Consider the following 120,167-nt stretch of genomic DNA (forward strand, 5'->3'; position numbering starts at 1 on the left):
ATTATTCTGCAGTACCATCATTTTTTTCTATCTGGTATCCATATATTCATGATTCTCTTTCTAAGCTCTCTATTAATACTGTTCCACTGGCCCAGAAGACATGCTTACTATTTATATGGTTGGATCTTCCTGCTAGTAAGTCAATGGGGGAAGACTACAACTTGATTAGAATGAACCTGAGGAATCTGAAAGTTCCTTACGCTTTTCTTTATGCTCCCTAGCATGGTCTTTTCCCAAAAATAATACTCAAATACCTACAAGCACTTCCTATTGTCATCTGAGTACTCTATTTGATTTCGTAATTGCCTTCACTGTCCACTTGGCTTATTTTCATAACATTTACCATGCTACTGTATAGTTCCCATACTTGGTTTATTGTCTAATTTCCACTTGAATGGAAGCTCCATGAGAGCAAGATTTTAAAATTATTTTTAACCTATTGCTCTATTTCAAATACCTAGAATAGAGCCTTGTGCATTATAGGCAATGTTATGAAGAAACTATGAAAGGTCCTTAACGTGGCTTTTGTGATTCAATTTCTTGTCTTTGCAACTTCAGTTTCCTCTTCCAGCACATCCAGCTATGCTTGTTTGAAACAATGAACTGAGATGCAGCCAGAAGCCATTGTGGAGAGAAAAGCATTAAAGTATTTCAGAGAGGTAATTGGCAGTCCAGCTTATATTGGGCATTGCAGGCTATTTTAAGTCCCTTAGCTTTTTTTTTTTTTTTTAAAGATTTTATTTATTTGACAGAGATCACAAGTAGGCAGAGAGGCAGGCAGAGAGAGGGGAGGAAGCAGGCTCCCTGCCAAGCAGAGAGCCCGATGTGGGGGTTGATCCCAGGACCCTGGGATCACTACCCGAGCCAAAGGCAGAGGTTTTAACCCACTGAGCCACCCAGGTGCCCCAAGTCCCTTAGCTTTTATCTGTGGAGAGTCATTAGAGGTTTTGGACAGATCGGTGAAGTGATAGTATAATTAAACAGTTGCTCTGACTGCTGTGTTGAGAAAAGGAAACGAGACCAAGAGCAGGAACGAAAAAGCAAGAGATTATCTGCAATAATTAGGCAAAATATAGTGACTTAAGCCAAGATGGTTAAGTGGTAGAAGTGATCAGGTTTTGGATATATTTAGAAGATTGCTCCCAAGGGATATGATAGTGGACTATGTGGTGTGAGAAGTCAGAATGAGCAAAGATTTTACTTGAACAACTAGAAATGAATTGCCATTAGCTGAGATGAGAAGGAACAGATTTGGGGATAGAGGAGTGGGTCAGGAGTGACCCAAACTATGAACATGAATATCTCCATTATTCGGGTTTCATTTAATGCCTTTCCCATAAAGGTCTTATACATCATTCACTAAATGTATTCCTAGGTAACTAACTCATACATGGATAAATAGATTGATATTTTATTTTGAAAAACACAAGTATACACATTACTATATACAACTCCATGAATTGTCAGAATGCTAACACCTGTGGAATCACCCAGGTGAAGGGTGATGCCTGAACATTGCCAGGACCCAAAAACCCCTTCCAATTATTTCACCCTCCCTTTTCTACCCTCAGAGATAATTTTTAAATAAAACAAGGAAGGTCTAATTGGTGGCAGCCTACTTAAGCAAACCAAAACCTAAACCAGAGTAAAGTCCTCTAACTGAAAAATCTGGGGACAACCAATCACAGCCTGCCAACTTGGCTTTCACAGATAAGAGAATTCCTTCAGCTATATCCAATCAAATAATTCCCTTGCTTTAAGTATAGTATCTTTGAATATAAGAGCCTTTCCCCTAGCTCCTAACAGTTTAGTGCTGCCCAGATCCAAATCAATATTTGTTCAAATTTCACAATGTTAACATATCTCAGTTTATTTTCTAACAATACTATCTGGACAACTTACCTGATTTCCTTCATGATTTTGAAAGTGATTCATGCATCCTAACTATAGTTTATTTTTTCATGTCCTATTTTCTACTCTACATAACAAATCATAATGTATTTTGTATTTTAATTTCTTTTGCTTACATGTTTCTGAGTCATTTTTGTATTTCACTGTAGATACCAATCACCAGTATGGGGATATCGAGATTGTTTTCAATTTTAGGGTCTTAAAAATAATTCTGTTATAGAACAGTCATGTCTTTTGGCAAACATATGCATGGATAGACAATATAAGAGTGTAAATGCTAGGTCATAAGTTTTGTATTTTTGTATGTGTATTTTCTAGATGACTATTGTTTTCCATTTTTTAAAAAAAACCCTTTAGGTATCCTCTGGGAACTGTCTTCTTGATTTTAAGAGTTCTGTATTCCAGAAATGAGTCTGTTGAATGTATGCACTGCAAGTCTTTTACTTAGTTGCTTGGTTTTTCACTTTTTAAATGGTATTTTTTGATTAAGAAGATTTCTTGATTATAATGTTCAGTTTATCCATACATTTTTATGGTTAATACTTCATGCATCTTATATAAAATGCCTCTCCCCATTTCAAGATCAAAAAGATAGTCTCCTATTTTATCTTTGAGGAACTTTATTATCTTACTTTCCATAAATAACTTTATTATTTTCCTGGAACTGGTTTTTGTGTTATGGTGCAAATTGGGGGTTAAGTTTCATTTCTTTTTTTCCAGATGAATGTCTGATTGCCCAACTTTAATTATTGAAAAGTTTGTGCCTTCCACATTATTCTGCAGTACCATCATTTTCTTCTATCTGGTATCCATATATTCATGGTTCTCTTTCTAAGCTCTATGTTTTACTGGTCTGTTCTATGCCTGAGTTGATACCACTGTCTTAATACCTTAGCTTCAGGGCGCCTGGGTGGCTCAGTGGGTTAGGCCGCTGCCTTCGGCTCGGGTCATGATCTCAGGGTCCTGGGATCGAGTCCTGCGTCGGGTTCTCTGCTCGGCGGAGATCCTGCTTCCCTCTCTCTCTCTCTCTGCCTGCCTCTCCATCTACTTGTGATCTCTCTCTGTCAAATAAATAAATAAAATCTTTAAAAAAAAATACCTTAGCTTCATATTAAGTCTTAATATCAGGTAGAAGAGGTTTCTTCCACCTTGCTTGACTTGACTCTCCTGACTATTCTTGCCTATCTTCATTTTGATATAAGTTTGAAAGTCAGCCTTGGAACACACACAAAGAAGTTGGGATTTTTATTTGAATTGCTTTGAATCTACAGATTAATTTGGGATTGACCCCGTTGAGTCTTCCAATCTATGAACATGGCATTTTGTTAGGAATCAGGATAATTGTTATTGCTTGTTTTGTGTTTTATATAAATGGGTTCTTTTATATTTGTTTGACATTAGGTTTGTGAGGTTCATTAATTTTGCGGTTTGTAACTATGTTTTTTTGTTGTGTATTACTCCACTGTGTGCATATTCCACAATTTATGTATCCATTCTCTTGTTAATGGGCATTTGTGTGGTTCCCACCCAGTTTGAAGCCCCAGTATGAACACTGCTACTACCGATATACTTGTTCACGTGTTTCGACGAACATATGTATACATTTCTTGTGGTATATAAGCCACCTGATTTTTAAGTTAAAATGGAAAGTGCTATGCCTGTGGCTTCTTCCTCTTCTGATCCAACAATCCACACCATCAACTTTATCATGCATAAAATGCTTATTTCTCCTGTGGGATATTTTTCTGGATCTCATTTATTTTCCTTCGGTTCACTTCTCAGTTCTTTGAGTACTTTGGTATTTGGTATTTGTCCCTGGAAGAACTCATCTTCTACGTCTCATTTGACAACAGTTTTCCTGTGCTTTCATAAATGCTTTAAAGATTTTCTTTTTATATTTTACCCAGCCATTTTGAATGTTTTCAGTGGGATGGTTAGCCTAGGTGACTATCTTTCCATATTAGTAGAAATAGAAATCAATATAATTCAACAGATTTTTTTCAACAAATATTTATTAGCCATTTACTGTGTAACAGACTATCATCTAGGTTTAGCAGTATTAAAAACAAACAAACAAAAAACAAAATCTCTGCCCTGATGGAGTTACATTCTTAAACAATATCTTTTTTTTCCTTTTTTTTTAAGATTTATTTATTTGACAGAGAGTGAGAGAGGGAACACAAGGAAGGAGAGTGGGAGAGGGAGAAGCAGGCTTCCTGCTGAGCAGAGAGCTGGGCCTGGGGCTGGATCCCAGGACCCTGAGATCATGACCCTAGCCCAAGGGTCTGAGCCACCCAGGCACTCCAACCAGTATCTCTTTAAGTACGCCTATCTGATTCTGTCTTTTCTCTTTGTTTTCAGCTTAAACGTGTTAGGTATCAGTCTTTTTTAAAAAATAAACTTTTTTTTCTTTTAAGATTTTATTTATTTGACAGAGAGAGATTACAAGTAGGCACAGGCAGGCAGGGGGAGAGGGGAGCAGGCTTCTTGGTGAGTGGGGAGCCTGATGTGGGCCTTGATCCCAGGACCCTGAGATCATGACCTAAGCCAAAGACGCTTAACCATCTGAGCCACCCAGGTGCCCCTAGATATCAGCCTTGCCTCAGTATCTTTGAATCTATCTTACATCTTTATGTATCTCAATTCCGGATAATTTCTTCAGATAAATATACTATTTTATTAATTCATGTCATGGAATCATATGTTTACCCCTTTGGTGAAACAACTTAATGTTTCAGGTCTTCAAGACAGGTAACTACTGTTTTTTTATTTTGTTTATATATACATACATATGCATATATATGGTGCACATGTGCAAACACAAATAATCTGTCATTTAAAAATCCAATTAGAGGCACTTGGGTGGCTCGGTCTGTGAGCGTCCAACTCTTGGTTTTGGGTTGGCTCAGGTCCTGATCTTGGGGTCATGGGATTGAGCCCTATGATGGGCTCTGTATTCAGTGGGAAGTCTTTTTGAGACTTTCCCTCTTCCTCTCCCCACTCACATGCAAGAGCACTCTCTTTCTCAAATAAATCTTTTTTTTTAAAATATTTTATTTATTTATTTGACAGAGATCACAAGCAGGCAGAGAAGCAGGCAGAGAGAGAGAGGAGGAAGCAGACTCCGCTGAGCAGAGAGCCCGACGCGGGGCTCAATCCCAGGACCTTGGAATCATGACCTGAGCCGAAGGCAGAGGCCTTAACCCACTGAGCCACCCAGGCGCACCTCTTTTTTTTTTTTTTTTAAAGATTTTATTTATTCATTTTACAGACAGAGATCACAAGTAGACAGAAAAGCAGGCAGAGAGAGAGGAGGAAGCAGGCTCCCTGCTGAGCAGAGAGCCTGATGCAGGGCTCGATACCAGGACCCTGAGATCATGACCTGAGCGGAAGGCAGAGGCTTTAACCAACTGAGCCACCCAGGCACCCCTCAAATCTTTAAAAATTAAAAAAAAATAAAATAAAAAATCCAAATAAAGGTACTCAAATGATATATGTGTATTCTTACTTATGGTGAGAAGTATTCCTGGAGAATGTCATTCAGGGTGGGTATATTTGTGTAACAAATGCACAGCACCTGCATTTACACCTACTACTCCTGAAGTTTTTATTGTAGTAGGTTTCTGTATAGCTACAGCTATACATTTTTTCTGTTTGACTTCAAGTTCCCAAACGTTTCATATATAGTTAAAAATGTCTTCAATTTAAAAATAAATATGTCTTCTCAGATACCATCTATTTAAACACAGTAAACGAATAAATAATTGAGTAAATCAGTACATTATGTAATTTTATCCAAACAATTCACTGAATCGCTGTCTCTCATCCAGTTAAGATATTTTTCACTTTGTAATGATGCTGCTAATATTTTTTAAAAAATAGCCAAAGGGCACCTGGCTGCCGTAGTAGGTAGAGCATGCAACTCTGGATCTTGAGGTCATGAGATTGAGTCCCATGTTGGGGTTAGCGATTACTTAAAAAAATAATAATAATTTAAAAAACATAGGCAGGGGCGCCTGGGTGGCTCAGTGGGTTAAAACCCCTGACCTGCCTTCGGCTCAGGTCATGATCCCAGGGTCCTAGGATCGAGCCCCTCATCGGGTTCTCTGCTCAGCAGGGAGCTTCTCTGCCTACTTGTGATCTCTGTCTGTCAAATAAAATCTTAAAAAAAAAAAAAAAAAAGAGTACTTCTCTCTCCACATCCTTACCAATACTGAGTTTTGTGAAGTGTATTTTTTTTTTTTTGACAGAGATCACAAGTAGTCAGAGAGGCAGGCAGAGAGAGGGAATGGGGGAAGCAGGCTCCCCATGGAGCAGAGAGCCCAATGCAGGGCCCAATCCCAGGACCCCAAGACCACGACTGGAGCCAAAGGCAGAGGCCTCAACCCACTGAGCCACCCAGGCGCCCCTGAGAATTGATGAATAAAGGGAAAGAATTCTTTACCCTGCGTTTTCTAAAAGAGGAGGAGGGTAAGGGAGCTATTTTACACTTATAAGGACTTACAAGATAAATAAATATCAATTGAATGTGGATCTTTTTGAATCTTGTTCAACTGTAAAAGGGTTTTTTTTTTGCAACAACTGAGAAAAATTATACAGTCTATTAGAAAATGTTAAGGAATATGTGTTAAAGGGTTAAATTTATTAAATGTGATGATGCCATTGTAGTTCTCTTTAGTCTTTATCTGTAGTCTTTATCTGTTACTATCACTGGAGTTACTTATGGGTGAGATTACATGATATTTAGGATTTACTTTAATAGCTAGCCCTCCCAAAAAAAAAACAGTGTGAGTGGGGGAAAGAGGTAATAAGATTACAAAAAGCTGGTAAGAGTTGAAGCTAAATGATGAATACATGAAGCTTGTATACATGAATTCATAGGCTTTTGTGTTTGTTTCAAAATTTTCATTAAAAAATTTAAGAGAGAAGTCCTTGCTCAGTCAAAGGGTTCATCTTTCTGGCCTGCCTCCTTAGAGATCTGTAAACAGATGACAGCAGAGGTGCCAAAAGGTGTCTCAGGAGACACCTTTATCCTCATAAACTCTCTGGACACTCTAATGAACGTGTGATCTAAATAAAAACTGTGCATCTTCTACAAACATAATTTCAAACAAATCCCCCATCTTTTTCCAAGTAGAGTACCATTTCCTATATGAAATTTCTAGAACTGCCCTTATCAAATATGTTCTGAAAGAATTTCTTATCCTTCTTGTACCCTGCTTATGCCTTCAGCACACATCCCTTCCAACTGGAGGGATATTTATAGGGTCTTTCTGAATTTCTTTTACTTGTTACCTGAAATAGTTAACTGTGCCAAGAAAATAGGGATTTGTTGTTAGCTCCTGACATCCTTTTAAAATTTTGATGTGAAACATCTTTTACGGGTCTAATTTGGAGCTTGTAATATGAGATGGGCTTTTTTTAAAAAATGTCAAAATAGGGGCACCTGGGTGGCTCAGAGGGTTAAGCCTCTGCTTTCAGCTCAGGTCATGGTCCCAGGGTCCTGGGATCGAGTCCCACATCGGGCTCTCTGCTCAACGGGAGCCTGCTTCCTCCTCTCTCTCTGCCTGTCATTTCCTCTGCTTGTGCTCTCCCTCTGGCAAATAAATAAATAAAATCTTTAAAAAAAATGTCAAAATAAGTGACAATTTTGTTAATAAAAAATGACATTTTCCTCTTTACTCATTTGGATGTGTATTAAGAAAGGAATATGCTTTACAGGAGTTCACTTATATGCCCTTTTTTTCTCTGAAAAATTTGTTTTTAAGTGACACTGTACAAATGATGGTTTTACAAGCTTTTTACTTATTTATCAAAGCTTTTGTTTTTCTGTGGGGTTTTGGACCTCAAAAAACACTAGGATGGGTGATGAATGAAATGCTTTTCATTTGCACAACAATAAAAATCTAGATATTAAGTAAGTATTCAAGTTCATCCTCTGCTTTTTGGATTATGTGATAGTAAGTTTTATGTTTCAGCTTGACTGAGCCACAAGTGCCCAAATATTTGGTCGAACATTATTCTGGGTATGTCTGTGAGGTTATTTTTGGATGAGATTTAACATTTGAATTGGTGGACTGAGTAGAGCAGATTGTGGGTAGCCCTCATCCAATTAGTTGATGACTTGAATAGAACATAAAGGCTGCCCCTCTTGCCCGACTGCTCTGAACTGGGATGCGGGTTTTTTTTTTTCAGCTTTTGGACTTGAACTGAATTATTGGCTTTTGAGTTCAGAGCTTGCTGTTTGGGGGACTGAAACTTAACCCTACTGGGTCTCCTGGATCTCTAACTTACAAACTTGAACTGGAACTACACCATTGACTCTTTTGGATCTCCAGCTTGCCAACTGCCCATCTTGGGACTTTTCATTCAAGTTTTTTTTTAAGATTTTTATTTATTTATTTGATAGAGATCACAGCTAGGGAGAGAGGCAGGCAGAGAGAGAGGAAGGGAAGCAGGCTCCCTGCTGAGCAGAAAGCTCGACGCGGGGGATGGGGGGTGTCGATCCCAGGACCCTGGGATCACGACCTGAGTGGAAGGCAGAGGCTTTAACCCACTGAGCCACCCAGGCACCCTTCGTTCAATCTTTTATAATATGTGTGTGTGTGTGTGTGTGTGTGTGTGTATAGATATCCATTCCATTGGTTCTATTTCTCTGGAAAACCCTAATGATGATTAACCACCCTGTTTGGTACCCCTTTGCTTGCTGAGCTGGGGAGCTTAAGAGACCACCACCATATCCATCACAAATTTCTTTATGATTTCAGGTTATTTTCCTCAGTGTTTTTCTTGTTTCTGCAAGTTTGAATTTTAACTTCTGACTCATTTTCAGTTGAAAATAAAATTTAAAAATTAGTACACATTTAAAAAATAGCCAAATGAGAATGGAGGCCAGGACAGTAAAAAATTCTCCCTTGAGGGATGCCTGGCTGGCTCTGGTAGAGCATGAGACTCTTGGTCTTGGGGTTGTGAGTTTGAGCCCCACATAATTAAAAAAATCTTTTAAAAAAATGCTCCCCTGAGGCACAGAGGTGACGCAGTTGGTTAACCTTCTGCCTTCAGCTCAGGTCATGACTTCAGGGTCCTGGGATCTCGCCCTGCATTGGGCTTCCTGCTCAGTGGGAAACCTGCTTCTCTCTCTCCCTCTGTCTCTCCCCCAGTCTGTGCTCCCTTTCTCTGTCAAATAAATAAATAAAATCTTTATTTTTATTTATTTGTCTATGTTTAAAAGAGAGCACACAAGCGGGGGAGCAGCAGACAGAGGAGTACAAGATCATGACCCAAGCCTAAGGCAGATACTTAACCAACTGAGCCACTCAGATGCCCTGCCACTAGAATAATACACATGTGGCTCACTGTTTACTTCTATAGGACAATGCTGATTTAGAACATTATGTCTGGATCATTCTGTATGTTGGACAAGTGCAAAATTAATTTTTGAGAAGTCTTGGACTGTCCTCAAGCTCTCCTTTGCATTACTTTCAAGGTGGGGTTGGGAGGTGACTTTCTATTTAGTCATTAGACCTTTTGAACTCCTAGCTTTCATAAAACAATATCAGTCTCATGTCTACTCCACTGAGTTAAAGTATATGATTCAGCATCTTCAGGCAAGATAGAACAGTCACATTCTACATATCGTCAGGGAACATGACCTCATACTCACAGTTGTTCAGTACTTACCTATTTGAACAAAATCGCATTTTAGTGCTTGTTTAAAGAAGTCATGTTATGCTGAAATTACAGAAGCAAAGATTAACATTACAGATCTTTGTATAGGCCTAGTTCAGGATAATAAATGTTTGCACAAAACCATACTACAAGGTTTCTTGTGGTAGAAACTAGCTAGCTAGACACTATCTAGACATCAAGTATATTTTCCTCCTGGGTGCTCATATCTTACCTTTCCTTGGAGTTAGCTTGTAGCCATGTGATTAGGTACTGCCCAGTGATAGTGGGCAATGGAGATACACTTCCAGGCCTGGCCATAAAAGCCCATGCATTATCATTCACACAGTCTCTATCCCTTTTACATTAACATCAGAGGGCCCATGCTCAAGATGACAAAATCATGAAATGGAAGGGTTCTGGATCCCTGAGGCACCACCTGGAAGAAAGCCCCCACATGAAGTTGCATAACTGACTTTGTGAGTAAGAAAGAAGCCATTCCTTTTCTTAGTCAAAGAGATGTTTTGTGTTTTATTTGTTACTATGCCATATCATAGCTTACTCTAACATAGTTCTATTTAATATTGACTTTTTAGGAGTTAATTCTGGAAATCCCATGGGTAAGTTGATTTCCAGTTACACATAATTTGCAAAGTGCATATGCCCATCAACCAGCAGGTGAACAGCTCTTGAAATATAACTAATGCAAAAATTTGGAAATGCCTCATGTGTCCTTGGAGGCTGATGTGACAATTCATAAAGTAATATCAGAAGGGCTTGATAAATTTTGTTATAATTATGTGAAGTTATAGTTTAGTGATCTACTGGGGGATGGGTACTTGTAAATTTCAAACTAATACAGTGCAGGTGGCACTTCTTTTGTTTCTATTCATGATTTCAGTGTTTTAGTATTTCCCCAAATAAAAAAGTACTTCTTCTGTTCCTAAACCTTTCTGGGTAGCCACATTGTTTAAGTATTTCTAGATATTTTGGCAGCTCAAAGAATAAAGGCAAAGCTCCCTTATCCTTTTGGTTTATTTGATGTTACTGTTTTACTTATTTTGTAATCAGTTTTTTTTTTAAGAGAAGTCTGTGTGCCTTTATTGGCCGAACAGGCTACATGAGAGAGATGAAGCAGGAGGAGTAGGTGCCCTGATGCCAGGCTTGCAGTGCTTCCCAAGCTTGTAGGTGGTGAAGAACTTGCCCAGGTAGTGGCCAATCATCTCGGGCTTGATTTCCATCTGGTTGAAGGTCTTGCCATTTTAGATGCCCCCCACATTGCCCACCATCTTGGGGATGATGATCATGACCCAGAGGAACACCTTGGGATTATGCTGTGGGGGGTGAGGCTTCCTTTTTGGTCTTGCACAGGGGCTCCAACAGTGAGTGTGGCTTCCCCCCACAAACTCCAGTTTCGCTTCTTCTGCTGCTGGGTGCTGTACAGCTGCATCAACCTCCTAGGACTGTCCAGCAGCTGGTCAAGGACTGCGCTGCTGTTGGTGAACTTGCAGAAGGTGTGCTTCTGCTGCTCCACTTCCACCATCTTGTCAGCTCTTGGGAAAGGGGTTAGGAATTTTAATTACAGGTCAAAACCAACATTATTACTGAAGCTTTTAAAGTTTATATAGTATTCATAACTTGTAACAACCCAATGAGGTTATTCTTTTAAAAAGGCTTTATAAACACACAAAACCCCCTTTTCTTTACTTTTCTTTTTTAAGATTTATTAATTTGAGAGAAAGAGCACCCCCTGCACAAGTGAGAGAAGAGGCAGGGGAGAGAATCTTCAAGAGGACCCCTGGCTGAGCTGGAAGCCAGACCTGGGATCTATCCCAGGACCCATGAGATCTTGACCTGAGCCCAAACCAAGAGTAAGATGCTTAACTGACAGCCACCCAGGTGTCCCACAAAAACCCTTTTCTATATTTTTATCATCCAACTATAGTGGGAAATGACATTTGATTTAGAATCCTAGATTGATGTCAAGGATTGTAGCGCTTGACAAAGCCAAAGTTGTACTTTTTTGAAGGGGGAAATGGGATGAGGATAAGAGGAGGAAGAAAAGACCAGGAAGAATGATAAACAGAAGACATTTGTAGAGTGATTACTTTCCCAAGAGTTTAGAAAGATATCTCTGCACTTTGTCCTGTCCAGCTGAATCACAGAATCATACGCCTCAGAGCTATACTAGTGATGTCATTGTCTGCCATAGTGTTGTTTCTAATAATGCATATGCTTTAAAGTTCAAGAGAACTAATCACAAGGGACTTTAATGTTGAAAAATGCAAAGTATCTGCACTGAGGCCTTTAGGTAAGATACCATAGGTATGAGATCTTGAAAACAAATTAGGAATTATAACAGAGTCAGGGGCACCTGGGTTGCTCAGCGATTGTGTCTAATTTCAGCTCATGTCATGATCCCAGGGTCCTGGGATCTGGAATCGAGCTCCTGGTCTTGCTCTTGGCTCAGCATGGAGCTTCTCTGCTTCTCTCTCTCCCTCTACCTCTGTGCACACTCTTTCTCTCAAATAAATGAATAAAAATCTTGGAGAAAAAAAGAAGTTTATTATAACAGAGTCAGGCTTAGTCATAGTATACAGTGGTTGTAATGTGAATTTTTACTTCTGTGGTTATTTGCAGGAAACTTAAATCCCAACCAAATTTCTCTTGCCCCTAAGATTACTACCAAGATGGTTCTTTTTGCCTTTGGTTTACATATGTGCTGAGAGATATAAATTCATGTTAATATAAGTTTAAGAAACATTCTGTTTTTTAAAAAAGATTTATTTTTGAGAGAGAGAGAAAGAATGCGGGAGGGGTAGAGGGAGAGAGTCTTCAAGCAGACTCCCCACTGAGCACCCAGCATGAGGTAGGTCTGGATCCCATGACCCTGCTCAACTGACTGAACCACCCAGATACCACAAGAAACATGGCACTTAAAAAGTATTGGCAATTATCTTCCAGGATCTCATAATATGTTCCAAATCCAAATATTAATTACTCACTTATTCTCATTGTTAATGAGGTTAACTAAGTTGATACCTGATGTCCCTTCGGTTAGAGAATACTGCTTAGTCCAGAGTGTAATTTGTGTTTAAAAAGAAAGAAAGAAAGAAAGAAAAGAGAAGAGAAAGAAAAAATTATTGAGGGGTACCTGGGTGGCTCAGTTAAGCGTCTACCTTCGGCTCTGGTCATGATCCCAGGACCCTGGGATAGAGCCCCGCACTGGGCTCCTGCTCAGTGGGAAGCCTGCTTCTTCCTCTCCCACTTCCCCTGCTTGTGTTCCCTCTCTCACTGCCCCTCTCTCTGTCAAATAAATAAATAAAATCTTTTAAAAAAAATTATTGAGAACAGTAAAGTTAATACAGTAGTGGAGACCATTTTTAGAATTTCCTTGAGTGATATCAAGATCTGCAGTGTTGAAGTGAGCAATGACATGATTAACATGCTTTAAAAATTTATAACTAGAGGGGCACCTGAGTGGCTCAGTTGATTAGGTTAAGTGTTGGACTCTTGATTTTGGCTCAGGTCATGATCTCTGAGCAGTCTGCTAGGATTCTCTTTCTCTCCCTCTGCCCTTCCCCCATACTATACCCTCTCCTGCTCTTTCTCTCTAAAATAAATAAATAAGTCTTTGAGAAAAATTTATAACTAGGAAGGGAATTTGTCATTCCTAAACTGACCATAACACTAACAATATTCAGATATTTCCAGAAGCTTCCAAAATAGTATGGCTTGTGAAGAAAAATTCCCAACATCTATCATCATATTGTGGGAGACAAATAAACAAAACATAATATCCCACATGACCCAGGAAAAAAATCATGAGTTGTCAGCTTAGACTCACTGGCTGGGATGACATCATGCCACATTTTTGGGGGTCTCAACTAGCAACCTTGCCCCACAACAACTTTGTGAGTCAGTAAAAATCTTACTGATTTGATGTCAAGTCAAATATTTTTTGGTGGAGAAAATGTATACTTAAGATGGTTGTTGTGTGAAATCTTGCTTTAATGAAAAATGTAGATTCATATACATCATAAATGGTAGTGTTTAAAAATATTGTGTCCTGAGGAAATGTAAAATAATCTCCTGAGGTGATAATAATACAAAATGTTTGGGACCTTTGTTATTGGATTGCCTTCTATGAAGCTATGGTGAGCTCAAGTCATAGTTACTCCTGCGGCTAAAAGGCTGGGTATATTTAGTAGTATAATTAGAATGAATTTAGTGGATCAATTCTGGTTTGTGTACAAAGCCTTGGAAAACATCTTCTCAAATGAGTTATTAATGTCTTCATCATTAACTGTACATTGTTTATAGAGTTTGCTCAATTAAAATGGTATCATATGCATTTTCCTGAGGATAGTCAGATGGTATACTTTTGTTGTTTTTTAAACTAAATAGTAGGCTAGTGTGTGGTAAATCATTGAGTGTTATCCCATAGAGACAGGCTGAGGAGAAGAAAAAACGTGTGCTTGAACTAGGACAAGACTGCTGGGTCCATTCTATCTCTTAATCCTTTCTGCTCTGAAAGCTGCCTATGGAGGAGAGGCCAGTATTCACAGCCCAGGGCACCTACCTCACCTCAATCAGCCCTTACCTAAGCCCTTCCTACCCTTCCAGTTATTTCTCTCTTCCTTTTTCATTGCCATTTCCACCACCACTTCATTAGGAATAAAGCTTATTTGGAGGACAGTTATATAAAAGGAGACAAAAATTGCCTGTCAGTGTATTGGCACAAGAATGGGTCATGAAAATTATTTATTTGAGAAACAACATTTTAAAAACTAGTTATTATATTTCCAAATGTATGTTTATAATTTTTTGGAAGATTTTATTTATTTATTGGACAGAGAGAGAGACAGTGAGAGAGGAAATACAAGCAAGGGGAGTGGGCAGAGGGAGAAGCAGGCTTCCCGCCAAGTAGGGAGCCTGATGCGGAGCTCAGTCCCAGGACCCTGGAATCATGACCTGAACTGAAGGCAGCTACTTAATGACTGAGACACCGAGGTGCTCCTCCAAATGTATTTTAATTAAATTTGATGAGTGTTATAATTGATTTTTATTTTGCATTTCTTTTTGTACACTTAGTATCATATTTGTGTGATTTATCTAATCCTTGTGACTTACCTAATGAAAAAAGTCACAAAAGATATATTTATTCGTTTAAGCACCTTCAACTTTGAACTGGTAGAAAGACTCAAAGGTAACCTTTATTGGAATTTTGTCTTCCAACAGTCAAAAGATATATTTATTTTGCTTTCAGTAATCTTAAATGTTAAGTATCTTTCTATTCTGCTTAAGAATTAGGGGTTATGGACATTGGGGAGGGTATGTGCTATGGTGAGTGCTGTGAATTGTGTAAGACTGATGATTCACAGACCTGTATCCCTGAAGCAAATAATACATTATATGTTAATAAAAAAAAGAATTAATAAGCTTCATGAATGGAATTGGCAAAATTAAGAATTCTCCACATAATTCTGATAAAATAAGTTTTTGGCTTAAATGTTAACTTAAAATGACTTTGAACTGTTCTGTATGGTACAGTGATAGTGGGTACACAACTATGCATTTGTCAAAAGGAACTCTATGCTACATAGAGTTAATGAAGTCTATGCTACAAAGAGTTGATTTTACTGTGTGCAAATTTTTAAAAAATCAACTTGAGGGTGCCTGGGTGGCTCAGTTGGTTAAGTGACTCCCTTAGGCTCAGGTCATGATCCCAGAGTCCTGGGATCAAGTCCCACATTGGGCTCCCCATTTAGTGGACAGTCTTCTTTTCCCTCTCCCTCTACCCCTTCCCCCCAACTCGTTCTCCCTTTCACCCCACCTCACAAATAAATAAAATCCTTAAAAAAAAATCAGCTTGAATGGCAAGGGAACCCAAGATGGAATGTAGGCTATGACATAAATCTAGCTGTATTACAAATGAATGACATAGGGTGTCTGGGTGGCTTAGTCAGTTAAGCTTCTGCCTTCAGCTCAGGTCATGATCCTAGGGTCCAGGGGTGAAGTCCCACATCAGTCTTTCTGCTCAGTGGGGAGTCTGCTTCTCCCTCTCCCTTTGCTCCCCAACCCCCCACCCCACTTTTGCTCTCTCTCGCTCACTCTCTTTCTCAAATAAATAAAATCTTAAAAACAAAACCAAAAACAAATGAATGAATGACATAACTGCACTGAAGGGGATGGTTAGGAAAGGAGCTGACCTAAATGGCTTTATAAAAAGTTGTTTTGGTTAGCTACTGTAGGGCTAAAGACAAAAAGTCTTACACATAAACATCTAAGTCTGATTGGTAAATTTGTTTATCAGAGTCTGGGTTATCAATCTGAAACTATTTTATATGTATGCTAGGGTTGAACAAATAAGTAAATATAGATAATAAACCAGTTTTCTTACTGTTGGACAACTTACTGTTGAGTTCTTTGATAGTCATCCCCCCAGGAGATGGAGTTAGATTCCCCTCTCTTGAAAGTGGGCTGTACTTAGTAACTCCTGTCAAATGAACAGAATACAGAAAAGGAAAAACAGTTATTTACACTGGAGACACCTGGCAAATCTTTTTTTTTTTTTTAAAGATTTTATTATTTATTTATTTCACAGACAGAGATCACAAGTAGGCAGAGACAGAGAGAGAGGGAAGCAGGCTCCCCGCTGAGCAGAGAGCCCGATGTGGGGCTCAATCCCAGGACCCTGGGATCATGACCCGAGCTGAAGGCAGAGGCTTTAACCCACTGAGCCACCCAGGCACCCCGACACCTGGCAAATCTTAACCAAGTAATCAAAATTAATAGTATGAGTAATTAGACATATTTTTTTTTAAAGATTTTATTTATTTGACACAGAGAGAGATCAGAAGTAGGCAGAGAGGCAGGCAGAGAGAGAGGAGGAAGCAGGTTCCCTGAGGAGCAGAGAGCCCGATGCGGGGCTCGATCCCAGGACCCTGGGATCATGACCTGAGCCAAAGGCAGAGGCTTTAACCCACTGAGCCACCCAGGCGCCCCAGTATGAGTAATTAGACATATTGATATCATGTATACCCACCGATAGGCTGTGTGATAAGGGTACACCACTCTGATATTCTTCCCACAGACTAACTTCAGTCTAATCAAGAGGAAGCATTAGATAAATCCAAATTGAGGGACATTAAAAAGCATCAATATATGAAAAGCAAGGAAAGAGTAAGGGACTGTCACAGATTATCCTAGAAGATTGAGGGGAAATGATAACTAAATATAATGTAGTATCCTGGATTTGATTTTTGAACGGAAAAAGGGCATTAGAGAACTAGGAATATCATAGTAAAATCTGTAGTTTAGTTAATGTACTATACTAATGTTAATTTATTGTGTTTGATCACTGTACTATGTTTATATAAGGGTATATAAGGTGTTGACATTGGGGGGACCTGGGTCAAGGATATAGAGGAATTCTACATTTACAACTTTTCTGAAGATTTAAAATTGTTGGGGCACCTGGGTGGCTCAGTGGGTTAAAGCCTCTGCCTTCGGCTCAGGTCATGATCTCAGGGTCCTGGGATCGAGCCCCGCATTGGGCTCTCTGCTCCGTGGGGAGCCTGCTTCCCCCCTCTCTCTCTGCCCACCTCTCTGCCAACTTGTGATCTCTGTCAAATAAATAAATAAAATATTAAAAAAAGATTTAAAATTGTTTCAAAATAAGTAAGCCTTTTTAAAAAGATTGTATTTGTTTGCTTGAGAGAGGGAGAGAACAGCACAAGCAGGTAGAGGGGCAGAGGGAGACAGAGAAGCAGACTCCTGGATGAGCAGGGAGCCCAATGGGGGGCTTGATGCCAGGACCCTGAGATCATGACCTGAGCTGAAGGCAGATGCTTAACTAACTGAGCCACCCAGGCACCCCTAAGTAAGCATTTTGAAAAAAGGCTTATGAAAAATTTCTCAAAACCATCAAATTTTAATTTTTTCTGGAAATAATTTGCATTGCTTTACTTTCATTTACTTAACATGTCCTAAACCAAACTCATGATCTTCCTCCACCTCTCTTACAATCCTGCTCCTCTCCTGTGCTCCTGTCTCAGTTAGTGGTGCCACCATATTCCCTCTCAGTTGTCCAACTAGGAAACAGAGTCATACTTGACATTTCCTTCTCCCTTGCTTCACAACAAATTAATCATCAATCCCTAATCATGAATCCTGAATATCTCTTTTCTATTCTAGAAATGAGTTGTCTTGTTTGTCTTGGCTCCTGTAGATTATAAACTCCATGTGTTAGGGTCTGTGATCAAAGGAACGAGACTGATATAAAGCGAAAATCAAACAAAGCTTTATTTCACGCCAAGCATCAAAAATCAAACTGACTGGTCAGGGCTGTCTCTTACGAAAAGACAACGATGATGATTCCGACAAGGTCACTCCCAAGAAGGCCACTCTGGAGGAGGCTGCTCCTCAGATGAGGCCGCTCCCTGGTTGGAGCCGCTCCCAAGAAGAGGCCACTCCCAAGAAGGCCGCTCCGGACAAGGCTGCTCCGCAGATGAGGCCACCGCTCCAGACAAGGCTGCTCACCGACGAGGCCACTCCCCGGTCTCCCCAGTTGGAGCCGCTCCCAAGAAGAGGCCACTCTGGAGGAAGCCGCTCCCAGGATGAGGCCTCTCCCAATGACGACGAGGCGATGACGACAGCGACGATGACGAGTAGGACAACACTGATGACACAGACTCTGCTCCCCATGACGCCACTCTGACAAGGCTGCTCTGGCGAGGCTCCCCAGACAAGGCTGCTCTGGCGAGGCCGCTCTGGAGGAAGCCTCTTTCCTGATGATGCTGCTCCCGCAGGTCTGCTCACCGAGGATGCCTCTTCCCAGATGAATCCGCTGCCCAGAATGACACAGCTCTGGCCAGGCAGCGGCTCAGGGTTCGCGGCGAGGTTGCTGGCATCTAGGCTGTTCCCCATGGCGCCGCTGGCGTCGGGGCCGCTGGTGTCTCGGTGCTGCAGGTGTCTCGGGGCCGCTGGTGTCTCGGTGCTGCAGGCGTCTCGGGGCCGCAGGCGTCTCGGGGCCGCTGGCGGCGCGGGACCGCTGGCGTCTGGGCCGCTGGTGGCTCGGGGCTGCTGGCAGCTCGGGGCCGCAGGTGTCAGGACCGCTGGCGGGGGGAGTGGGGGCGGCACGGGACCGCTGGTGGCTCGGGGCCGCTGGTGGCTTGGAGCCGCAGGCGGTGGGACCGCTGGTGGCGGGACCGCTGGCGTCCGGACTGCCGGCGGCGGGACCGCAGGTGGCGCTTATAGCTCTTACAAGAGCTGTTACAGCTCTTCTGCTCCCGCCGACTCTTCTTCTGCTTCTTTTTCTTCCTTCTTCTTTCTCTGACAGCTCTCCTTCTTCTCTTCCCACCAGCCTCACAGACCAACCTTTATGGGGGTGGTTGAGCCCCGCTCCTACACAGGCGGCCAATTGAATCCCAATTCACCCCAGTGGATATACGCGTGCTCCACCGATTGGACATCTCCACCCGGCCTGCCCCGCCCCTACATCCAGGGTCCACAAGCCAGTTCCTCTGGGAGGGGCAGGCCCTTACACATGGGGACAAGGACATTGTCTATCTGCTTTATTCCTTCATGTGTTCCACATGCCTCATACAGTATCTAGTACATTGTAGACACTCAAAAGCTATCACTAACGAAAAGAATGAATGCACATTTTATTTTATGTTACTATTTAATGGTATTTTCATATCCCAATCCCTTCTATCCAACATAATGGGATGCATCCCTACACCCTCTTTATTTATTTGTTTTCAATCTGTGGTCATCAAGTTTTAGAAATCCAGTGTGGGCTCATTAACAGAAGTTTCACCAAGTCCAATTTGATGTTCTGATTGCAGTCATCAGTGATGTTTCAGAGAATGATGTGATATGTGAGCTGGAAGGACTTGTGGAGGAGGTCCTTAAGCACAAGTCTCTCATTTTATGAGCAAAGACTTTGAAGCTCCAAGAGGCTAAATATTTTGCCGGATCCTAGCATGAGTCCGTTGACAGAGGGCATTTTTTCCTATGTCCCAGAGAACCTGGAAGAGAGAGAAGAGAACAAAATAAAACAAGGAGAATGATAGTAGTAGATCCATTATTCTACACATCTTTTAAAGAAGTAGATAAATAAACAAAAAGAAATTATTCATTTCCATGCAGAAATTGTATTCTATATACTCTTCTAAAAATTTAGTATCTGGGAGAGGTGTAAACATTAAGTTACTGATATTTTTGTGAGTTAATTTTTTTCTTAAAGAAGCTTGGGGACATGAAGTACTTAGGGACATGGGCACCAAAAGAGGCAAGAAGGAAAGGGACATAAATGGGGACAGGATGGCAGCAGACAGTGAAAGTGGATGATTTTGGAAGGAATGGCATAAGAGTATGTAAAATTGACCCATATTCGTTCTTAAAAGACATTAAGCTATTGACGACTAGAAATTAATCAGAATACTAAATATGTCTGTACTATTACTCATTCACTTATTTATATAGCAACCTGTTAAGCATTACCTACAATGTTTGGGAATCCAAAGGTTTTCTAAAACTTTGCTTGCTGAATATTAACACTGCTGCTACTAATACCTATGCAATGACAAAGATATATATGAGATCCAATTCCTTTTGTCAAATTTTTAAAAGAAAATGTAATCAAAAGGATTACCTGACTTTCTTTTTGAAATGAGAGAAAGAGAGTAATTGAGCAGCACAGTTGAAGATAAAATTTCATTTAGTCACGAGGCATAAAGAATCTTGCTCTTGAAAGTAAATCAACTCATTGATTCATTCATGAATGTATTTTTTGTTCATTCAATAAAAAGTTATTGAGTCATCTATTTATTTATTAAGTGATTTAGCCTAAGATACTAGAAGAATAAGTAGAAGTTAGCAAAGGAAAAAAGTGATTATAAATTATTATAAATTATAATGATTATTATACAATAAAAACACAAATAATGTTATTCTCTTTCTTAAAACCTCCTATGGCTTCCCATTGCACTTAGGATAAAACTTATACTTATTTCCATAGCCCAAAGTCCCTGCATGATTGGACCTCTCTGTCTCCTACCTCCTACCTACTTGATGTGGGCTCGATCCCAGGGCACTGGGATCATGACCTGAGCCAAAGGCAGACACTTAACCACAGAGCCACCCAGACGCCCCTGCCTTTCTGTTTTTTTACTGTATTGCCAATTTATTTTCCACCTTAAAGACTTGTCTCTTACATAATGGAATGCATCCGATATGCCTCCTTCATTTTTTTCCCTTAAATCTTTGGTAATCAAGCTTCAGACAATGAAGTATGACCTCCTCCCTAATCCTTCCCTCTGTACAGAATGTTCTGCTTTCCTATTCCCCTACCTTAAGTAAAATGTCACTCTCCAGAGATGACTTTCCTGACAACTTTATCTAAGTAGACACTTTTCTCCATAATTACTTATCACTACCTGCAGTTATCTTGCTCATTTGTTTGCTTGTTCTTGTCTGTCTTCCTTCATTAGCATGCAAGGTCCAAGAGATCAAGGACTTTGTCCTGTTCACTTGTATATCTCCCGTCTGTAGAAGAGTGGGCATTCAATAAATAATATCCACTCTAAAGGATGAGATTTGTATGTGAAATATTAAGCTCACTGATACAAAATTGGTACTCAACAAATACTAGATTCCTTTCCTATGCATAGATGAGACTAATCAATTCAATTCCCTGATCAGCAAATATCTCACACTTATCATCTTGGATGTTGAAAATGTTGTATACTATTACTCAAAAACACATAGTAAAGGAATAATGACCATGTGTGGCATATTCTCTTTTTGCTCCTCCCTATCAATTCCTCAGTCCACTGCTCCAAAGGGGTTCCCTTATTCTCTGGCATCTGTCTGGGTTTGGTCAATGGAAGTTACCATTGGGAGTTCAGAAAGTTGAAGAGTGAGGTTTTTCTAACTGAGTTCCTGTTGGGCAGGCCTTGCCTATAGTTCTCTCCAGGTAGTGCTCCTTGTTCTTTCATGCCTGGGGATGTTACATTTATTGTTGGTTTCCCTGAATCCTCTCCACACGTGGTAAATAGTCCTTCCAGAACATTTCCTCAAGCACAGAGTAGTGCCATCCCTCAAAATGGAACACTCATCTCTTTCCTGTTAGGACTCTAAAGCAGGCAGAATAAGAAAAAGCGGGCAGAATTAAAACATGGCCTTCAGCAACTCAAAAGCGACAAAGGTACAATGAACCATGGAGTGACAAGCCCGAATCATGGCCCCAAATGTATGTTTTGCCATCTCCCTGTTTTGTGTCTTTGGATCACTAGTGTCTGAGGCTGGGTACTCTAGAAGTAGATGATGAGAAAATTTGGGGCTCAAAGGATCACCACTTGTGAAAGGAAGGGGGAGAAGGCGGGATTAAGGACAAAGTCAAACCACAGTGCAGGCTCTACAAACTTCCCAAGAGGGAGCTTTGGAGTGAGGAATGCCTGTCAGTGTCCCACATCAGGCTCAAACGACCCCACCTTTGTACTCCCTTGTCATTTATCCACTAGATCACACAGGAAGGGGTGTCTGCCAGAGGCTACCTGCTACCTGTACTCCCTGCAGCTGAGTAGAAGGTCTTACCTTGAAGAGGGAATATGGGGGGCCATCTCTATGTCTTCCACAACAGTTTGAATCTTAATCTTTCTTGGGCTTTATCTCTCACTGTCTACCATTGGAATTGTTTTCAAAGGCTTTGTTCTAGTACCCCTGCCTAGTAAAAACCTTCCTGGCTTAATTAGTTCAGCTTATCCCATGTACTTCTGATCAAATTTCTCTGTTTATAAATTTCCAGAGTAACAGGCAGCTAGTTGAAAGAAATATGTTCCCACTTTAGGAAATATGACATACTAAGAGACAAGACGCTACTATATAGTATCAGAAATAACACAATCATGCAGTAGAAGTACAGCATTCACAATTATGTCTTCATATTGTCATGGAAAAGGTTGCTCTGTGATATTATCTCTAAGATACTGAACATGTATGTCTTTGATGATCCATTCTTTAGCTTTATGCAGTAAGTACTCTTACTTCCTATATGGGATCTAAAGAATGCCATAGTTCTTCCAAATCAGTATTCCTGACTGAGTATTACTATGAAATCTTCCTCCACAGCAGTGTATTTTAATATTGACACAACGCTTGACCTGAAAAATACATCAGCAATTAGATAGTATCTAGCTAGCTTAATAGGACTGCCTTTATAGTGAAATTGGTTTCTTTAAACCAAATGTTCCTATCCCTTTCATGTACCAGCTCTTCATCTGGGTCTATTAGAGAAGGCTAACATTATGCTACCACATTTCAGATATCTTGTTAAATTATATTTAAGTGATGATCTGAAAATAAAATGAGATAATCTGAGTGCATTAAGTAAAAAGAAAGTGGGAACATTTCTAGTAGAAGAAAATCTCCGGGCTGGTATCTTAGGCAAAAATTTTTCTCCTGTTTTTCTTTAATTTAGATTTTATTTATTTTTATGAGAGAGAGAGAGAGAAAGCAAGCAGGGGGGAAGGGGAAGAGGGAGAAGCAAGCTCTCTGCTGAACATATAGCCTGATGTGGAACTCCATTCCAGGACCCGAGGATCATGACCTGAGCCAAAGGCAGACACTTAATCAAATGAGCCACCCGGTGCCCTCTCCTGTTTTTCTTGACCCAAATTTCCAATCAATAAACAAAGAGGCCAATCAATCAATAAATTTAAATTTAGCTGGGTTCTTAACTTAAAACAAAATTGGGGCACCTGGCTGGCTCAGTTGGTAGAACATGCGAGTCTTGATCTGGGATTGTGAATTTGAGCCCCATGTTGGGTGTAGAGATTGCTTAAAAAAAGAAATCTTTAAAAAAAATTAAATTAATTAGTTCAGAATTTAATTGTAATGTCTTTAATATTGAATGCAAAAAGGAAAAAAGAAGTTAATTATTAAATATCATGATATTATAAGTTATGTAAATAATTTTGCACCAAATTTTGAAGCTGAAGAGTTAATACTTTAAATGTCTTTGACAACATAGTTTATAGACTTTTAAAAGTGTTCAAGAAACTGGGGCGCCTGGGTGGCTCAGTGGGTTAAAGCCTCTGCCTTTGGCTCAGGTCATGATCTCAAGGTCCTCGGATCGAGCCCCGCATCGAGCCCCGCATCGAGCCCCGCATCGAGCCCCGCATCGGGCTCTTTGCTCAGCTGGGAGCCTGCTTCCTCCTCTCTCTCTCTGCCTGCTTCTCTGCCTACTTGTGATCTCTGTCTGTCAAATAAATAAATAAAATCTTAAAAAAAATTACAAAAAAAAATGTTCAAGAAACTAATCTTTTTTTTTTTTTTTTTTTTAAGATTTCAGTTATTTATTTGAGAGAGAGAGCACAAGCAGTGGGGAGAGGCAGAAGGAGAGGTAGAAGTAGGCTCCCAGCAGAGCAGGGAGCCCCATATGGGGCTCCATCCCAGGACCCTGGGATCATGACCCAAGCTGAAGGCAGATGCTTAACTGACTGAGCCACCTAGGAGCCCCAAGAAACTACAGTTTTTTGCGTGTGCATGTGAACAACTATACAGTGTTCTGATTGCCAGCCAAATGATCCTCAAATTCATGCTCTATCAGATTTTTTCTAAAGATGTAAAAATCTTTAATCTGAGAGAGGGGGCTTCTTACTATTGTTTTTGGAAAATTAACAAACAAACAAACACACTGTTTTGTTGTTGTTGTTAGGATCCTGAAAGTAGAAGTCCTTCACTTTAACTTGCTCAGGTGCGGGATATTTGCTTTGTATCTGTCAGGCACTAGGGGGAGTTCGGTGTCTTACAACTGCTGTATTCCGCAAGCCTTGCACACGGTGGCAAGGCCAAATATAGGGAAGAGGTACGGCGAACAAGGCGTTAGAAAAATACTCTCTCAAAGTTGAAATAGGACAATTGTGCTTTCCCAGATCTACAAAGATCAAGTGTTTAATGCCGAGAGTCCCAATATAGGGCTTTGATCTCTCTTAAGCAGCAATAACATTAGATAATATCTAGCTAGCTTAATAGTACCTCAGTTTCCTCGCATGCAAAATAGGGGATGATAACACTACCTACCTTATACAGTTGATGTAAGAGTTAAATCGCATAATTGTTTAATACCCTGGAACATGCTTACCACATTTGAAATATTAATCTTTTTTTTTTAATCTATTTATTTGATGGTGAAGGGGAGAGAGAGAGGGCACAAGCAGGGAGACAGAGAAGCAGGCTCCCCACTGTTCAGGGAGCCTGAAGTGGGGCTCAATCTCAGGACCTTGGGATCATGACCTGAGCAGAAGGCAGACGCTTAACCGACTGAGCCACTCAGGCACCCTAAACTATTATCCTTAACTAAATATAAGTTTCAATTTCATAGAGTTTTTAAAATATGAAAGTGGGATTTTTATTTTATTTTTATTTCTTTTTTTTAAGATTTTATTTATTTATTTGACAGACAGAGATCACAAGCAGGCAGAGAGCGAGAGGAGGAAGCAGGCTCCCTTCTGAGCAGAGAGCCCAATGCAGGGCTCGATTCCAGGACCCTGGGATCGTGACCCGAGCCGAAGGCAGAGGCTTTAACCCACTGAGCCACCCAGGCGTCCCCTGCAAGTGGGATTTTTAAAAAACAACTTTCATCATATTTCAAAGTCATGCTTTTAGTATAAATTATTACTGCTTCTACATCTAACGATATACTTTCTCCATTGATATTGGTATTCGTATGCAGGAAATACTCAGTTTGTATTTATTGACTGACCTACCTAAGACTTTAACATAAAGAGATGAGCTCCCTTTTTATGGAGGCCTGTTTAAGAACCGTTCTGTGGAAAGCAAGTTGCCTTTAAGTGAGACAGCTTTACATGGGTCACCTTTATAAGCCCTGAGTCCAACTAAAAATCTCTGTTAATTATTAAACCCTTATGTATTATCCGGATACCTGACACTGCAGATTGCTGATAGAGAGCGTTTGTCCCTCAAGTTAAGCCTAAATGCCAGTTGAAAAATGTAATTATCAAGGGATTTAGAAAAACCTTTTTCTTTTAAATTTAGTAGACAGAGTGGGGTATCTCTTGTTTTGGCTGGTATAGTTACAGGCTAAACAATTGGCTTAAACCTTGTTTGGGATTCCTGCTTGTTTTAGCATGGCGGAGCTTGGAGTTCACAGAACTCTCCTTTTGGTAATTTCTCTGACAAAGTGTCTTGAGGGCACAAAACTGCTGGCAGATTTAAAAAAATGTGGTGACTTGGAATGTGAAAGTAAGTTTGCTTTTCTTTTTTTCCTTCTTTTCCTCTTAAACTAAGGTTCTGAAATGACATAATATGTTATTGTGGACATGTATGGAGGAAGTGAGCATTAATATCATTGAGCAATATTTGCAATTATAAAATATACTTCCCTATAAAAAATGTTTGAAGCAAAGCATTTCATAATAATTTTTAATGTAAGTGTATTAAGGGGCAAAGATCAGCCTGATATATAAATATAAGAGAAATTAATAAGATATTAATCCGGGCCTCAAAAACAAATCAGTGCTTTTACTATTTTTGAAGATAGCTAAATTGATTTGTATTGATTTGTATTAAAAAGATTTCAAGCCATTTGATAGTTCTTTATTTATGAAGCTCTTATATTTTTTAGTTTCTATTTCACAATCAGAACTTTCTGATTCTCTTGAGTTTTCTAAAATTATATTTATTTTGTATCACCATGATTTATTATCTAAGCTTTATCAAACATTAATCATTTCTGTGTTCATTTATCATGTAAAAATAATGAAATCAGTGTTAGGAGTACATAATTTTATTTACATCCTTGAATATTAGCTTTCTCCTATCTTCTACAAAGAAAAGCTAATTTTCATTTTATTGCTTAAGAAGTTATTTTCTGTTATTAGCATTAGGGTACAAGATGAATAGTATCACAATATATTACAATTGTTTTAAATATGTTCTAGCTCTTCAGTATGTGAGAGTTATTTCTGATTTGCAACATGTAAATTAGAAATGCAAAACATTATTAGTAGAAAAGTAATAATTTATAAGTAAATTTTTTATGAGTAAACATTTTCCTTCATCATTTGGATATATAATTTGATACATAGAGATTTACTAGATGATGTTTTATAATAGTAATAATCTTTTTTTCCCTCTTTACAACCTCATTTTAATTACCTTAGGACCAGACATGAAACATGGAAAGGGAACATTCAAATTTATAGTAATTTATATTGTTATTTTAACTTTAATCATATGACTTAATCAAAATGTTTTACATATGTTAGTATAATTATAATAGGTAATATGGTATGTATATTACTTTATGTATTGAAGGGCTAAATCTAGTATATGTAGTTATGATTATAGTTATTGAAGGTCTATTATGTGCTGAGTCTGGAGGGGTCAGAGTGTGTATCTAAGAGAAATAAAATGAAATGTCAGATAAGTTTCTTGACCTCCAGGAATTAGATCAACATGAAAAAGTAAATAGCAATACAACTTAAGGATAATAGGTAATATTGAAGTTCAGAAAAGGGACAGAACAGGCTGGACCAGTTTGGAATGTCTCATAGAAGAAGTAGGATATGAGTTGATCACAAAGAGAGACTGAAGGGTTTCTAGACTTAGGAAAGAACAGAAAGAAAAATCGCAGAATATGGAAGGCATATTGCAGTGAAAATAACAATCTCAGTGCAAATCTGGCTCCACCATTTATAAGGTGTGTGACCAACTCTCTAAGACTTATTTAAAGGCTCATTTGTTGGACTGATAGAAGATTATTGACCTTAAAGGTCTGTTTTAATAAAATAAAGATAGGAAAGAGTTATCATAATGCCTGGAATATACAAAAGTCCCCTTTATCCATGGGTCACTTTCCATGGTTCTAGTTAACTGGGGTCAACCATGGTCCAAAGGCAGATGATCCTTCTGGTGTGCAGCCAGAAGATTAGTAGTAGCCCAACTCTATGTCATAGTGCTTACCCCATGTTCCTCACTTCATCTCATTAGGGAGGCATTTTATCCCACATCATTTTGAGAAGAGTAAGTACATTTTGAGAAAGATTGGTTACATAACTTTTATTATAGTATATTGTTACAATTCAATTTTACTATTATTGTTGTTAATCTCTTACTGTGCCTAACTTAGAAATTAAACTTTATTATGTGTATGTATACATAGGAAAAAACATAGTACATACAGGGTTCAGTACTATCTATGGTTTCAGATAACCACTAGGTGTCTTGGATCATATCTCCCACAGATAAGGGGGACTACTGTAGTAGGTACTAGGAAGAAAACAAATTATCTTTACCTTTCCTTTCTAATAAGGATGATATGACATATTCCAGGGACAATGGATAGATGAATTTGACTATAAAGGAATAAAAGGAAGTCATTTTAAATAAGGAAGAGGATCAGGTTATGGATAGTCTTAGATACCAAGCCAAAGAGCTTAGAATTGATTCTGTGTGCAGTGGGAAGTCTTTGTAGGTTTTTGAGGTGATAAATGATATGAAGAAATTAGCATTTGGAAATAGGATAGACTGGAGGAAGGCAATATGGGAGGGGGAGAAATATCACTTTAATTTAAATTGTGTGTTTTTCTCACATGTTTACATAGCTTTAATAAGCAGAGTCTTAGCCATGAGAGATTACAGAGGACCTGACTGCCGATACCTGAACTTCACTAAGGGAGAAGAGATATCTGTTTATGTTAAACTTGCAGGAGAAAGGGAAGATTTGTGGGCAGGAAGTGTAAGTATCTAGTTTTAAAAACTGAATGTAGAATAAATGACTAGCTTGTACAGAATACCTGCTTTTCACTTCTAAAGGAACTTTAATACATTAAAGCACTTTACATATATAGTATATATGTAATATATATTTAAAACCCTTAACATGTTTTTTTAAAAAATATCTATTTATTTGGGAGAGAGAGCGAGTGCATGTGCATGATTTGGGGGAGGGGCAGAGGGAAAGAACCTCAAGAAGACTCCCCTGCTGGGTGCGGAGCCGTACATGGGGCTCTATCTCAGGACCCTGAGATCACGACCTGAGCCCAAATCAAGAGTCAGATGCTTAACCAACTGAGCCACCCATGCACCCCACTCTTCACATATTTAAACAAACAAAAATGGTCATGTTCAGTCTTGGTTCCAAAATTTATACAAAAGTAGTATTTTGGGAAGGCATTCTGGTTGGGATAGAGAACTAAGAGTGCCTTGAAATTATTTTTACATAGCATGCAGAGTTTTTGAAGTTAAGTTTTATATTTACTTGGTGAATAAAATTTAGAGGTGCTGGTGGAGATTATGGGATATTTAGGCAACACCAGTGATCCCATGGTGCTGCCAATGGCTAAGTTTAAGAGAGACCGGGAAGTTTTAGTTAATCAGATTAAAAGACATGTCTTTCTGAGCACATAAAGGACTTTTTTTTTAAATGTAAGATTTCTTTATTTGAGAGAGAGAGCATGGGCAGGGTGAGGGTGGTGGGTACAGAAGGAGAGGGAGAAACAGAATCTCTGTGGAGCAAGGAGCCCAACATGGGGCTTGATCTGAGGTCCCTGAGATCATGACCTGAGCCAAAGGCAGATGGACTGAGCCACCCAGGCACCTCAGGGATAGAGTTCTTATTGAAGAGATCCTCAGAGAGATGAGTAGCCTAGAGAATCAAGGTATGTGTGTGAATTTTTCATGAAAAACAACAACAACAAGTGGGACAGCCTTTTATTTGGCCTAAAGTCCTATTACACGGAAATTCCTAGAAGCCTGAGTAAACTCTCTAAATATGTAACAGGAAAATTAATGATTAGTGTTTTCAGTTGGAAACATATGTGTATCTCTGATGGTATCATTATGCTTTATAATAAAAAGATGCTATAAGCAATTTTACTCCTATGCTGAACAAGTGTGACCAACCTGATGCATACATCATTTCCATATTGAACATGCAACAGATTTTTCTATTGTGTAGCCTCTGTGATCACTATTAGAAGGAGCAGGTTCTGTTTGAATCTATCTAGCTTTTTAGCATTGGGAGCTATATGACTCAACCCCTGACTGTCAACGGCCAGAATTATTTGACTTCTGCAGTTCCAAAGATTCCTTACTGCTTATGGTCTCTTACACATGCCAGTGTATGTCTCTGAACACATTAGAGGCAACCAATGGAGCTGTAAGATAAATGTCACCAAAGGTATCACAAGAGGAAAAGAAAGCATTCTTTCTTGGTTTCTTTGTGTGAAAATGATAGTTCCACACAAAAGCAGCAAGTAATGTGTGGAGCCAGGGTGAAGTTTCAAGCATACGGAGTTCCATGCATTAGGTGTTTTAGTCCGGGCAGGAAGCTGTTCAAGAAACCACACTGCAGCGTTCACCCACAGCCTATCGGGTTCTAAATAGTGGCAGCAGCTACAGAGCTGGAAGAACCACCGCTGAGATGTAGTGGTGCTGGATCAAGGGACCAAAACATGGCCTTTAAACTTTGCCGCGAATAGGAAATGGACTGAGAGTGGGATGGTGAAGCCTTCACTCTTGGGGGACATCTTCTATGCACTTGAACTGGATTAAGGAGATCCCTATTATCAAGGTAGCTGCAGAAAAGTTGAATGGAACCAAATCCTCCTAGGAGGATGTATAGATCTCTGCTGTCTTCATGAATCCATCTTAGTCCTTTAGTGTTTAAACATCTTACTTCATTTTGACATCCTGAAAATGTTGAATAGGTCACAGCTCCATCTGGCTTGGCTACTGCCACCATTCCTTTGCCTTTTGATATCCCCGGTTTACAGTGTAAATCTGGGGTCCACCTGGGTAAGGAAGGTCATTGACAAACATAAAAAGGAACAAAATCGGTGTGTGGGACGGTTTTCCTTCAGAAGTTTGAAAAAGTGGTCTTTTATAACTTGGCTCTATGTTCCCTCAATTTAGTACTATTCTTTTGAATAATAGGGGTGTCTGGCCAGCTTAGTTGGTAAAGTGTGCATCTCTTGAACTTGGAGGTTCTAAGTTTGAACTCCACATTGGGTACAGAGATTACATAAATTAAATAAAAGAATATGATTTCACTCACTTTCTTTTAGATGGTAAATGAAAGCCAATTAATGTTTGTGATTTGAGATAGATGAAAGCCAAGGACGTGGGGCAAAATTAGGCTCCATAGTTACTATAGCTTCGACCACTCCTCCTTGCTAATCTTTATTCTTCATTTTGGTAGAAAGGAAAGGACTTTGGATATTTTCCTAGAGATGCAGTACAGATTGAAGAGGTGTTCATATCTGAGGAAGTTGAGATATCGACTAAAGTGAGTATTAATAACATTTCAGTTGTTAATTTAATTTATAATTTCTTGGCTAAAATAGCTTTCTGTAGTGTAAGTGTCCATTGGTTAATTATCTTTTGTAGTGAATATATAAAATAGTTGGTCTGAGAACTTAATCTAGGAATAGTTTGAGTGTGTGAATAAAATGAGGTAAGACAAAGTTGATGACAGGCATACTACTTTCTGAAAAATTTACAGACAGGTAGAGTAAAGTAGTTGAGAGCAGGATAGAGTCTGGACTGAGTTCAAAGACTGTGGCCTTGTATACTTTAATTTTCTAAACTGTAAAATGAGGATGATGATTGTAATAGAGTGCTACTTCATAAATTTATTGGGGAAAGATGAACATATGTAAAGCATATAGAACAGCACTTAGTAAGTGCTATAAAAGTATTAGGTATTATTATTAGTGTTATTATCCTACTGGGACAAAATTTATTTTCCATCACTCTCTCTAGATCTCATATCTGTACAATTTCTTTTTCTGTTGAGTTTTAAATGAGCTTGATAGTGTTGGGTTTGATAATGTTGGGCTTGATAATGAGAAAAAGTATCAGAATGTGACTTTTTAATATGTAAGTTTGATTAGCCTATTTAATTGAGATTCCAGGTTAAGGACACTTAAATAAGGTCAATGTGAGATGAGTCAGCCTAATCAAGCAAACTGTCTATTATCTGGCTCTTTCTCAGCATAAATTCTGGGATTAATAGTCAGTTCAATGTATAATTACTGGTCCTGTCAGTTTTTTTTTTTTTAAGATTTTATTTATTTATTTGACAGAGAGAGATCCCAAGTAGGCAGAGAGGCAGGCAGAGAGAGAGGAAGAAGCAGTTTCCCCACTGAGCAGAGAGCCCAATGCGGGGCTTGATCCCAGGACCCTGAGATTATGACCTGAGCCAAAGGCAGCGGCTTAACCCGCTGAGCCACCCAGGCGCCTCTGGTCCTGTCAGTTTTATCTCCAAAATATATCTGGAATACATCGTCTTCTTGTCATTTTCACTCTCTCCATAGCCCTAATCCAAGACCTCATCATCTCTTGATTAAAAAATTGCAGTATTGATCTTCTTGACTCTACCTTTGTCCTCTTCCAATACATTTTCCAAATAGCAATGGATCTCATAAGAACAAAACCCAAACAAAAAAATCCCAAAAAACAAAAACAAAAAAACCCAACAAAACTTCGGCTGTCATTCCTTTAGTTTAAAGCCTGTGAATGGCTTTCCAATGAACCTAGAATCAAGCCCCCAGCTCCTTACCCTGGCTCTACACGATCTGCTCCTGTCCTCTACCCGCTTCCCAATGACCCTGACACTGCTCTCTCCTCACTTAACTATGCTCCTGGCCACGCTCGCTTATTGACTGTTCTTAGAACATGCTAAACACTTTCCCACCCCAGAGACCCAAACAGGCTGCTCCTTCTGGTTCAAATGCTTTCCCCAGGTTCTTCATTTAGCTAGTTCCTTCTTATCCTTTCTATCACCACATAAACATCAGTGCCTCAGAGAGGCCATCCATGATGATTCTTGTGGGATTACTGCATCTTAATCACAGATTCCTGTTTATTTCCTCCACAGCACTTATCACAATTCACTTTTTTCTTTTGTTTACTGTAGAATTTCAGCACCTAGCACAGTGTACAACACAGAGGAAGCATACAGAAGCCCTACATTCTTAGTCAAGTTCTCTGAGAAATAGACTCTGAGGGGGACCTTTGCACCCAAGAAGTTTACTGGGGAGTACTCTTAGGAAGAACACCTGTGAGGGATCAAAAGAAAAAGCAGAATTGCACAGAGAAGTTAAACTGTGATGCCATTGCTACAAAAGTTTCAGTTGATTCCATAAGGAACTCTGAACCTGGGCTGGCCTTTCAAGAGTTGCCTTGAATAGGGCAAGGTGTTGGGCCTTTTTACCCTTCCATTACTGGCTAATCTGGGGTGGTGTAACTTGAGCTGGGTGAGGCTAGTGTTTACTACAGATAGTTACTAAATATTCTAAGCACTTCATTCATTTAATCCTCACAACACAACACCCATATAAGATAGATACATAAGATACCATATGTCATTATCCTCATTTTATAGATGAGGAGAACGAGACATAAAAATATCATATAATTCACCCAAGTTCACAGAGGTGAATATCAGGGTCAGGATTTAAACCCAAATGGTTGGCTCCAGAATCTGTTCTCAATCACGTATTATACTGCAGTGCCTAAAACATTGTAAAATTTCAATTTTGAAGTTCACTTTTTAAAAATTCTGAACTTAGGGGCGCCTGGGTGGCTCAGTGGGTTAAAGCCTCTGCCTTCGGCTCAGGTCATGATCCCAGGGTCCTGGGATCGAGCCCCGCATCGGGCTCTCTGCTCAGCAGGGAACCTGCTTCCCTTCCTCTCTCTGCCTGCTTCTCTGCCTACTTGTGATCTCTGTCTGTCAAATAAATAAAATCTTTATAAAAAAATAAATAAATAAAATAAAATAAAAATTCTGAACTTTGGGGCACCTGGGTGGCTCAGTGGTTTGAAGCCACTGCCTTCAGCTCAGGTCATGATCTCAGGGACCTGGGATCTAGCCCCACCTTGGGCTCTCTGCTTAGCCAGGAGCCTGCTTCCTCCTCTCTCCCTCACTGCCTGCCTCTCTGCCTACTTGTGATCTCTGTCTGTCAAATAAATAAGTAAAATCTTTAAAAATTCTGAACTTTATTCTCATTTCATAATGATCATATCCAAAGAGAACTACATATCACTGTTTTATACCTTCAGATTAAAAAATAATAACTTTGAAAAAAAATAATAATAACTTTGGTCGGTAGAGCATGGAACGGTTGATCTCCAGGTCATGTGTTCAAGCCCCACATTGGGTGTGAAGCCTACTTAAAGTAAAAATTTTTTTTTAAGATTTTATTTATTTATTTGACAGACAGAGACCACAAGTAGGCAGGGAGGCAGGCAGAGAGAGAGAGGAGGAAGCAGGCTCCCTGCCAAGCAGAGAGCCCCATGCGGGGCTCGATCCCAGGACTCTGGGATCATGACCTGAGCCAAAGGCAGAGGCTTTAACCCACTGAGCCACCCAGGCACCCCTTAAAGTAAAATTTAAAAAAATATTAACTTTACCATTTTTCTTCTTGCTGATTCAGTTGTTCTATGAGATGAAAAAGAGGATTCTCTACCGCAATTGGCTATATACCATATCTCAATAAAAAAAGTCTAAATGTTGTAGTGCAACTTTTAACAAGGCCTTCGGGCTTTAGAGTCTCTGGGCTGTCTGAGCTGTGGCTATGTGCTGTGAAATTCCACTCTCAAATAACCACACAGCTGCATGTGTCTGGTTAGTACACTCTTAAAAGAAGCAAGATTTTATGGACATGTAGGCCTTTTCATCAAGAGTTTATTTTCAGAATATACTCAAAGCCTTGATTTTTCATTTAGATTTATATAATTGACCCTGAGTCAGTTGTGATATAAATGATTGAGATTAGGAGATCTGATTTTAGTTTTTGTTGTGCTGTTGAGCTAGTTGTATGGTCTTGGGAAAATCATAGTCATCTATTTTAAGTGACTTAAGGAAAAACAAGGATTTTTAGTATATGTATGTCAATCAGTTTTTCTCTTATAGGAATCTGATTTTCTTTGTCTTCTTGGAGTAAGTTACACATTTGAAAATGAAGACAGTGAATTAAACAGTGATGATGGCAAAAATATATATCTATATGAAGAAGATAAAGACCAAAAGTCTAGTGTGTATGAAAGTGATTTTCAGAGAGAATCTGGATTTTATTCAGCTTCTGAAAGTACTTTGTTTGAAGATCAATTTCCATCATCAGAAGCTCCTGAAGATATCAGAAGTACTAGTGAATCAAAAGACTGGGAAGGAGTGGATGCTGGAAGTATGAAAGAGGATTCTCTTCCAGAAGTGGATCACATCCCACCATCCTCAGCTGAAGTAAAAGGATGGTTTGGATTTGGAAGGGAACTAGCTGAAGGAAAGACTTTTGAATCAGTTATTGAACCTCTACAAGAAAGTTCATTGCAAAGTCGAAAAATAGCAGGAGAAGATGAGAATGACCTAGAGGAATTAAATAATGATGAACCCCAAACAGAACAAAAGCAAGAACCTGAACTGGAATTTGGTTTAGTGCCAAAGAAACAGTCTGAACTAGGTTCTGAGTCAGAGAACATTAACAGTCCTGAAGCCACTAGTTGGTTTGGGGGTGGTTTTAAAAGTTATTTAGGTTTTGGAGGTGAGGATACAGGGCTTGAATTATTGTCGAAAGAAAGCAATCCACCACTACAAGATGCTCCTAATTCCATATCATCTGAAGAAGAACCCACAGTTCCATGCCCAGAAATATTAACAGAAAAAGAAGACACAATTGCCAATGATACCTCAATTCTCAAGCCAAGTTGGTTTGATTTTGGTTTTGGTATGCTAGGCTTTGTATATACCAATGAAGATGAAATTATATCAGATGATGGAAAAAGTGAAGGAGGATATGGAGGAGATAAACATGAACATCTGCCAACAAGCAAATTTGACCCTGATAAGGAACAAGAAATAAAAACAAGAGAAATTATGGAAACTGAAGATCAAGTAAGCAAGGAAAGAGCCCCAGAGAAAATAGATGATTCTGATACCTTACCATATTTTAAAAAGTTCTTATATAATTTTGACAGTCCTTGGAACTTCCAGTACATTCCAAAGGAAACAGAATTGCCATTTTCTGAACAGATACAGGATGAAAATAATGTAATTGAAAATGATGAAACAGAAGAATTTTCAGCTGAAAATGATCACACAGATAATATGAAAGCTATGATGCTAAAAAGCAGATCCAGTCAGTCAGGTTGGTATAAAATATCTATAATTGTATGTATGTATATACTTATTTATTTATGAAAGATTTTATTTATTTGACAGAGATCGAGCACACACATAAGCAGGAAAGCAGCAGAGGGAAAGGGAGAATACAGGTGCTCTGCTGAGCAGGGAGCCTGATGTGAGGCTTGATCCCAGGACCCTGGGATCATTACCTGAGCTGAAGGCAGATGCTTAACTGACTGAGCTACCTACGCAGGTGCCCCTAATATAATTAATTTTTTAAAACATAATTTATTTTTGTAAGTACAAATTGGATGAAAAAGTCCAGAAATCCATGTTTCTCAAAATACTCAATAATCAACAATAACCTTATTAACTACCGTTTATTAACTTCTGGTTTACTTTGGGACTAAGATCTTAATATTATAAAATAAAATACCAAGGAAGAAGGAATGATTGGAGATATACAGATATTCCAAGCAGATCTTAAGATAGTTTGCAATAAGTGTTTATTTTTATTGAAGTAATATATGTAAACAGGTTTTAAAATATAAATAGTACTAAGGCTTTTTTTTTTGTCTTTTTAAACAAAAACAATTTTTCCCTGTGTCCATCTCTACTCTCACCTCTGTTCCAGAGACAGTAATTTCTCTTTCTTTCTTTCTTTCTCTTTCTTTCTTTCTTTCTTTCTTTCTTTCTTTCTTGCTTGCTTGCTTTCTTCCTTTTCTTTCTTTCTTATCCAATTTCTTTTAGTATTTATCTCTATTTTCTGAATAAAACCTTTATATTGTTTTGCTTTGATTTATACTTGATGATGTCCTTTGACTTTCTATTTTGGTAAATGAAGATTTCTTTTTGCTCATTTACATTAACTTTTTAGCTCATTAATAACATCCCAGTATAACTATATTTGAATGGTTTTCTGTCAATTCTGGGAGCTTAACAGTAGGCAATGGAAGAGGGCAGAGTATCAGAGGATACTTCTAGATCTAGATGTCGAGGTATCTAGCGATTTCTATGATTAAGAACCTGTGGATTCTATTTTAAGTAAAGAATTATATTGGGGCGCCTGGGTGGCTCAGTGGGTTAAAGCCTCTGCCTTCGGCTCAGGTCATGATCCCAGGGTCCTGGGATCAAGCCCCGCATTGGGCTGTCTGCTCAGCGGGGAGCCTGCTTCCCCCTCTCTCTCTGCCTGCCTCTCTGCCTACTTGTGATTTCTGACTGTCAAATAAATAAATAAAATCTTTAAAAAAAAAAAAAAGAATTATGTAACATGACTTTCTCACATCTCCATTCTGATGTCTCTGTGATGGATAGATTAGAAACTCTGTAAATACTGGCCAATAATCCAGGAACGATTGAACCCTAGAATGACAGCCTTTCACAAGAAGAGATCAACACTGTTGCAAACTCAGAAGAAAACACATTTATTTCTATCAGAAATGGTTGATTTTCTTGAATTTCCAGAACTATATGTCATTTCTTAATATTCTCCAAAATGTGAGCTCTTTACTTAATATCCTTAATCAGAATGTAGACTTAAAGGAGTCTTACCATTTTCTAAATGAGAAAGATGTAGGTGTGATGCTTTTTTTTTTTAAGATTTTATTTTTATTTATTCATCTGATAGAGAAAGAGAGCTCACAAGTAGGCAGAGAGGTAGGCAGAAAGAGGGGGAAGCAGGCTCCCTGCTGAGCAGAGAGCCTGATGTGGGGCTCAATCCCAGGACCCTGAGATCATGACCTGAGCTGAAGGCAGAGGCTTGCCCCACTGAACCACCCAGGCACACCGTGATGCATTTTAATGACTAAAAATATTAAAGACATGATGCCAAAGGCTAAAGAGGAAGTTATTTTGTTTTCAGGTTTTAGTTCCTAAAAGAATATTTATGAAAAAGCAAATAAGAGAAATTAGGAAGAATAAGTGAGACTAAAATAAAGCAAAACAACATCAGGTCCAGAAATAAAGAAGATTCAAAAAACAGATATATGAAAATATTTTAGAACATATGTATAGAACTCAAGGACAGCCTGAATATCACTTTAGTAGAATTTATTTATTATTTCATTAGTGATGCTAAGAGAATTTCTAAATATGAAAACTTCGAGAATAATCAAATGAGAATAGGGCAGTTTTGCAATTATAAATAGTTTTGAGGAACTTCTGTGAAAATATTCAGAAATTCCTTTAAGTTTCTAAAAAAGATATGTCATTCTATATAAACAAATATATTATTCCAAAATATTATATTATTAATTAAATAGAAAATAACCTGGGGTCATGTAAAATTTGTTTTTAAAAAGGAATACTAGGGCGCCTGGGTGGCTCAGTGGGTTAAGCCGCTGCCTTCGGCTCAGGTCATGATCTCAGGGTCCTGGGATCGAGGCCCGCATCGGGCTCTCTGCTCGGCAGGGAGCCTGCTTCCCTCTCTCTCTCTCTCTGCCTGCCTCTCTGTCTACTTGTGATCTCTCTCTGTCAAATAAATAAATAAAATCTTTAAAAAAAAATAAATAAAAAGGAATACTAAAAAAAATTCAGATAAAGCCACAGGCCCTATTTTTGGTTCTTGGAAAAGAGCTACAACACCAAAATTTTCAGATAATTTCAACAACTCTTTTAGGAAATAGCAAATGAAAATTTGCCTTACTCAGAAAGAGTTCATGAAAAATGAATTACTGGGGCGCCTGGGTGGCTCAGTGGGTTAAGCTGCTGCCTTCGGCTCAGGTCATGATCTCAGAGTCCTGGGATCGAGCCCCGCATCGGGCTCTCTGCTCAGCAGGGAGCCTGCTTCCTCCTTTCTCTATGCCTGCCTCTCTGCCTGCTTGTGATCTCTCTGTCAAATAAATAAATAAAATCTTTAAAAAAAAAAAAAGAAAAATGAATTACTGATCTTAAATCAATATTTATGAAAGTCTGAGACCTGAGATAACCAGATTTACAGAAAAACTAATATACTGACATAGGTATTTACAAAACAGATAAATTAGGGAACAGTTATTTATATTAAAATATTATAACTTTTAAAAAAGGACTCCAATTGAACTTATTTAAATAATGAGTTTCCCAACTACAGTTAAATATGAAAAGTTCTACATTATTTTATTTGACTTAAAATTCTGTTTATAAACAATTGTAAGAAAGGCATATCTGTATCTAATGTAAATCTTTTTTTTTTTTTTAAAGATTTTATCTATTTATTTGACAGACAGAAATCACAAGTAGGCAGAGAGGCAGGCAGAGAGAGAGAGGGAGAAGCAGGCTTCCCGCTGAGCAGAGAGCCCGATGCGGGGCTCGATTCCAGGACCCTGGGATCATGACCTGAGCCGAAGGCAGAGGCTTTAACCCACTGAGCCACCCAGGCGCCCCGTGTAAATCTTTTTTTTTAAAGATTTTATTTATTTAATGGGAAAGGGAACATAAGCAGGGGGATGGGAGCCTGAGAAGCAGACTCCCCTCTGAGCAGGGAGCCTGATGCGGGGCTCCATCCCAGGGCCCTGGGATCATGACCTGAGCTAAAGGCAGACACTTAACCAACTGAGCCACCCAGGCCCCCAGTTGCTCATTTTTTACTTTAATGTCCACTGGTGGCATTATTAAATTACTGATACGAGTTTGCTTACTTGGGACTTTCATCTTTTGAACAATGCCAAATAAATGACAGCATCAAAGTGTTATGTTAAATTTGTAATTGGAAGTGCAAAATTAGACACTGAATAATTCTCTTACTAATCTTTAATACTGCTTTTCAGAACTGCATTGATACTTTCCTCCTCTTATCTTAAAAACTAACTGAGAAGTAAATCCCACAGTTTACCTGAATACTATATTTCAGGCTAGGACTTGTTAAAACTTTTTTTCCCCTTTAACTCTCATTAGTTAATTCAATCAAATGATCAGTTTAAACTATGTTTGAAAATTGAATTGTTTTAAAATAAATGACTATTAGATATGGTATGCTTATGAATATATGATCCAACAATACAAATGTGGGAAATTTTGACATGGTACAAATTAAAACTTTTTTCAATTAATTTTGGGGAAGGATAATTCTTTTATTTTATTATTTTTTAGGATTTTATTTATTTGAGAGAGAAAGAGAGAGAGCACAAGAAGGGGAGAGGGACAGAGAGAGCGGGAGGAGCAAACTCCCCACTGAGCAGGAATCCCAGCTCAGGGCTGGATCCCAGGATCCCCAGATCATGACCTGAGCCCAAGTCAGACAGCTAACCAACTGAGCCACCCAGGCGCCCCAGATAATCTTTTTAAAATGAGGGTTCTCAAAAAGATGTGCATGTGCATTTTCATTCCTAATTTGAACTTAGGTATATTGTCATTTAAAGGTATAAATCATTTAAATACTTAATATGTAGCATAAAAATCAGAAAAATCAGGAATATTTTATTTGAATAAAATATCAATACTTATTTAAATAAATATCAGCCTTGTTACACTGAAATTCAAAATAAAACATATTTTCCCTAATGATCATATTATCAATTGGATAATATAAAATTTTTCTCTGCCAGTATAGATTTATGAATTCTGTAAAAAAAGCTGTGATAAGATTTATAATTTCTTGAGTTCCTTCCCAGAAATTTATGGCAGTTATTGAAGCAGGATGTCAATTTCATGAGATCACCAAATTAAGGAAACGTGTAATTTTGCCTTTGCTATACTCATTCATAGCATAGGAATGAAATCCAAAATACAATTTACTATTGATTTTAATTTGATTCCTCAGCACAACTTTATGCTGTTATTGGGTCTGAAGGAGGAAACAAGCATATACCTCTGTATACTCATGGAAGCATGTATTTTACTAACAGTTGAATGAGAATATCTTGAAGTTTTTTACTTTTATATTCTACTCAAAATATCTGTATTTTCCCTCTACTGAGCCAACATAAACATATAAAACATTATTTTAATGTGTTAATCTTTGCTTAATTGCTAAAATAACTTAAATAATGTCAAGAATATAGTTTGAACTTACATTACCTATATTTGTTTTACACAATACATTCTAATAAATCAGTAAATAATGTACTTTAAAATATAAGACATCCTATAATTACTAGCCAATAAGGATTGCTCTCAATCATTCAGAATTTTCAGTTGATATGAAAGATGTATCTGATTTTAGGGGCTTCTATTTAGGGGCGCCTGCGTGGCTCAGTGGGTCAAGCCTCTGCCTTCAGCTCAGGTCATGATCTCAGGGTCCTGGGATTGAGCCCCACATCAGGCTCTCTGCTCAGCAGGGAGCCTGCTTCCCCCTCTTTCTGCCTACCTCTCTGCCTACTTGTGAGCTCTCTTTCTCTATTAGATAAATAAATAAAAATAAAATCTTTAAAAAAAAAAAGCTTCTGTTTAGGGGTGCTTGGGTGGCTCAGTCAGTTAAGCGCCTGCCTTAACTGGTTCTTCCATCTTTGGAGCTATCTCATTTAAAGTTTGAGAGAAGGGATGCCTGGGTGGCTCAGTCGGTTAAGTGTCTGACTTTGCTTTGGGTCATGATCTCAGTGTCTTGGGACTGAGTCCCATATCAGGGTTTGCACTCATCCGGGAGTCTGCTTCCCCTGCCTCCTGCTCCTCCCCACTCTCATGCTTGCATGCTCTCTCTCTCTCTAAAATAAATAAGATCTTAAAAAAAGGTTGGAGTGATAATGGCTTTTATACTTAATAGTTCACACTGGCAGATACGTGTTTTAGATACGCACGATCCAGTGGAGTAGATTGCAGAACTTGCAAAATAATTGCTGTAAGTTTCTTTGTGTAACTGGCTCAGTTTGTTCTATTTATTAAATAGAATAGGTGGTTATGTAGGATATGATTACGGTGGTTACAACAACTATTGTGGATATGGTGATTACAGCAATCAGCAGAGTCGTTATGGTGAAGGTGAAGTGGTCATTGAAGTAGCTACTGACCATACTAAATTATTCCATTTTAACTTATCCCCAACAGGTGGCGAGACAGTATTTTCCATTCCTAAGATTCATTTGAAGGTGGCTCTTGCCACCTGCGCATAGCAGTTCAAACAATTTTTTGTATCAAGTCCCCAAATGGAAGTATCATGTTGCGTCCCTCTGAAGTTTGATTCTGAGTTCTCATTAAAAGAAATTTGCTTTCGTTGTTTTATTTCTTAATATACTTCTGAATCAATTTGTGTTTTATGTCCCTTCAGTATTCTAGAGCGAGTCTTGTGTTAAAAGCCTGGTGTGACAGGGTCATGATGTGGTAGTGTCTTACTGATTTTAAATAAATCCTTTTGTATATAAAAAAAAGGTAGGCTGTAGATAGTATAAATAATATTGGTCATTTTGACTCCTGGTTCTTTAACAGATAAAGTAAGAGTAATCTATCTTACCAATTTTCTTGAATGGCAGGGATATACATTTTTTCAATGACATTTAAATATTACACTTCCTAAGGTAATAAATGTATCTAAGAGGAATGAAATTCTATAGAGAGATATTTAGTATCTTACTCTTAGCAACAAGCCTATATAGCACAATAGAGTTGTTGACAGTTATGTTAGTTTTTTTAAAAATAGTTTTTAGGACAAGAAAACGATGTAGAGAATAGAATTGTATATAGTTTTAAAAATTCTTCCTTGGTAAAAGAATAAAGAAAAGGCATAGGCTGAATAATAACTGTTCAAAGATGTTCATGTCTTAATTACCAGGCCCTGTGACTATGTTACTGAACATGGCAAAAAGGACTTGAAGATATGATTAAATAAAGCATCCTGAGATGGAGAGGATATCCTAGTGGACCCAATATAATCACAAGGTTTGCTAAAGGTGGAAGGAAGGAGGGTCAGAGTAAGGGAGAGTGCTATCTTTGAAAATGAAAGAAGGGGCCATGAGCTAAGGGATGCAGGTTGCCTCCACAAGGTAGAAAAGGCAAGAAAATAGATTCTCCTCTAGAGCCTACAGAAGAAACACAGCCTTGTCAACACCTTGATTTTGGGACTCCAGAACTGTAAGAGAATATATTTGTACTATTTAAGTCACTGAATGTGTGGTTATTTATTACATTAGCAGTAGGAACTAATGCAGGCTGCAGTTTATATTTTAGTGAATTCTTTCCATTAAGAAATGTCACAGGGCACCTGGGTGGCTCAGTGGGTTAACCCTCTGCCTTTGGCTCAGGTCATGATACCAGGGTCCTGGGATTGAGCCCCACATCGGGTTCTCTGCTCAGCGGGGATCCTGCCCCCCCCCCTTTCTCTCTGCCTGACTCTCTGCTCTGCTTACTTGTGATCACTGTCTGTCAAATAAATAAATAAAATCTTAAAAAAAAAAGTGTCACAATGACCACAAAAATTCAAAGAATGGTCTGCCTAAAAAACAAAAGGAAAGCCTACAACAAAGCAAGTATTAAAGGAACTCCAGGGGTGGTTGGGTGGCTCAGTTGGTTGAGTGTCCAACTCTTGGTTTCAGCTCAGGTCATGATCTCATGAGTTGTGGGATTAAGCTCTGTATTGAGCCCCCTGTGGAGCCCTGTGTGGGGCTCCCCACTCAGTGGAGAGTCTCCTTGAAGATTCTTTCCCTCTGCCCCTTCCCAATTGCATGCTCATGCTCTTTTTCTCTCCCTTAAAATAAATAAATCTTAAGAGAAAAACCCAAACATTTCTAATTTTATTTGCAGATATGGCTTCTGAAATAGAATCACCCAGGAGAATTCATAAAGAAGTACTTTTCAAAACTCCATCTTCTAAAAATAATGATGAAAAATCAAAAACATTACTAGGTACTGAAGGATCTACTCAGGCAGAAATAGACAGATCTGTGGAAAATACCCTGCCAAACCATCAAATGGTTTCAACTGATTACTTTTTGTCTTCTCAAGAAGGTAAGAAAAAAGTTATTTGTTCTCTAATGCAGCAATTAAGGAAGAAATTAGATTTAAAAGTTACCTCACATCAAGTGTTGACTTATTTTTATTTATAAATTGACAGAAGATGCTTCTGAGTGTTGGATTCTGAAATATTTATTTCAAATTGACATTTGTGATTTTATGAGTTCTGCATTTTCACCAATTATAATTCTTACAGAAAGGGTAAGTTGACCTTGTAAATCTTTTGCATTAATTTTATCTATTTTTCTAAATATAGCAGTAGTTGAAAATGATCTTTGAGAGAATCTTCCCTATGCAAATGTTACATAATGTTTCTCTTTCCATGAAATCTTACCTGTAAGATTTCTCTTACAGGAATGTTTTGTTGCATGGATATTGTTAAGGATTTTTTTTTTTTTAACTTTTCCTTAAGTTTGTTGATCTTCAGCAAACAGGTAAAGACCAAATGCAGGCCTGGTCAGGAAGTTATTGCATTAGTTTAGGAAATAAACGGTGAAGGTCTAAATCAAGGTATATAAACTCAAATGAAATGAATGAAGTAAAGATGAGAATTGTAACCAACAGAGTGTGTATGCTTTCTCCAAAGGATGTAGCTACTGTTTATCTTTACCCTGGTTTGGCCAGATCTTTTGATATTTCTTTTCTTTCTTTCTTTCTTTTTTTTTTTTTTAAGATTTTAATTATTTATTTGAGAGACAGAGATCACAAGTAGGCTGAGAAGCAGGCAGAGAGAGAGAGAGGAGGAAGCAGGCTCCCCGCTGAGCAGAGAGCCGGATGCAGGGCTCAATCCCCGGATCCTGGGATTATGACCTGAGCAGAAGGCAGAGGCTTTAACCCACTGAGCCACCCAGGCGCCCTCAGATCTTTTGATATTTCAAGATAAGCTGGAAATCTGGATATTTTGTGTGAAATCTCTTGATTTTGAATGCTGGCAAATATTCAGATTAAAAGGAAATACCATACAGTTCAGAAAAAATGTTCTGTGGATCAAGTTTGGCCCACTAGACACATTTCTTAACCTTTGGTCTAATAGCTGATGGTGGTTGTTAAAATGATTGGAAGGAAAAACTAGATAGATCTTTTGTAGATAGATTTCATTGGATTTTATGATTGAATGTGGATGGAGAGGAAAATAGAAAAAGTATAGGTAACTTACCAGGTTTCTAGTCTGGGTGACCAGGTAGATGGTGGTGACTGTGATAAGAGTCTGTGAAAACTGTATCATTTTGCTTTCAGAGGCTTCCTCCTCACTTTATTTCTTTGCTAAGGTTCTAGAGAGTTGATATTACCTATAAAATAAGCCCAGAGAAGTGATTAATTTACCCCATATGATTTGGTCTTAAAGACACTGATTAAAAACTTAGAAATCTGCTCCATCATAAGAGAAAAGAAGAACAAATAATAATGATGATTATAAAATGTCATAATAAAACTTTCAGCTCCTCATGGAATTAATTCTATACTGGTATGTCCTACTGACACATCCCTCCCCCCACAAATTATACTAGTGAAGATACTAAATTAAAAAATAATAATTTATTAACCAGTATGCCATACTCACTTCTCATATAAAGTGCTTATTTAATAAAGGCTATGAAGTATGTTTATTTTTGTGGACTCAGTAAATATAGTCAAACACATTTTACTTTAACCATTTTGGTTGAAATTTTTTAGACAGGGGAATTTTGAATTTAAATTTGTGGTAATTATCTTGTGACCTTGGGAAGTTACTTATTCTGGAGGGCAGTCTCAGGTTTAAAACTCTAATATTAGAAGCTGAGACTAGACAGGCTACTGGTCAAAACGGACTTGTGTGTTGTTTAAAAAAGTAAGAACAAGTTACCAACATTTAAAGGGTGAGTTGATACAAAAGTCTGAATTTCTGGATTGTCTTGAAAAAATAGAAGGCTGTAATATATAGTCTCCCATTTTCAGATGGCAATAAGAAGCTCAAGGAATAGTACTTGCATTGAATTGACACAAATTCTTCATTTCCCTGCATTTATTTCACCTGTATGGCCTCTGTAGGGCTTTAAGTTCATAATGTTTGGACTAAATGTTCTGAAGAATTCTTGCCAGACCTAGAATTCTAACAATCTTAGTGCATCTACTAAGCTCCCATAATATAGCTTTGAATAGCTGCAGTAAATGGAAAATTTGAGCAATTTTCCAGTTAAATTTACGTGAAAAGTTTTCCTTTTCTTCTGAGTAAATGTTTCAGGTAATTGTTTCTATTTGCTAGTAATTTCAGTTAGATTTTGTACACAACATACTTTCTTTGAATTGTTTAGGTAATATGAATTAATACTACTTCTTATCTACTTTATAATTGAGGAAGTTATTTGAGTTCTAACATTTATCTGTTCTTAATTAGAATGCTTCATTTATATGTGGAATTAACAAAGGAAATTACCCAGCTCTTGTTCAGCAGGTAACTCCTGATTCAATATGTTCTGAGAACAACTCTTACATCACTAGTACAGAGAATGAAAGTGTGGCTCAGCATGTGTGGTTTTCTATAGCCCATGACATTGCCTGTTAAATGGGTATAACTTGTAGCTACAGACTTGCAACAGGGCCCTTCCTAAGGGAAATTAGTTTCTGGGTTGTGGACAAGGTTTACTTGTTAGCATGTTTCCAGTGTTCTTGGATGCTTCCTAGTAGCTGTCACTAACACTGAAAACATTTGCTCTCCAGTTCCCTTAAAGCAGGTCTACATAAGACAGCAAAATCCCATGTCTATTTGAGAACAGTCTTTGAATATCTTTTACGTGGTAAAAATCATGTATTCTGTATGAATAGACTATCGAACAAAACATTTAATTTTTATCAGTTATTAAGTTCAGGATATCTCTTTTCAATTGCAATTTTTATGAGGATAATAATGTGTATAATAATGTATATTTTAGAAAAAAAAACATATTTAATCAGGAGTGACGGCCATGAAATTGGCTTCTGTGTTGGTAGTCACAACTCCACCTACAGCTCCCCTTTACCACACAAGTGTCAAAACAGGATCACAGTCTGTGTGGAAACAGGAGTGTAGCAGATGTATGAGAATCTGAAATCTTTTTCAAGGATATGAGGTGCTTAGTAGAACTTTATTTACACGTTAAGGTATTTTAACATGAACTTTTTAAAAAATGGAATTGAACGATCTAGAGGAAGAGGTAAGTTTCTATATGACTATTAAGTGTATAGAAGAGAAATTAGATTTGAATCTGGCACTAAGTTGAAATTTTACTGCCTTTTGTTATGGGGGAATCTTTTAGATTTTTTAAAAATTTCATTTATTATTTTGTCCCTAATCTATGTTTTTATATTTGGAATGGTAATGATTGAAAAGTTGGAAAAGGGCACAGACTGCCTTAGGGTGGGCAGAAGGATTAAAAAAAATGTTTTAGGTTATAAATAAGTCCTGAAAGTTGAAAATGATTCTAGTTTTCTGAAAATGTTCAGACATTGAAGAATTTTTTTATCGATACAGTACTCTAATTGATATACATTATTCTATGACTCTGAAATTTTAAATATAAAATTTTAGTTATGCTTCTGTTTTGACTTTAATAAGCTATTCACATAATTTCAATACACACTGTCCAACATATAGGAAGGTTGTATAATACCTTAAAAATGGAGAATTATTAAGCAATTTCTGCTGCGTTCTGATACTGATAGTTCCTGGAAACTCTGCAGGCTGATGTGGCAAAAGAGTGCACTTTGAGTTCCAAACAACTAAGGCCCCATTTTGGTCCTAAAAATCAATTGCTGTGAACCTGGGCCTTTTAAAAATTCTTTTTGGGACAACTGTTCTGTTGCTGACAGTTTACATTTGGGAAATTTCCTAAAGATTTAAGATTTTGTTCAACTATTGAGTTCTCTTGAGTGATTTATTTAGGAAGAAGAATCTGCTTCCTTTTGTTACTTCACCGAGGACTTGTAGCAGGCTGAGTTTGTTGAGAATTATTGCTGGCAAGTAAGCCTTCCGGGTTATCCTTTACACCTATGTCAGCTAAAAGTCTCCTATGAACAAATCCAGCACTCCATACCTTATTCAACACACCTAAGAATAGGGTCCTAAATTTAGACCGTAAGGCGCTACTTTTAGCTCCTCTTCTCGGAGGAGAACACCAATCGCTCGGCCAAAGTCCACAGTGGTTTGCTTTAGCGTTTGGGTAACTAGGAGCTCCTGGAATTTAAGACAGTTCTGCCTAGCAAGTGCCCAGGTAACTTAGGTAGAAGTGAGTAAACCCCTGCAATCCTCCTCTGGGCAGAAGAGACGCGATCGATGTTCTCCTGCGTGGGAGAGGTTAACTGTGCCCAAACCACAGCTGACCCGCGACGCCTTCCTGTCCAAAGTCCGAAGTCCGGACGCGGTTGGCGGGAGGCACAGGCACGGGCCCTGCAGGCCATTTTCTGACTGGAATGAAGGCGGCGGCCGGTTTCTTTCGGCCGGCAGCATCCCCCCCGGGTACGCTGGGCTTCAGTGGGGTGCAGATAGGCTCTTTTTTCTTTTTAAGTTTTTAAAAATTATTATTTTTATTTTTTAAAGATTTTATTTATTCATTTGACAGACAGAGATCACAAGTAGGCAGAGAAACAGGCAGAGAGAGAGAGAGGAGGAAGCAGGCTCCCTGCTGAGCAGAGAGCCGGATGCGGGGCTCGATTCCAAGACCCTGGGATCATGACCTGAGCCGAAAGCAGAGGCTTAACCCACTGAGCCACCCAGGCGCTCTGGGCGCAGGTAGGCTCTTGACTGACAGCGAGGGAAAAGCGCTGGGGGCTAGTACAAGACCTGGCCTCCACCCTTGGGTCAAGGGGGCCGCGCTGCGCTCACCCCGCGGGGCTTCACGCCTAGGGGCCTCTAAGAAAAGCCTCACCGCTACCGCGGCCACCTGACATAAGAGGGTCCTCAGCCACTGCCCTAGTCTTCTGGGCTGTGCGGCCCACAGCACAGCGCAGAGCCTGAGGCCCAATCCCACTGTCTCTGTCTCGAGCCCCGCGACTACCAACGGTACTTGGCTTTGCCAAGTCCCGCGCCAGCCCCTTTAAGAGCGCGAGGCAAGGACACGTCGCGCGAAGAGGGAGGAGAAACTAACCGCGTCCTCGCGTCCCCGCCTCCCCGCGGCGGCCTGGCCGAAACCAAATCGAGGGGTGGACCGCGAGGAGAGAGCAGGTCGCGGGCTCCTTGCGAGACGGGTTTGGACCTTCGGATCTTCAGGACGTAGAGCATAACTAGGGGCGAGGCTCTCCGGGTGGGCAGCATTGGACACTTGAGGCTCGTTGGTGGGGTTCCCTCCAGCAACCCCCCGCAACCGGCTCCGCAGTGGTCTGCTCCGGTTGCCGGGTGCAGGTTTGGGTTCCGGACCCAGAGCCGCCGTGTTCTATACCAATTGTTGTGGCTACGCCAGGCCCTGGCTGCGGCCACTCCAGTTGAGGCGACGTTGGCGCCATGGAGGAGCCCAGGACTGGCCCTCAGTCGTACTTTGGGCTGGTCCTGGAAAAGCTACGTACGGTGAGTTCAGGCGTGATCAGGGTTACTTGGCCCAGGGGTCGCAGGAACCTCCTGGGGAAGGAAGCAGCAGACTTTGGCTTTGCGGTCTTAGTGGCGGTGGTTAGAGGTTCTGAAGCCAGTCGTCTCACCTGCTGTCGGGCTCCTGCGTGTGTCCGAGGCAATAGCCAGGTTCGTAGGCTGCTGGGGTGGTTGTGTGTGTGTGTGTGTGTGTGTGTGTGTGGGAAAGGGGCTTGGAGATCCCGAAGGTGAAGAGAGCATTTACCTAGCAGGATTTTGCAAAGGTGTGTCAAATGTTTTGGGATTACTAAAAAGAATAGCTTTTCCGTCACGTTATTCGCTCTGAAAGGGGTCAATGACATGTGGTTCTCTCGACTCTGAGAAACTAGAGGACTAATCCTCAGAAATGAATTCCTTTTAGTGATGAAACTTCTCGTTGTCTTGAAGGGACACCGAAACCTGGACGGGAAGTTAGGATTGTAATTCTGCGTTTTCTGGTAATAAAGAATGCTCTTTCGAGATACTTTACCCTAAGTGACATTTTTCTTCGCATGTCTCTGTGTGTTGTTAATGTAAAAAGGTCGTACTAGTGTAAAATCTGGAGATCCTGAACTCCCAGTGTTCAAAATGTTTTTAGTTTTTTTAAGGTCAATTTGTGTAACAAGTTGTGTAGATTTTTCTCTCTTAAGTGTTTATGTCTCTTTGTTGACAAGTTGAGGGGTATTTATATGCCCGTGCTTTAAAATGTTTGCATTAAAAATCAAGTCTTTTAAAATATTGGGTCAGTTATAAGGATTGGTTTTTTTGTTACCGAAATTAAAAGTACTGTTGTCATGGTGTTCATTCAACCAGGTGCATTTAGTGATTGTGTGTGTGTGTATGTATGTGTGTATGTATTTGCGTGTGTGAGAGAGACAGTTCTGTGGAGAATTTAAATGTACTGAATTTGGGCCATGCTGTCTGTTAAGGGAGAGAAGAAAAAAGAAATAGTGCAAAGTAGAAACTGATGAACTGCTTACCAAATCATACACAGAAAGTGCTAGGGAAAGTGAGGGGTGGGAGAGATTATATCCACTTGAGTGTGTAGGAAAGCCTTTCTAGGCTAACTGAATAGCTTATGCAGAGGGGACAGGAAACAGCATTGTGTGTGCAGAGAAGTGTTTTACTCGAATACAGAGTAGGCTCAGGGAATGATGCGCAATGATGCTTGTTGGAGACATAAGTAGATTCCAGTTGATGTAGGTACTGGAGAGCATTCGAAGAATTTCAGTGGTTAGACTTTTGGTTTAAGTAGCTTCCTGATGGTGGCATGTGAGTTAGATGTAAGGAAAACAAAACTAGAAATGGTGTAGGGGAGAGATGACATAGTAGTCAAGTAGGGATAAAGAAGAGGGTACTGAATGGGAGAAATATTTAGTAGCTAAGAGCGAAAATGGGTAGGATTTTGCTGATTGGATGGGAAGGGCGAGAGAGAGGAGGAGTGCAGAATGACTGCCAGGTTTCTGGCTATGGCAGCTTATTCATTCACAGAGGTAGAGTTTATAGGAAGAAAAGCATATTGTGGAACAAGAGATGATTTTATTTTGTACATATTTCCGGCCTGGCCGAAACCAAATCGAGGAGTGGACCGCGAAGAGAGGGCAGGTCGCGGGCTCCTTGCGAGACGGGCTTGGACCTTCGGATCTTTAGGACGTAGAGCATAACTAGGGGCGAGGCTCTCCGGGTGGGCAGCATTGGGACACTTGAGGCTCGTTGGTGGGGTTCCCTCCAGCAACCCCCCGCAACCGGCTCCGCAGTGGTCTGCTCCGGTTGCCGGGTGCGGGTTTGGGTTCCGGACCCAAACCGCCGTGTTCTATACCAATTGTTGTGGCTACGCCAGGCCCTGGCTGCGGCCACTCCAGTTGAGGCGACGTTGGCGCCATGGAGGAGCCCAGGACTGGCCCTCAGTCGTACTTTGGGCTGGTCCTGGAAAAGCTACGTACGGTGAGTTCATGTGTGATCAGGGTTACTTGGCCCAGGGGTCGCAGCGGGGACAGGATACAGTATTGTGGAAATGTTTTCTTTCTTTCTTAGAGAATCTTAAGCAGGCGCCCCACTGGGCATGCAGGTTAATGAACTATAGATAGCAATTTGGAAGGAGTACTTACATGGATCAGAGTTATAAAGCAGACTTTGGAGAGGAGAATAGATGTTAAAGGGTGTTTTTTTAGATAGAAAGGGCCTAAAAAGGACTGAACCCTGGAAAAAAATCAAACCTGATTAGACTTCAGGTTTTTCTTAAAAGGACATTTTCTTTTTTTCCCCTACCATTCTCTTTTCTGTGACTGAGTAGTATCTGGGGCCTAGTAACAAAAGAATAACCCTATTGGGTGAGGATGAGTAATGAACTGACCCAAGGAAAGATGAAATATAGGAGGAACTGTAAAAGCCTTAAGCTGTTTTGTACCAAAGACCTGCTCGGGAGAGAAGTTGTGTGGAAAGGCCATGGTTACAGGATCATGGTCTTTGAAGGAGGATTAATAGAAATAGTTACCTTTACTGAGTTCCTGCCCTGCATGTTGAAGCAGCATTATTCCCATGACAGGTAAGAGAAGGGAGCCACAGAAGTAGGGTAGAGATACTCAGATTCCAAACGCAAAGCTTCATCAGTGGTTTTCAAACTTTTTTTTTTCTTAAGCCGCAGATCTATTTTTTTCCTTCACTGTGGGGGAAATCATAAATGGAATCCAGTATACTCTACACATAAAACCTAAACTGGTTGATACCAGGTTTAGAGGACCTGACCTCAGATTCTTTCTTTTCTTTTGGCCTCTTACTCTCAGAAGCTCTAAGGTGTCTCTGTAGAACTCCAGTTTGCAAATCACTGCATTTTACCATAGTGCTATTTTTCATCACTTGGTGATTGAAAATTGCCTGAAAAATATACTGCGATACCTTCTGTTTGGTAGTCTGGCAGCCCATTTCATGAAAAGAGTGTTAATAGTGTTTACACATAAACTTGTACTTACTTGTGTCTTAGTTTGTGGGGGCTGCTATAATAAAAACACCACAGACTGGGTGGCTTAAATAAGTAACATTGTTCTCAGTTCTGGAGGCTGAGAAGGCCAAGATCAAGGCGCTGCAGATCCTGTGTCTGGTGAGGACATACTTCCTGGTTCATTCTTCTCATTATTACCTCACATGGTGGAAAGGTCAAGGGAAGTCTCTGTGGTCTCTTATAAGGGCACTAATCCCATGCACGAAGGCCCTACTCTCATGATCACCTCCCCAAAGCCCCACTTCCAAATACCATTACACTGGGGATAGGTTGCAACATATGAATTTTGGGGAACACAAACATTCCATGTATAGCAGTTTGTAATCAATACTTTTTTATCAAAGGTGCATTTTTGAGAAGTTAATTCTTTTGTCTTGAAGGTTTTGGCAGGAGTGCCTGAAGATATGAGACCAAATTCCTATGGTTTTCCATGGGAATTGGTGATATGTGCAGGTGTTTTTGGATTTTTTGCTGTTCTCTTGTTTTTGTGGAGAAGTTTTCAGTCGGTAAGTAACCAATACTAAGAGAATATTCATGTGTCTTAAGGTTGAACAGTTAATATGAGAAACATATCTTTTATTTTAAGGAAAGAAGTTAGCTTATTGTTAAGTGCATTTCTCATGTTAATTTGTAGCTATTAGAAAATGTGAATTCAGAGGAATTTTTTTAAGTGTAAAAATTTTAAAGACTTTCTTTGTAGAAGTATACTACACTAATACTAAAACCTTACATTTATATTTTATTTATTTATTTTGATCTGTGCTTATTTATTTTTAAAAAGTTTTTATTTATTTGAGAGCAAGTGCAAGAGAGACAGAAAAAGATTATGAGTGGTGGTGGGGTGGGGTGGGTGGTGGGGAGGGACAGAGGGAGAGGGAGAAGCAGGCTCTGCTGAGGGAGAGGGATCCGGAAGTGGGTATCAATTCCAAGATTCTGGTATCAAGACCTGAGCTGAACAAAATATTACAACAGAACAAAAATATTACCAAGATATTTGGTTATTCTTAATTGACATATTCTTGCAGGGTCGCCTAGATTTACTTCTTCCCATATTTGAATACTTCTTTCAGAGTTGTTTTTAGTGTAGATCTTTGTATGGCAAACCTTCTGAGACTTTGAGTGCTTGAGGATATTTGAATTAAGCTCCCACATTGGAATCATAATTTGTTTGCTATAAACATTTTTGGTCCAAAGTTCTGTCCTTTTAATACTTTAAACCCTTACTTCCTTGTCTTTTTATGTCTAAGTTACTTATTGAAAAGTCTAATGTCAGTGTGACTGTTACATAAGTGATCTGTTCTCTGTGGAAGCTTTTAGAATCTTTTAATATTCTTTTTTTTTTTTTAAAGATTTTATTTATTTATTTGACAGAGAGATCACAAGTAGGCAGAGAGGCAGGCAGAGAGAGAGGAGGAAGCAGGCTCCCCACTGAGCAGAGAGCCTGATGTGGGACTCCATTCCAGGACCCTGAGATCATGACCTGAGCCGAAGGCAGAGGCTTTAACCCACTGAGCCACCCAGGCACCCCTTAATTTGATATTCTTATGTTAGTATAATGTGTCTAGGCTTAAATGTTTTTTCTTATTTCTGTTTTAGAATTCTCTGGAATCTTTTAATATGAGGTCTTTCATTTTTTTTTTTTTAATCCTAGAAGATACTGTCTGCATTTTACATTTTATTTTTCTCCTTTTGGGACTGTGTTTTTAGATACTGCTCTTTCTACTTTTGCCTTCCATATCTCTTAACTTTTGTTTTTCAATTTTTTAATAGGTTCTTACTACCTTTTGAGATAGGTCCTCAAAGCAATAATTCAGTTCACTAATTTAGTCCTATATCAATACTGATTCTACTGTACTTCGACTTTAAAACTTAAAAGGTTTTAAAAATTTTATCCCTATACATCTTCTGTAGATGATTTAAGTTCTCTAAGCCTGCTTATCTTTACAAATGGGATTTTTCCTTCATTTTTTGAGAGAGAAAGAGGTTAAAGAAGAAAAAGATTTTATACTCAGTTCAATCCATGGTAATATTTTCTCAAATGTTATTTTGGGTGTTATCAGTGGGGGAGATGGTACTAAGGGCTTCCTGAAATTGTTTGAGGGCCAAATATGTTTGATGAACAGTGGGATAAATGAAATGAAACAGGTGTTTTTAAGGTAGAGTTATTTCAGAGCCTTTAATATGCTAATAAATAATGTGATTCTTCAGTAGAGAGACTTTAATATGTAACATTTTTTCCCATTGGAAAAAGAACACTTTCAGATAATGTATATTCATACTAAGGCAATAAGAATCCAGTTATTTTTCAGTTGGTAGAAGTTAAATAGATTTACTTGAATATGTATTTGTTTTAACGTAATTTTTGTTAAAAATTTGTTTCAGGTTAGAAGCCGGCTTTATGTGGGTAAGCTCTTTTTTCTCTTCTAGATCTCATCATTATTTATAATTTTGAAACTTAGAACAATTTACATATGATGATGATATGAACTTTCTTTTCAGGAAGAGAGAATAAGCTTGCTGTAGAACTTTCTACACTAGTTGATGAAAAATGTAAACTACTTGAAAAATTTAGCCTTGCTCAAAAAGAGGTAAGATATTTTTGAAAATGTTAACATTCATGTTAGAGTTAAAGGACTTAATACTCTTCAGTGCAGATACTTCAGTGTTAAGTTTAAGATTATTAATGCTTTATAAAGTGTGAGAGTTCAGTTGCTTTTCATATTACCAATCTTATTAATTTTAACCATTGTGGTAGGTGTATAATGGTGTCTCATTGTGGTTTCAATTTTCCTGATAATGAGGGTAAGCACTTTTTCATGTGTTTATTGGTCATTTTGAATATTCTTTTTGTGAAGTTGACTGCTCAAGCTTTTTTTTTTTTTTTTTTTCATGTTTGAGAAGGTATCATCTCTCTTTTTCCTTTTCGATATGTAGAATTTTTTTTTTTTTAAAGATTTTATTTATTTATTTGTCAGAGAGAGAGAGGGAGAGAGAGCAAGCACAGGCAGACAGAATGGCAGGCAGAGGGAGAAGCAGGCTCCCTGATGAGCAAGGAGCCCAGTGTGGGACTCGATCCCAGGACGCTGGGATCATGACCTGAGCCGAAGGCAGCTGCTTAACCAACTGAGCCACCCAGGCGTCCCTGTAGAATATTTTCTATATTTGAACATGAACCCTTTGTCAGATATATGTACTGCAAATATTTTCCTCCACTGTGTGGTTTACCTTTTTATTTCAAATGGTAAGCAGAAATTCTTAAATTTAACCTAGTCTAATTTATCCATCTTGTCTTTATGATGACTGCTTTTTTTGTTTCTTATTTAAGAATTTTTGACTACTCACGGATACGAAGATATTCTTTTGTGCTACTTTTAGAAACTTTGTTTTACTTTTCTTATTTAGTCTTTGTATAAGTTTGCTAGGACTGCCATAACAAAATGCCACAGACCAGCTGTCTTACCAACAGAAATTAATTTTTTCACAGTTCTGGAGGCTAATAGTCTAAGATCAAAATGTTGGGAGGTTTGGTTTCTTATGAGGCTCCTCTCCTTAGCCTGCATGTAATTACCTTCTTCCCCTTATCTCACGTGGTCTTAACTCTGTGCAGGTGTTCATTTGTGTGTGTCTGAGTGTCTATATTTCCTCCTTTTTTTTTTTTTTTTTTTAGTTTTATGTATTTATTTGATGCAGAGAGAGAGAGAACACAAGCAGAGGGAGCAGTGGGCAGAGGGAGAGGGAGAAGCATGCTCCCCCTGAGCAGGGAGCCCAATGTGGGGCTCTATCCCAGGACCCTGGGATCATGACCTGGGCCGAAGTTAGAGGCTTAACAAACTGAGTCACCCAGGCACTCAATGTTTCCTCTTCTAATAGGGACAGCAGTCTGATTAGATTAGGGCTCACCATAAAGACTTTATTTTAATTTAACCACCTCTTTAAAGGGCGTGTCTCCAAATACAGTCACATTCTGAGGTTCTGGAACTATATATTTTGGGGAAAACAGTTCATCTATATATTTATTTTTTAAAAAGATTTTTTTTATATATTGGACAGAGAGTGGCATGGCGAGAAAGGGAGCACAAGAAGGGGGGAGTGGGAGAGAGAGAAACAGGCTTCCCGCTGAGCAGGGAGCCCCACGCAAGGCGTGATCCCAGGATCCTGGGATCATGGCCTGAGCTGGCCTGAGCCGAAGGCAGACGTTTAACGACTGAGCCATCCAGGTGCCCTGAATATTTATCTTTTCATGTGCCCATTGGCCATTTATTTATCTTCTCCTGAGAAATCTCTCCTCACTTCCTTTGCCTATTTTTAAATTGGGTTATTTGTCTTTTTATTATTTTATTTTTTTAAAAAGATTTTATTTATCCATTTGAGAGAGAGAGAGTGAGAGAGAGCATGAGAGGGGAGAAGGTCAGAGGGAGAAGCAACTTTCCATGGAGCTGGGAGCCGGACGTCGAACTCTATCCCAGGATTCCGGGATCATGACCTGAGCCAAAGGCAGTCGCTCAACCAACCGAGCCACCCAGGCGCCCTGTCTTTTATTATTGAGTTGTAACTTTGTATATTATACATACAAGCTTCTAAATATCTGATTTGCCAGTATTTTCTTTCATTTCTGTGGGCTTTCTCCTCACTTTCTCGGTAGTATCTTTGAGGCATTAAAGTTTTTAATTTTTTCTTTCTTTCTTTCTTTTCTTTTTTTTTTTTTTTTAAAGATTTTTATTTATTCATTTGACAGAGAGAGACACAGTGAGGGGAAATGGAAGAGGGAGAACAGGCTTCCCGCCCAGCAGGGAGCCCAATGTGGGGCTCAATCCCAGGGCCCTGGGATCATGACCTGAGCCGAAGGCAGACTCTTAAGGACTGAGCCACTCAGGAGCCCCTTAATTTTCTTTTTATAAAAGATTTTATTTATTTATTTGACAGGGAGCACTAGCAGTGGGGAGAGGCAGAGGGAGAGGGAGAAACAGACTTCCCACTGAGCAGGGATGTCGATGTGGGGCTCTATCCCAGGACCCTGAGATCATGACCTGAACGAAAAGGAAGACATTTAATTGATTGAGCCACCTAAGCGCCTCTGAAAGCTTCTAATTTTAATAATGCTCAGTTTATCTACATTTTTTTGTTGTTGTTTACACTTTTGGTGTCATATCTAAGAAACGGTGGCTTAAAACAAGCTCCCAAAGATTTACACTTGTATTTTCTTCTTAGAAGTTTTATGGGATTAGATTTTATGTTTAGGTCTTTGATCTGTTTTGAATTAATTTTTTATAAATTATGTAAGGTAAGGGTGGGTCCAACTTCATTCTTTGGCATATGGATATCCAGTTTTTCCTAGCAATGTTTGTTGAAAGGTTTGTTCTTTCCCCCATTGAATTGTTATAGCACCTTTATTGAAAATCAGTTGACTCTAATTGTGAGGGTACATTTTTGGATTCTCAAATTAGCTCTTATGTTTGTCTTTATGCCAGTTCCAAACTGTCTTGATCAGTGTTAGCATTTTGACGGGAAATGTGAGTCCTTTAACTTTGTTCCTTTATTTCAAGATCATTTTGATTATTCTGGGTCCTTTGTATTTTCTGTGAATTTTGGGATCAGCTTGCAATTTCTGCAAACAGATTAACTGGAATTCTTTTTTTTTTTTTTTTTTTTTTAAGATTTTATTTTTGGGATGCCTAGGTGATACAGTTCGTTGAGTGTCTGACTCTTGATTTCAGCTTAGGTCATGATCTGAGGTTTGTAGGATCGAGCCCTGCATCGGGCTCCACACTGAGCTCAGAGTTGGCTTGGGACTCTTTCTCCCTCTGCTCTCCCTCCCCCACCAAAATAAATAAATCTTTTTTTTTTTTTTTTTTAAGATTTTATTTATTTATTTGACAGAGAGAGAGATCACAAGCAGGCAGAGAGGCAGGCAGAGAGAGAGGAGGGAGCAGGCTCCCTGCCAAGCAGAGAGCCCGATGCGGGGCTCGATCCCAGGACCCCGAGATCATGACCTGAGCCGAAGGCAGCGGCTTAACCCACTGAGCCACCCAGGCGCCCCTAAATAAATCTTAATTTTTAAAAATGTTTACTTTTAAGTAATCTCTGCATCCAACATGGGGCTTGCACCCATGACCCTGAGATCAAGAGTCACATGCTCCACTGACTAAGCCAGGCAGGCGCCCCAGATTAGCTGCAATTTTGATAGGGTTTATGTTGAATCTGTAGATCATTTTGGGGTGTATTACTGTCTGAACAATATTAAGTCTCTGATCTATGAATAGGAGATGTCTTTCCATTTAGTTGGGTCTTCTCTATTTCAGTAATGTTTTGTAGTTTTTAGAGTATAAGGTTTGGGGCATTTGGCTTGGTCAGTTGGTAGAACATGCTACTTGTGATGTCAGCGTTTAAGTTCGAACCCCACACTTAATGTAGAGATTACTTAAAAATAAAATCCTAGGGGCACCTGGGTGGCTCAGTGGGTTAAGCCTCTGCCTTCCGCTCAGGGTCCTGGGATCGAGCCCCACATCAGGCTCTCTGCTCAGCAGGGAGCCTGCTTCCCACTCTCTCTCTGCCTGCCTCTCTGCCTACTTGTGATCTCTGTCTGTCAAATAAATAAATAAAATCTTTAAAAAATAAATAAATAAAATAAAATCCTAAAACAAAAAAGAGTACAAGGCCTACCATTTTTTTGGTTAAATTTATTCCTACATATTTTACTCTTTTTGATGCTATTACAAATGAGTTTTTAAAATTTTATCTTTTATTTGATCATTGTTGGAGTAGTGTTTATTCTCCTATTATTTTCTAAACATTTATGGGACCTTTAGTAAGGTATCTACCTTTTTATTCCTGATAATTGGTTGGTTGTACTTCTCTTTTTTATCCTTTATCAGCCTTGGCAGTGTTTTATCAATGTTTTAGTGCCTTTATTTATTTATTTAAATGTTTTATTTATTTATTTATTTAAATATTTTATTCATTTATTTGAGAGAGAGGGAAAGAATGAGCAAGAAAGAGAGAAAGCACCAGTCAGGGGAGGGGCAGAGAAGCAGACTCACCGCTGAGCAGGGATCCTGATGTGGGACTCTATCCCAGGATTCTGGTATTATGACCTGAGCCCAAGGCAGAGGCTTAACTGTCTGAGCCACACAGGTGCCCTAGAGATTTTATTTATTTATTTGAGAGAGAGAAAGAGAGTGTGCACGTGTGCACAAGCCGGGGAGGGACAGAGAGAGGGGAGAAGCAGATTCCCTGCTGAGCAGGGAAACCTACATGAGGCTCTATCCCAGGACCCAGGAATCATGACCTGAGCTGAAGGCAGATGCTTAACTGAATGAGCCACGTAGTTGCCCCCCCCTTTTTTTTTTAATTATTTATTTGACAGAGAGAGAGAGAGAGAGAGAGAGAGAGATCACAAGTAGGCAGAGAGGCAGGCAGAGAGAGGAGGAAGCAGGCTCACTGCTGAGCAGAGAGCCCGATTCGGGGCTCGATCCCAGGACCCTGAGATCATGACCTGAGCCGAAGGCAGAGGCTTAACCCACTGAGCCACCCAGGTGCCCCAGTTGCCCCTTTTTAAAGCCTTTCAAGAACAATCTTTTGGTTTTGTTGATTCTTTTTACTTTGTTTTATATTTCATTTCTTTATTCTTTTTTTCCACTTTGCTTTATTTTACTCTTCTTTTTTGTTCACTTTTTGGGATGTGTATTTAAATCATTGAGTTTTACTTTATACTTCCTTTACACTTTCTGCATTAAAGCTATAATTTACTTTGGCTTTCATTAAAGCATCTCATCAGTTTGGGTATGTCATGCTTTCTTGATCATTCAGTATTGAATATTTTAAAATTTTTGTTGTGCTGTCTTCTTGGAAACACTAGTTATTTTGTAGGGTACTTATTAATTTCCTAATAGAGATTTCTTAAAATTTCTTTTTAATTAATTTTTAGCTTAATTTTACCTAATTCTATTTAATTCAGAGTATATGGTCTATGATTTCAGTCCTTTGTTCTTTGTTGAGACCTAATTTATGACTTGGTATAAGATTGATTTTGGTAAGTGTTTCATGTATGACAGAAATACATACATTCATTACCCTTGTGATGTAATACCACTTTTATTTACCCTAGTTATTGGTATATAAATATAAAAATTAAGTTTTTGTTACTTTTTAAATTCATATTATCTATTGGTTAATGAGCGAAGTATGTTTCCCATTATGATTATGCATTTTTCTCTTAATTTTGTCAATTTTGTGTATATTGAGGGTATGTTAGGTGGATACAGATTTGGAATTGTTTTATCTTCCTGGTTAGATTGAGACTTTTATCATTATGAAATACCCCTGTTTTATCTTTAGGAATTTTTGATTTTGTCTGATATTAGTGTAGCTATTTGGTAAGTATTTGCATGGTAGATCTTTTCCCATTAGTCTACTTTTAACCTTTTTATGTACTTATATTTCTGTTTTCTCTTTTAGAAATAGTGTACAGTTGGATTTTGCTTTTTTAAATTAGTCTAAAAAATCTTTGTATTTAATGGACTATTACTTTATTTGCATTCCATGTAACTTCTAATTTATTAGGGCTTAAATCTATCATCTTAACTATTTCTATTTGATACCTATTCCATGTTCTTTTTTCTCTCCTCTCATTTTTTAATTAAAATAGTTTATTTTTTATTACTTCAATATTTTCTATATCAGTGGGTTTGTTACTTATGGATTATCTTATATTCTTTTAATGATTATCTTAGAAATTACAACATCTACCCTTAACTTACTAAAATCTAATATAAGTGAATGCTGTTACTACTTACTGGATGATGTAAAGATCTTAGAATACTGTAATTCCACTGTCCCTTTTTGTGCAAGTGCTATTGCACTATATTTTAATTTTATATTTGTTTAAACCTCCAAGTCATTTTATTACTATTTGAAATCATGACCATTTGTTTGGATTTACCCATATGTTTATTATTTTTATTGCTATTTATTCTTTCCTTCGTTTTCAGCTTCCTTCTAGGATGATTTTCCTTACTTCTGAAGAATACACTAGTGTTTCCTTTTAAAAAAAAGGAGAGAGAGAGAGTGAGTGAGAGTAAGAGAGAGAACAGGGGCAGAGAGAGAGAAAGTGGGAGAAGCAGATTGCCCTGCTGAGCAGGGAGCCCTACGTGGGGCTGGATCCCAGTCATGGCTTGAGCTAAGGCAGAGGCTTTAACCAACTGAGCCACCCAGGTGCCCCATCCTAATCTTTCCTTTTGTGGAGTATACTATTGATAAATTCTCTCAGTTTTTGTTTGTCTGATAATATATAATGTACATTTTGTGTAATGCTGTTTTTTGAACGCTAAGTTGGCAATTTTTTTTTCCTTTTTTAAGATTTTATTTATTTGTCAGAGAGCGAGAGAGAGCACAAGCAGGGGGAGCAGCAGGGGGAGAGAGAGAAGCAGGTTCCATGTTGAGCAAGGAGCCGGAGGTGGGACTCAATCCCAGGACCCTGGCATCATGACCTGAGCTGAAGGCAGCCACATAACTGACTGAGTCACCCAGGCGTCCCATATTAACCCTTATTTTAATGTCTTATTGAAAATTCTTTTTTTTTTTTTAATTTATTTATTTGAGAGGGAGAGAGAGTGAGAATAGTGGGGAGGGGCAGAGGGAGAGAGAATCTTAAGCAGACTTTGTGCTAAATGTAGAACCCAAGGCAGAGCTCAGTCTTACAACTCTGAGATCATGACCTGAGCCGTATTTTTTTTTTTTAAAGATTTTATTTATTTATTTGACAGAGAGAAATCACAAGTAAGCAGAGAGGCAGGCAGAGAGAGAGGAGGAAGCAGGCTCCCTGCTGAGCAGAAAGCCCGATGTGGGGCTCGAATCCAGGACCTGGGATCATGACCTGAGCCGAAGGCAGCGGCTTAACCCACTGAGCCACCCAGGCGCCCCAACCTGAGCTGTATTTAAGAGCTGGGGAGCTTAACCAACTGTGCCACCCAGATGCCCCTGACTGAAAATTCCTGTTATTTGTATTCTTCAAGAATCTGTTTCTCCTGCTCATTTTTTTCTTGGTTCTTAGTCAGATTTTGTGTTCATCAGTGCCAGGTTATATAAGAGAAAAATTTGAAGCTGTGAGTGATGTTATCTTTCTCCTTGAGGGTTTACTGTTGCTTCTCATAGGCAGCTAGGTTGAGACATCAGAAATCATAGATTACTTTGAGTACAGATTAAAATGTTTGGAACTTTGGCCTTACTTCAAAGGATCGATCTGTTTCTGGTTTAGACTTTCTTATAAGGTAGGCTGTGTGGGTTGGTATTAGTTTCTGCTCAGTTTCTTGGCCTATCATCCTCTGCTTTTGGGCAGGGAGAAGGAAATGTCAAATGCTAGGCTTGCTTCTCTAAGAATTCCCTCTTCTATCTCATTCTGTGGATAGCTGTCTGAAGTCTTCTGACATATCCTATTTTTCTGTGTGTTTTTATCCATCTCTTCTTCTTCTTCTTCTTTTTTTTTAGATTTTATTTATTTATTTGACCCAGAGAGACAGCAAGAGAGGGAATACAAGCAAGGGGAGTCTGAGAGGGGGGAGAAACAGGCTTCCCACTGAGCTGGGAGCCTGATGTGGGATTCAAACCTAGGACCCTGGGATTGTGTCCTAAGTTGAAGGCAGACACCTAACCAGCTGAGCCACCCAGGCGCCCCGTCCATCTCTTCTTGATCTGGCGAGAAGCTTTTTCCAAATAGCCTAGTTTTCCATTTAATCACTTAAAAAAAAAAAAAGCATTGAAATAAGTGTATTTTGCCAAATCTTATAGCATTGTATGTTTCATTTTCTTTGTTTTGCATGTTTAAAGATTTTATATTGCCTGCTTGTTATATTTGTTCTATGATTTGAATTACAAGTGAAAAGTTCTGGTGATCAGTTTGTATTAATTTCTCTTTAATGAATAGGTAGATTTGGGACAGTTCTTTTAGTCTTAAAGGTGAAGTTCTGTCATTTGTTACTCAGGTTAGGGTATTGTGGTATGTTAGCTGCCCTGGCTCTATTATAGTGTTCATATCTGAAGAACTTAAAGCTAAGTAAATCAAAGTAAATTAAGCATACATGTGGAAGTGGATTTTGTCTGCATCTTAGACACCTCTCCAGATAAATTTAGAATAAAATTTGTAGAGTTTTTCCTTACAGTGTTGCTTTCTTTCAGTGTGAAGGCTTAGAATCGTCTTTAAAGGATGCCAGTTTTGAGAAGGAGTCAACAGAAGCACAAAGTTTGGAGGTAAAAACAGTACCTATAATTATAAAAGCTGGGGTTAAGATTTTTACTAGATATCATAAACTTTAAGGAAAATGTATCTCCTCAAAATTATTTTAAAAGAAATGTGAAAGAGCATTTCTAGATGTTAAAAACTTAAAGAAAAAGTTAATTATAGGAAATGGAACATTAGGTAACATAAAATATTTTTAAAAATTTGAACTTTGCTTGCTAACTTGTTTTGAGCGAGGCATATTCAGTTTGCTGGAACCTAGGGCCTTATAGAAGCTCTTTATTTTTCATTCTTGGGAATGAAATGTATTAAGTAACCATCCCTTTTTTTGATGCTTTTTGCTCTAGAAAGGAAAAAAATAGAAAGATTCATTTTCATAAATTTAGGAATAGTTGGCAGGAATAAATTATGTAAATTGTGGCAATACGTGCCTTTACTTCATCCCCCTTGTATTAGGAGCTTAGACTAGAATTAGACCAAAGATTTATGTTGTAAGCAGTGATGTGCTGGTAAAGGTTTAATAGCTGGCTCTCTGAAAAGCAGGAGTCCTTGTTTGTAGCATTTGCTTGGTTCTGTTTTGTAAATACTTCCAATTTCAAGGTACCAACATGATGTCACTGAATGTAGGGTTTGGAAGAGATAACTTATAGTCAGCTCTCTTGAGCCAGGTATGATTTGGCTAGTAATAAGAAGGGAAATAATAAAAATTTGTCATTTAGCTAAGCTACAATAGATTAGAGTAAATGCTATTTGTTATTATTTAGAGATGGAAGTATTGTCAGAAGCATACTAATACTAAAGTAGAAAACAATGGATTTGTACTTTTGGTATATGTGTTCAGACAGTCCAGCTCGGCTGTTATCAATCACTGATGTCTGTAACCATCAGAAAGTCTATTATTATAACACTGGATATTAACTAAATGGAATTAAAATAGAAATTTTAAAAAAAGCTATAGATTATGTCTCAAAATTTCCTCGTAGAGCCCAAAAGAAGTTATAAATTGAATTCCAAATGGAGTAAATTTCTTAATCTTTTCTTTCTTCATTTGTTACCTATAATATCCTCAAGAACTTGTTGAAATTGTTTTATTTACTGATCTTCTGTTTTATCTCCTCTTCCAGCAGTAACTTCTTAGTTTGATTAAAAAAAAAGAATCACAGAAAGCATTTAGCCTAGTAACAGGAAAGCAAAAACTGGACAGAAAAGGCATTTATTCAAGTTTGGTAGTATTGTGGATAAAATAAAGCACACCAATTTATTCTTTTTTTTTTTTTTTTAACACCAATTTATTCTTAAGGCATTGAATTTACATTATCTAGCAGGAAAATTTAAATGAACATTTTAGAACTTTTTCTCCTATTTTTATAATTTTAAAAAACTTGTGATTTTTATTTTTAAGCTTGGTAGATATAAACTATATATGATATAATTTAAAAATTTGATGGTTGAATCAGTAGATAAAATCTAAACAGTACTGTAATTTTGATTCAAGTCAGGGAATTCAAATAATCAAATAACCAAAGTTGGAAAATACATATAAACAAGTTTTTTAACCACTGTAATATAATATGTACTTGTTCTTTTTTATTTTGGTCTCTGTTAAATTCTTTGAATCTTTTGGTTTTTTTTTTTTTTAACAAGTTTGTTGAAGAATCACAAATATCAGAGGTATGTTTATTACAGTATTTAAATCCAATTGGAATGATTCAGTAACTAATCATTTAAAATGAAAAAGGTCCAGGGATGCCTGGGTGGCTCAGTTGTTAAGCAGCTGCCTTTGGGTCAGGTCATGATCCCAGGTTCCTCGGATCAAGCCCTGTGTTGGACTCCCTGCTCAGCAGGAAGCCTGCTTCTCCCTTTCCCACTCCCTCTGCTTGTGTTCCTGCTCTCACTGTTCTCTCTGTCCAATGAATGAATAAAATCTTTAAAATTAAAAAGGTCCCAGAAAATAATTCAATGCAGAACATTATTATGAAGTAGTCTTGATTATTTTTTGAGTTTATTTTTTATTATGTCTTTAATCTTACTGAATCAGACTTATTTCTCATTTTTTCCCTTTATAATGCTCTAGAGTAGAGGTTGGCAAACTATATTCTTTTTTTTTTTAAAGACTTTATTTATTTATTTGACAGAGATCACAAGTAGGCAGAGAGACAGAGGGGGTGGGAAGCAGGCTCCCCGCTGAGCAGAGACCCTGATGCAGGGCTCTATCCCAAGACCTTGAGATCATGACCTGAGCCGAAGGCAGAGGCTTAACCCACTGAGCCACCCAGGTGCCCCGGCAAACTATATTCTGGACTCTCCGCCTGTTTTTTTGTTTTGTTTTTTACTATAGTTGATACAAACTAGATTAGTTTCATGTATACAGCATAGTGATTGAACATCTCTATACTTTATGCTATGCTCACCACAAGTATAGCTACCATCTGTCAACATACAATGCTATTACAGTCTCATTGACTGTATTTTCTATGCTGTACCTCTTATTCCCATGACTTAATTCATTCCATTAATTGGAAGCCTGATCTCCCATTCACCCCTCATTTTGCCCATGCCCCTCACCGTCTTTCCTGTGGCAACCATCAGTTTATTCTCTAAATTTATAAGTCTGATTCTGCTTTTTGTTTATTTGTTTTTTGTTTTTGTTTTTTTTTTTAGTTTACACATATGAGTGCAATCATTTGACATTTATCTTTCTCAGTCTGACTTATTTCACTTAGCAAATACCATCTAGGTCCATCCACACTGTCACAAGTGGCAAAAAAAACTCATCATTTTTTATGGCTATGTAATATTCCATTGTGTATATATACCACCTCTTCTTTATCCATTCATCCATTGTTGAACAGTTATGTTTCTTCCCTATTTTTGTTATTGTAAATAATGCTTCAATAAACATATATATATATATATATATCTTTTTGGATTGGTGTTTGTTTTTTTTTTAATAAAAAGTAGTGGAATGATTGAATCATATATTATTTCTACTGCTTTCCACAGTGGCTGTACCAGTTTATATTCCCAGCAACAATGAACAACAGTTCCTTTTTCTCCACATCCTTGCCAACACTTGTTATCTCTTGTCTTTTTGATTTTAGCTATTTTGACAGGTGTGAGATGACACCTTATTGTGGTTTTGAATTGCATTTCCTTGATGAATGATGCTGAGGATTTTTTCATGTGTCTCTTGGCCATCTGTATGTCCTTGGAGAAATGTCTGTTCAGGTCTTCTGCCCATTTTTAACCAAATTGTTTGGTTTGTCCACCTGTTTTTGTAAATAAAATTTTATTGGAACACAGCCAAACTCCTTCATTTACATGTCTTTGCATTCTTACTACATGGGCATATTGGGACAGAGACTACATGGCCTAAAAGCCTAAAATATTTACTCTCTGGCTCTTTGTAGAAAAAAGTTTGCTGACCCCTGCTAGCATTGCTGTTATTTAAATGGTATAAAAATGTACAAATATGTAAACTAAATTTATTTGATTTATAACACATGTGTTTGATTATACTTGTCTGATTTATCATAACCCAGAAGTCCTATTCTTGTCTTACAAAGTTGGCTTCCTTTTTTAGACGGTCTATGAAACTCTGAACAAGACTAAATCTGAACTTGAGGATGAAATACTTTTTCTGGAAAACCAGTTAGAAAAAGAGAAATCTAAACATTCTGAACAAGATGAATTGGTAAGGTTTTTGTTAAATGAGAATGTAGGAAAAGGAAGGTTACTGAATTTTAAGAAATTAATACGTATTGGGGTGCCTGGTGTCTGACTCTTGATCTCAGATCTCAGCTCTGGTAGAGATCTCAGAGTCATGTGTTCAAGCCTTATGTTGGACTCTGTGCTGGGCCTGGAGCCTACTTAAAAAAAAAAATGGTATCAGTTAAGGTATTGTATGCATTCTAAAAAAATCCAAAAAATACAGAAGGCTGTTAAGTAGAAAGTAAAATTTTCAAGATCCACTAGCTTTTTTTTTTTTTTTTTTTTTGTATATGTTAGGGGTTACCATTACCATGTTAAGTATCTTGCACATTTTAGAGAGATTTTCTATATGCACTGTGAAGTAGCTCACATAAATAAAGTTGAATAATCACATACATGGTAGATTTTTTTTATTATACTCAAAAGGTATTTTGAGAACATTTTAACTTTGCTTTGTCCTTTATTTTAAAATCTGTTATAAGGAATATCTAGATGTGTGTGATTATTTAGTAAGATATGTCAGTGAACTTAATCTTGAGCTTATATAGCTTAAACATCATGAAATATTAAAGATGAAATACTATTGCTGTCTAACTTTCATATAAAATCTCTAAGCATATGGCTGACAAGTTTTCTTAGAGTCCTCATTTTTTTTTTTTTTTTTTTTTGAGTAGATGTATTTAGGTTAACAATGTAGCTAAGGTATGTGGTGTCTTAGAAGCTAGAGAGATTTTAGTGAATAAATAGTCATTTATTGATCGATGTTGTCTTTCCAGATGGTGGATATTTCAAAAAGGATACAGTCCCTAGAAGATGAATCAAATTCTCTTAAATCACAAGTGACTGAAGTAAGTTGAATTAGCCTAGAAGGTCTGTTGCTTTTGAAAATCATTTTAATTTTATTGTTTTATGTTTAAAGAAGAAGATGTAATACTAGAATTTGAGATATTGGGGTCTTAGATATAGTTCCCTTGTAGAAGATACTTCAGGAAGGTTCATTTTTTTATTGGACAGATACTTATTGAATTCTTGCTATGTACTGGTCATTGTTGGAAGGCGCTTGGCACTTAATTTTAGTAGACAAAATATACAGGAAAGCTCTCATATAGTTTAAATTCTAGAAAGAGAGGCAGATAATAAAAAGTTAACAAAATTTGCTACACAGTACATAAAAGATTATAAGTGGTTAAATCCTTTATCCAAGGCCACATGACAAGTTCATGGCAGAGCCACGTCTGGACCCTGATTCTAGACTGGACTTTTTTTTGCTACCCCACACTGCTTTTCCTATTAATATTGGTGTGTTTTTTACTTTAATTCCATGTTTTAGGGAGTATGTGTAAAAAAGAACTATTGTATTAAATAAGTTAATAAATTAAATTTAAATTTAAATTTAAATAAATTTACAATTTAATTAATAAATTAAAATAAATAAAAAATAAATACGTAAATTCTTATAAGCTTAATGTATTGTGTTTTACTTAGGCCAAAACAACCTTCAGAGTATTTCAAATGAATGAAGAACGACTTAAGATAGCTCTAAAAGATGCTTTGAGTGAAAATTCCCAACTTCAGGAAAGCCAGAAACAGGTTTGTACTCTATAGGGACTTGTAAACGGTGAATATATAATTATAAATGTTCTGGGCATACTCATGACTGACCCATGCTAGGGGCAAGATTAGCCTTTTCCTGGGAAGCAGGAGAGCAGGACTATCTCCCGTATATCCTTTGGTGTCTCTTTTATATAGTGTGCAAATTGTATACTCCTGGCACCTTGTTCCTCCAGTAGTTAAAGTAATCCAGGGCAAATTTTAATAATCACAGCAAATAGCATTTAGTACCAACTCCTTAAAGCCAGACTGAAGGAAGGAAGAGAATTATTGAAGCTATGGGTCTGGGGCCTAAAGATAGAAGCAGTTCTGGTGGTAGATCAAATGAGGATTTAGCTTTAACCTTTTCCTTCTTTATAGATAGATAGATAGATAGATACTCTCACACACCCAAATATATTTCCTGTCTCACTATTCTTCCAATACAGGAGAATTTTTCCATGAGAAAATTTTTCATTGATTACATTATTTGCAGTTTTTTAAAAAAATGTTACAACTGAGCCACATAATGTGCTCTAAATGTTCTGTTTTACCCAACATTTTCTTTGCTCTAGGGTAACTGTTTTGTTTCCTATATACTTGTCTGTATATCTGTCTTCTGGAGATGCTGAATATCTTATTTATGCATTCAAATGCTTTGTTAATATACTGATTTTATATTTTTTTCTTGAAGCAATCCTTCCCGGGGTCTTCCATCCTCCTGGTTTGATAGGAATTTGTTTTCTAGGTCTGTTAATGCTTCTGCTGTCCCGAGATTTCACTTCTCTCCCACTGTCTTTCTTCTGTGTTGTATCTTTTATTTTCTCTTTCTAAGATGTGCTCTTTTGTGGTTAATTCTCTCGGTAAGCTTCTTGAGAAAGAGATGTAGATGCTAACTTTTTAAGAATTTACATCTTCTTGGGGCACCTGGGTGGCTCAGTGGGTTAAGCCGCTGCCTTCGGCTCAGGTCATGATCTCGGGGTCCTGGGATCGAGCCCCGCATCGGGCTCTCTGCTCAGCAGGGAGCCTGCTTCCTCCTCTCTCTCTGCCTGTCTCTCTGCCTACTTGTGATCTCTCTCTGTCAAATAAATAAATAAAATCTTTAAAAAAAAAAAAAGAATTTACATCTTCTTTTTTTAAAGATTTTATTTATTCATTTGACAGACACAGATTACAAATAGGCAGAGAGACAGGCAGAGAGAGAGGGAGAAGCAGGCTCCCTGCTGAGCAGAGACCCGGATGCAGGGCTCAATCCCAGGACCCTGGGATCATGACGTGAGCTGAAGGCAGAGACTTTAACCCACTGAGCCACCCGCGCATCCCAAAAATTTACATCTTCTTGAGAACATCTTCATTTTGGTTGGATATCTTCTGAGTTGAAATATTTTTTTTTCTTGAAATTTTGACATTATTGATCTATTGTGTTCATTTTCCAGTACTGCTTTTGAGAAGTCACATACTATTTGGATTACTGGATCTTTCTTTGTGATCTGCTCTTTTCCTCCCTGGAAGCTTTTAATATCTTTCATTGTTTCTGTTTCTCCAAAATGTCATTATGAGTGTTGGTGTTTTTTCATACATTTGTTGGATACTCTTAGTTTAGAAACTCTTGCTCTTGATTGAGTTCTGGGAAGTTACTTCTTGCTTTTGGGGGGATTTTTATATGATTATACAATAATTATTTGAAGATGTCCTCTTTGATTTCTTTGTTTATATGGAAGTTTTATTGACTTATTCTTGTATATTTTTCAATTTTAAGGGTTCTTTTTGTTTTGCTTATGCCTCTTCTTAATTTATGCAAGCCATGTTCTTATCTTGGTGATATTTTATTTTATTTTTTCTTTTTGAAGTGTTTTTCAGTTCCCTGAGTTGTCTTGTTTCCTTTAGTTTCTGTTTTGGTTGTATCTTTTATCTAAGAGTTTCTTTTTAAAGTCAAGTATTAGGTGATTCATGGCAGTCTGCTCATTTGATAGTGAAACTCTCCATGTCTAATTGGAAGCTCTGTGTGTGTTATTGGGAGTCTCTTCTGTAGGGTAATGTGCCTAGGATGTTTCATTGGAAGATCCCCAATTGTTAGCATTTGAAGACCATTTTCCATAGGGATGATACCTCCTCATTCCTATTTGAGAGGTAGAAGCCCATTTGCCAACAGTGAGATGAGCAGCTTAGAGAGGTAAGGGTTGTTGGTTTGTCATTATTTAGTGAGTCATCTTTCACTTAATACTTGTATGTTTTCAATATTTTACTCACACTTTCACCTGGGGCATGTGTCTGAGAGTTTCATATTCTACCTCTCTAGAGAATAACTTTCTAAGCTTTTGCCAGATGTGTATGTATGTGTAAGTATGTGTGTGGGGATGTGTGCATGCATGTGAAAGATGAGAGTGGGAGGGAGGGATGAATGGAGAATAAGAATGTGTGTGTATGTGTGTATATTTATATATGTGCAGGGAGAACACGAGGGACTTTCTAACTTTTTTTGTACATACTTTCAGGCAGTTCTTCTCTTTTAGTCCCACTTATACCTCTAGTATTAGTGCCCCCAAATTAAGAGCATTTTGTGTTGTATTAAATCAACCTGCATTTGGACTTTCCCATCTTCTGAGTAAATTTCAGCTTTGCTCGTCTGCTAAATCTTTTTTTTTTTTTTAGTATTTTATTTATTTATTTGACAGAGAGAGAGATCACAAGTAGGCAGAGTGAGAGGGGGAAGCAGGCTCCCTGCTGAGCAGAGAGCCCGATGTGGGCTTGATCCCAGGACCCTGAGATCATGACCTGAGCCAAAGGGAGAGGCTTAACCCACTGAGCCACCCAAGCACCCCTGGTCTGCTTAATCTTTTACTATACTTCATTCTCTTTCTACATTTTTTTTTTTTTTTTTTTTTTTCCAGAGAGAGTGAGCTGGAGGGAGGGGTAGAGGGAAGAGGGAGAAATCTTAAGCAGGCTCCATGCCCAGTGGGGAGCATGATGTAGGACTCAGTCCCAAGACCCTGAGATCAGGACTGGAGCCGAAATCAAGAGTCACTCAAGTAGCTGGGCCATCCAGATGCCCCTCTACTTTCCACTTCTAGAATTACTTTTTTCTCATTGCCTATTTTCTTTTTCCTTGTGGGTTTATGCTGCTGCTTTTTTTCCTTTTCCTAAGTCTTTTAGTAGGTTTACTTTCAATTTAGTAGATTACAGGAGAAGGAGGTGGTAAACCTTGTATAAAATTGCTCTGTTGTAATAAAAACTGGCCTTTTCTAGCTTGAAAAAATTTCATCTAGGTTGTCTTCTTTTTTTCTTTTTTGTTGAAAGATTTATTTATCTATTAGAGAGAGAGGGGTTGGGAGGGGCAGAGGGAGAGGAAGAGAGAAATTTAAGCAGACTTCACGTTGAGTGTGGAGCCTGACACGAGGTTTGGTCACAACACGGAGTTCATGACCTAAGCAGAAATCAATAGTCAGATGCTCAATCAACTGTGCCACCCAGGCAACCCTAGATTGTCTTACTCTTTCCACTTGCTTTCATGTAATTCCTTTTTAATCACAAACGTTTTGAAATAAACTGTTCTGTATTCACTGATGTCATGTTCTAATAACACTCCTTCTCTAACTTCTTAAGATTGCATGCTGGGTATGCAGTTTCTTTCTTTTTTCTTATATATATTTTTAAAGATTATTTATTTATTTATTTGAGAGAGGGAGTTAGCTAGAGAGAGTGAGCTAGAGAGAGTGAGCAGGGGGAGCATTAGATGGTGAGGGAGAAGTAGACTCCCTGTTGAGCAGGGAGACCTACGTGGGGCTCCATCTCAGGACTCTGGGATCATGACCTGAGCTGAAGGCAGGTACCTAACGAACTGAGCCATCCAGGCGCCCCTGGGTATGCAGTTTCTTTAGTAACTCACTGGAGTCCACCTAATCAAAAATTCAAAATTTTGTCTTCAATCCTCCTTTGTTTTTAGTCTGTTCGTGTCCTCTTAATTCTGTTACACATGTGTAGAAAAAGTTGTTTTCTTGTGCTAAGAAATATGCTAATGAAGCCTTGGTTTTACAGAGAAATCCAATAATTACTGTTTGATAGAATTAAGTTTTAAAGATTTAATAAATTTGGACTTTCATATTTATATGGGCCATTTCTTTTGTGAATTGCTTGCTCATTCATTTTTTTCCTATTTTTTTGACTTCTAAGATCGTTTTGCATGTGAAGGTTATTAATCATTATTGCATATGTTATAAAAATTCCTTTCTAGTTACTTGTTTGTTTTTAGATTTTGTGCTACTTTTTGATTTGTGAAGCTTCTAAGTGTTATATAGTCAAATCTGTATTTTATAACTATACTTACCTTTTGTGTCATGTTCAAAAAATATTTCCTGTAAAAGTATATATGTAAAAAAGATTGATTTTGCAGAATTTAATCTCTTCCACATTAATGGTATCTCTGGAAGTTTAGTTATCTTAACTATAAAACAGCACATGATTTTTTAAAAAAAATATAGGACTTAAGGGATGGTAAGAAATGACCAAATCTAACATATATGTATGTTCCAAAAAACATTTGATTTGCTATAAATTTTTTTTAAAGATTTTATTTATTTATTTGACAGAGAGAGAGGTCACAAGTAGGCAGAGAGACAGACAGAGAGAGATGAGGAGAAGCAGGCTCCCTGCTGAGCAGAGAGCCCGATGCGGGACTCGATCCCAGGCCCCTGGGATCATGACCTGAGCCGAAGGCAGAGGCCTAACCCACTGAGCCATCCAGGCGCCCCATTTGCTATAAATTTATAATATAAATCAGTTGAACAGTGTTTAAGTTTAAATGTTTCTTATTTTACATTGTCTTTCTTGAAAATTCTTTGAAATCAGGAGACTGCCCTTTATTCCCTTCTTTCCTTCTTTCATTCTTCCCCACTTCCCTTCTCAGCAACATATTGTGTTGTATAATACCTATTAATGATACATCTAAATATATAAAGAAATTCCTCTACACATAAGTATGAAAAATAATGAGCTGTTTTTTGGGGGGGGGGTTGAACTTTTAGCTTTTACAAGAAGCTGAAGAATTGAAAGAACAAGTGAATGAACTTAATAAACAGAAAATAGCATTTGAAGACTTCAATGTAGATGCCGAACAAGTTCTGTGTGATAAAGAAAATCAGATTAAGGTAAGTGGCCCTGCTGGTTTTAGTGACTGTGAGTCAGCTAGAATTTTGTACTAATTTTGAAATTTGAAAATTTTGTCTTAGCAGCTTTCACTTTTATAATTATTTGGTCAAAATTGAGTACATGTACTTCTTTGGCATTCATTTTAATTTGTACCAGTATTGTCATTCTTGCTCCCAAATCCTCCTTGAAGACTTACAGATTTGTAACATATATTATATATTTTGTAATAATATGTATTATATCTTTTATAATATATATCATATATTAGATATTAATAATATCTAATTCTATTAAGAAGAAGTTGGAAAGAATTTTAGAAATTAGATGAAATTATATGTACTGGCTTAGATATCTGTAATACCTAGATTAGCTGGTGTATGTACTTTCACGGAGAATGAATAGTTTTCAAAAAATAAGTCTAATTGAAACTTGACTCTGGTAGGAATATAATAATTGATATTATGTAGTATTTGTTCACCTTTTCCTACTCCTTGTTTGCCTCATTGTAGCTCTTTTTCTTGCCTGCTCTTTTAAATCTTGTGCTTTCAAGCTGCAAATAGATACTCAGGTGTGAGTATTCAGTAATAAAATGTAAAGCTAAAATTCTGTAATCTATGCATTAAAGTGGAGGTTACCATCATGAAACCTATATATTTATGCTCTTTACGTTGTTACTAAGAATGTTTTGAAGATTCTAGCTTTAGGAGTTGTATGCATAATTTGGTATATTGTTTTATTTTTTTCCCTAAACTTACCCTACTGAAGAACTTGGATTCTTCCTAAACAAAACAAGAATGAGATGCTAATCTCAAATTCAGTCAAAGCTGTAAGCCATGTTATTTGTGCCTGGAACACTCAAGGGGGAAGAGATTGGAGGGTGGAAATTATAAACCAGAATGGGTTTTTAGGTGGGTCCTTCCACAGAAATACATGGTATAGTCATTTTATTATGTATGATGCTAGAAAATCTTTATTTGAGAAAATTCAAAAAGGACTGTTGGAAAGCCTGTAATGTAGCAATTCAGATTCTGTTATATATATATTTTTCTTTATTTCAGTTGAACTCTTTAGGTAGTCATTAACTTGAAAAAATCAGATATGTAAAATCTGTGATCTTTTTATGTATCATGTGTCTCATTTGCAGAGTTGGTTGACCTCACACAAAATTTATTCATTTAATGGCCATTCTAATTTGTGGCATGTGAAGAATGTCCTATAAGAAAATGTTTTGTTACCTTATAGTGATGTGATGTATTTAGCAAAAATAGACCATTAGGAATAAACAGCTTTGGTATTTAACTTGTAAGGTTTTTTTTTTAAATTAACATATAATGTATTATTTATTTCAGGGGTACAGGTCTGTGATTCATCAGTCTTACACAATTTACAGCACTCACCATAGCACATACCCTCCCTAGTGTCCATCACCCAGACACCCTATCCCTCCCAGCCCCTTCTCCACTCCAGCAACCCTTAGTTTGTTTCCTGAGATTGAGTTTTTTATGGTTTGTGTCCCTCTCTGGTTTGGTCTTATTTTATTTTTCCTTCCCTTCCCATATAATCCTCTGTCTTGTTCTCAAATTCCTCATATTAGTGAGATCATATGATAACTTGTAGAGTTTAATAGTCAATAAATGTTAAAGTTTTTGAGGGTATTTACATATCTTACTATCAGCTGGTGAATAATGGCTCATGTACTGTTATCTATATAGATTGATTTTTAAACTGTGACTGCACATTCAGAAGTTATAAATCAGTTAGCAAAAGACATTACCCTCTTTCTCTTTTCTCCCTTTTTTATTAAATGTCAAGTCGCTGACTGAGCGCCTGATAAAGATGAAAGATTGGACTGCTGTGCTGGGAGAAGACATAGCAAATGATGATAACTTGGACTTGGAAATGAATGAATCAGAAAATGGTATGCGATTGTCAAGTTGTGATTCATCCTCTTTTGCTAAAAATCATGAGTCTCTTGTATTTTCTTTTAGTTCCCTGTGTGCACCATGGTCTTTGTTTTGTTTTGTTTTTGGCTTTCAAGGATTTTTTTTTTACTTTAAATTCAATTAATTAACATAAAATATATTATTGGTTTCAGAGGTAGAGTTCAGTGATTTATAAGATTTATATAACACGCAGTGCTTGTTACAACACATGCCCTCCTAATGTCCATCCCTACCTAGATACCCCATTCCTCCACTCATCTCCTTTCTAGCAACCCTCAGTTTGTTTCCTATGATTAAGAGTCTCTTATGGTTTGTCTTCCTCTGATTTCATCTTGTTATATTTTTCCCTCCCTTCCCCTATGATCCTCTGTTTTGTTTCTTAAATTCCACACATGAGTGAGGTCATACGATAATTGTCATTCTCTGATTGACTTATTTTGCTTCGTGTGTTATATACCCTCTAATTCCATCCATGTTGTTGCAAATGGTAAGATTTCATTTTTTTGATGGCTGTGTAATATTCACATATATATACACACACACCCCGCATCTTTATCCATTCATCTGTCAGTGGACATCTGGCCTCTTTCCATAGTTTGGTTATTGTGGACATTGCTGCTATAAACTTTGGGGTGCAGGTGTCCCTTTGGATCACTACATTTGTATCTTTGGGGTAAATACCCACTAGTGCAATTGCTGGGTTATAGGGTAGCTCTATTTTCAACTTTTTGAGGAGCCTTCATACTGTTTTCCAGAGTGGCTACACCAGTTTGCATTCCTAAGAACAGTGTAAGATGGTTCCCTTTTCTCTGCATTCTTTTTTTTAATAAAGATTTTATTTATTTATTTGACAGAGAGAGATCACAAGTAGTCAGAGAGGCAGGCAGATTGAGAGAGAGGAGGAAGCAGGCTCCCTGCTGAGCACAGAGCCTGATGCGGAGCTTGACCCCAGGACCCTGGGATCATGACCTGAGCTGAAGGCAGAGGCTTAACCCACTGAGCCACCCAGGCGCCCCTTTCTCCACATTCTTGCCAACATCTTTCATTTCCTGACTTGTTAATTTTAACTGTCTGACCAGTATGAGGTGGTATATCTCATTGTGGTTTTGATTTGTATTTCCCTGATGGTGAGTGATTTTTGAGCATTTTTTCATGTGTCTGTTGGCCATTTGGATGTCTTCTTGGATAAGTGTCTGTTCATGTCTTTTGCCCATTTCTTAACTGAACTATTTGTTCTTTGTGTGTACCATGTTCTTCATGCAATTCTGCTTTGGCACATCTTCTTCATCTATCTCTAATACTCTGTCCCTCTCTTGCCATCCCTTTTTTTTTTTTTTTTTTTTTTAAGATTTTATTTATTTATTTGACAGAGAGGTCACAAGCAGGCAGAGAGGCAGGCAGAGAGAGAGGAGGAAGCAGGCTCCCTGCTGAGCAGAGAGCCCGATGCGGGGCTCGATCCCAGGACTCTGAGATCATGACCTGAGCCGAAGGCAGCGGCTTAACACACTGAGCCACCCAGGCGCCCCTTTGCCATCCCTTATTATTAAGCTTCGGTTAGAATACTGCCTTTTTATTTATTTATTTATTTTTTATTTTTTTAAAGATTTTTTATTTATTTATTTGACAGAGAGAAATCACAAGTAGGCAGAGAGGCAGGCAGAGAGAGAGGAGGAAGCAGGCTCCCTGCTGAGCAGAAAGCCCAATGTGGGGCTTGAACCCAGGACCTGGGATCATGACCTGAGCCGAAGGCAGCGGCTTAACCCACTGAGCCACCCAGGCGCCCAGAATACTGCCTTTTTAGTAAATATTTCTCCAAACTCCTCGGACAGACTTACAGCTTCTTTCCTCCATGTTCTTTTTATATATTGTATATTTTCACATTGCATCATAATAATTTCAGTGCCTGTTTTTCCCTGTCATGTCAAGTAATCATTTGAATGGGTGGGTAGTTTAAAAAATGAGTGTTATGTAGACGAATACCTTAGGATATTGGTTTTTGTTTGTATGTTTTAATTAGATGGCTCAGTACTTTAATCCTGTCCATCACAAATTGTTATCACCACTGCTGGTTATGGTCTGGAAACTCAAGCAGGAGTTAGGTTCACTATAGATGCTCATTGTATTTTCAAACCATTTCTTTGACTTGAAAAAAGAATTTTTTGTTGACATAACTGTAGATTCATTGGAAATTGCAAAAAGAATACAGAAGTGTTTTGTTTCTCTTTTACTAGTTTCTCCCAGTGGTAACTCTTCTGACCTTTGTGTCCTGTCTCTTTTTTCTCCTTCTACCCTCTGCATAATTAATACATATTAAGAAGCAGAAGGTATGATTTTTTTTTTTTTTAGAGATTTCTTTGGTGATACCATTAATGCACTGAAAGAAAACTATGTTCCAAAAGTGAATACATGTGCTTTGTTTTATTCTGCTTTATCTTACAAGAAGCAATTCCTTTTGTAATGAGAAAATGCAAATTTGTTTAATGTCCTTTTAATTTGGAGTATAATTGCACTTATATTTTGTATGCTGAAAGATTTCAAGAATAGTTGAGACCTTCTTATTATAAATTTGTTCTTGGAGTGAGTAGTGAAGAACCTCGTTAAATGAAATCGTGGTACTTTCAGTGCCTTATTATTTAGCTTCTTGGGAGCATGTCCAAGGCTATCCTGCCTTATATCAAATTCTTTTTTGTAGCAAGAAGGGTGATTATAAGGCTCTAGTTGCATGGAACTAATAAAATCACTTGGATGTCTGTTTTGGAGTGGCACTGTTTCCCCAATTTATTGTTTTTGTTTTGTTTTGTTTTTTACTATAGATAATCAACCAAAAGGAGCTTTGAAGACGTTGGTTCATGCTGCTAAGGTTTGCATTACTGCATAAATATAAAGAATATAGAGAAGGAAATAGAACTTGGGTTAAATCTGTATGTCCTTAGTAATTATTTTAAAAGCCTATTTTATAGTTACCACCATAGAAGCAATCTAAATTTTCAGAGGTGATCAGGATTTCTTTATCAATTGCTTCTTTCTTTTCTATAATAAGTTTGGAAATTCATATTGTTAATTTTTAGAATGTATCATAATATAGATTTTTAAAGTCTATACTAATGTTTTTGGATAAGGAATATATTAAAAATATTTAGTGTATTTTCTCTCATGTTTCTATCTTTGAGCATTCTTCTTCTGATAGTAGTATTTTCCTATATTCCTGTTGTCCCATATCCTAATTTGAGAAGTAAATGCTAGGTTCACTTTCTTCTGGTTTATCCCTTCTCCTTTCCATTGTACTAGTGGTATCTTGATCTTTACTGAACTTTGCGAAGGCTTGGTAATGTAATTTGAAGGTTGCTTTAATTAAAACTTCTGTGTTGAAAGTAAATATAATGAAAATAGCTTTTTAATAGAATACCTTTTTAATAATAATATAATAAAAATGAATAATACTAATTATTATATAAATAATATTTAATAAATAATAAATAGAATATCTTTTAAATTTTAATAAAATACCTTTTTAAGGATGAGTTATTGATCTTCTCTGTCTCTGTTCTGACATTTACAACTACTAATGACTGTTAACTTTTCAAGATGGAAGCTGCATTGTTGGTTAATGCTTTCTAGGTGACAATTTCATCAGAATGATAAAAGAACTTCAAAAGGTTGGGATGGTATATTGAGATTTTTTGTTTTTCCTTTTTTAGTGTAACTGATTAATGTTTTGTTTTTTTCTTTCTTCCATTCTCTGAAGCTAAAGACTTCTTTAAAAACCCTAGAAGGAGAAAGAAACCAAATTTACATTCAATTATCTGAAGTAGATAAGACAAAAGAAGAGCTTTCAGGTAGGTTATCTATATCTTTTTATACAGAATGGTACTGTTAATTGAATCAACTACAGAAAGGCCCAATTTGATTGTTTTTTTAACTTTTACTTTTGTTTCTGACTTGTGGAAAAAATTAGTGCTGAATTTTTTGCTTGTGGTGGTAAAGCCTGATTATCAGTTTCCTCCATATTCATGTGAAATAAAAATAATGATATTATTTTAAAAAATGTAAAACCACACTTATCTTGAATTTCAGTGTTATATGTGTGATATGGTTTTAGATGTTAAAAAGTAGCAAATTAAAACTGTTAACTTTTAAAAGATCATCCCTGTGATCAAGTTTTACCAGAGATGGTTTCCAAGATTAATATCTGTTAAATAACTGTTCTTGGCATTGGCTTAAAGCCTAGGTCAACAGTTTTCTTGTGATATAGATTTAAAAATTTCTGTGGAAAGACATATGCACATTACGATCATTTAATGTTAGCATATTTACTTTAAACTTTCCTTTTGATATATATGATTAATAGATGAATAATTATATGCCTTTAGAGTAATTAGAATGCTATTACATATGATTGCTAAAATTTTAATGCTTGTTAGTATGATTTGGTGACTTTTGAATCTGCCCTCTTTACATGCAGTAAATTTCGCATTAAGATTTGTGGTGGGGGGGCGCCTGGGTGGCTCAGTGGGTTAAGCCGCTGCCTTCGGCTCAGGTCATGATCTCGGGGTCCTGGGATCGAGTCCCGCATCGGGCTCTCTGTTCAGCAGGGAGCCGGCTTCTCTCTCTCTCTGCCTGCCTCTCCATCTGCTTGTGATCTCTCTCTGTCAAATAAATAAATAAAATCTTAAAAAAAAAAAAAAAAAAGATTTGTGGTGGGGGCGCCTGCCTAGCTTAGTCCATAGACCATTTGACTCTTAATCAAAGAGTCATGAGTGTAAGCCCCACACTGGGTGTTGAACCTATTTAAAAAGATTTGTGGTGATGATTTATATACATGTTTTGGGAGATGGCATCTCAATCTTAGAGGAGGTCAGAGGTGAAGTTATGAAGTTGAAAGATAAATGAGGTTTTTAATAACAATGTGCTAATTATCTAGCACTCATAATTACTTAAAATTGTTAATTTTGTTTTATAGATAATTCTTTTATAGATAATTCTTTGGGTTAGCATTTGAAACAAGCTAAAACTGGTATTTTTCTCTCCAGTCTTGATCTGGATTAAGCTAGGGTGGTTTTGTACCATTTCTAATCAGAAGATGAAATTTTTGATCTGACTTATAACATATATCTAAATTCTGCTTAAAAGGAGGGCTGGCCAGAAGTTAAGTATTAACCTGTAAACTTTTTACTAGATAAAAATAGGCATTGTTCATCATGTAGAAGTAGTTTCACAGGAAATTTTTTTTTTTTTAAAGAGAGAGAGCATGCACACACACACCAAGCGTGAGCAGGGGAAAACAAGCAGAGGAAGAAACAGGCTCCCACCTGAGCAGGGAGTCCGACAGGGGACTCAATCCCGGGATCCTGGGATCATGACCTGAGCCAAGGCATCCACTTAACCAACTGAAAGGTGCCCAGAAGAAATACTGAACTAAAATATTTCTCTTTAGAATTCTCATCTCAATAACCTTCTTGAGAATTTTATTGCTTTTTGGCACTCTAACTGAAAATTAGATGCTGGAATTAGAATATTGAAGATTTTGGGAAATCTTGGAGTAATAAAAAAATTATAACAGTTTTTCTAGTTCTTTAATTAAAATACTAAAAAGCATTTAGGTGAACAAAATATACATTTTCTGTGGAAAGAATTGCATTTATTAATAATTATTATTTTTGGTAATTTTAATTTTTATGAAGTGTTAATGTGCATCTCAAATATTTACTCCTTTAATCGTGATTTTAAAAATTTTCTATAGAATATCTTGAAAATCTCCAGACTGAGCAAGCATCTTTACAGTCAGAAAATACACAATTTGAAAGTGAGAATCAAAAGCTTCAGCAGAAACTTAAAGTGATGACCGAATTATATCAAGAAAATGAAATGACACTTCACAGGTAATAAAAATTATATTGATAAATAAGTTTGCTGTTTGGCAAGTAAAATAGCTTAAAAATAGTGCATATTCACCTTATGTGATACTCAAAGTGCTCAATTTATGATTGGGTAATATCTCATCAGTTCATTTTTAAGGACGTTATTTGATCTTGAAACACTTTTTCTTCTGAATCTGACCATTTTTCATACCTTTTCTAATATGAGTCTCATCTAAACCATCATCATTAGTGCCTGGTTTATTGCAGTAGCCTTATGAGTAGTCTCTTTCCACATAACTTCCTACACATTTGTTTGCAGTGGCATGCCCCTTCTAAAATATAAATTATGGGTATTGTCTCTGTCTTGTTTGCAAACTCCCAAGTCCCTTCATGTGACACTTAGAATTTAATCCAAAGCCTGTGGCTTACAAGACTGTAAGATCTGAACTTTGGCTACATTTTATTTTTTTCCTGGTTATGCCTTTAATTTTAGCTTATTCATTTTCTTTTTCTCTCATTATCTTCCAGCCGCACTGGCCTTCTCAATAATCTTTAGTATGCCAAGCACATCTGTACCTCAGAGACTTTTCTACTAGCTCTTTCTGCCTTGAACTGGTATTACCCTATATAAGGTTAAATCCTTCATTTCATCTGGGTCTAGGTTCAAATGTTGCTTCAAAGAATCTTTCCCTGATTACCCTAAGATAATAACTACAATCCCTATCCTCTTGTCTTGCTTTATTTTTCTTTATAGCTTTTATAGTCCTCTGATGAAGATTGTCTTTTTTTTTTTTTTTAATCTTCCCAACATTAAATGTAAACTCCATGAAAGAATTGCTTTATTCTCTTTTCTTCTGTATTTTTGGTGCCTAATACTCTGTCTGGCACATGGTAGTTATTCAATAAACATTTGTTGAATATATGAATAAATATGTTTAGTACCTTTATATATTAGAGTGAAAGATTCTATGTATGTGGCAACTGATGCCTAAATGTATAGATGCACAGAAGACTGTTAAGACACTGATCTGGAGAGCCCAGATTTTCAAATACCACCATAAGACATATTTTTCATCATAAAAGTAAATAAACATTACTTGATTTAATTAATTTAATTTCAAGCCCCTTTAATGAAAGTTATTACAGTTGATCTCATCATTCTTAGTTTCTGTATTTGCAAATTTACCTACTTGTGAAAACTTACTTTTAACCCCAGACCAGTACTCATGGAGCTGTAGTGGTCATTCTTAGACATGCACAGAATGGCAAACAATTTGAATTGTCTAATGTGCATGTTCCCAGTCTGCTTTTGTATTTCAGCTCTAATTTTGTCAATGGTTCTCCTTTTTGCATTATATATAGTGCCACATTATTGTGCTTTTTGTTGGTGATTTAGTGGTTTAAAATGGCCCCCCGCTATTTTGCTGAAGTGCAGTTTAGTGTTCCTAAGTGCAAAAAGGCTGTGGTATATCTTACAGAGAAAGTATAAGTGTCAGATTTAACAACAGATGTTAAATAAGGTGTCTTTAAACCAACACACATAAAACAGGGTTATGTATTGACTGGTAAATGAAAATGCTATCACTAGAGCATACAGAAACGTAATTCTGATTCCCTTAAGAGCACTGGTTCATTATTTGCTAATTTAGGATTTGTGGTGACTTTATAGAATGTAACTAATAGGAATGAGATTCTTCTTTATGTATTTGGAAATGTTAGTAGAAAATACCAACATTATATTACCATCAGGATGCTGGGGGATTTGTTAAGCTCTGTTTTTGCCAAGCTGTGTACTTCAGTCATTCTTTGGAAGTCTATTCAAAAATTAAAAATTTGCTGTTTATCATGTACCTTTGGGCCACTCGGGACTGCTCAGGATATGTAAGAGAAATAAACTTGACTAAATGGAAGATCCACAGAGTGGATACCTCATGGTTTCCATCAGTGAATTTAGGAATGGATGACCCTTCATTTTAGGTTAGGATGAAAGATACTGTGAATAAAATTTGGACATAAACGAGATTATCTGAGGTTAAAGGAATACTTTTGAGTGTATTTTTAAAATTTGATTGATTGGTTGATTATAGAATTTCAATGAGTAATGTTTAAAATTTCAAAGAGAAAGGTGTTTAAAACTTTTATATTAGTAGTACTATATTAGACAGGATGGTTTATAATTTCAGTTTATAATATTAAGTTCCACACCCGGAATATTTACACAGGTACTTTTTTTTTTTGGATGTGATGTTTTTAGTGGTATTATGCAAATTGCTTTATGGGAAGCACCAGTTGCCATATAATTAAAAAGATATATTTGATTATCTTATGATATACTGTAAAAAAAGATATTTTTTATTTTAAGGAAATTAACAGTAGAGGAAAATTACAGATTGGAGAAAGAGGGGAAACTTTCCAAAGCAGATGAAAAGATCAGTCATGCATTTGAGGAGCTGGAGACATACAGGTATCAAATATATTTTACTCCTTTCTTTTGGAGGTGGGGAGGGTATCAAAGCCCAATATCAGAAAAAGTAACAAGGCAACCAAAAAAAATAAACCCAACATTTTTCTGATGATTTTTCATTTGGATATCTTGCTATTATGCAATTACACAGAAAATATAAGAAGGAAAAAATTTTCCTTTCAGTGTGTATGATTTTAAATCTCTCACATTAGTTGTTCTTGAACATGGGAAATCCTATTTTATGTTAATGTGAATAAATTTATGAATAGCCATTAATTTCAGGGTCTTTCCTTTTTGGTTCAAATGGGGAAGAATGTGTACAATATTAAGGAATTCGGGAAGTCTGCCTCAAAAAGCGTGAACCACAACTAAAGGTCTGAAGAAGTGTTTATATGTCTAGTTTTTTCCTTGGTTCACTCATCATTAGTTCCATGGAAATAATAGAAAGCCTAGAGAAAATAAGGGGCAAGATTTAGTAGTGTCCCAGATAGTTCTTATTATTTCATTTTGTGTTAGAAGAATAAGCTTGGGTTTTATCCAAAAGAAGAAATTATTTTACTAGTTGTGTAAAGGTAGTAAGTAATATTTTACTTCACACAGACAGCTAATTTCTTAGAATTCTGTTAAGATTATAGATATCTGAATAAGTCTTCCAAGGTCATGCTGCATAAAAATAAAAACAAACCAATATACCATATAAATTCTTGCATGACCATTGGTTTAGGTAAACCCAAGTAATAGTACTCTTTTTTTTTCTTTTTTTAAGATTTTATTTATTTATTTGTCAGAAAGAGAGAGAGAGAGAGAGAGAGAGCGCGAGCACAGGCAGACAGAGTGGCAGGCAGAGGCAGAGGGAGAAGCAGGCTCCCCACAGAACAAGGAGCCCGATGTGGGACTCGATCCCAGGACGCCGGGATCATGACCTGAGCCAAAGGCAGCTGCTTAACCAACTGAGCCACCCAGGCGTCCCAACCCAAGTAATAGTACTCTTAAAGCACAATTAATGTTAAAATTATGTCAAGAAAAATATACTGCTTTAGAAGTCTTAAAGGTGATTGATGTGTGGAGTTCTAGAGTTATTTTTATATTAAACAAAGCACTTTAGGTGTTTTAATTGATATTTTCAGTAGACATAGTATATTTTCTCATTTCTTAGTATATGTTAATAGTAGAATGATTATCCCTTATAGAAGGCGAGCCAAAGATCTTGAAGAAGAATTGGAGAGAACCATTCATTCTTATCAAGGGCAGGTATGTATGTGTGTGTGTGTGTGTGTGTGTGTGTATGTGTGTGTGTAAATTAAAACAATTATGATTTGTTTGAGTTGTTTATCTCTATTTTGATACAGGAATATAGTTACTTGATAGTTGTACACCTCTCTTGAGGTTTTGCACCTGTCTGTGGAACATTTATAGGGAGCCAAATTTCTGGAATAAGAGACCTTTTTTAAAATTGCCATGTGTCCTGCTTCTTTGAGAATGTGGATTGAATAAACATATATACCCACACTGGACTCTCATATTCACTTAGGCTAATTATCTCTTAGTTGGTAACTCATTCTAGTTGATTATTGCATAAAACAAATTTACTAGACAAAAACTCATTCAGTTTTTGTTTTAAGAATGTAATAAATCATGTGTATATGAAAATTTGCTTTAAAAATGTTACTTTTCAGAGATGCTTGAGTTATTTTTGAGTTTATGAGTTGTGTACTAAATCATAGTGGTAGATGCAAAATGTTTTATTTAAGAAAATCAGTGGTATTTTAATGAATTTCTTTTTCAGATTATTTCCTATGAGAAAAAAGCACATGATAATTGGGTAAGTGTCAAATTCTCTTTGTCACGTTGTTTTTTTTCCTAATTTAAATGAGCAGTTTAAAAGGTACACTTCCACGCCACAAATTAAGTTAGTATTAAATAAAACCAGTTTCTTTTAATTTTACTGGTAGCGAAATTATGTTTTTTTTTTTTTTTTTTTTTTAATTTCTTTATTTGACACAGAGAGAGACAGTGAGAGAGGGAATACAGCAGGGGAAGCGGGAGAGGGAAAAGCAGGTTTCCCGCAGAGCAGGGAGCCCGATATGAGGCTCGATCCCAGGACCCTGGGATCATGACCTGAGCCAAAGGCAGATGCTTAACAACTGAGCCACCCAGGCACCCCTGAAATTATGTTCTTTATGAACTAAATACTTTGTTATAACACAGTTATTCACAGAAATCTGATTTTTCCCTCTTTGCTTTTACTTTGCAAGGATCTTATTTTCTGTCTGTGGGAGGTGATGTAATGTTCATGGATTAATTGTTTGAGGGCCCTGGATTGCCACTAGTACTTGTGGACAAATTACTTAAGATTACTGGGCCTGTTTACTCATCTGTGAAAACAACAGATTGAACTAAGTGATATTAAAAGCCTCTTCTAGTTGTAAAAGTCATACAATTCGGGTATCTGATTCTCAGTGTTGAATTACTTGATACACATCAAGAAAAAGATTATTGTGAGAAATGGCATGTCAGTGCTCCCAGAGGAGCACTGTGTGAGGAAATGATAAGGATGCAGGTTTTACTAACCATAGGAATGATACGTTTAACATGTAGAACTGTTATAATAGCTGGCGTTTGTAGGACTTGTCCCTAGGAGTCCTCAAGGGGAGACAGTTTGCACAGCGGGTGAACACATGGAGTCTGGAGTCAGCCTGTCATGGTTGGTATCCTGGTTCCATCACCTGTAACAACCATTCTTGTTTCCTTACCCATAAGGAAAGATATAGCAGTAGTACCTATTTCATAGAGTTATTCTGATGAATAAGTAAGATAACTCATGTAAGGCTGTTAGCCAGGTGCCTGACACATAATAAGCACTCAGTACATGTTAACTGTTACTACACTGTTGCACTGTAACTTGGGAGATATTTCTTAGATGTGGCTATTTCTTGCAGTGGAGATTCCAGCATAGATTCTGAATTAGACATGTTGAACATCAGGGCTCTTCCCATTTCTCAGATTTTGTATTGAGGGTTCAAGCGAAGTTTTGTTATTGAATTAAGCTGGGCTTGGGAGATGAATTTAGTCTTTTTCACCACTCCCTGTTACTTTCTGAATACTAAGAACAGATAATTTTTTAAAGATGAGAAGAATGTTAAAAAAAAATGAGAAAAACTTTAGTGTCTTGTGTTCTAAGCACTATACTTAAAGGCATTTTGCATATATAACTCATTCAGTCCACATAAGAACTGTAAAATAGGTATTATAATTCAAATTTTACAGATGAGAAAACAGCCCAAGGTCACATGACCAAAGAGTGAAGGGTAGAGATTGAAATTTTGACCTTTTTTATTCCAAGTCTGAGCTTTTTCTGTTATTGTACATTGCATTTCTTGTTTAGTAAATAATGACATTGACTTCATGTTAAAACATACAAAAAAGGGGTGCCTGGGTGGTTCAGTTGGTTATGTGTTAAGCATCTACCTTCGGCTCAGGTCATGATCCCAGGGTCCTGGGATCAAACCCCACGTCAGGCTCTCTGCTCAGCAGGGAGCCTACTTCTCCCTCTTCCTCTGCCTGCCACTCCCCCACTTGTGCTCTTTCTGTCAAATAAATAAAATCTTTAAAAAATGCAAAAAATATCCTTTATGTCTTAAAGTGGTTTTTTTTTTTAAAGATTTTATTTGAGAGAGAGAGAAAGAGAAAGGGTGCACATATAAGCAGGGAGAGGGACAGTGGGAGAGGAAGAAGCAGACTCTCCACTGAGTAGGGAGACCGATGTAGGGTTCCTGGGATAATGACCTGAGCCGAAAGGCAGATGCTTAACCAACTGAACCACCCAGGCATCCCTCATTTTTTTTTTTTTAGATTTTATAAAAATAATGCATACTTACTGAATAAAAAATTCAGACTATATAGAAAAGATGTACAAAGAAGTAATCAGCAATATTACTTTCATTTATTCTATACCTAAAAAATATATTCAGACATAAATCACAGGTATGTTTTAAAAAATGAAAACATACTATATATTACTGTTTTATATTCTGCTTTATTTAATATATTATAGATATTTTTCTATGAATATTGTATATCTATATAAACCTTTCCCATTTGATAAATGTTTCCTTTGTTTCTACTTTTTTACTATTACAAATAATTTCACAATTTCAGGTGTTACTTTTTCCTTTGAGCATTTCTTTGTTCCATCCCATTAGATTTAATCTTTTCTTCCTCTGAACTCACATAACACTTTGCTTTTATGTGTTCTGTGGCAAGTACTGTGGTCGTTTACAGTTGTCCTTACCACAGATTTAAACTTCTTAAGATAGGGACTGTTTCTTTTCCCTTAATACTTACATGTATAGATGTTTCTTTGATGCTTTTTTGCATATTTTTTAATACACAATTATAGATGCTTTTTTGTGTATTTTAAGTATTTAATATCTGAATACAGTGTGGACATTCAGTGAAATAGTTTTACCTAACCTTTGAAGTGTAAGCTTTTCAAAAGTCTGTAATCATTTAGCCTCAGTGATTTATATTTATATTTTTTGTAGATATGTCTTTCATATTGATAGCATTATAATCATAGTAAAAATACTTTTGACTTATTAACTTTTCATTGTCTTATGCCTTAAAATCAAGAGTAAGTATTTATACTAAATGTGTGGAAAACATTTAGAAGTGGCTTTGGTTCTGCATTATTAAATGAATTGGTATTTTATTAACTAAAATTGTTATGATATAATATTCTTTTTATTAGTATAAAGTTGATTATATGCTTATATGTTAGAAAGTGATTTATACATGAAATCTTTTTGATAATAATGCTAAAATATGGTTAAGCTTTATTTTGTGTCTGTGTGTGTGTGTGTGTGTGTGTGTGTGTGAAGAATAGTTAACATACTTCATTCTTTGGCCAGTTAATGTCAGTTTTAATGTGTAGTTCATAATTTTAAGTGAATACATTTGATAGATCTTTTTACTTCAAAAAAGTTATGGTTATAAATTGAGTTAATTTGCCTACCTTTGCATGATAAATACATTTGCCCAAGTGGATTGCATTAGTTTGGCCAGATCTGATATTCCAGACACTGCTGCTTCCTAACGGGAGAGTTCATAGAATGGAAAACATGTAGTATTCCATACACGTTTAACCTTTGCCTACAAACTGTTTAGGAATATTGTATGTTCTTGGTATTTATTATAGTAGTCTAGTTTTTTCTTTTTTTAAAAATGATTTTATTTATTTACTTGGCAGAGAGAGAGGCAGGTGAATGGGTAGAATAAATGTTTATTTTATGTAACATATGTACTCTGATTTTCTAACCTTTTATTACATAAAAATTTCACTAAACAAATGTAAGACTGTAGGAATTGATTTTTATAGTGCTATGTGCTGAACAGACACGCTGCACACTTTGATTATATTCAGCCATTTAAAAAAATGTCCTATATGGGCATGCTGTGAAACTGTTATAGACCTTTATGGTTTCACTAAATGATAGTGATTCCTCTTCAAAGACAGCTGTCTATGATATTATAGCCAGCGTACATGTGCCTGATGATTCTGAGTCTCCATTCCCATCACCCTAAGCTTGGGTCCTCTTACATTGCTTTTGTCATATTATTTGGATTTTACAGCAGCAAATGCTGCTGATCCTTGACTCCACATCTAGATAACAGCATTCATTGGCAAGTACATGATCAAACTCCAGCCTTGAGACTCATGTCTTCTGGTTATAGGAAACTCATTCCCTTTTAAAAAATTCCCTAAATTAAAAATTTTCACATTGACTTTCTGAAATGGATATGTAAGTGGTTATGATATTTATGAATACTTATCTTTCATTTTACATTTGTTTGTGTTAGTTTTAAGATGTATTTTCAAAAAAAGATAAAAAATGTATTATTTTCTTTAAGTTGGCAGCTCGGAATGCTGAAAGAGCTCTTAATGATTTGAGGAAAGAAAATGCTTACAATAGACAAAAGTAAGTATCTTTGTGGGAACACTTTAAAGCTTTAGTTAGTACTTTATTTTTAATTGTTATGTATTATATAATGCTTTTGTAGGGATAAATATGCATGAATCCAGCATATCTGATGGTGAAATATTTATTAGTTTTACTATGAATTACTAGATTCTTTTGTTTGAAACACTTGTCTTAGAGAAAATATTTTAACAGAAGTAAACTGTTCACTTGTTCTTCTATAAAAAGTATAACTTAAAAAAATTCTTTTTTAAATCAGAGTAGGAAGAAGGCGTTTACAGGGGATGGAAAGAGAAAGGACACATTTCTGATGTAGTAATTTTCAGAGTACTGGCATCTTTTAGTAGGTGAATGGGTAGAATAAATGTTAATTGTTTCATTCTCTGATTTTCTTTCATTGGATGACAATGCCTTACAAATAAAATGAAAGGGAGAATGAAAGTTTACAATGTATAATCGAAGAGAAGAATAAATACTTTTCTAGGAGGATTGTAATAGTCTTCCCAGGTGTTAAAGTTTCTTGCCAGAGTGTACTATTAACATTATCCAGTATTAGCTTAGTCTCTTTGCTTGTCTTTTCTACTCTGAAATTAAAACTACATGATTAAATGTTTTATTTCAGATCTGATGATCAAAAACTAGAAATACAATTCTTTTAAGATGTCACATTTTTCAGATAAAAGGCTTAGGAATGAAAGAGTAGGATGAGTTCACTGGATTCCTTTTTTATGTTCTGATTGGAATCAGGGTAACATTACATTGGAAAGCAGAAGTGACTCAGAGCTAGGAGCCCTGTGTTTTAATCCTTGCACTTTCATTTTGAATAAATCATGTAAACTTTTTGCTCAGTTTCCTTGGTTGTAAAATGATAGATTTGAACTGGTTGACCTTGGAAAGCCCTGCTATTTCTAAAATTTGGGTTCTGGGATTATAGTATTCACTCTAGTCTAGTTTTTTCTTTTTTAAAAAATGATTTTATTTATTTACTTGGCAGAGAGAGAGGCAGTGAGAAAGGGAACACAGCAGGAGGAGTGGGAGAGGAGAAGCAGGCCCCCAGCTGAGCAGGGACCCCCCCCCCCCACCCCATGCAATGCAGGGCTTGGTCACAGGACCTGAGCTGAAGGCTCAAGTCTCCAAGGGCAGATGCTTAAGGACTGAGCCACTAAGGTGCCCCCACTGTAGTTCAGTTTTGAAAACAGAACAAAATAAAGTGATTTCAAAACTCAATAAAACATCACTATCATTAGGCAAAAAGAAGCCTGTTACCCAGAAAAAGTAGTGGGGTTATAGAAAGGTGTTTTGGTCAGAATATTTGTTTCTTTTGGTTTCTTTCTTTCTTTTTTTTTTTTTTAATATTTATTTATTTGACAGAGATCGCAAGTAGGCAGAGAGGCAGGCAGAGAGAGAAAGAGAGAGAGGGAAGCAAGCTCCCTGCCAAGCAGAGAACCCGATGCGGGGTTCCATCCCAGGACCCCGGGATCATGACCTGAGCTGAAGGCAGAGGCTTTAAACCACTGAGCCACCCAGGCGCCCCTCTTTTGATTTCTTTTTTAAATTTTAATTCCAGTGTAGTTAACACACAGTGTTCTATTAGTTTCAGGTGTACGATATAGTTATTTGACAATTACATATATTACTCATCAAAATAATTTTAAAGAATGTTTTTTCTATGTAGATATTGAGGTAGTGAAAAGTACCTTGTACTTGGTAGTGGCATTTTTCTTGAAATGTGGGTGCTTTTCTTGGATGAGTAACTTAGAGATGTTTGTTCTTTATTTGCAGATTAACTGAAACAGAGTTTAAATTTGAACTTTTAGAAAAAGATCCTTATGCACTTGATGTTCCAAATACAGCATTTGGCAGAGGTAGTTTTTTTTTTTTTTAAACCCTTGTTTAAGATACATATATATATATGTATATATTGCACATAACCTTTTATATTAGTATAAATTAATACTACTATTTATAAATATTTTAGATTTTGGAACCAGGATTCTAATCTGAGTTCTGGCACAATCTCCCAGGTTTCTGAGTTTTGTTTCCCTAGCAAAAATGTAAATAATTGCTGCCTCCATTTCTCAGTGGGCATTTGTAAGATGATGTCTATTTAGTACATTGAGCTCCTTGCAAAGCAAAGTGCTTGGCACATAGTCAGGTAATCATAATTATTTTATAATAATTATATAATTATTTATTATAATAAATAATCATAATTATTTTAGGGGAGAATGAATAAGGAGTGCTTAAATGGAATAATGTAACTATTTATATATCCACTATCTTTGGAATTTGCTTGAATTATAAAAACAAGAATTAGAACAGTCATTTTTAATTATTTAAAAGAGTCAGTTAAGGTGGGAAAACAATCTGAGCATTCTTTGCTTTAATTACCTCCAAGTGACGAAGATGTCCACTCATTAAAGACTTAGCATTTTTAATGATCTCATACTATTCCAAATAGTTTAAATTTTTCAAAATAACTTTTGGTTGAATCGGAATTAAGCATCTAAGGCAGTGAAAATAAAGCTATCTTTATATTGGTGGAATTCCATTTTAATAACTGTTTTGAAGGTATAAAAGTCACTTTTGAGAGTCTAATTTCATTAAAATGAAAGTTTATTTTTACATTTAACAAAATAGCAGATTATTATTAATTTCAAATAGTAGTAAAGTTTGGAGTGGTGGGAATTATACAGAAGGAATTCTCTTCTGGACCTAATGCAGAAGTTTCAGAAAAATTAAATAAGACTTTGATCTTTTGTTGTAATAATAACATTTACGTATTTAAAAAGTATTATTTTGATGGTATTTAAGCTTGTTTTTTGATGTTTTTGACTTTTGATCTTTGGAAGCATAATCATTACTTGGGAGTGGTGAAGTTTGTAAAATGATAGGGCTCTTGGTTATTTAATTTATAAAGTGATTTATTTGATGAATAAATGTAATCTGAATTTTCAGTGGCAATGAATCAGAAGTAATTTCTGATGCTTCAGAGGATTTTGCATTTCTACTTTTCAAGATCTGAGCTTTACTCAAATAATTCATGGCCCAACATAACCTATCTGGCTAATTTAAACTGAGCCCTTCTATAGTACAACCCTCACCAGCCAAATATCCGGAAGCATATTGCCATTAAAAGCAAAACCAAACAAACTTCATAGCCCCCAAATCCTCTTATACCTCTAAAATATTACTAAATACCACCATTATCCTTTGCTTAGTAGTGTATGGTTATTTAAGTGTATTAGTTACCAAGAGGATAATGTTTTTATTGACTAGTGTATCTATTTGGTACATAGACTTTAAAAACCTAGGGTTCCATATTTAATTCTGTCCCATATTAGCAAAACCCAAGGCATAGTTAGTATTCAAGAAGTGGATTAAACTTAAGTTGGCAATAGGGTGACCTGATGGAAATTGTTGAAATGGAATTCTAATCTATAGTGTAGCTAATTGAAACTATGAATTTAAATATGCTGTTTTAATTATTCCAGAGCATTCCCCATATGGTCCCTCACCATTGGGTCGACCTTCATCTGAAACGAGAGCTTTTCTCTCCCCTCCAACTTTGTTGGAGGGTCCACTCAGACTCTCACCTTTGCTTCCAGGGGGAGGAGGAAGAGGTATATTGTTTAAACATCTTTATTACTCTAGATTTCTTCCTTATTTTATATTTTCATCTCAACTTATCTTTAAAATAAACCTTGGGAAAATACAGGCATTCCTTGCACTTATTGTGGGTTACTTTTGTTTGGAAAAGGAGCTCTGTGATATCTAATTTTCATATATTTTTCTCTTAGAAACAGGACTATAATAGGTTATATTTTGATCAAGCACTTGATGTGTATCTCTTTAAATCATTCGGCTTCTTAAAAACTGTATTTTATAGCACTTTATAAAGAACACATAAAATATGATCTAACCTGGCATAAAATTGTATTTTAATGAAACATTATTAAAATATAGAAATTCCAAATTCTTTTTCTACTTTATTATCATGATCTTTTATTGTAGAAAATCAGAAAGTGAAAGAACCTTCTTTTTAGAGTGGAGTAATTCAGAAATACTATCTTGTAGGTCAAGTTTTGATGAGAGTCTTAAAGGAGACCTAAATGATTACTTAATACTTTGAGAAACTGACCGAAGATTGTCTGCTTTGTTACCTACCTGTATGGGTTTTTGAGAATCTCAGCAGCTATTTCAAACCTATGCATTAGCTCTTGGTCTTTCTGCATGTACTTCAGCACTCACCCTTGTGTTACCTATGTACCTGGAGTTTTCCTCTTTTGATCTTTTACCATACTTTGTTCACTTTGTCAGGTTGCTTTAAAATTTTCCCTTGAATTGTGGCAAAATGCAAAGATTTAGAAAGTACTGTTTATTCCCAAATCAAAAGTCTCAGGCTTTTAGCCTCGTCTGGTTGTATGAGAGCTGATAGCATTCTTCATCAGTGTTGTGACCCCCATTCTGTCCCTTTTATTAGTGATTTTAGCATATTGAATCTGACTAAATCAAAACACCAAACTAAACCCAACTTACCAAAGCTCATATATTGAAATGGATTCTACTTATCAAAATAGTCTCTCATGGAGGCTGTAATTCCCAGTTGAACCTACTATTATTTTAAATATTTTTGGAGCTCTTTCTTTTGGGATTGTCTTCAAAGAATGAGAAAATGAATTTTTCTACTTTATGTTTATGGAATGTTCTCCCTTTGCCCATCTCCTGTTCACATAATCTTTCCTCATCCTCGGTTTGGTACACTTAGCACTGGTTTCTCCTACCTCCCAGTCCTACTACTGATTGGGCTTACAGCCTGGAGACATTTCAGAGAGAAGCTTTTCTTGTCTTGGCTTTGAACTGAAAACTCCTAGGGAAAGAGTGAGTTGCAGACTGATACTTGGAGTCCTGGGAGAGCTTTGCCTTAAGCACTTTAGGAAGGGGACTAATTTCGAAATTCACATGTGTGCTATAAATGCCCTAGAATTCATCTTCCTCCTAATTTTTTTTTTACTTTGAACAGTAAGAAATATATTTTAGGTCATGTTCTATTACCCATCAACATAAATGGAATAGAAACCATTTACATGTTTTTTATGCTTTCTGATACTTTCTATTCATTTCTATTCCATTTCATTAAAAAAATTGCTGCTTAAGAGTAAGTTGATTTTATGCACCAGGATGGGTTGCAGCCAGCTGTCTGAAAAACAGTGCCCTAGAAATCAGGGTATAATTGGCTAAACTGCAAATATGAATCACTGGAAGTTGAATAACATAAGTCAAGGATTGCTTGTAGTCAATTGAATATTTGGAGTAAGAGTGAAAATACCTTTGATTTCTCCTCTCCTATTTAAATTACTTTCCTCTCCTTTTTAATTACTTTCAAGAATAATGTGTTTAGATTTTTTGCAAGGGTTGTTTTGCTATTTTTTAGAAAAGCTACAGAAGTTTTAGGTAAGTTATCAGTAGGTCTTAAAAGAATTGCTTTGAAGTAAAGTTCCTGTGACCCATCCAAGAAGGATGATGAGTGCCCTTTTCCTTTGTTTTATATCTTTTTAAATTGACAGTTTGGGTGAGATACATGTTCAAATAAGATGGAATATAAAGAAATAATTTCTTTTTAGAGTAACCTTAATGTAACTTTTGGTCTGAATGCAAATTTTAACATTTAGCATTTTTCAAGTTTGTAATTTTTCACCTGGTAGTCATTTGGCCTATGCTTTGGTCCTCTGAAAGGAAGCAATCAAAAGAAGGCCTTCGTCTCCTTTGAAGATCTGTGCTTCACTCTAGATGAACTCAGCCTAATTGACTCTTGCACATTTTTTACCAATTTAATTTTCTGCTTTTCCAGCCTTTTTCTTCTAATGAACTTATTTAGAAGGATGAATAGGCTGGAAGGGAAGATGAGGAAATTAATAGAATATACAAGTATAAGGAAAAGAGATAGTTGACCCTTCTGAATATAAAAGTTTACCTCTTGACTGTACAAAGGGAGTAGATAAAATAATCTTAAAAGATTATATTTTTTATATATAAAAGGATTCTTATACTGATTTGAACAAGTTACCAAGAAACATCAAAATTTTGTTTTAGTCTCTTAAAGGTGTACTGAAATGTGGAAAACATTTTAGACTTCTATTAAAAAGTGTTGTTTTCTTTTTGTTGTTTAAATAAAAGCTATTCCTTGAAAGGAAAAGGTTTTGTTTTCTGGGCAGTATAAGTTTGGGAAGATCTTATTCTCCCCTCAGTGATAGATTAGTAAAGTATTAACATATTTTGTTATTTAGTGTTTAAAAAATTGTGTATTTATTTTTTTCCATTTTAATTGAATATGTTATTAATTGAGGTACTGTCCTTTTTGTGGTCATAAGAAGGGAACTTTATAATGATGATGATCTTTTATAAATGTAAGCATGCTGATTTCCTTATCCAAATGAGTGTTACTTTGTTCAAAGTGTTTATTCCAACTGTGCTGTGTTTTTGAAACTCTTGTTTTAGACTTGCTTCAGAGTTGTGAGCTCTTTTGAAGGTGAATTTGATATTCAGAAATTGCTAAAAGCCCTTTAAAGCCAAATTTATCTGGTGGGTATAAAGTTTGTAATCAGACTGGTTAAAATAATTTTTGGACAGAAGTAGAGTCCTGTTTCAACATTGAGATGCAGTTTCTTGAGTGGCTTTTAAGTTAATCTGGGTACATTTATAAAAGAGTTGTTCTAAAAAATACTGTGAGTAGTTGTAGAATTATTGAAATAGGTATATAGAGTCTAGGATGACAGCTTTAAAAGAATCATACTCTTTTTGACTATTGGCGTATTAGTGTAAGCAACAAAAACTCATTTTATAATTATTTTATTCCATTTTATTCTATTCTGGTATAGAAATCTCTACTTTGCAATTTACTTTATACTCCTATTTTCCAGGCTTAGTATTTATAATTCACAATTTAGCCATTGATTTTATGTATAAATGATGATGGTGGTAAAATTTCCTAAATGACTTTAATAGACAGTTGTTGTTTTTACACATTGCAAAATTATATTTCCTCATTGTCCTAGACTTTGTCCTAGGCTTTGGTAGGATAGAATTGTAGTCTAATGTGTCTTAGGGAAACTTTGTTGGAAACTGATTGTTCTCACTTTTTACAAGCTGCCTGGGTTCATTTGATGATATGTCTTATAATACTTTTTTAGGTGAAACAGAATTGTATTTTTTTTCTTTAATTAGGCTTAAGAGGCCCAGGGAATCCTCTGGACCATCAGAATACCAATGAAAGAGGAGACTCAAGCTGTGATAGATTAACTGATGGTCGCAGAGCACCTTCAGACACTGGATCCCTTTCACCTCCATGGGAGCAGGATCGTAGGATGATGATCCCACCATCAGGTATGGAAAGAGTATAATTATTTATATTTGAAAGGCAACCAGTCAGTGTAACATAGAGGAATGGAAGAAAAGAGGAGTACATGTATGTCCTGTCTTAAGAAAAACCACGATATATATTAGAAAACAATAGTAAATATATTTCCAAACATGATAATTAAGGGTAATTGTTCAGGTTACAGAAATCTGCTTTGCTCCCCTCCAGTCCTCCTGTGGAATATCTTTATTGTTTTATTGCTTATAGAAGGGACTATATATTATTTTAGAAAATCCAAACAATTGTGGGGTGCCTGCGTGGTGCAGTCAGTTAAGCCTCAGACTCTTGGTTTGGGCTCAGGTCATGATCTCAGGGTTGTGGGTTTGAGCCCCTCACTGGGCTCCATGCTAAGCACAAAGTCTGCTTAAGATTCACTCTCCTTTTGTCTGTTCCTCCTTCCTGCTGTCTCTCAAATAAATAATAAGTAAGTCTTAAAATCTAATTAATGGAGAAATGTGTAATTAGGAAAGTGAAAAAAATCTCAATCATCATCTTAGCATGCCTTTCTAAGAATTTAGTTTTATATCTTTTAGGCTTGTTGTGTTTGGGGTTTTGGGGTTTTTTCTTTTTTTTTTTTGGCACACATTCATAAACATAATGTAAAAATTCTTTCACTTCTCTGCAGTTATACTGCTTACCTTCTTGAAATGTATTTTCTTTTTTTTTTTTTTTTTTTTTTTTGTGTGGGCGGGTAAAGCAAAGTTTATTGAACTATAGTACAAAGCTCCCAAAGAAGAGGGAACACAAGAGAGATCCCCAAAATTGTATTTTCTCATTGGACAACTGCTTAGATTTACTACTTAGATTTACTCTTACCAGAAGAGTCACAGAAGAATATACCAAAGGAAGGCGGGTAGCTGCTATTTTCTGATAACTCTTACTTTCCCAAGGAATGTATTTAAAATTACTTGGTTAGCTAAATTTTATTTAGGTATGGTGTTTCAGGGACACTGTTATGTGTAGTGAGCTATGCCTGCTTTGTATACATTAATTATATTTAAAAAATATATACTATTTCTGATTCCTTCCTGAGGAGTTGGAGTGAGTAAGAGTATTATAGGAAAAAAACTTCAATTCCAAGAATCAGCCCTTGCTGTAGTAGTATGTGTATGTTCTAAGAAATGGTGGCTGCCTAGGGGCGCCTGGGTGGCTCAGTGGGTTAAAGCCTCTGCTTTCGGCTCTGGTCATGATCCCAGGGTCCTGGGATCGAGCCCCGTGTGGGCTCTCTGCTCAGCAGGGAGCCTGCTTCTTCCTCTCTCTCTGCCTGCCTCTCTGCCTACTTGTAATCTCTGTCTGTCAAATAAATAAATAAAATCTTAAAAAAAAAAAGAAAGAAATGGTGGCTGCCTATACTGTGGTTTTGCTTTGTTTGAGATCACTAAATACAGCTTCATTACGACAGAGATTTGTGTCACTTTGTTCACTGCTATAGCCTCAGCACTGAGCACCATGCTAGGGATGTAGTATTTGCTCAGCAAATACTCGTTCAAATACTCATTGGACTGAATGACTACCCAAATAATTCTGACAAAGCTGAGTATTTTTTTTAATATTTGGAAATCTCTTTGCTGTGACGTACATACTTAAGAATCTTTAGGGGAGGGCATAGAACATCTTTCATGCTTTTAATATTCATTAAGTTTTGCTGTGATAAAAATAAAGATAATAAATCACAGCCCCTTTCTCAAAGGACTTGGTTACAAGATTTCTGTGGATATCATACCTCTACATCTGTATAGAGGACTTTCCTTTGAGACTTTACAAGCTATTAGTACCAAGAGTCCCTGTCAAATGCACTGCATAGCTCTTCATTAAAATCTAGTGTAGTAGCTCAAAGTTGACTTATCTTCAGAAATAACTTAGGAAACTTCAAGGAAGACGTGGATACATCTGGGTCCCATCTCAGATCAGGCCTTCTGAACATGAACTTCAGAGGTAAGGTCTGTATGTCTAAAAAAACTCTCTCGGAGGTTCTAAGGAGCAGCTATATTTAAAAACCACTAATTTGCCTCCCCACAACTCCACTCATTTATTTATTGCCCTTATTATTTGGAAAGAACACTGAGTTCTTGAAGAGAATAGCTGACAGTCTTAAGTTAAAATAGCTAGGCAAATAGCAGAGACTAGAGTTCAGACAGTAATGACTTTGTTGTTGTTCATTCATAAAATTAGTAAATATTTTACATTTCCTTTAAAAATTGCCTTAAATCTATAATTTTAGACCTTTTGATACTATTCATAGATCCCTGAGTCTTTTCATTTTGTTTCCAATTTTTCTTTTATTCTTTTTGGTTGAATAGTTTCTCTTGATCTGTCTTTAAGTTTACTGACTCTTCCCTCTATCATCTCCATTCTGCTATTAATATTAAGCCCATTCAGTAAAAGTTTATTTTAGAAACTGTATTTTTCAGTTCTAGAATTTCACTTTTTTATACTTTTGATATCTCTCCTGAGATTTCTTCTTTTTTTATTCATTATGAGTATTTCTAAATCTCATTGAGTATAGTTTTTTTTTTAAAGATTTTATTTATTTATTTGACAGAGATCACAAGTAGGCAGAGAGGCAGGCAGAGAGAGAGGGGGGAGGAAGGCTCCCTGCCAAGCAGAGAGCCCGATGTGGGGCTCGATCCCAGGACCCTAGGATCATGACCTGAGCCGAAGGCAGAGGCTTTAACCCACTGAGCCACCCAGGCACCCCGAGTATAGTATTTTTTAAAAAAAGATTAGCAGAGAGCCTGACTCGGGGCTTGATCTCAGGACCCCAAGATCATGACCTGAGTGGAAACTAAGAGTCGACATTTAACTGAGTGAGCCACTCAGGTGCTCCTGAATATAGTTTTTTAATAGCTGCTTTAAAGACCTTGTATAATTGTTTTGTTTGTTTGGTTTTGTTTTTTTAAAGATTTATTTATTATTAGTGAAATGCCCACGGCTGTGGGGTTGGGGTGGGAACAGAGGGAGAGTGAGAGAGAGAGAGAATCCCAAGCAGACTCCTGGCTGAGTGCAGGGTCTGACAGGTCTCAACCTCACAACTGGGAGATCATGGTCTGAGCTGACATCAAGAGTCGGATGCTTAACTGACTGAGCCACCCAGGTGCTCCAAGACCTTGTATGATCATTCTAACATCAGGGTCATCTTGAGGATGGCCTCTGTTAATTGTCTTTTCCCTTTAAACTGGGTCACATTTTCTTGTTATATAGAGTAATTTGGTTTGTATCCTAGTAATTATGGGGATTCTGGATTTTGCTGTATTTCTCTGAAGAGTGTAGGTTTTGTTTTATAAAATGTTAAGTTGATCAAACTCAAACTTAGATTTTTTCTTCTCTAGACAGCAGTCCAAATATCAGTTCAGTTTTTAGACTTAGCTAAAAATGCTTAGTTTTAGACTTGGCTGAAAATGCTTTAAGCTTTCTTCATACATTTGTGGTTCAGGGGTTAGCCATTGACTTGGGGCAAAAATCTCAGAATCTTAGACTCACTTCTTTGGCTCTCCTGGACTCTCTTCTTTGGTTTTTCAAGCTGCATTTTCTATGAGGTTTGACTGCTCTTTGCTACAGGTTGACTGTGGTCTGCCTTCAGGCTAAGATATAAAAAATGGAAAACTCACCCCACAATGGTAACCTTCTTCCAAGTTCCCACCCTTTTACCAAATCTGTATTTTTTAATGCTCAGAGCCTTCAGGTATTTGTTACATTACTTTTAAATTTTTAATGTTTTTCCAGTTTTATTGGGCTATAATTAATAAACATCACTGTTTAAGTTTGTGTACAACATAATGATTTGCCTTTATATATATATATATATTGTGAAATTATTACCACAATAGTTTAGTTAACATCCATCATCTCATATAGGTACCAAAAAAAATATACACGTTTTCCTTGTGATGAGAATTCTAGGATCTCTCTTAACAGCTTTCCTGTGTGTCATACAGCAGCATTAGCAATAGTCATCATACCATATATTATATCCTTAGTACTTATTTATCTTATAACTGGAAATTTCTATCTTTTTGACCAAGAAAAGGGAAAAAGTAGCACACTCTATATATTAGTTGAACTCTAGTCTATTTCCTTTCCTTTCCTGGGGCATTAGCATCCTTCCTTCCCAGAGGTGACTACTCATGAGGCCAGTGTGTGTAAACTTAGATCTATATATAATTTTAAAAAATATATAAACATATATATAACTTTTCTCTTTTATCAAGTTTTTTAATCAGCATCATGTTCTTGAGTTCTTTCCATTTTAATATAAAGTTTATTACCTCTATTGCTATATAATAATTCTGTATATAAACATACCACAATGTATTTATCCACTATCCTCTGTTGAACATTTAGGATGTTTCCTGTGTTTTACTATTACTAACAGTGCTGAAGTTAACACCCCTCGCATATATGTTCTTTAGAGATGAGTCCAAGTAATGAAATTGCTGAGTAATAGGATAAGCATATTTAGCGTATTTTTTAGGTTAATAGATACTGTCATATTGTCCTCAAGAGTGGCTGTGCATGAATATTTGAGAGTAGTTATTTCTACAGTACTTGATTTTCTATAGTAGTTATTTCTACAGACTAACTACAGTAGTTATTTCTATAAAACAGTTGTAAAACTGTTTTGAATTATCTCCGGTGATATGAGGTAAAAATTTTTATCTTATTTTTATGTATAGTTCTTTGATTAGTGAGCTTGAGTATCTTTTCTTGTTTATTGGTAATTTATATGAATCTATATTTATTTACTGTAATTGCCTGACCCATTTTATGTCTTGCTTAATAGGAATTCTTTTCTTCTTAAGATTTTGTTTATTTATTTATTAGAGAGAGAAAGAATGTGGCGTGAGGGGCAGAAGGGGAGGGAGAGGGATAAGCAGATTCTACTCTGAGTGCCAAGCTCCGTGCGGGGCTCCATCTCATGACCCTGGAGATCACGACCTGAGCCAAAACCAAGAGTCAGATGCTCAACTGAATGTGCCACCCAGGCGCCCCAATAGAATTTTTAGTATATTTTGGATATTAATCTTGTCTTTTGCAGATATTTTCTCAATTTGTTATTATGCATGTTCTTGTTATATATGTTCCAAATTTTGTTATAGGTAAATTAATCCATTTTTAGTAGAATTTTTTGTTTTGTTTAAGACCTGTTCCTAGGGGACGCCTGGGTGGCTCAGTGGGTTAAAGACTCTGCCTTTGGCTCCGGTCATGATCTCAGGGTCTTGGGATCGAGCCCCACATCAGGCTCTCTGCTCAGCAGGGAACCCTGCTTCCCTCTCTCTCTTCCTGCCTCTCTGCCTACTTGTGATCTCTCTCTGTCAAATAAATAAAATCTTAAAAAAAAAAAAATAAAAAGACCTATTCCTAAATCAAAATGATATTCTGCTTTCTTCTAAAAACTTAAAATTTTGTTGTAAGTTTTAGATCTGGATTTTATTTCTGTTTCAGTGTTTCGTGTGAGGAGTCCTCCCCTCATTGAATACACGGTTATTTCAATACTATATATTGGTTCATCAGTTTGAAATACCACTTTATCTTAAATGTCCATATTTGCATACATCTGTTTCTCAGGCATTCTTTCTATACCATTGGTCTCTTTATTGCAGAATCCTAACCGATCTGTATCCATGCTGCTTTCATCTACTTTCTGGAAATTTTGCTTTTTTCATTCCATTTAAATTCCTTAATTATTAGAATTAACTATTTCACAATGTTGTGAAGGAAGATGTTTATTGTACTTGATTATTAGGCAGTATTAATCCTAAAAATTCTAATTCTTTACCCATCTTTATAATTCTCTTTTGTTTACTTTGTGTGATAGAATCCAGAATTATTAAAATAGGTACTCAGGGAGCTATTACAGTCCATTTGTTATGGAATGAAAAGAGATAAATAATATTTTTGTTTAACCCAGGCATTTTGGATTTATTCTAATTCTTAGTTTATGAAACTGCCTCAGAATGCTGTGGACACTTATTTGCAGCCTTTATTCATTTTTTTTCCCCCCAATCTTTTCCCTCTCCATTCTTTCTTTTTAATCATGTCTTCTCTTATAAGGATGGTAGAAAACAAAGGTATGAAGCAAGCAAACGAGGAACCATTTGTCTTTATTTTCTGTATTTCAGTCTCATTGGTCATGTGCCTTCCACATAGCTTTATCTTGTACATCATGTGTGGTGTGTGTATCTGAGTTTGACCAGAATACCCTTGTTTACTTGTTCACCCTTCCTTTTCTCTCAGGGCGAGCTTTACGTCCTCCATAACACCACGATTTCTGATTCCTCCAGTCAGAATTTAGTAGGCCACCACTCATAATTTGTATACCCTTTAGTAAGGCATTGGCCACATTGTATTTATTTCTGTCACTATTAGACTATAAAGTGTGGACTGTATAAAAATCAACTTTATATCAGTAGTGCCATGTATACATTAAGCCCTGGTAGACTTCAGGAATAAATTATTTTGTCCAGTGGAGGGCACCATGGGTATATGATTTATAAAATAGCAAGCTTGTAGCAAAATTTTTTATTTCTTTTGATTTTGTATTTCTGAGGTTGCTGATATTGTGGGGATGTATTTTAGAAGCAAAATAATGATATCGTATGGTATCTTGAGACTTGCTTAAGAAAGAGTTGGGAAGTTTTCAGGCTTCCCCGTTTTATCCACTTGCCCAGCTCTGCCATTTAATTAATCCCATTTTTGAAGTAGAAAGGGAAAACTTAGTTTAGATCTCAGTCATTGGTATTGGTCTTCCTTTAATTGGGCTAATAGTTCAGACCCATTGAGACAGTTTTTTGCTAAGATTCTGGAAGAGGGAGGAAATGAGCCTGAGGCTATCCACCCAGATCTTTCTTTCCTGATTCACATCCCTGGGCCCTTGGGAGCTCATTAAATATAATTCTTTCCATTAACTCTGGTTGATGCTGAGTGGTTTCCTTGGCTTTGTGTGGAGAGGTGTGTCAGTAAGGTCCCATCTGGGTGAGTCAGATGAGGAATGACATATCCAACAATGTGTGGAGTTCACATTATGCACCACTGCTTAGGACAGTCATGGAAAGCAGTTTGCAGCTGTTTTTCCATATTTCTATGGTTAAGAAAGGGACACACAGTTCACCCCCTTTGACTTCCTCTTATTTTTGGAGTTGGGCATATGTATAACTAATCTGTCAAAATCTGCCATCACCTGTCAAAGATGAGATAGACTACCTTTATTTTTTTCAAGAATGATGAGTTCTACAAGTACCCAGGAATGACAGTTTTGTCATTGTAAGTGACCCTTGGGGACAATGAAGGGTGGTTGCAGAAGCACCTGAGTCACAGTCTGTGCCCAGATTTGTGTCTGTCCAGGAGTCCTTAATCTGAGCATTGTGAACCTTCTGTTCATCTGTTGAGCGAAAGATCGGGGTGCTAACTGCCAAAATACTGAAGTTACTGAAAATTTGATCATTGATGACCTCTGAATGATATCTGCTTTGTTAACTACTTCTTTTATCAGTGTCTGTTTTGCTGAATTTCCTGATACACTTACAACATATTCCTTTTTTTCTTTCTTTGCTATTTCTTCAAATTATTTACTATTGGTCTACCAAGAATATGGTTCAGTTTTTTAGGAAGCAAGAGAAATGTCTATATTCTATCTATTAAACTTAAATAACTTGATTTATTTTTATACTAATGAAAATATTTACAAACTTGTTTCTAGGCCAACCATATCCTGATCCAGCTCTTCTCCACAAAGGCAAGACAGATTTTATTCTAATTCTGGCAGACTCTCTGGGCCAGCAGAACTCAGAAGTGTTAATATGCCGTCTTCGGATAAAGTGGGTAAGAAATACTTCTTTGTATGTGTATATTTTTAATAATGGTGGCACATGAAAGAATTGGAAGTTGAAAAAAGGACTAATAACTGGACATCTTTGGTAGCTCTTGAGGCCAAAATCTTTCCTGAAACTTTCTAGTTTTATGTTTCTTGTTATATTGTATGTATCCACGGCATTTGCATATGTGTTAATGGTTGATTTGGGTATTACTGCAATGGGTTTACTATATTTAAATATGATGTCCGATTTTACTCTATTCCATGATTAATTTTAAAAATTTTTCCAGTCCACTTACATATATCCTACTTGGTAATCAGGGAAGTTAAGCTAGTGTGAATGGACATGTGAAAATCCACAAGAAAAATAATTTGCTTTGTTGTTGCTTTAATCAAGTACCTTATTTAAACATTACATACGAAGATAGATGTAACTAACATTTATTGAGCAACCTACTATTTGTCAGGCACTCTTTTCCTTAAACCACCTCACAGCAACCCTCTAAAATTGGGAAATATATATATATCCAGTGTATTAGTCAGAAGAGTGTAACGTTAAAAAGATTAAAAGCAAATAAAAACTTAAAATAAATTTATTGGTAAAGGTTCTTCAGGACAGGGTATACATTGCAAGGCGGGTGTTAGGCATTATTTGGCTGAAATATTTATTATTTTAGAAAAGGAGTCTTTTTCAAATAGTAAGCAGAGAAGGAGATCTATGGCCTAGATTAATTATAATTAGTTTTAATTAAATAATTTCTTTCTAACCTTTGGATTTTGGATTTTGAAATTGTTTTCCCCTATTAATTCAGACTTTATGGAGTGACAGTGTATATGTGATTGAATGTCTATTTTTAAACTAATGCTATTTAACTTTTCTTACATGTTCTTTGTTGTTGTTGATATCTAATTATCCAATTAGATAATTTTTAAGTGTCTACTGTTTAGAAGGTGCCCTACGTGACATGGCAGATAATATAATTATAATAAGGTATAGTTTCTGCCTATAAGAAGCTAATAATTAAACGTGGAGAAATAAATAAATATATATCTCTCTCTATATATATAGAGAGATATATATCTTTCATATATCTATATCATGTCTATATCTTTCTTATATATCCATCAGGCAGTAATGCTCTAGAAGAAAAGAATAGCACCTTTAAAGATTAAGACTTACAAAGTCGTAATAAATTATGGCTGCAACATGGAGTGTGAGTCAGGGAATATTTAAACAAGTAGTGAAAAGGTTAAGCAGTACATAGAGTTCTCAGGGCCTTGCAAACCTGTTCAAAACTTGGACCTTGTTCACAGGGTAATGGGAACACATTAAAGAAATAATCAGATCTGCATTTTAGAGAAATTACTGTGGATGCGTTATGGTGAATAGATTGGAGGAAGCAGTTAAGATTGGAAGCACGGTAACTTTTTAGGAGTCTGTGACAGGAATCTACGTCAGTAAGAAGGTAGTGATTTAGCAGAGGGGATAGGGATACATAGATGTAGCAGACACAGAGAAAAGAGAATTGGGAGGATTTAGGATTGAAAGCATGTGGGAGTGTGGGGGAAGGAGGAGTCTTGGCTGATGCCTAGATTCCTGGCTATGGCATCTGGGCCATTCATCGTTCTGAGACAAAGAACAAGGAACAAGGAGCAATTTGACAGGAAAGATTATAAGTTACATTTTGAACTTATAAAATTAGCAGCACCTGTGATACACTGCATGAATATTCAAAGAGGCAGTTCAAGCTTTGAAGTCCTAGTAGGGGGAATAACAATCTGAATCACACATCTGGAAGTCATTAGTTGGTATACATCAAATTAAAGGTGTAGGAGTGGATGGGATTTCTCAAAGGGAGAATGAAAGGAGAATGGGGCTGAGGTGGAACTCCATGGAGACCATCATTTAAGGATGGTGAAGCCCACAAAAGAGACTGAGAAGGAGTGGCTAGCAAGGGAAGATAGAGAAGGGTGCCATCACAAAAATTGAAGGCTGAGAGGATTTAAAGAGAGAGAGAGAGTGGTCAATAATGGTGAGAAATAATATAAAATAAGGACTAAAAGTGTCTTTTAGTTTAGCAAAAAAAATTTATTTTTGATGTTGGGGAAAATAATTTTGGTGGAGTAGTGGATGTTGCAATAGATTGCAGTAAAATGAGGACAAAATGAGAGGAATTCCAAACAATATATATAGAACAAGTATTGATTACAGAAGAGAGGGGTAGCTGTAGGGGAAATTTTCTTTTCTGTCTCATTTTTAAGTAGTAGTTGGAAGAGACTTGCTGATAGAATGGGTCTAGCAGAAAGGGAAGAGGGAGGCAACAGAGAGGAAGGGGAGAGATTCAGCGCATAGAACCAAGGTCATAGATTGTCTAGAAGGAGACTTCTCATGATAAGAGGAGGAAAAATCATAGGAATTTGGTTGCTGATAGATTTATTTGTTTGATTACAGAAAGTTAAGGGAGTTTCTAAGTGACTAGTAGGTTTGAAGAGAATGGAGATTTAAAATTGCTGAGGAGAAATGTGGTTTGGAAGATGCAGAACGATTAGTCAATGAGCAGCTGCAAGTATGGCTGGAAATCCATCACCTTGGAGTGGGCTCTGTCTACACAAATCTGTGATTTGTTTTACCTGCAGAGGTGCTGAATTGCAGGTATAGGTAGAGTGGAAGTGGAGAGTTGGATTAATATAGAGCTAGAATATTGTCACGTACATGTCAAAATATTGCCAACTGGGTAAGGACATCGATGATTGAAGTGATGGACTTAGACGTCTAGTTAATTAGGGGTGGAAATGAAGAGAGGAGGAAACTGAAGAAATGGAGGGAGACCAGAGGACTGGAAGCTTCAGTGACAGGAACAGGTGTAGTGAGAATAACTAAATGAGAAGGCTAGGCGAGGATAAGTGTTGTGGTCAGAGAGAGGGTTGTTTGAATTTACCTTCTCATGGACCGAGCAGTTCTTGGTGAAAACAAAGTCCAGGAACATTTATTTTGGATAGTAGCTAAATTCAAATGCTAGTCTATGTTACCTGATGGAGGAATTAGGAAAGTAGGAAGGAAAGAGGAAAAGGAAGGAAGAATGGAGGGAGGGCGAAAAAGAAGGAAGGAAAGAAGGAGAACGGAGAGGGATGCCACCTTCCAGAAGTGTCCTAATGATGCGCTTGCATCAGGGTTGCCTAGGAATGAGCCACAGAAATTCCTGCCACCTGCCTTTGCAGAACTTTTGTGTGTGCCACAGTTTCCAGTGACCTAAAGCTGTTCCTGCGGCCGCAATGCAGGATGCTGGTATCGGGCTGGTTTATGTACTAATGGAGAATGAGAAAATATCAACAATCCCTTGTGATTGGAGATACGGTAGGAATGGAGTGATTAGTCATATATTTTTCATGGTTTAACTTTTATGTTTAGATGGACCAGTGTCTTCAGAAATGGAATCCGGTAGAAATGATAACAAAGACAACCTTGGTGTAAGTATTGAAGTGGAATTTTATCCATGTGTTCAGGAGCTTTCCAGACTCTTGGTTTATTAGAAGAGAAATTTGGCTGGCAATCTATTTCTTGATATAAAGCTGCTTCTCCCATTTTGACAAATATATACACTCCCTATATAGCATTATAGTGGTTTCTTTTCTGGATTGTACACTACGGTGATACAGTACAACTTATAGACTAAAGGCTTGAGTTAGTTTACTAAAGTTAAACAGGAATTTGGATTTCCCCTTCTATTTTTATTTGAATGTTTTAAAGTATATTTTTGTTATTACCTTTACAATTTTTGCTTTTGGTCACCTTTTTTATGTTGAAAATACAAACATAGGGCACCTGGGTGGCTCAGTTGGTTAAGCAACTGCCTTGGGCTCAGGTCATGATCCTGGAGTCCTGGGATCAAGTCCCGCTTCGGGCTCCCTGCTCCACGGGGAGTCTGCTTCTCCCTCTGACCTTCTCCCCTCTCATGTTCTCTTTCTCAAATAAATAAATAAAATCTTAAATAAAAAAAAAAAAGAAAATACAAACATAAACATCTGTTTTTTAGTATGTACTTGATAAAAGAATATATGTTTTGGTACTCTTGGACTACTCTTGTGTTTTATCTTTAGCCAGAGTATTACTTTCTTTTCAGTTAATATTGTGACCACAAAAAATCCATCTGATGTGGAAAACAGAATCTTTCTGAAGAAACTATTAAGATTATTATAGACTGCTTTCTTCTAAACCTAAGATTTTTCAGGAAGATTATTGCAATTTTGCTGTTGTTTTAGTGACTGCTGTTTGTCAATTTGTTACAGAATTTAAATGTGCCTGATTCATCTCTCCCCGCCAAAAGTGAAGCAGCGGCCCTGGCTTTGTTCCTCCACCTCTTGCTCCATTCAGGGCTCCATTATTTCCAATGGATACAAGGGGTCCATTCATGAGAAGAGGTCCTCCTTTTCCTCCACCTCCTCCAGGAAGCATGTATGGAGCTCCTCGAGATTATTTTCCACCAAGGGATTTTGCTGGCCCACCGCCACCTCCATTTGCAAGTACGTTTTTTTTTTTTTTTTAAACTTAGTGTGTGTTTTATAGAGTAAATCAAAGATATAATTCTGCTTCTTATTCATATAGTAAGTTTTTCTCACTGTGAGTATATCATTACTTTTCCAAATTGGAAAGGCAGCCAGCCATTTGTAGACTGTAATGAGGCTTCCACATGATTCATCCCAATGATATGGAATTATTTCTGTATTTCAGTAATTGGGAGAATCATTGGTTTTTTTTGTAGCAGTCTTAAATTAAGACTTAAATTATTTGTATCTTATTTGATTAGAAAGTGGTTACTGCATCAATTAATAAAAATAATTACAGCTTATATTTTAGCATTAAAATTACTGGCTAAAGTATTTTTAAAAGTTTTTTTCATAAGTAGTTCCTATGAAGTCCTACTTATTTAAAACCTAAAATATGTTTATTATGTTTAGACTAATTGTTGAATTTATTGAAATTCTTTCATAGCCTTACATAAGAAAAAAACAATTTTTTGCTTTTATATCTGTACATTGCCATTTAGAACTCTAGGTTTCTATAGAATAAATAGTTAACCAGACACTAGGCGGAAGGCTAGTATATGCCTGACATGGTATTTTTTTCTCCTCATTCTCCTCTATTTAAGGTTTAAGGTGAATTAAGATGAATTTTGGGGAAATTCAAGATAGTCTTTTAACTGTAAATGTTTTAGGATAGTATAAAATTAGAATTAGAAATTACTAGTCAGAATTTTACGTCTGGTGAAAATTATATGACATGAAAATTTTTTAATTTTATGACATGAAAATTTTAATCAAGCTTTATTATGTATTTTGAAATAATAATTTTTGAAAAGTGTTAAGATGTTAAGTTTTCATAGGACAAAAATTGTGGCTAAAGTTAATGATGTTCCCTTCAATCATCTGTAATTGAAGAGAGTATGCTTTTACCCAATGTTGTAAAATTCATTTGTTAGATCAAGTAATTATTCTGGGGTCAATTTTTGAATATGAACATAGGTATTTTAAGTTATAAGGTAATCATTTAATAGAACTGAAGTACAGGTACTTAAAGTTAAAAATGTCTTTTACCAATCTCTTTGAACAGTGAGAAATGTCTATCCACCGAGAGCTTTTCCTCATTATCTTCCCCCAAGAGCTGGATTTTTTCCCCACCCCCACATGCTGAAAATAGAAGTGAGTTCCCATCAGGGTTGACTCCACCTTCAAATGAGCCTACTACTGAACATCCAGCACCACAGCAAGAAACTTAACCGTATTTTTGATCTCTCTTCAAAAGTAATTTTGACTTCTCTCTTATTTTCAGTTTAAGTAACGGCTGTTACTTAACCTATTATACTTTTGCTCACATAAGAGCTTAATGGAATTAAAACTCTCAGGATAGTATTTTGTAAATAAAGATGATTTAAATATGAATCTTATGAGTAAATTATTTTCATTTTATTTTATTCTAGATAGTATAATTAATTTGATTATCAAATCCACTATCACATAAACAATGGGAGTTTTATATATGTCATCTTGCAGTTGGGGATGTTTTAAACTCCAAAGAACTTTTTGCCAAGAACTGTATTTACTATGGTTGTAGACAAATGTGAAGGTAACTTTATGCTTAATTAAATAAATTTTAATTGATTTAAAGACTTGTTTGGTATTGATAATAATAATAAAATCAGCTAGTTTCCATAAATATGACTCCATTAGTTAGTTTTTTACTTTTCTCAATAGCTTTGAGGCTCAAAACTAATGCTTTATATGGATTTTTCCCATTTGATTATCTTACCAAGGTTGTGCTCTCTTTCTTACAAGTAGACATGAATGGCCAAAAGCAACAAATTATACACTCTTTTTTTTTTTTTTAAGATTTTATTTATTTGTCAGAGAGAGTGAGCACAGGCAGGACAGAGTGGCAGGCAAGAGGCAAGGGAGAAGCAGGCTCTCTGCTGAACAAGGAACTGGATGGGGACTTGATCCCAGGATGCTGGGATCATGACCTGAGCTGAAGGCAGCTGTTTAACCAACTGAGCCCCACAGGAGTCCCAAATTAATACACTCTTAAAGTCAATATTGAGGGACGCCTGGGTGGTTCAGTTGGTTAAGCAGTTGCCTTCGGCTCAGGTCATGATCCCAGTGTCCTGGGATCGAGTCCACATCGGGCTCCTTGCTCGTCAGGGAACCTGCTTCTCCCTCTGCCTCTGCCTGCCATTCTGTCTGCCTGTGCTCGCTCTCTCTCCCTCTCTCTCTCTGACAAATAAATAAAATCTTAAAAAAAAAAAAAAAGTCAAGGGGCACCTGGGTGGCTCAGTGGTTAAGCCGCTGCCTTCGGCTCAGGTCATGATCTCAGAGTCCTGGGATCGAGCCCCGCATCGGGCTCTCTGCTCAGCAGGGAGCCTGCTTCCTCCTCTCTCTGCCTGCCTCTCTGCCTGCTTGTGATCTCTCTGTCAAATAAATAATAAAAAAAATCTTAAAAAAAAAAAAGTCAATATTGATCATATTCTAATTGATTTATATTTTAAAGAAAACCAGGATATTGTGTAAATGGTAATTTTCAGAGTTGGGATCTTCTTAGTTCATTCACTAGCTTTTGGACAGTTTTCTATCTGGCTTGCTTTTCTCTTGCAAGATATTTACTGTTTTTAGTGGGGAATGTTGAAATTTGCTATAGGAATATTGTAATAGGACTCAATATCTTTAGAACGTTTCCTTAACCTTCTTTGTTTCCTCAGGCTTGTATTCTATTATTAGTTTTCTCACACGTTAATATGATTATGAAAGGAAAGATAAGTATAAACTAATAAGTCTTAGAATACGTCTGTTGAGAAGTTGGTTGTTTTTAGTTGTTTACTTGGAATTTGTCCTCTGTGCCAAAAGACAGAAGATGAAACATTCTTGAACAAAGCAGTCATGCACTGTAACTGGATGCTTCCTGCCAGCATTTCTGCAGATGTTCTCTGGAACACTTCTTGCGAGGTATTCTTACTCCTTCTTCAGTCTTACCTTGCCTTAGGAGAGAGGTTGAACAGAAGGACTTCATGAAGTGAATTGCTTGGATAAGGTATTATGTAGATGGGAACTGGAAAATCATCATTATACTTAGTGTTAGAAGCTAGGTTTTAGGGGAAATAGATTGCTTTTTTAAAGTTGGAAATTTGGAAAGTGAAAGAAGAGAAACAGAACAGTGATGGAGAGTATTTCTGTCAAGTGAAACTTTTCTTTGCCCCAGGATGAAGGAGACCTGTTTTGACTTAAGACAGAAGACAAGAGAGTGGTGAAGGCAAATCGAACCTCAGAGAGAGCGGTAATGAAGTGAGAAGCCAGAATCAGAGAGGAAGCAAGGGATAACAGTCAATGACAGCACAGCAGAAGCCAGAAAGACTTGATATGGGATTCCAGAGTAAATGAACATACTTTGCTTACAAAAATATTTTTTTAAATAAAGAACTATAACCAAGTGGGAATAAATCAAATAATAGCATTTTAGGATGAATAAGAAGTTTCATACATTTATTTCCAGTGATGCTTTCTAGTTAGTTTCTTTTTTAACTCTTTTTTCTTTATTTAGTTCTGATAAGATTTTAGAATTTTAGAAGGTATGTTTATACCTCTAATCCTTGATTTATCAACTTGATTGATTAAATTTATCAGTTTGTGTGTTGATTCTTCGAGATGAAAAATTAGGACTTAACATACACTATTGCCATCCTCATTTTCCCTTTCCTCATGTTTGATACTTAACCACATTATGTTTGCTCTTGTTACCTTTGTAATTTTCATATATTTAAACCTTTGTTAATATTTTTTCCTTGGGAAGGCTGGGGTGTCTCAGTCGGTTAAGCGTCTGCCTTCAGCTCAGGTCATGATCCCAGCATCCTGGGATTGAGTCCTGCATCAGACTCCTTGCTCAGCGGGGAGCCCATTTCTCCCTCTGCCTACCTCTCTTTCTCTCTGACCAAAAAAAAAAAAAATCTTAAAAAAATTTTTTCCCCCTTATTCCTGTCCCCACTTCCCCTACTCTGGCCAAAATCGTATTTTCTCTTGGCTATACATCATGTTTTCAAGGTTGCTAATAATATTATTATGCCTACAAGTGTAACGATCTTATATACTTGGTCCGTAGTTGAACTAAAGTTCAAAATCAATAAGGTGAATTTGTACTGTTATTGTTATTTAAATATTTCAGGCCAAATTATATAGTAAATTTACATATCCTTCTCTGTGAATCCCAGTATCATAATTTCTGCATCACTCTAAAGAGAATACTCTTTTTTTTTTTTTAAAGATTTTAAAAATTTATTTGAGAGAGAGAACGGGAGTGAGAGAGCATGAGCAGGGGGAGGGGCAGAGGGAAAGGGAGAAGTGACTCCCCACTGAGCAGGGAGTCTGACCTGGGTCTCTATCCCAAGAGCCTGGGATCATGAAGCTGAAGGTAGACACTTAAGCAACTGAGCCATCTAGATGCCCCTAAAGAGAATATTCTTAAATATCAAGGTCAATCAATGATTTTTTTTTTTTAAGCTCACTCTCTTTCCCCTACCACTAATAGCCTAAAATAATATAATAACACATTTTGCTTAACTTTATACTTAGGCCAAGTATACAGTTCTCCCTCCCACTTTTCTAATGTGACTTCTCCCCCCTCCCAATGTTATTTGCCATTATCATGTCTTACTTGAAAAGAAAAAAATCTTCATGTCTTTCTATTGGATATAATTGTTATTTTTTCTTTTTAAACACTTTAGTCTTGGAGTTCTTTGTATTCCCGTTGCAAAACTGACTGGCTGGTTTCTAGCCCAATGAACAGAGCTTGCACTTTTCCTGATTTCTTGGGATTACTCTGTTGTTTCATAGAGCTTCTATCTTGATGGGGTTTTTTTGTTTTTGTTTTTTAAAATTCAAGTCCTTGTTTTATTGGTGTTCACTCTCAAGTTATTTCCTTAAGGATTTAGGGAATGTAAAATCTGAATCCTCCCCATGCCTAAAATCCAAATCCTTTACTTCTCCCCACCCCCTTGTTTTAAAGTAGGTCTCAATGCCGAGGCATGGAGGCCAGTGTGGGGTTGACTTACAAACAGTGAGATCAAGGACCTCAGCTGAGATCAAGAGCTTGGACACTTAACCCGCTGAGCCACCCAGGCATCCCCATTCCCTTTCTTGGTATTAGTTTATATGGGTATGAAATTCTAGGTTAGAATTTCGAATATGTTGTGCTTTTAATATCAATTTAATACAATTAATTAATGCCAATATATTGTTTTTTTAAAGACTTTATTTATTTATTTGGACAGACAGATCACAAGTAGGCAGAGAGGCAGGCAAGAGAGAGAGGAGGAAGCAGGCTTGCCGATGAGCAGAGAGCCCAATGTGGGGCTTGATCCCCAGGACCCTGGGATCATGATCTGAGTGAAGGCAGAGGCTTAACCCACTGAGCCACCCAGGTGCCCCACAATATATTGTTTTTTAATATCCATTGTTGCTGATGAGATGTCTGAGGGGAATTCGATTCTGTTCTCTTTGTTGGTAACCTGAATTTTTCCTATAAAAATTTTTAGGGTTTTTTTTTCTTTATCATTGGTGTTCTAAAATCATAGTTAGATATAGCTACATGTGAGACATTTTCATTCATTTCTTGTTAGTCTAGGTCCTCTAAGAAGCAGATTCCAAGATGGAAGTAGATATTGAAGAGATTTATTGAGGGAGAACACCTATGAAGGATTAAGGGGAGAGAGTTCAAAAGTAGGTAGAGAGAATCTTCAGACTGAGGTTCAGATTGACATCTGGTGAATAGGAGATAGGGAAGGAAGGAAGAGGTTGGGTAGGCAGAGCCTCTGATTACAGTGCAGCTCCAGGAAAGCCTGAGCTGGAGCCTGGCATTCCCCGGGGCAAAGATTGCCTCTGAGAGGAGTCCCTCATTTGGTGGGAACGGCTCTGTTCTAGTACCCTTCCATGTTCTATCCTTGGCTGGGAGCACCCCCAGGGAGAACCTGGACTTGGGCATCAATGCTGAGGGTTGCAGCAGCTAGAGGCTGGCAGCTGACTTACTCGGCATCCTCTCTCTCTCTCTCTCTCTTTAAATTTTAATTTTTTACTAAACATATAATGTATTATTAGCCCCAGAGGTACAGGTCTGTGAATTGTCAGACTTACTTCATAGCACTCACCATAGCACATATCCTCCCCAATGTCCATAACCCAGCCACCCTATCCCTACCCCCTACCCCCTGGCAACCCTCAGGTTGTTTTGTGAGATTAAGAGTCCTCTTATGGTTGTCTCCCTCCCAACCAGTCTTGTTTCATTTTTTCCTTCCCTACTCAAACCCCTCATGTTGCCTCTCAAATTCCTCATATCAGGGAGATAATTTGATAATTGTCTTTCTCTGATTGACTATTTCGCTCAGCATAATACCCTCTGGTTCCATCCACGTTGTCGCAAATGGCAAGATTTCCTTTCTTTGATGGCTGCATAGTATTCCACCCACACACACCACACACACACACACACACAACACACACAATCACACACACACACTCCACATCTTTATCCATTCATCTGTTGATGGACAGTCTAGGTTCTTTCCTGGTTTGCTATTGTAGACATTGCTGCTATAAACATTTGGGTGCATGTGCCCCTTCGGATCACTACATTTGTATCTTATGGTAAATACCAGTAGTGCGATTGCTGGGTTGTAGGGTAGCTCTATTTTCAACTTTTTGAGGACCTCATGCTGTTTTCCAGGTGGTTGCACCAGCTTGCATTCCCACCAACAGTGTAGGAGCATTCCGCTTTCTCCGCATCCTCGCCAGATCTGTCGTTTCCTTACTTAATTTTAGCCATTCTGACTAGTGTGGACGTGGTATCTCATTGTGGTTTTGATTTGTATTCCCTGATCGGCATCTCTCTCTTGAAGGTGTGATGTGACTGAGGGTACCACATCGTATTAGGGCACTTAAACTATGGCGTCCTAAAACTCTGGAAATTTTTTTTTTTAAATCTTTGGTAAGTTCCTATCTACTTTTCTTTTGTATTTTTAAAGATTTTACTTATTTATTGTCAGAGAGCAAGAGAGAGAGAGGGTGTGTGGGAGCACAAGCAGGGGGAGCACCAGGCAGAGGGAGAAGCAGAATTCCCACTGAGCAGGGAGCTCAATACAGGACTCGATCCCAGTACCGTGGGATCATGACCTGAGCTGAAGGCAAACAATTAACGGACTGAGCCATCCAGGTATCCCTCTCATATTTTCATCTCTCTCTCTCTTTTTTTCCCCTGGAAAATTTTGTCAACTATATATTCTAAATCATTCACTTTAATGTTTTTGTTTTCAGCAGTCATTAATCTTTGAGAGCATTTTTATTGTATTTTATTCTTTTTTCATAGATCCTATCCTTTTTTGTAAAGATCTAATATTTTGAATTTCTCCATAGCCAATTAGTGGTTTCTAAAAGTGTTTTTCTTAATTATCTGTTTCTCTAGGATTAATAATTATTTTTTTTTTTTTAAAGATTTTATTTATTTATTTGTCATAGAGAGAGAAGCGAGAGTGAGCACAGGCAGACAGAGTGGCAGGCAGAGGCAGAGGGAGAAGCAGGCTCCCCGCCAAGCAAGGAGCCCGATGTGGGGACTCGATCCCAGGACGCTGGGATCATGACCTGAGCCGAAGGCAGCTGCTTAACCAACTGAGCCACCCAGGCGTCCCAGGATTAATAATTATTAACTTGGGCTTTCTCTCCTTACATGTTTGGTCAACCTTGAGTTGTTCATGTTTAGTGAGGATGAACTGGTTAGCTGATTCTAGCTTATATCTTTTTCTGTGTAACAAGGATAGTTTCCTTGTTTGGTTTCTTCCGGAGAGATAGGGGTGTGTGTGTATGTGTGTGTGTGTTGAGGCAGCACGCAGGTGGTGAGAGATGGAGGGTGGGGACTGAGACAGAATCTGTGACTGACAGGCTTTGCCTTAGGATGACCCGTAGGGTGCTGGCTGGGTGTCAGCCTTCCAGATGCCAGAATGAGAAGGGCTTCATCAAGGATACCACCATTCACGCTATAAGTTTTGCTTTTTCCAAACAGCTTAATTTCTGTAGGGAATATTTCTCCAGTATTTTAGCTGGAGGCAGAACCAGGCTCACTGCCTTAAGCTTGGGGTTGTGGCAGGGGAATGATGGCACCAACTTTGAGCTGTTCAGCTAGCAGTTCTTCCCTATTTTCACACTCACACCTCAGTTCTGTACACGATATACAAACTGGCTCTGAGCCAGGTTTTGGACTGTTACCAGGCCTGCTGACTCCCAGTTCCTGAAACAGATTGTAGGCCGTAGCTTTCTCGACTTCTTTTATCCTCCAACTAATCCAGTCTGTTTCTTCTGCCCCCCAGAAAATTTTGAAACTTCATTTGTTGGTGTCCTTTTTTATTCTTTTCAGTGTCATGGGGTTTACCTCTCTTGGCTCTTCTTTATGTTTAGCTCAGTGGGGCCTTGCGGGCAGGTGGCCAGCATCTGCTTAGTCTGCCACCTGGAAGCGGAAGTTTTCTGTTCTTGCTGTTATCACCATTTGAAAGGGTAGTTAAAGGAGGAGGGCAGACATCAAGATTATGACCTGAGCATTATTTTGGACTGATAGGCAGTAGGCTTGGATATTTCAAGAAAGAATACTTCTCGGTCCTGGTTGGAGAACTTTTCCCTCCACTTTGGTATTCTGTTTTTTTTTTTTTTTTAAAGATTTATTTATTTATTTGCCAGAGAGAGAGAGGGAGAGAGAGAGCACAGGCAGACAGAATGGCAGGCAGAGGCAGAGGGAGAAGCAGGCTCCCAGGACGCGGGGATCATGACCCGGGCCAAAGGCAGCCACTTAACCAACTGAGCCACCCAGGCGTCCCGGTATTCTGATTTTTTAAAATAGAAATAAAACACGGTCCTATGAGAAAAGTTAGAAAATGGTCAAAAGCTGAAGAAAATCCAGGGTCACCATAGAAACATAAATCACTTTCTGTATTTAGGTTGTGCTTCCTTTAGGCTTTTTATCCTTCACATATCTTTTGTATTAGTGTAATTATGTGTGTCTTTAATTTTATATTAAGTGTAATCCCCTAATATAAATGATATAAACTTTTTTTTTTTTTTTTTTTTTTGAGAGAGAGGGTAGGGAGAGGCCAAGGGAGAGGTGGAGAGAGAATATTAAGCAGGCTCCACACCCAGTGTGGAGCCTAATGTGGGGCTCGATCTCATGACTCTGAGATCATGACCTGTGCCAAAACCAAGAGTCAGATGCTACTTGACTGAGCCACCCAGGTGCCCTGTAAACTTCATTTTTCATGATTTTACCTTCCCTTTTGTGAATATAATTTACCTGATTGTTCTTTTCTTGCTGAATGCTTAAGCTGTTCTTACATATTTATTTTTTTTAGAATTTTTAAAGAATTATGTATGATAGTATAGCTTTGTACATACACGTTCCCCCTCTAGATTTAGGGTAATTTTTTAGGGCTATATTCCTAAAATATATTCTGGGGCCAGAATTTGGGACTGGGGACAGAAGGTTATTAAGAGGAAAGGAAATCACATTCTTTGGAACCAGGTTAGTTGAAAACAAAATAGACTTCTTTTTTAAAGCCAGACAATTCGTAGACATGGGGAGATGCTACAAAAGAATTTTGTGAGTATAGTTGATAATTATTCTGCTTCTATAGTTATGGTTCATGGTTTACCATGAATCTATTTAAAAAAGCATTTAGCCTTATAACCTTTGCAAACTAACCTATTCCCCCCTACCCCCCCCCCCCAGGTAGTAGCTACTGTGAAAGAATTTTTTTTTTCGAAGATTTATTATTTATTTGACAGGGAAATCACAAGTAGGCCAAGAGGCAGGCAGAGAGAGGGGAAGCAGGCTCCCTGCTGAGCAGAGAGCCCGATGCAGGGCTCGATCCCAGGACCCTGGGATCACGACCTGAGCCGAAGGCAGAGGCTTTAACCCACTGAGCCACCCAGGAGCCCCACTGTGAAAGAATTTGATAGAAGTGCTACAAAAAGAGATTTTTGTGTGTGTGTGTGTGTGTGTGTGTGTGTGGAATATGGGAACTCTTTGATAACTGTCTATAAAGAGCAGTTAAGCTTACTACATTGAATTATGTTTCTTGCTGCAACAAAATGAAAAGACAACTTATGGAATGAGAGAAAATATTTGCAAACCAGCAATCTAATAAGTGGTTAGTATCCAAAATATATAAGGAACTCATACAACTCACTAGCATAAAAACAAATAACCCAATTAAAAAATGGGCAGAAGATCTGCATAGACATTTCTCCAAGAAGACATGTAAGTGGCTAACAGATACATGAAAAGATCCTCAACATCACTAATCAGGGAAATGCA

General features: G+C 37.2%; 1 protein-coding gene and 1 pseudogene across 1 annotated transcript; one reads left to right on the forward strand and one right to left on the reverse strand.

The window, feature by feature from the left end:
- Positions 1–10,631: 10,631 nt before the first annotated feature.
- On the reverse strand, positions 10,632–16,075 carry LOC125105407 (40S ribosomal protein S15-like; annotated as a pseudogene).
- Positions 16,076–25,542: 9,467 nt separating this feature from the next.
- MIA2 (MIA SH3 domain ER export factor 2) lies at positions 25,543–111,223 on the forward strand. The gene is given in 33 exon segments (XM_047737127.1): positions 25,543–25,851; positions 28,215–28,348; positions 30,812–30,898; positions 34,529–35,756; positions 43,382–43,585; positions 43,692–43,792; positions 52,521–52,646; positions 54,523–54,544; positions 54,640–54,728; positions 63,310–63,381; positions 65,015–65,041; positions 66,954–67,064; positions 67,858–67,929; positions 68,567–68,671; positions 73,693–73,815; positions 75,629–75,734; positions 78,573–78,619; positions 79,505–79,595; positions 81,500–81,638; positions 83,980–84,081; positions 85,272–85,332; positions 85,868–85,903; positions 89,992–90,059; positions 91,842–91,924; positions 93,554–93,682; positions 97,284–97,442; positions 105,173–105,196; positions 105,199–105,294; positions 108,696–108,754; positions 109,574–109,616; positions 109,619–109,807; positions 110,895–110,954; positions 110,957–111,223. Coding segments are annotated over 33 exon segments (4,212 nt in total). The 5' UTR covers positions 25,543–25,736; the 3' UTR covers positions 111,061–111,223.
- Positions 111,224–120,167: the final 8,944 nt, after the last annotated feature.

Source organism: Lutra lutra, chromosome 7 (genome assembly GCF_902655055.1).
Source record: "Lutra lutra chromosome 7, mLutLut1.2, whole genome shotgun sequence".
Lineage (NCBI taxonomy): Eukaryota > Metazoa > Chordata > Mammalia > Carnivora > Mustelidae > Lutra > Lutra lutra.